At 43.7% G+C, this 121,896-nt stretch overlaps 2 protein-coding genes across 9 annotated transcripts; both read left to right on the plus strand.

Moving 5' to 3' along the window:
* The first annotated feature begins 4,847 nt into the window (after positions 1 to 4,847).
* On the plus strand, positions 4,848 to 53,033 carry ppp1r12a (protein phosphatase 1, regulatory subunit 12A). 8 transcript variants are annotated; one of them, XM_084039001.1, is made up of 28 exons: positions 4,849 to 5,183; positions 22,984 to 23,114; positions 25,909 to 26,027; positions 30,463 to 30,622; positions 31,488 to 31,632; positions 31,715 to 31,789; positions 32,001 to 32,092; positions 32,246 to 32,403; positions 32,563 to 32,684; positions 34,792 to 34,899; positions 35,494 to 35,733; positions 35,951 to 36,042; positions 36,364 to 36,477; positions 37,201 to 37,353; positions 38,194 to 38,367; positions 38,477 to 38,641; positions 40,153 to 40,243; positions 40,557 to 40,739; positions 40,842 to 41,013; positions 41,985 to 42,106; positions 42,288 to 42,353; positions 43,895 to 43,911; positions 44,017 to 44,137; positions 44,245 to 44,349; positions 44,443 to 44,490; positions 45,631 to 45,681; positions 48,257 to 48,506; positions 51,315 to 53,033. In XM_084039001.1, exons 1-27 carry the CDS (start codon positions 4,947 to 4,949, stop codon positions 48,392 to 48,394), a joined length of 3,399 nt encoding a protein of 1,132 aa, XP_083895127.1. In that variant the 5' UTR covers positions 4,849 to 4,946; the 3' UTR covers positions 48,395 to 48,506; positions 51,315 to 53,033. The 8 variants fall into 8 exon arrangements, with proteins under 8 accessions (XP_083895132.1, XP_083895127.1, XP_083895128.1 ...); XM_084039006.1 differs by lacking the exon at positions 37,201 to 37,353 and having other exon boundaries at positions 4,848 to 5,183; XM_084039002.1 differs by lacking the exon at positions 48,257 to 48,506.
* Positions 53,034 to 60,183: 7,150 nt separating this feature from the next.
* Positions 60,184 to 117,798, plus strand: pawr (PRKC, apoptosis, WT1, regulator). The gene is made up of 7 exons (XM_084039000.1): positions 60,184 to 60,337; positions 60,612 to 61,298; positions 100,582 to 100,707; positions 106,231 to 106,265; positions 110,269 to 110,395; positions 113,208 to 113,312; positions 116,432 to 117,798. Exons 2-7 carry the CDS (start codon positions 60,717 to 60,719, stop codon positions 116,516 to 116,518), a joined length of 1,062 nt encoding a protein of 353 aa, XP_083895126.1. The 5' UTR covers positions 60,184 to 60,337; positions 60,612 to 60,716; the 3' UTR covers positions 116,519 to 117,798.
* Positions 117,799 to 121,896: the final 4,098 nt, after the last annotated feature.

Raw genomic sequence — 121,896 nt, forward strand, 5'->3', positions numbered from 1 at the left:
GGCTTTGCAGCACATAAACACACAAAGGTGAACCCATCCACAGCTGGGAAGAAGGCCTGATCCGGTGGCTATTATTATTCATCTTGATGAGCTCTGAAACAATCCGCCCACCCCCCCTTCTTCACCCCACCTGCCATTCATTCATTTCTCTCCAGCTTCTCTGTGACATGATTGGCCTTGGACACTCGGTGCTCTAAATGCTTTGAGTTACAGTTACAGTCGAAGCCCCCTGACATTGGGACGGGGAGGTGAAGTTCTACACATAGTTAACATGCAGTCGCGTGGAGGCCCGTGTGGAGGCCCGTCCATCAGCGCGGCGCAGCACGAGATGCCGACTTGAACGCTTCCAGGAAGAATACTTTTATATTCCACTCTGGAATCTGGCTTTTTGCTGCCTGCTAACTCTCGCCCGATACCGCAAGCCAGGGCAATCCACCAGTGACTAATTGCAAAGGGTGTAAAGGGCTGAGCCAGCACTATCAGCATTTCACAACCTCACTTTTTAGACATCCTCTGATAACATCAAAGCATGACTATTTCTATCCGTTCGATAGCGCCGCTGTCTGGACCCGTAAACCGGGGACGGGAGATGAGTGTGTCGGCGTCGCAGGCGCCAACAACAGGCACTGGGTGACACGGGAGCATGGGAGCAGAGCGCCTGGCTTCCCTCAGATGGGACTGAGGTGTCCACACTTCAGCAGTCACCCACGCTGCTGGTGGAGCTCGTCTGGGTCACAGGCACTGACATGCTGGGGGATATGACAGGATGTAGTGACTGTATGGCGATTATTATTAATTAGACCTTTTTCATGTCTGATCTCACTGTTGTGGCTTTTGGAGGGCGTATATCAGCACATGGCTAGACTGAGACAATGGTGTTGTTCAGATATGCAAAGTCTTCTTATCAATGTTTATAAAAATAACATTGTTAAAAAAACAAGATACAGGAATTTTCCTGGGACTTTATTATCATTTAGTATCAAAGCGTCCATGTTTTCTGGGATTCTGCATCTAAACTCTGATCCAAGGTGGCTAAGTGTCTTGAAAATATCCCGGAATTCCGTATTCCCAAGCAAACCACCTTCTTCTTCCTCTACAACGACTCCACCCTCAGTGATAACACCAGTTTAGCCGTTAGGAAAGTTATATTTGCAGGTTTAACTGCAGCTAAGAGGACTATAATGGTTCCCTCCTGACCCTCCATCTATGAAAGAATTCACCAAAAAATTGCACTGACTGACCGCATGTAAGCTACAATAATCATTAGTAGGTAAATATGTATTTTATTACGCATTTTGAAATGAAATACACAAAAGGCTTTACAATTCAAATAATTAAGCACAAAATACCAAACAGTAACAGAGAAGAGCAAGAAAGATCCACAGCCAAAAAAAACCCTCAAAATCAAAAGAGGACTAAATAACACCAAACAGACTGGTACTGTACGTCAGCTAGTCATCTCCAAAACACTAACCCCCCCCCCCTCTCCAGCTGTCTTTCCACAACACTTGACTTGGACACCTCATCTGGTTTCCCAAACCACACCAGAGAACGGTCCCTACGGAAACACTCAATTAAAGCAGTAAACACCGGCTTCCTCTGGAGGATCAGTCATAGGTGCCGAGGGATCCGACAGTGATGTCAAGCCGCCGAGAGCCAGGGCTACAATGGAACCCTCGCTGTTCTCATCTGTCGCTGGGTTTTAATCAGCTCGCTCATGCACGTCTCAGTGGAGAGGACAAACAGTGAGAGTGCGGCGGCGGTGATTTTGTGGCATCGATACACTTGAGTCACTCAGAGACGCTTTCATCCTCTCAAGGAACAGGAACAACAGCAAACAGTCACCGGAGATCAAACTGGAGGGTAATGAAAGACAGGAGTCAGGAGTCTCATGACACATGTAGGGTCATCACAACTGGCTGTCAGATGCAATGTTGATAAATTATTTTTCTCAAAAAAGTCCTCATGCATCCTTTTGCATCACATCAACAACCCCAATTGTTTGCACTGTATGTCATCACTGAGGTATTTACAGCTGCTGGGGGGGTACGGCAGGATGCATAAACAGGAAGCATCGCTGTACGTCCAAGATATTCCTTATGGTGTTAAGTGCAGCATGCGGATATACGTTAAAGAGTTTCCATGCCTCTCGGTGCAACAAGGGGCCCCTCTTACGTAATTGTGTTGACATTGTAGATTTTATGCAAACTGTAGAGGAGAGTTGGGCAGTTGGAAATGCACAGCACCTATAGGGAAATATTCAAATAAAACGGGTGCCGTTTTGGCCCCGAGCAGGACACAAAATGCCAGACACCAACAAGCCGATTTTGTGCAACTGGTATCATGTTTTCATTTCTGGTTTTATGGCATCATTTGTGTGTGTGTGGATTTCTGACAGAATATATTGATTAATCCATTTTTGGGGGCGACAACATGAGTATTTAGCTTCTGTATTTGACTCTGCAGTTACAACGACTGCACCGTATGTCATTAGATACGACTAACACGCCCTTAAATCTAAGTGTACCTGTTGCATGTTTTTCTTATATGATATTGAAAATGTCGATGCTGTCACATAATCATAACCTCATATTTAAAGGTTATAAAAGCGATGTGTTTTATCAAGCAACCTTTTGAAACCCACTGAACCATTAAGATAAGCACGCCCTATTGCGCTGCGAGTATCAACGCAGTCTGCAGAGTCGGCATCCCAGAGACACACAAAGACCTGCGCACTCTCTCATTAGGTTCAGCTGGATGTGGCCCACACATGGCTCGCCTTGTGCTCTCAGCCCCCCCACCCTCGCCCAGCGGTGGCTTACACATCACTTTCCCTCCAACCCTCCTGATATACGCACACTGAAGCCTCTGCTGGCCAACAACTTCCTGACACTGATGCCGTTGGTGTTCCACCATCTCTATGACTCAGTAGAACCACAGTCATTTCCCATGACATCTCTGTAACATTAGCGATCAGCTGAGCTGGTAGTCCTCTTCGAGTCTTAACCCCTGTGTTCTGGCTCAGAGTCCCGTGTGCTGCAGACCCCCCCAAGTCTCATTTACTGCATTTGCGGACGGTAAATTATTTAAACCTGTCCACATTCAGTGTCGCTGACATGAGGAATGGTTCTGCGATGGGAAAATGGGGGTAGCGTGACTTCACACAATGGCTCATGGTCACAGTTGCATAAATGTTTTGGATCAGGATTCTGCTTGAACAGCTTGCTATTCAGGATGTCAACTCCAAGTTCAGTGGGTGGGTGGTATCTAATCAAGAACGAGCAGCGTCATTTTCACTTTCTGAAATGTCTTTAAACCGCCCCAAAAATATCATTATCGTCTGTAAAGACACTATGTTAAAAGAAAACGGGGGGCTGCATGCTTCATACCCACAACGTGCGTATGATGAGGCTACACCACACCCCCTGCTGAATACACATGGGTGTCTGCCAACAATAACACACGGTGGTGCCAAAATAAAAAACACTTTATGTCTGGCCACCTTGTTTTTACTCCAGGTTGAGCCGGACCACCCCAGTGCTGGGGTCCACTAGACATTCCTGGCACTTCAAGTGTTACCCATCAAATCATTACAGGTACTTTGTGGTAAGAAGGCATTTATTTTCCCACAGAGAGCAATGAGTTTTTATTAAATGTAAACCAACCGTGCTATGACATTGTTGGAATAGCGGATCTCATTTGATGCATTCATGTATGGAAGAAAAATGGGAATACCTCTAAAATGAAAGTTTGCTTCATCAGCACGCCATTTTTCTGAAAAGATCATAAATCAAGTCAAGAGAAATACGCCTGGGCATGATATGCTTTGATAGAAATTGCCAAAGGAAAGAATGGAAACAGCAATACAAGATGGAGATACAGGTTTGTCAATAGCCATATTTATTATATTTGGTTTTCACTATCCATCTGTGGATAATGTACTGTATATGAATAGGGTGCAATTCAGTCCATTAAAAATGACGTACAGAAGTGTGGATATTGCTGAATGCAATCAGTGTTCCATAGGTCTGTCTTTTTGTATCTTCTCTATACAAAGACAAGACACATGCACATGGTTAATAATATGGCCTATATCATATTAGAGAGGTCAAACATTCGTATATCTATTTGAGTGGAAATTTTGATTTGTGTTAATGCTTTCTTCTTTCAAACTCTGAGGGCTGAATATAATATAAAACAACAACAAACACATCCACGGCTTCCAGCTTTACTTTTACTACATCGAGTGCATTAAATGCGCAAAACCAGTTGTAGTCGTCATATATTAAGTTTAAAGGGCATCTTCCACACACATGCTCTGACATCTCCTGATAACAATTGAACCATCTCCATGACAACTGTGCAACTCCTACGCTGAGAAAGACCAGGAGATATGGTTGGACCTTGAGTTTGTGAAGCTATTCATATATTATAATACCTTATATTATTGTAACGGATAACCTGCTGATATGTTATGATTTAGATTAATTCGCCGGTATGTGATAAATCTTATGGTTTAACTATGACTTCCATTACATACCCAATAATATCACCATAAACAATAATCTATAAAAGCAGAGAGGAGAACTTGCTGCTGTATGAAACAGTCTCTCTCTCTGAAAAGGAGCTAGCTGAATGTTATGTAATATTTTCAAGTACCCTTGTCTTATTTGGTGTACACAGTCTATAAGGGATTACCCTGCTCACTCTCCCCTCATAATCTGTTGATGATGACGTTATACTGCAGTTCCTGAGCTCAGGATCTCGCGAGGTTATGGAAAACAATCCAGACGCTCGCGCTCTCGCTCTCTCGCTCTCTCTCTCTCTCTCTCGGTTCCCCCCTCCTCCCCAGCCCTCCTTCCCACGCCCCAGTGCGCTGTGGGATAGTGGCACTATAAAGTATATCCTCTCTCGGAGAAAGATAAGAAGCCCGAGACAGGAGGGGGATGAAGATGGCGGACGCCAAGCAGAAGAGGAATGAGCAGTTAAAGCGATGGCTGGGCTCGGAAACGGACCAGGAGCCGCCTGTTCTGAAAAAGAAGAAGACGAAGGTGAAGTTCGATGATGGCGCCGTGTTTCTGGCCGCCTGCTCAAGCGGCGATACCGAGGAGGTGCTCCGAATGCTTGACCGGGGCGCTGACATCAACTACGCCAATGTAGACGGTCTCACCGCCCTCCACCAGGTTTGTGATAACCCGCTATGGGTCTCAACGTCAGTCACCGGCCGTGCCAGTATCGTTAAACACAAATACAGTTTTGCTGCTAGCAACGGTTTGCCCTGGAACACCTGTCAAATGGTAGCCATTCTCATCCCGTTGTTTACCTACCTAGCACAGCCGTCCTTTTCGACGCAGGGCAACGTTAGAGATGAACACACTGGCTTCTCCGTGAGCTTGGTTATAGAATAGTTGAATTAAAAACCGTGCCAGCCTTGCATGCCGTTTTCAGAGTGCAATCCCCAATAAGCAGCAAAGTTAAAAGCTTCGCTTTAAGGACTACTTTTTGCCCCAGTAAACTAGCATGAGTCTATCCTCAGTCAACGGGTGCAGTCTAATTGCTGCACCGCTTCACTTCGAAATGTATACGTTGGGTCATTTTATGTTGCCTTCAAGCCGAACAACCTCTAGTGTTGTATGGTTCATTGATGTTGTTGGCAGATGCCACGATCAAGTATCGCTAGAAGTTTAACACAAATGTTGTCATTGATTGAGACGATTACTCGGGCCAAACGAATTACACAACGAAGGCTAGGAGTAAAAGTGGTGTTGTTGTTAAACCCTCCACCGCGACTGCGGCTACTCTCTGGAAGAAGCCGACGCTAGCTAGCGTTAGTTAGATACAACGTCATTCCATTACAGTCTAACGATATCCTTGCAAGGCCTTAACTGTATGCGACAGTTACGTGATTCGTACATCGTTGACAGTAGTGTTTGGTATATTAGTTTAACGTGATAAATGGTAACTTCTTTCAGTGCTATATCAGCCAAGCGGAATGTATGCTAACGCTACATTAGCAGGATTGGCTAGCTGTCGTTAGCTCTTATGGAGGTTTAGCTCAGGTTAATTCATTCGTTAGCTAGCTTGTGCAGAGACGTCAGCGGGTAACTTTTTTTTGGTCTCCAAATGTTTTATATTTGTTGACTCTGGCGTTAAGAGGGAACATGTGTGACAACTACTTTGCTATTTGACTGGAATGTCAGCAGTGCTAGGCTAACTATTTGCCCGCTAACCACGGTAGCTACGTTTACTAACCTCTGTGCTTTCATAGCCAAATAATGAAAATGGCAGCTCGTTTTGGCTGTCGTTAGTGGCTAACGTCAGGTGTTACCCCATGTATGTGGCTTTTTTTGATTTAAGCATGGCGAAAAGTCTGATATATACGGTTCTAAAGACACCAGTCCAGTGATAGTAGTATGTTAGCTCGTAGGTGCAGTTCCTGAAATGAGTCCTGCTGCGGCTAACTAGTTGGGTTCAGCGATGTGTAATGTTACTGTACCTACAGTAGATTTACTTAAATTAAAATTGCTGCAATTTGGCCCTGGAACTACTTCAGTGTAATGTGTGCATACGTCAATCTATTTAAGGGATTCATCTGTATTGTTTACTACTCTTTGTTTATTTTCTGCTACGTCTCAGATGTGACATCTCCTTACCATTTGTGAAATAAATCGCACCTGGAAATATCAGTAGGATTCCTTTTCAGATAGAAACTATTAGGTTATTAGATCTAGTGATATTTGTTACATATGAAATAAGATAATAATATGTTAGCAATATCAGCTGTTGTAAACCAATAACTATTAATTTTCTGTATTTAACACCAAATGGAAAATTCCTGTTTTGTACCCAGGACATTGCTATTATCTGTATGTACCTTAGACCTCTGGGACAACAGGACACCCCAGGTACTTTATTATCAACTTAACAAATCAAAGTTCTAGGTATTGCTGATGGAAACAAGTACTTCCACAGGTTAATTTACTGTGTCTGTAAGGATGTTTTCCACACCTATTTATTTGGATAGCAACTAGTCATATGATCTAGGATTTAATAAAATAATTATTACATTAAATGTTTAATGCAAGCATACATTTCCAGTGATGTCACCTCGTAAGTTGTGCCCACATGTCCAGTGTTAGTCAGCCTGAGTAATGTTAAGTGCACCACCTTGCTACATGACACATTTGAACTCAAAGATGCTGTTACACCTATTCGGTTACAAAAGTAAGGTTTCTGAGATAGATCATTAGCTTTATCTTAAGATAATGAATGGATTTTATTTGTGTGAATATTTGATTTGTGCACTTATTAACCCTGTTGTAAATCAACCATTATTTGTGCTCAGAGTCTGCTACAATGAAATCTGGAATAAGCATGGCCCCCTGTGCAAACTCATTGAGTGGAAACGTTGCCTTTCTATGGGCTGATGTCCAGAGATGAGCCAGAGTGAGGAAAAAATTTGCAGTGCAGCTCTTCAGACCTAACCATCTCTGGAGATGAGAAGCTGCCCAGTGTGTGCGCTGTAGGCCAGCATGTGATCCTGGGGGTTTGGGGTCTTTTATGAAGAGTTCGAAGTAGGTGATTTATATTTAGATTGTCAGTGAGGTCAAGATTATGAAGAGGAGAGGGGGACAGTCAGTCAATCATAGTATCTTTTTTGTTGTGATTTCCTTTTTTAGTTTAGATTAAAACTTGCATGCATTACATGACGTGATTTTTTTTTTTTTTACTGAAATTTTGTATTGTACAAAACATACATCACTGGTCATTTTGATTAGTTTAATTTGGTGCAATAAACTGCACAGCCTTATTCTGTTGAATCACTGACCTCTGGCTTTGTTGTGAAGTGTGTCATGTTGTTACATGAGGACTCACTCCACACTGGGTGCAGCGATATCACTCCCAATGCTGGTGACCAGTGCATGGTTATAAATATCACTGCCACAAGTTCTCCTAACTGGGTTTCAGGAGATGATACTAAGTTTGGGTATGACTCAGAGTCTGTAGCTCTGCTTTGTAGTGCAGCCCTGGCATATTCTCACATGTAGGCTAAAGTTTGTGTCTTTATGCGGGTCATGGGCCTTCTTGTTTCTATGGTGTGATCCATGCTCAAGACCATTACAGGCCCCCTTGCGTATATGGACATTGATGGGGAATAGGAATGAAGTTTGGTGAATTAATCTGTGACACCTTTTGTTTTTGATATATTCCAATGAAAAGTGCAACTTTTGTCTTTTGTCATTTCAAAATAAATGTTCCATTTTGCTGTGTGATTGACTCGGACAGATTGGTTCACCCAAACACAGACTGCTTGGATCCATTGGATAGTAAAGAGGATGTAAAAGCGAATGAGGGGTTCACTCGACAAGTGGAGATTCCAGATCTCGTCGGCTAAATTCGTCTCAGAGGGTAGCATTCCAAGTCCTGTCGTCCTAGTCCGTACATTCCTCACATGACAGTCGCTGGAAACCATGGCAAAGAGAGAGCAGAGCAGACATTCCTCAGCTGTCACCTAAACCCCTCCCCTCTAGTCATTCTCTCTCTGGCTTGCCTCTCTCCATACAATGCCAAGGCCCAGCTGACTGTTGCCCACTGAGCTCCATCAAGGCAATTAGTGTGGTGGTAACCAGTGCTCGTCGCTTCACACAAGAAAATCTCCACACTGACCCACACCTGAACTTTTTGTCTTTAGTGTTCATAGCTTTTGCTGATCCCCAGGACTGAGGTGACAAGACTCAGCCCAGCTTAACATGTCAGACTAGGGTATTACAATGCCTTTACTCTGTTGACATTACACACCCTCATTATGGCCCTGAAGTCTATGAACATTATCTTGCACTGTCTCCATGACAACGACTCAGCGAAGGTTGCTAGTCACTTGTGTTGGTGGATTTGCATGTTCGGAGTGGAAGTTACATAACCGACTGAACAGAGAGAGTCTTTGGCAGTGCTCAGCACTTTGAAATCAGAATCAATTTCATGGATTTTGTAATGGAACAATTATAGAGCATGTGGCGGAAGATGGTGAGGCTGTGTTTCTTTTCACCCAGACCCCAGCATCATCGTCATATTAACACATTACATAATTGCCGTGGATCTCTCACTACAGCCCCTACTGCGATTCTCAGCTGTGCCTGAGGCTCGCAGTTGACCAGTGAGAGGAGCAAAAAGAAATGCCTTTGAAATGTCCCTGTCCTCCTGATAAAGGCATCATGGCATCCTCTTACAGACCCCAAGCCTCTTGTCCTTCTGCCCGAGGGAGAAAATCCTCCATCTCAGGTGGAGAGGCCCCATGGCTGAGACATGCATCATATTGCATCTCACCTGTTTTGCTAACCTATACAACAGGTTTGTGATTTACCAAGACAGGCTTAATCCACAAATCTGTCAGGGCTGTAGCTGCATGCAGAATAACTCCCAGATCTGATGACTGTTAGATAAATACTACCTAGCATTACATATTTGAGGGTGAGATGTAATGCACAGTACTGTTATTAGCTTTTCAGCAACCTGTGGGGTTTGTAGAAGTCTACAGCATGAAGCCTAAAATGATCCCAGATGACTGTGCTCTTTTGCATGTAGGTTTAATGAGGAATTCTACTGATATTTGGTAGACTCATACAATGCATTGTAAAGCCACTGTCTTTTGAGGTGCATGGTCTTCAAAATCAACATCCCTTTGTGTCTTTTTTGAATGGTAGTGCAATACATGCAGATTTGAGATGGATGTTATTTTCACTACAGGGAAGCTTTTCGTGTTGTTGAGACTAGCATGATTGAGTGATTTATATTAACTTATATTGTTACACATCAAGTTCCATGTGCTTTAGATATCCGTCAGCTTGACTAAAGTTCAACCTTTCTGTGGATTTTTTGTTCATTCTTTAATTGTCATTGAGTAGTTGTGTAAATAGCCCCACAAGGAAAATGTGTGCTACTTGGCGACATAAATCAAATGGATTCGACGGGGACTACCTGACATATGTAGAGCTAACATGCACATTTCTTGTGCCAGATTCATGCAGAGAAGACTGTTAGGCTACAACCACGACAGCATTTTATTTCTAAAAAGTATAACTTTTGTACTATAATGGAGATGTTTGAAAACGCTGCTGGATCCGTTTTAGTTAAAAAAAACTGCATGGTTGCATTTTAGTCTGAACAGGTTGAAACGTTTGAAAACAATGATGCAGACATTCATATTGACTTCTCGATTGGGTCATATCAGTCACGTGTCCTTTTCTGATTCGCCATGCCACTATCACGTGACACATTCTGGAAGAAAATAAATGACATCAGCCATGATTAACATGCGACTACTTAATTCAACATGGATAGCGAATTACAGGTGTTGCTGACCTTGTTATGCTAGCAGCTGTGGCAGTAAGAACAGAGATTATTGCTGAAATGGCAATAACAACACTAAAGAGTTAATTATCTATAGATAGGCTTTGAAGTTGACATGATGAAGTTAAACTGCATTTAAAAATGTTGTCTCAATTAAATGAAAATGTATCGCTGGGCATGGCGATTATGAGGCATCGTAAATACTAGAATAATTTCCCATTAAAACCCAACAGTTAATGCCCATGTGGTCCTCGGGCATTTGATTTCTGCCCATTTAGAAGAAGTCTTCTTTTACATCACTTTTCTTGCAAAAGGTTGCACAAGGCTTCCAGGTTCTTTTGTCATGGTTTGTGACTTACAGTAGCAGCTAGTCACTCATGCATTTCTAATATTGCAGAATACATTAAGATTAATAATTCATGGACTGGATTCTAGACAGTCTACTCCTGGATGTTATTGTTCTTTTGTCTAGTGCAAATACATCATGGCCAGTCCTCCTTAAATGTGATTAGCTATGTTTTGCTATTTTGTTGTGGCTAATATTTAAACCTAATAACTGCTTGGCATCTGAGTTATTAATGCATGTGTATGACTAACGACACATCTTTGACTGATATCTCAATTCTAGTCTCAAAGCCAAAGTTCACACTCGCTCATGCAATTTGATTCAGTACAAAAAAAACAAGAGACTAATCATAATTACATTTTATTGTATTCATATTTAGCCTCTTGGTACCATTATTCAGTTTGATGAATGATCGGCTTCTCAAACAGCATCACAGTAGAGGGTTTATCAGCGCATCATGAATATATTAACCACATGAACCAAAATAGGTCTTGCAGAAGTAAGTTGTAACCTATCTGTTGACTTCAAACAGATGGTAGGAGGAATACAAGAAGGAAGCCATGTCTAGATCAATATGGATTAAAGCCAATCAAACCATGACACAATAGCAGAAACAATGGTTGATGACAGTGCGTTTAGATTAAGAGATTTTAGAGATATTAGATTTTTCTGCCAGGACCACTCCATTTTTTAATTGGAAATGCTTTTTGGCATTTTGAGTCAGTGTAGTTATACTGTAATGCACTGATATAAAGTAAACATGTTTTCAATTAAATTTCTTACATTAAATTAAAGGTCACAATGAATTCCAGTCTCAACTGAATCACTGTAGCGCTATTTTAACCTTAGCATGCTTGATGACCGAGAGTGTTAATTTTAGAATTGGAGCCCCAGAACATGTATACATTACCTGTGTATAATTGGCAGGTCTCTCCTTGTCAAGCTGGCTCACTGTTTCATTCAGCCTCGCTACCAACCCCATAATCAACAGCAGGAAGTCCTTGTGGTTTTTTTTGCGCGCCAATGATTTGCAACATGCCAGGTCATCTGCTGATTGTGACACGTCGGTGTTGTTTCCCTGCACAGTGTGTCATGATGACATGTATGGCTTTGAAAATAGACAGCCACTTTGTAAGCTAAATGGGTTGTTAAATGTCTTGCAATGTAGTTGATTTGTAAAGGTAGTTACTTATTGAAATCAAATATGTTCACACTGCGCAGTAAAAGGTACATGTAAATTTGTCTTCAGTGGGAGATGGTGTATGCTCCTTCCCCGTTGCTGATAAGTAACACATGAACATTTTAGCCCTTTTAAAGAAAGGACCGTTGAATTGATTTCTTCTGAAACTAAAATCATGCATACCTCAGTTGCTTCTGATCTGCTTGCATCCCGTGCATCCCATTTATGACACTGCTGCAATAATGGATAACGGGTATAAAATGCCAAAAGCATCCCCACCAGCGGATCTGGAACAGTGAGGGTTCTCTGAAGTATGTCAGATGAGCTTTGCTGCAGGTTGGAACTGGTTTACCTGGGGTCGTAAGGAGAATTCCTCAGTGCTGCCACGTATATATATGATCTCATTCTGTGCTGACTTGACAGCAAGGCTATGGACACAGACTTGACCTTGTACAAAAGCACATTTGATGTGGCGCAGGGGTGGATTTAACTCTTTAGCATGATGTAATTATGACAACCATAACATGGTACTGCTGTTGTATATGAATTTAGGAAAATGAGCAGTTGATTTTAAACCAACGGCAGCCATGTTTATCTCTTCCTTTTCTGCTGAAGGCGTTTTGATGATGTCAGCGTGTGCCACTATTTGTCACCCATACATGAGGTTGTAGCTCGTATTGCTCCATCGTTTGAGTCGTGAATGAGAAATAACATGCAAGCATAACTGCCTGTTGTGAGTCTTGTGTAAAACAGATTGGTAAAAGAACCTGCCAGGTGCCTTAACTGATTAATGGTCATCACTTGCTTTTCTGTCTGCCCCCACTTTTCCAAGCCGTGCATAATATTGAGCTGCTGTGTGAAATGTTTGTGGGATGACTTCAGCTTTTTGTGCTGTGGCACATAGTGTCTGTCTTTTACTCAAGCAGGTCTTCTTGAAGCCATCCTTCTGCTGTTTGCTTGGCGGCAGTCACATGTCTCACGCTGAGTGTTTTTTATGAGCTGTTTTTGAACTGAAAACACCTGGACCCAGAGACTGTGAATTCCTCATTGTCTTAAAGAGCAGCGAGTACAATTAAGGCAGAGAGCACATGTCCATTTGTTGTCTGTGGAAGGGTGAGGTTACATTCTTTCCATTTATTCTCAAAATGGCTGCATCTTCAGCTGACAAAATGAGGGGTAGGGATAAACAAAGTGATTGGCCCGGTATACACAATCTACACTTTGTGTTATTGTTAAGCCAGAACATGATATCCTAAGGCACTCAGGTGGAAGCAACACTGCAGTAATAACTTTTCCAACTGTAACGGAACGAACCCGGAGTTTGCTGTGATGCTACCCCATTAGTGTTCTTGAGAATAAGTGCATGCGAGTGCTCTTCCTGCAGATAAATAGCAGTGTCAGATGGACACTGCTAAGGCAAATGGACTTAATGGATGTATATGGTCTCTGTGTTAGTTAGAGGGTGATCTTAAGATAAGAAAATCATTCAATTTTAATATCAAGCAGAGCTGCAATGAGTAATCGGTTAGTTGTCTACTATTAAATCATCAACTATATTGATAATAATGAATCAGTTTGAGTAGTTGATTAGGAGGGAAATAATCAAAATTCTCTGATGCTTCTTAAACATGAATATTTTCTGGTTTCTTTATTCCTTTATTATAGTTAACTGATTATATTTATAGTTACGGACAAAACAAGACATTTGAGGACATCATCTTGGGCTTTGGGAAAAACTGACTTAGATTTTACATGATTTTCCGACATTTTGGGACACAAAAAAACAGATTAATTGCCAAAGAAAATATTCGTCAGTTGGAACACGACTAATTGCAAAATAAAACACGATGAAATCATGTTCATCATTCATTGTCCCCCACATTAAATTTTATCTCCATGTTTTATAGAGCATAAATGTCAGGTCACTGAGTTCAATCAAGCTGAGATGTTCATAGACTGTTAAACGAATAATTAATGAACCACACCCACTCATGCAATGACACGGTGAAGTTACGATCCTCAAGGTCTAGCCCCTGGGCATTTTTATTAATCATGTTGAGTAATATTCTGGTCCACTGTGCAGGAATCTCATTCAATGATTTCATTATGATGTTTTCTATTTACCATCCTCATACGTCAAATGACAATGTGCAAAGTTGGGGGGGGGGGGACATTATCTGTCGCCTCTTATACATCAGTTGAATGTTTTAAGCAGCTGACATTTTAAGCAGCTGACATTAATTATTGATCATTATGGTGGCTAACCATCATCAAGAAACATGCTTAGAATTACCATAATACCCTTGTGTCTTATTCAGGTTGTTAGAAGGACAATAAAAATGGAAGCCCTTGTCCTGTGCGTTTTCAGGCCCAGCACTCAGGGAGGAAGAGGGGTATTGCTCGTCTTTCCTTACTGAAGTGGTGATTGTAGGAGGGATCAGGGTGTTGGAGATTTCAGGCCAGAGAGGAACAGGAAGTGGCTGTTTATTTTTCTCATTTCCTCTTTGAGGCTCCACTAGTGAGCCTGCTTCTTCCACTCCCTCTGCTTTTATGTCTGACACAAGCCTAACATTGGCCCTTTTTGTAAATAGATGTAAGCACTTGCCTTGCCTAGTGATTTACCTATAACCGGGAAAACAAATATCCATTGTCATCTTTTCTCTTTGATTAAATAAAATGTTTTGCTTCTTTAAATTGTGGACTAGTTTCTCCTATGGAGATGGTCGAGGTCTGCATTTTATCAGCATATTTTTTTCATTTTAAATCCCATATATTCAAGTGCAATTTTCTATATCTAATGCGTTTGTTTTTTGTTTACATGCGTGGAGATTATTAAAGATGAATCTTACTCTGTTTTTATCTAAGGAGTCCATTCAAAAGTGTGGATTTAGTCTTGGGCCTTGCATGGCAGAGCACTGGAAGTTCAGCATGCGTACTGCGTAGTGATTTAGTGTTACTCTAGTGACATCCATATTTTTGCTATAAATTGGTAGATTTGCTGCAGGCTAGACCCTGGCACCCAGACTATCCATTTAACGTCTTGGGCTCAGAGCTTGTTGGCATGTGTGGTGACAGCGCCAGTGCGCTGGGGGAAGAGGAGAGGGAGTGCACTGTGGGCATTTCTCTATGCCTCTTTAGTAGACGGACTGTCAGTGACTGCTGAGTGAGCTATCTACTGTCCTCTGTAAAGCAGCCTCCACATAACGGTTCTATTATATGGAAATATCAACAGAGGTTGTATTCTGCCGTGGCTATCTGACCTCTCTGCCTCCCCCGGCTCCCCCTCTCGCCATTGGACCCCTCACATGGAAACTAATTTGGCTCTCAAGTGGGGCTATTGTTTTGGCTGCTAAGCGAAAGCCCAAGCGAAACATACAGTTACAATCTTGCCGGCATCCCCCCCCCCCCCCCTCTTCCTCAATCCTGGTCTTCTTTTTCCACGGGAATCCCAGGGCCATATATGGTCGTCCTCAGTAGCGGCAGCAGCAGCTAGAGCACTGAACGCAGAGGCTGTGTGTGCATGTGTGTAGTCTGGTTACAGCTCCCAACAGGGCTCATCTAGTGGAGGGACCCAGCTGGTTGCCCTGAAGCGCTCTAACCCTCCCCCTCGTACCCTCTGGCCTCATGAACCCTGCCAATAGCACAGGAGCCGTGAGCTCTTTGTCTCAGGCATAAACACACACATAGATGTACACCTTACAGAACATCCACATGAAAGTCTCTCACTAATATAGATTCACGGATCTGTTTTAATCCTTTATTTTATCCATGTCTGGTTTGTTCTATTTCCAATATAATTTAATCTTCTTTTTCCCCCCCCCCTGCCACATCGCATTTTGTCTGGGCTGATCTGCTTGACACACACACACACACACACACACACACACACACACACACACACACACACACACATGCAAATGCAGACACATAACGCACTCATACTTACATGCAGGCGGTAAGAAGGAATTCCTTTTGTGGAAGTGGCTGCGCGCCTCTGAGCCGATGACGTAGCCCTACGAGGAGTGGCCAGAGCGCTGATGCCTGAAGCCCCAAGGCTAGGAGTATTACTTATCTGGGAATTTCTCCACTGGTATGTCCAGGGCCTTGCTGCTTACTGGTTAGGTGGTTGCAGATAGAAGTTATACTATGAGAGGGAGAGGGAGAGGAGTAGAGCAAAAGAGAGGTCAGTTCTGAGCTCCAGATGAAAATGCTGTTTTTTATATAAAAAGTCCTGTTATAAAGCTTATTAATGGATGCCCAAAGCACACATTCTGAAAGCCAACAAATCTTTTTTTTCTCCATTTTGTAACTTTTGAGAAACCTTGCATCACAACACCTAGATCATGTTTTGGCTCCCCTGGCACTGATAGTAGAGGGTTTCAGCCATCATCCATCTCATCACAGAAATTACAGCAGTTTCTCTCCCCCCACATCACACAAAGAAGAAAATTGGTGAGGGCTTACTGAAAGTGCCAGATCATTGCATGGGATGGCATAAATTAGCGAAGGAAGTTTATTTTTATGACTGTGTTTAATTTGTTTTGTTCTTTTTTTTTTTTTTTTTTTTTTTTTTTTTTTTTAGAGTGGACGTGATATCCCTCGTCTTCACATGCCATGTTTTTAAAGGTCTCTGAGTGTCTTGTGGTCGTGTATATGCTTTGGGCCCAGCCAAAGTCCTGATCACAATCAAAGTGTGAGCGTCTCAAACCTTTTGTGGGTTGGGGGTTTGAACAGCTGTTCCCCCCATAACCATGTTAATCTTTTGGTTTGTTGTAGTTTTACGTTTAGTAAAAGCATATTTCACTTAATTCTCTGGACCTATTTATTTGGTAGAAATTTCACTTGTCCTTATGAAAACTGTTTACACTGAGGTCTGTGGATTAATCTGAGGAATCTGGACATTGTGTCTGAAAAGGGATGTCTCTGTCGAGTTGAGAATGACCGTATTCATTGATTGAGCACCACCAATGAAATTCCAATCACCACCATTGTCAAATAAAGGCTGGATACCATCAGAGAAAAGAGGGTAAAAGGAGCGTTGAAAGGTATGCTCGGGGCAACACTCAGGCTTATATATTTCACATGTTCAACTGATGTGAAAATCTGGTTGTTGCGAGCTTACTTTACGTCCCTGCACACCAGTTTCCTATAATACAACTACAAAAGCTACTTATGTACATATTAATCAGCTGCCCTTATGTCAGACAATAAACCATATGTATGCATTTATGACTGAATAGAGAGCAGCATAATTGATGCGGTGGTTAATCCTACCAAAAGCTTAACATTAAATACTTTGTTGTGGCCACATTGGTGCAAGAGTCTATTCAAGCATTTTTGAGATTTTGATGATGCTGACAATTTTGTAGTTGTGCTGTTTTCATTATGTTTTGTGTACATGCTGTGATGTGCTTGTGGGAGGATTTTTAATACGGCTTTTTTCACAAACTGTCTGAAATAAATTTGGGCTGTCAACAAAAAAAAAAAAAAAATTCCACAAATCAGCCATACTTCATGCATTGCGGCACAAAGTTCAGCTCAAAACGGCGTGCTATGTCGTGCTTCACAGTGCTACGTAGAGCTGCATCACTCGTGGGCAGTAAGGACACAGTGTCATGCACATAACATGCATAAATGGGTATCAACTATTTGAATATCAATTTTTTTTAACAGCGAATATATGAATGAGCAAGGCACACTGTTGTCAGTCATGGGTGTTATTGTTGCCATGCACCATTGACATTATCATAAAATGTAGAATAGCTGCTAGCACATTGGGCTTAGCTGGCTCTCTGTGTCACTCCTTGGCACACTCAGCAGTAAAAACGTGCAGGAGCCACAACAGGAGCTTTCTGCGGGGTGCTTGACTTGGCCGTCTGAGGGTGCTACTAAAGGAAGTCAAGGAGGGGAGGGGTCTTCAAGTGTCTCCTTGATGTTGAGTGCTGCTAAATTAAGCTCGGAGCTTTCTGTACGATGGCCCAGAAGATAATAAACCTACCCTTTTACACTCGTACATACACACACCCCACAGTAGCTATACCCGTTTACTATAGCATGAAGAAGACTTTGACACCCAGACAAAACATATTTAAAATGGCAAACTTGTCTATCGGAAGTCAGCCACTTTAGTTCATTGTTTACATAAAAAAAAAACATTACGTAAATGTGGCTCCAATAATGTAAAGTCTAAAAGTCATCATATCTGCAGAAACAAAATGAGTTATTGTACTCTGGATTCAGAGCACATTGCAGATTTGGGTGACTGGCTTAATATAACCACTCTGGCCCTTTTTATTTCTTTTCACTCTAGTATTTCTTTTTAATTATTTAAATGGGAGATTATAAGTAGTAGCAATGGCAGCCCCATAATCCCACAGAAAAGGTCATGAGAATCGCTCCAACAACCGTTAAAATTCATGCCTGCAAGAGGTTAAAAAAAGAAAGATGACACCTCAAGATGCTCCTTTCAACATGAGTTTTTTGATGTTGTCTCACAGTGGTTTGCTTTTTGCACTGCCTTCAGGGGCTATCCGAGCAACCCCTGTGTGTTTTAAAATGAAGTCTTTTCTCTATTTATTTATGTTTCTTACAAAAGCCTGACAAGGCCTGAACCCATGTTCTCTTTTTGGCTTTGTTGTCGTGGTAACAGACCGACCTCCTTGCGCTTCATGGGTGCATTTTTGGGCCTGCTCCAAGAATGGCTTAGCCCATCTTCTTTGCGGCGCGAGTAGGGCTCGAATTCCTCCATATTATTTCAGGATTAGACTGGTTCATATGATGGACACTGTATTGTTTCTGTCCTAATCTTCTCCATATTTATCCCCACTGGCTTGGGAAGGTTTACCAAGTAAGTCGCTTGATGGTGCCCCACACAGGTGCAGTTAATGGATGAGTGTGTGAAGTGGGAGATATGTACATGGTCCTGTCTTATTTATCTTTCTGTTTTAGGACTTTGTTATCCAAGTGCAATTCTGCTCTTCTGAAACCTGTTTTTAATATGACAAGTCAACATGAAAAACACTAGTGAGGTATTTGCATATATCCAACATTTATGACTACTGTTGATCTAGAAAGGTGAGGCGAGATGACATGTTTATGTTTGCTCCTCCCATCAGCATACACCAGCTCACAAACGCAGAAGACATAATTTGTGATTCGGAGTTTGTTTTGAGCATTTGGAAACAACGGGTAGGAGCTGCAACAGGGAGAAAACTATGAAGTCTGTTAAATGTGACATTTACCCCAAAGAAAATGTTTTAATGATGCCTACTTCATGTGGCTTATTGATTTTCTTCCCATTCAAATTGACCTTTGACATCCATTAACCACAGTTCAGAATTTTCAACTTCAATTAATTTTCTAATAAGAGATGAGTGACTTCCATTGCTTTTCTTGCTCGACTGCAAACCATGTCCTACAAAGCCTAATGGATAAACGGAGCTGTTTGCAGAAGCTGGCCCATGCAGTGTACATTAAACTCCCAATCAATCAAATGGACCATCCTATGTCCATTGATTAGGTTAGTAGTTGATTTTTTTCCTTTTTGCTGTTATGTCAACTTCCCAGAAGCCTCGTTTCCATTAGGGAGGTCCTTTTTATCAGAAAGGGCAGCAAAGACTCATCCTGTAGTCCGTCCTGGCAAACCGACAGGAAACATCAAGTGATGTCTAACGTGGTGTGGCCACATAGTGTTGAGCCAGTCAGTAATTCTCTCTCAATGTAGCAACCTCAGGTCTACTATATGTGTAACTTTGTAACTTCACATCCTGCTCTTAAAAAAGAAAATGTATACCATGAAGTGCCGTCCACCTTATTGCCTTCATGCTTTACAAGGCCTCCCCTCTACTCCCCCTCAGGCACACTGGCCAAACAGGTTTAAATGGCAACGTGTCTGCTTGAGAGTGAGTCATAACATGTCTGAATGTTTCACTATGAGCACAGCACAGTATGTCATTCCAGGGTTTATTGTGATGAAGAGGCACAGGATTAAGCCCACAATGTTTCTTAATATAACTGCAATTAATATTTAGATGTGCCTCCTCTACTGTCTGACTCACTCACTCTGCCTGCTGTCAGATATAAAATGTTTTTGTAGATTTATCTAAGCTGTGGAGGTGAATGTTGCATGGCGTTGGAAAAGCCTATACTGTCCCCCTTACATTACTGCTCTTTTGTCTGTTTGTTGAGCTGCCATCATGCTCTCAGAACAAAAGCTAGATGATTGTTTTTTAAATATCTTTTTTACTTTTCTTTAGCCTGTCCCACTGGTCACTACACTATGCATACTCTTAACTCATGCTGTGACTCTGGCACCTGTCAGCCACACACAATTACAGCCATTAAGGGATTACCTTTGTTGGGCTCCGCTAGCTGCTGGGAGGAGCCAGTGGAGGAAGGCTGGTGACACACTGAAGAGGGAGGACGCAGCCACCACTGTGTTGGCCTTAAGGGGCTTGTTTCCATTCTTGGAGAGGGAGAAGACTTTGAAGAGATAATAAGTGTGTGGGGAATGACTGAGGGGGAGGATTTAGATGAGGGTATGGAGGACAGTTTTGAAATGAGAGGCAGTAATGATCCTTTTTTCAGTCCCATGTCAGCAGTCCAAAAAATGAAAGTCAGAGCAGTGTGCACATAGACGGTACCTGAAACACCATTTCAACACTGACTGATTATATGCCATGTGTTTCCTTGCATCACCTAATGTATTCTGTTAAAAGTTGTACTTCACTGCAAAGAATACAGCTGACTGCCGTCAGCCAACATGCACCTTCGTTGTGTCTGCACAAAGATAAATGATCACTCTGTATTTGTGATCTGAGATAGAAAATGCACTGTACGGAAGAGCTTACAGTTGAAGTATTGCACACTGATAATGTCTGATTAAATAATTGACTCCAATTAATTGTTTTGCTCTGCATTTGTGTCATCGTCTGAGGTCTGTCCATTTTATATGATGTTGTGGCTAGACTCCTGTTAAAAAGTCTTGGGTGTCCCGGTATTTAATTTGAACTACAGGTCTGCCTTTGCTGATATTACCAAATTGTGGATTTGGATGGGGACCACAAGCTGACATGTGTTGGCGCAGGGTAGCCACATCATTTGCACATGATGGTGACGTCCAAGTAACCACCTCCTTGGCAGTCTGTTAACAAGTCAATCTGCACCTGGAGGAACTCTGTGCCTGAGCTCCTACAAACAACTAAACCACATCATACACGCACACTCACAGTCAGATAAGCTCCGTGAGGCCTTTGCAGGCGCTCTTCAGCTCTGGCCATGTACGGCGTTGTAAACGGCCCAAATTTGGACAAGGATTTCAGCCAGAGAGTCGTGTGCCCTGAACGTGAGGCCACTGTGTGTTCATGTGTGTCTGTTTCCCTTGTCAACACTTTTGTTGTCATAGCAACCCCAGGAGAGAGAACGAGACAGTGATGGTGCTGAGGGGACTTGGGTGGCAAAGTTCGGTGTTGATATTGCCAAATGGTGATTGTTGTGGGTTCTCAAGAGTGTATCTCCATTGATTGATTACAACCAATCGGTGAATTTGTGATTTACACCAATCATTCAAACCTGTGGAGTATTTTTAGATACTGGAGGAGAATTTTTTTTTTTCTTTATGGCCACTGCTTTGCAGGTCACCTTGTCACCATGTGACTTTGATTTTTAGGTAACTTCTTAACTTCAGTTCCTCTGTGTGTCCTGAAGGAAAATTGCCCTACAGGCTCTCCTTTGCTGCTTGTTGTTTTGGATGTTGCGTTGGCTTGGCTTAACACATTTAAAAAAATATATATATCATTTATCATGCAAAAATACGAAGGTTTTAAACAAAGAAAATATAATAATTTTAAGCAATTATATTGCTGAACACATTAAATTTCTTGGTAAAGTGTAGGACTTCTAATAAACAAATAAAATACAGATCTATACAATCATGTAAATCTCTCCTGTACATTTAAATTTGACTGAAACAATAAAGTGCCGATTTAAATTCTTAACAGAAACCCAAAGTACGCCCACCTAGGTGCAAATTCTGTTTCATAATGTTGCTACATCTCCCATTTCGGCCGTCAGAACATCTTAATTTAGATCTCTCCCACTCGCAGCTGCTATTTATTTCTGTGGCTATCACTCTCGTTTTCACTGTCAGTCATATAGGATTTGGTTTACTGCAGTGGGGGTTTCAGAAAATGGTTTAGCGACATTATTGATTGTGTGAAGAAAATAGACCGTTGCATGCTAAGCGCCCACTTTGTTGTCTGTGCTTTTCATCTGGGCTGTGATGCATCAATCATCTAACAAACATGACATATATGTGGGTGGTCCGCTTGTTTTCCAGTTAACAGTATGCCGTGAAATTGCATTAGGGGAAATCTGAGCGCTCCTCTGCCAAAACATTTAGTGAACCTTTTCCATAGGCTGTATGCCACTGGCAGTACCACTTACTCCTGCAAGTGTATTCTTAACAGTGAAGCTGATTTGGGCTAACTGAGTACTTTAATGTGGACTTTTAATGGTTTTAACTTGTATTCAGATTTTCCACAAGGCGTTCCAATATCCACTCCCACCTTATGATGTGCCTGTTAGGGACATCGTCCTGTCCTTAACCAGGAGACTGGCGTAACAAATCTAGCGTGTCCCCCTCACCAGAGAATGGAACAGTTCGTCATGATTAGGTTTGATTAAATGAAGAGGACAAACTAGGGGCAAAATGTGCTGGCGAATAGATCGGTTTTGCTTTTGCCTGACCGCAGATGTGGATTTAATTGAGTGATTCATAAGCGGCTCAGTGTTAAGAGAAGAACGTGCGGTGTGTTCGTGTGCGTTTGTGGTTCTTTCAGACCGTTTTATCACACGTGAGAAAATATTTGGTTAATGTGTAAAGCTGAGTGGTTAAGTAAAAGCAGTCTTGGAAAGTGTTTTTAAATTAAGTCGCTTCCCTTTAAAAAGTAGCAGCACATATGCACAGCCCCTCAATGCCTCTATCAGCTGTACTATGTCATGTTGCATTTCAATCCACCCTGCTATGTGCAGGCACACACAGGGCAGGCCACGCTCCTTGCTTCTTACACTGGCCTTACTCCCCTTCTCTCCATTTCTCTCTTTCTCTCAGGCATGCATAGATGACAATGTTGACATGGTGACTTTCCTGGTGGAGCACGGAGCCGGCATCAACCAGCCTGACAATGAGGGCTGGATCCCCCTCCATGCTGCAGCCTCCTGTGGATACCTAGACATAGCAGAGTAAGTATTGAGAGGCCTGTTTGGAAGCCAGTTTATTCAGTTTCTAAGAAGCAGTAGTATCAGTTTCATCAGGTTTGATTTCTGCAAACTCATCCTTACATCCTGTTTTGTATCTCGCTTATTCTCAGAACCACTTTGTTATGAGTCTAGCACTTTGTTTAACCTTTTCAGTTTGTGTGAAAATATCTGAGCTGTAGGGTCAATAAGGTTCCTGTATAAAGGTCTAGCAGGTACTATACATTTCCGTTTTGAATGTCAAGCACAAAGTGACATCAGGGTTAACATTTAACAAGTTGTTTTGACTAAATTTCTTTGAATTAACATCCTCAACGGCTGACAATTGGCTCATGTTTACTGTATAAATGCCTGTGTTCATTTCAGTCAGCATGCTAGAATCAACATGCCAAAAGTCCTAATTATCAGTAGCACACAGCTCTTGTCACATTTTGACAGGAGCGGCAGCCCATCTGAAAGCTCGGACATACGTTGTGAGAGGGATGTAATCAAATATGGAGAGATCAGACTGCTATATCTGGAGTCAAGCTCTAGAGTTGCACTGTAGTATTTTCTTGTTCCTGGTCCTTTTCAGGTAAGACTGCTCATAGGCCTCAGAACACAACAGAGATGTTATCAGAGGATCCAGGCTGTCCAAACAGGCTAAAGGGGCTGAAGGAGCTCAGTTGTACTCATTGTTCAGCATATTGGGAGTGTGCTATGACCTGCTTTACTAATGTTTTACATTACAGGAACCTGGCTACAGATTTATCCCCACTATTCATGTTTTCCCAAAAGTGCAACTGGATGTAGGGAGATAAACATGTAATTAGTTGCCATGCAACTTTCTGTCTGTGTTGTAATATAAAAGCCTTTTTGAGCAATAATGCAGAAGAATTATATATTTGTCCTTTCATTGAAGATTAAGAGATATTCTAATGTTGTTATCTTCTCAGACCCAGCAAGTCTGTGTCCAGTAGGTCTCATGAACTGTCTCATCGCTGGGCAAGTAGTACAGAAAACAAAACGTTTTTTGTTGTCACATAATGAATGAAAAGGTCAAGTGTCTGGCCTGATATGGGTGAAAAATTATGGAGACATCATGTCATAGAGAGTAACTCAGCAACCTGATGTGGGTGGTGAGTTCTCAGTAGACCAATTTTAATCCCAGCATCCTCATTCAACACTAAAGGAATTCCAAAGCTTGACTGTATCTCTAAGCTCATGGTGTCACCACAGCCATCTAATGGTAGGGTTGGTTAACAATCCCACTGTGGGATTCAAGACCACAAAGCCATCGGGCCAAGTAAAGCTGACCCAAAATAGGCAGAATAGAAAGTCCAATCAAGAAGATATAAAACTTTAAATCGTAACTGCAGTCAGTCAGTTCAGTTGCCATTTGGAGGGGGGGAGTCATAAGCACTCAGCCCGTTTCAAGTGGTGTGTTGGCCTAATGAGAAGGGCCTGAGTCTCACCGCAGCTTTAATTGGAAGCAGCTGAAGTCGAGATGTTGAATGGGTAAAAAGGTCTTGAATCTCTGCTGGAGGCAGACAAAGATGTAAAGGGTTAAATTGCTAAGTGGCTTTGGATACAGTGTTGCATGCATATTTTGGTTGTCTGCTATTATTTATAGAGGGTTTTATGGTCTAACTCCGGGTTTGTCAAGGGTCATGCAGACAAAGACTTGTTATATATAAACTAAATCATCTATGAAAATAAAGATTTCCACAGTCTGTTCATGTAATAGGGGTACATTTTTAAGTGGCCACCGCCTGATATTTCATGTCTTGTTTGGAGACCACCTACACTGCTCAGACAAATTAAGGCAACATTTAAATCACACATCAGATCTTGAACAAATTGGTCAAGTACTTTTGCTGAGAACAAAATGTCTTGGCAACGGTCAATGGAAACCAAAATCATCAACCCGTTGAGGGTTCAATTCAAAATCACACTGAAAATCAAAGCACCTCATCATGTGACTCGGTAGTGTGTTTGGCCTCCGCGTGCCTGTATGCTCTCCCAACAACATCTGGGCTGCTCCTGATGAGTCAGCAGATGTGTCCTGCAGTATCTCCTCCCAGACCACGATCAGAGCATCAGTGAACTCCTGGACAGTCTGTGGCGGTACTTGGCGAGGATTTGGATTTGAGCCACTCCTTGTTCACACTCTCCCTTTTCTTTATTATGTAGGTGTGTTTTGTTCAGTCTGTTTGCACAGCCTGAGGATGACCCTCTGCAATTTAAACACACAGCTTGTGTGTCTTTAGCATCTTACTTATTTGAACATGTCTGCTGAACACAAGCAAAAGAATTGTGCATGACTCCATTTGGGTATTTTTTTTTTCCTCTCAGTATTTGTTTTTGAAGAATATTCATATCAGCATGTCTTTATAGGGACATTTTCTAAAAAGAATAATACAACTGCAACATCCCAGATAATTATGCCATTTAAGTATTATAATTTAATTTATGTGATCCGTAATCTTGGCCTCGATGTGATGGGCAAAACAGGAGATGTGACAGTCATGTCAGACTGTACTGTAGTCTCAACCAGTTTGGGCACCGAACCAAAAGCAACATTACACAGCTCCTGTCCTTCAACTGATGAGGAAGCAGTTGAAGGAAGTGACAGTCGCCTCTACCCCCTTTCCTTTTCACCCTGTCAGAGGCGAGAGTTTGGCCTCAGACTTTGCAGTACAAAATCAACCAGACTCCCCCCTTCAGAATAACACCACTTTAGAAAATAACCTTCTTGGCTCAAACCTAAATTGTGTTTGTGTTGTTGTTGTTGTTGCAGGTATCTCATCAGCCAGGGTGCCAGTGTAGGAGTTGTGAACAGTGAGGGTGACACACCTCTAGACATCGCTGAAGAGGAGGCAATGGAGGAGCTCCTTCAGAATGAGATCAACAGACAAGGTACAGAATTGAAGACGGTGTTGAACTACTGGGTCATCTCTCTCTGACCACACGAAAAGGCCTTTATGGAAATGTATCTCAAGTGAATTCAACCACTGTTTATATACTGTAGTCAGTGTTGCCTTGGCCAAAATGTTATGTCTATTTGCACTCTGCTTTATTAAGTATGTTATTTAACAGTGACCGTGCTCATTAATAAACACTGATGAAATGCAACAGAGTTAGCCAAGATGACTAGCCAGTAATAAAATAGAGACGATAATAATTTTTATGGAGCTGTTTCAGGTGCTACCATGAAGTCAAGCCTAATAATATCAAGGAACAGTCCTGACATGTTCAGCGTGTAAATGTCAGCATAGCTGGCCGGAGCCCTATGTGTATTTCATGCATGTATGAGTATGTTGTCAAATAGAATCTGAGCTCTCATTGAATGTCAGTCACCTGCTGTTTTTCGCTTGCTTGCTTGACTAAAACTTACATAATATAGAAAAGCGACCCAGCTATGTTGTGAGCACTCATGTGATGATTCAAAACCCAAAAGTAGAGTTTTTCTATTTTCGGCCGGGGCATTCTTGAGATGATGAAAAGCCCTCCCCTATGGCGAGAGGCCATGCACAGATGTGTAACCTGGCCCCGGGCCAGAGGGGGTGATCCTTGGCTCACAAATAAAGGTTGCCAGGGTTGCCCTTCTTTGTGGCACCATTTGCCTCCTTTTTTCTTTTTTTTCATTCTCACATTTTACTACAAGCATTTGCGTGCTGACAGCAATGCTACATTTATAACCACTGCCATCATTTATAGTAAGGTGTGAAATGCGTGTTGCACAGTTAGCCACTCATGTAAGGCCCAATGGAAATGTATAGGATTGGCTTGTTCACAGGGTCAGAAGATGCTGTCTTCATGTAATACACAGCATAATGCCTCCACTATATTCACACTATTTTAAGCTTATTGTGCATTTGTGTTTACTGTCTGATATCTCCAGCAACCTCAAGGGGAAAAAGTTATGGTCCAAGTGTATGAAAGCACCTGGCATCCAGTGATAATTACACCCTGAGTAATGTTGCGCTCCTTGTCCACGTTATATAACGACGGCGAGACATGCGCCCGCCCAAACCGCCGGCATCTCGGCCAGCTGTCAGCTTTCATTTGCCGATGCCGGACAGACGTGCTGCCTGATTAGGAGCATCCACACACTCCCGTCTCTAAGATCCATCACTAACGGCCACAAAACCAAATATGCATCTTCATTTTCCGTGCTCATAGACTTCCCAGAGCAAAACTAGTGAATGCGTTAGAATTATCTGGGCTTTATTTTTTTGAGTTTTATTTATTCATTAATGCAGACTTGCTTAAAAGTGCTTTTGAGGTAAAACTCCACTGAAGAGTTTATTTGCAACGATCCTCATGGCCTCAGGGCAGCTGCAGACAATCTACAGCTCAGTTCTCTGTGCTAGAGGTAGCAGGCAGCATTATGCAACGAGCTGTTGTGTAACCCTTCTGTATGATTGTAATGTGATTTTCTCCTCTCAAAGAGATACCAGTCATGGGGTTAAACTTAACAAGTGGCCATGGTTTACCCTTGGCAGGAACAACCTCTAGATCCTCTCCTTGACCCTGATTGGGTCAAGTGACCGGACAGCCACGTCACTTTCCTCCCATCAGCTGCCTCATGAGGACAGCTGCCTGTCCTTTTTAATGGACTGAAGGTGGACAATATCACAAATGTTTCTTAACCCACTCTGCCCCTGCTGTTGAGAGGACATGGGGGGTTTTGGATTATGACTGACTCTTTTCCCCACAGCAAAAAAGAAAAAGCAAATTTGTTGCCCTCTTTTCTTTTTTCTAAAAAAGACATTCACACATACCTGAAGGTGATTTATAGATTACTGTAGATATTTAATTTTGGCTTTACCAGACATACCTACATTACCAGAATATTGTCAGTGAGGCAAGTCCTTCTTTGGTCTATTGGATTTTATCTTTATCTTCTCATGTGGAAGATGTGCTGCTCTCTTGTAAAAACTCAACTTTGAACTGCTGCCAACGCTTCCACTCAGCTCTTGTTCTCTAGTCCTACTTAGAGGCCATTAGGCTCCCTGCTTTTTATAGACCCAGTGTAGGCTACATCCCAAGAGATCACGGGACGTTGGCCTACCTGGCCAGCTCCCCTTGCCTACATTAACTGAAATCCCCTAAGGAAGTTTGGGTTAATTTCCCTCCGTAGTGTGTAAGTTTTCTTTTACTTGTAAGAAAATCCGTTCACGTCTGAATTTTAGCATCTGTGGGTGTCGCACCTTTTTTGTTAATTTTCATAATTGAATAGAGTAATTTTTTACATTATACATACTATTTCTTGTAACATTATACAGTTTTGTAAAAGTCTGACTGTGTGAAGTAAATCTTGCCTTTTAATTTACTTTACCTTTTATTTTTATCTAAATTCTCACTTTTTCCATCTTCTTAAAATGTCTGTATATAGTTTAAGTTGAGATGTTCTGATTTCCATAACCTTTTAAATAGAGTGTGACATCATTTTAGGGGGCATTATTAAATTACTGCTTTACTGACCAGCCAGCTATGTTGAGAAACTGGTCCAGTCTTACTCAGACACTGAGTCATATCTTCCCATTTAGTTTCACTTTCTTTGACCTTAGCCCACAAATGAGCATGTCCAGTTTTAAACAAGAATAGTACTGTTACCATGCTCAATTTAAGCATGTGTTAGAATGGGATTTTTACTGATATTCAAGGCTTGTAGGCCAATAACCAAAGGAAAAAAGGCACAAAAGCAGGTGTCTTCGTGACTGTTTTTGCTTGATCTCTGCTTCTTTTCAGCTATCAATGGCTAAACCTGTGGGTAAAGATTTTTTCCAATGCCTGCCATTTTCTTAAGCCAAACGTACAGACACACAATGTGCTCTTTCTTAGGTTTAAAAGCTCGAAGCCATATTAATGCTTACTAAAGTGTCACGAAATGAGTCATGATGCATCCTCGTCAAACAAAAACCTATAAGATCAGCTGAAGCCTTTGGCTCCGACCCCAGAGGACTGCTTGGATCACTGTTTATGTAGTTCAACACAGTTAACACTTTGACGAGCCGACGAATCATGCAGAAGTGCATCTCAGTCCATCTCGTGTTCCAACCAGGTGTCAACGAGACAATACAGGCCTGTTTTACTGCATGCAGCTTATAGCTTCGACACATTGACCCACTTTACTGGCCGAGGACTGTGTTTACAGACACTAGTTAATTGACAAATTGACAGAATACTGGTACAACAAGTGCTTTATACTACAGTGCTTTTACTAGGGCTGGGTATCTGTAATGGTGTCATCGCGCACTGACCTAATTATATCGGTACCCTGTATCACAAAAACGGTGCCAAATGTCAGTGCTTTACGGTAGTCGCGCCATTGCCTTACCAGCAGAAAAAACAGGACATTTAACATCGGAAACATTTTAACATGTCGTCCAAAGTATGGCCAGTGTTCCCCTATATTCATTTATATGCTCTGCTCTCATGTTTCACCGATTGCGGTGAAGATTACACACACACACACACACACACACACACACACACACACAAACAAACAGCAGAGGACAGACAAGTGAAGGTAACGTCTCGCCGTTTACAAACAGGTTTGTTAGTGATTGACAGGCTTACGTGCCGACAGATTCGGTCTCTTCAGCTGAGCTAGACCAGAGAATAGTCGGTTCAAACAGATCCTCATTGTTCTCCTTGAAGTTTGCTGAAAGCGATGTTATGTAGCCCCGGTGCATTTCATGTGGAGTGAGCTCTGTGCTGGACTCCATTTTAAAAAATTAGCCTTTTATATGCTTGATTGCTTGTCCGCAAATGATCATCAACCAGCTGTCAAAGTGACGTATTTTCGTTTTAAATATGTGCTGTGCGGCAGATCTAATTCATGCCGATGTATAGAGTGGTTCATGAGGATTCAGAAATAGGAATTGATTAAAATATTTGGAAAATAAACTGATAAATATATAAAGAAAACTATAAAGGGTTACGTTTGAGAACAGAATTTGGTGGGGAGCCAGAATAACGCTGTCTATAACATTATTAACAGGGGTTCATGGCTTCAATCTTGTGTAACATCATAACTATCATTACTGTTTCATTATCATAGCAATGTTTAAATATGCAAAGATTTATCTCATGGCTGTGCATCGAAATATTTTCTGTTCTCTGGACTGTAATCCATAGTCACAAACTATTGTGATGTATTCCAAACATTCACATACATTTATCTAGATGTTAAGACAAGTAGAAGTTACTATAAATACCTGGATGTGGTTGTGCCCCATTTCCTCCATTCTATTGGTTCAGTGTTAGAGCTGGCAGTTTGTTCCTAAGTAGTAGGTAATCCTGCGATGCCACTGACGTGTCGGCCTCGTCTGTCACTTACCAGGGGTGGACATCGAGGCAGCCCGGAAAGAGGAAGAGCGGATCATGCTGAGGGACGCCCGGCAGTGGCTCAACAGCGGCCAGATCCAAGACAGCCGGCACACCAAGTCCGGAGGAACGGCACTCCACGTTGCTGCTGCGAAAGGATACGTCGAGGTTTTAAAGTAAGCAGCGATCCTGATTTGTCGAGTGTAAACTTTCTCTTTTGGGTCAAAAATGGAAGGGCCAACTCATTTGAAAAGATGATGATGAAGATTTTATCCTGTGGGTAATGGGGGCGGGACTAGATAAGCTTTGGCTTCTCCCGCTTTCCCTTTCGGCCATGTGTATTGTATTATTTGAACAAAGATGAAGTGTGGTGATGACGATTTAATTGACATGCCCGAAATAAACAAATAAATAAATTTGTTGCTTGTTGTTACGTAAAGCTTTTCCTGTTTGTTACATTATATAAATACTATTTATAGTCGAGGTATTGGTGAGACCTAGCATCATGTGTTTTCTTTGCTAATGCCAAACCTCTTGGTGTCTGCGTTTTGTCGATGCGTTGTTCCGACATTGTCTCTGTGGGCTGTTAATACAGCGACACTGCTTGAGGAGAGGAACTGCAGCCACCTGTTCATCTGGTCTGGGAAGCCAGCCAGCACACTCCACTGCCATAGATAGCTCTGAGGTCTGCGATGTTTAGCACGACTACAGTGTACAAGACAGGGATCTAAATGTTTCCCCCATCATGACAGATTTATGGGCTAACATATTAAGACTTTTAAAATTTTGCCAAGCTCATCCTGCGCTCGTTTAGGGATGACTCAGTTTTTCAGATGATCTGTCCATGTGTTTTAGGGTGGACTCTGTATCTCATAAATCTGACCTGTGGCTACAATGCTGACGCACTTTTAAAAACCTGGACATTGTCGGCACCTTGACAGATTAGTTTACAGAATCAAATCCTGGAAGACCACGTTTGCAAATTCTAATAAACTGTCCCTCCCTCTCCCTCTCTCTCTCCCCACTCTTTATATTGTGCAGGCTTTTAATCCAAACAGGGTATGATGTAAATATTAAAGACTATGATGGCTGGACTCCTCTACATGCATCAGCACACTGGGGCAAAGAAGAGGCCTGTAGGATACTGGTAGAGAATCTATGTGACATGGACCTCATCAATAAAATGGTGAGGAACACTCACAGGTCCCGTCATTAAGTGCTGTACCATCTATATTTTAGATAACTTGTATTGTATTTCTTTCCCTCAGGGCCAGACAGCTTTTGATGTAGCAGACGAAGATGTTTTGGGATACTTAGAAGAACTACAAAAGAAACAAAATCTGGTACGTAAATGTGACTGCTAATTATATCCTTACAAAACAACTTTTGTCAGCTGTTCAAATGGTGGAAACAGTTGACTGGGTTCAGTAAAAAATATTGTGAAAGCCTGTGATGGAGTGAAAATGCGCAAATCTCTTTTTGACGGTTTCATTGTGTGTCCAAGATTGCATGGCATTTTGTGGGTTCCTCTGATTTTTGTTTTCTTAATTCCAGCTGATAGGCGACAAGAAAGACGTTAAAAAATCTCCTTTGATTGAAACGACGACCACTGGGGACAACAACCAATCACTGAAACCGCTCAAGAGGTAAATGGCTTGATAGTGGAAAGTGCCTATGAAATAAAGCCAACTGTAGCACAGGCATAACTAAAAGTTTTGTTTTATCTCTTGCGGGTCTAAATACTGCACTATGCTGTTGTTGTAGTTCTGTACTTATAATGTGAAATGTGTGTGTTGCAGCAAAGAAACACTGCTACTGGAGCCAGAAAAGATCGCCCCACGCATTGAGACCTTAGAACCTGAGAAGGTGGATGAAGGAGAGGAAGGGAAGAAGGACGAATCAAGCTGCTCCAGCGAGGAAGAGGACGATGAAGATTCAGAGTCGGAGAATGAAGCAGGTACAGAGATTTATTTTAGGCTTCAGTAAATCCGGTCTGAAGACTGAACATTTGCTGGTTGTCAGTTAGCATGCGTTTTTCTGTTCCAACGCTTGTTTTCATTCGAAGTTTGATGACTCAAATCGTTTTTTTTTTTCTTTTTCTTTTTGATCCCTCCAGACAAAAGCAAGCCTGAAGCCTCGGTTAGCAACAGCACTACGCCTGCCCCAACCAGCATCACCGTGTCACCTCCAACTAGCCCAACCAACCAGGTGACAACCCCCACTTCACCGGTAAAGAAGGTGCGACCTGGTGGACATGTTTTCATCATCCTAGCCTGCCTCCAGTACTGGCATTAAAAGAGACAGATTTCTGTCAAATTAGCAGCCAATTGGTTTTAACGGCCCTTGAAGGAAATGAAATGCTGCAGCACAGCCATGATTTACCCATGTCACTATTCTACCCTCATACCCCTTCAAGTAGTAACTGCACCGTCACATCAGCTTTGCTCTACTAAGACATTTTGGTTCCTCATTCTGTACACTAATCAGTTAAATTCACCATCTATTTAGTTTTTCCCCCCCTTGAACACAGACCTAATTTCACAGCCGGCTGAAGATACTGGAGGTTTACATAATTGAGTTTGCAGTTCACACTCCAGGCCATCACAGAAATAGTCCCCGGTTGTGATTTGCTTTTCATGTTGCCGCACTGTGAGCGCACACGGCTAACAAATGTCACCGAGGCCACGAGAATGACATTTACGACTAATTGTCGGTGGCGTTTAACAAACATGGCAACCGGCTGCACAGTGGGGATGATTGGTGGCTGAAAGATGTTAACAGTTTACTATAAGACTGTTAGGAGACCAGGAGGTTGGAGTGGAGCGACATTGGCTCGGCAGGGCTCCAGATTAACTTTTTCAACTCGGTTGGTCACGCCAGCACATGATTGGTTCACCCCCCTTGTTTTTTAATGGTAGAGCATAGTATTTATCAGTGATGGAAGTACTGTACTTAAGTACAAATTTGATGCTACGTTCTACTCCACTACATTTCCAAGGGATTCTGAATGCAGGATTTTTACATGTCAGTGTATTTTGTAAGTGGTATTAGTAATTTAACACTTTTATTTCTTGCACCATTGGTATTAATCAATGACACTATGGTTCAGTGGGTCTCTCCCTGCCTGCACTTTCATAATCATTGGCAAGTTATAACCTCTCCCTCGCCACCAGCAACCTCCCGTCTCTCATTCTCTCTTCATTTTGCTTTTTAAAATAATCTGATATAGATCGCTTTTAGAACACGGTAACGGTGAAATGGTTTCCTTCTTTTTAAATTTTCTGGTCCTACGTACACGCATCACAGGCTGTCCACTGCTACGTACACACATATGCCGTTTAATTAGTCTTACGCCACATGAACAAATGCGGTCCTGGGACCACATTTCCCAACTACTCTACCCTCGCAAGTTGATTCTGAGACTTTGGAGGAGGGGGGTTTGGAATAGAAAACGGCTGTCTTAACTCCCTTATAATGATCATGCACTCGCATGAATAACATCATGTGTAAATATAAATCGCACACTCACAAAGAAGGATGCATATGTAACCATTCTGGTCTGGAGCCCTGTTTGGTTGTCTGGAATGAAAGGGGTTTGCCTGATATTGTTCTCCCCCTCTTGAGTCTGCTGCCCTCTGCTGGCAAACCGAGGCCAAGCATTTCACAAGTGAACCTTGTCATTTTTTCTAAGGGTTTTCCTTCAGTCCACTGGTTTAAACAAATACTTCGTGGGACATCATGTTAAACGGTTGGAATGGTAGTTTGAAGCGTTTTGTGTATCCAAAGTTGATACATTTCGATCCAAAAATGAAACCTTTCAATATAAGACCTGGCACTCATTCCATTAAATCTGTGATGTATCGGACAGCACCTACAGCCTGCATGGTCATTTCACATTCCTGAATGCAACCTTAAGAGGAGGGTACCTTAAGCACTTAGTGGATGTCCTGCAGTCAGTGGCCACCCTTCCAAGACTTTCTCAATGTTTTCTTTTTTTCTGCTTCTTTTCTTGCAATGATGTCCTTGTTCCAGTCCTTCTTTGAAGCCTAGTGCTCACACATCACAATGTCTTCTGTCTAACAAGAGTGAACAAAACATTAACAGTGTCCAGTTTTGTCACTACCAACTGTTCGTTGGATCTGTTACTTATTCCAACTGGTTTGGCAGTAAGCATTGTGTGGTGTGAATAGGCCTTAAAAATAATCTGTCCGTGCCATAAAGTGTGTTACTTTTGCTGCTGCTTCTGTCTTATTCTGGCCTTTTCTCTGTCTCAACTTCCTCCCTGCCCTCCCTCCCTTCTCTCTGCGTCTTTCTTATCCTGGGCTCTTGTCTTGGTTGGCTTTAGTTTGATTATATTACTCCCCTCATGCCTGTGGCGGAGCCAGGCTGTCCTGCATTGTGGCGTCAAGGCTTGCGCAAAACTGGCATTTCTCTAGTGCCCAAAAAACCTATGGTGAGGCATTGGTGTGCACCAGAGTTGTTCTCTCATCCTACATGCACCTGTGCACTGACAAAGTTCTTAACACCCCACCCCACCCAACCCACCCTGGCCGATGCTGAATGAACCTCCCTATCGCTGACTTTCACTCATCCATATTACATGGTGTTGTTTTCACTTGTAACCCACCAATGTTCTTTCCTGGTTGTGCTCACACTTTGTGTCTGTGTGGCTTCTGTGTTTTTGTTTAGTTGCTCGTGGCTGTGTGTGCATCTTAAATAGTTTTAAATAGATGGTTTTAAAAATGTAAATGTGGCCAGACCTGAAAACTTTCAATTGGACCCCAAAATTCCAACGGGTTTAATCGCACTACATCATATTTTTGAGAATCCAGTAGTTGTATGAGTTGTTGTAGCGGATGTGATCTCCTAACTGGCATGTCCTTCCACTAAAATGTCCTCTTAATGGTCCCATCTTTGCAGCCCCTGGAGATTAATCCAAAGTGTTTTTGACCTGATTGACTTTCGTGTTACTCACCAAGATGACTAAAACTCTCATAACATTGTTATACTTTTTAAATGGTTAACTTTACACACTGAACCACTGCAGGTTCCTCCGTCTCAGGCCACTCAGTCTGTTGGCAAGGTCTCGACTAAAGTGGAGGAGGACAGGAAGGACGAGTCCCCGGCGTCGTGGCGGCTGGGTTTGAGGAAGACGGGTAGCTACGGTGCGCTAGCAGAGATCACAGCCACCAAGGAAGCTCAGCGGGAGAAGGACACGACCGGGGTGATGCGCTCAGCCTCCAGTCCTCGCCTTTCCTCCTCTCTGGACAACAAAGACAAAGAGAAGGTAAAACTATTGTAGAGAATATAGAAATCTTAAGTGATTGTCTACCTTCTTTTAGCCACATAATGAGTGCTTTTTATTACGTTACCATATACCAGCTTGCTACAGCATGCATGTATTTTAAAAATAATAAATCATCCATCGTAGATTGTTTTTATAGTAAATGAGGTTGAAAATAATTTTAGTGGCACATTGGTCCTTTTTGTTCCTCTGTCTACAGGAGAAGGATAAAGGAACTCGGCTTGCCTACGTGGCCCCCACCATTCCCAGGAGACTCGCCAGTACTTCAGACATTGACGAGAAGGAAAACAGGTGAAACCCGGGAGCCAAGTGGCTCTATGCAATCATGCATTGGCCTGAGTGGCTCCTGCTGCCCATTGCTGTGTGTTGCAGGCAGAAGGCCTCAATGCTCTGCATGGTCTGTGCAGTGTTAAGAAACTGCCTTTGGTTAGGTCATTACGTTGTGCAGTGTGGATTTGTTAGACTTTGAAATCTACCTTTTCATTTTGTTCAAAGTGTTAATGGGATAATGAATTAGCTTATAAAAGTAGAATTTTTAAAATACAGATCTAGTATGTATGGCAGTATCTGTTTGGGGAGGCCTGAGTACAATTGTAGCATGTGGTTCCCCAGGGACTCGACTTCTCTGATACGTAGTGGCTCATACACCCGGCGGCGCTGGGACGACGACCTGAAGAACAACGAAGGAAGCGCCTCCACCAACCGAACCCCCAGCTACCAGCGCAGGTTAGCCTCCGCTGTGATCTCTGCCAAACCTCCGTCCCTCGTGTCGTCATCACATCAGTGCTCCATCTGATATGATGTGTTCTTTCATAACGAGGTTGACTTGCATAGCTTTGGAACTAAAACCACTGCGTAGACGGCATTGATACTTGATCAATGTGTATCAATCATCTACTGTACATTTCGCTTGGATTACGTCATCAGAGATATGTACGTACATGCTTTCATGCACAGCAGCAGCTACTGAGAACGCTTGTCTCCGTCACTGCCGCACAGTCTGTCGCATGACTGTACCTGTCCTGTCAGGTTGCTGTGCCACTGAGTTTGTAACGACATTTTAACAAGCCTATATACCTCTCTGACTTCCAGATAAATCAGGCTCACAGGGTTGTTTGTGGCACAAAACCTAGACATGGACCTATGCTGCATGCATGTCATATGGGAAAATACTGCTATCTTCAATCACCCTGGAATTATGTGTATTGACTGGACAAGGAGATTGGAGTCATCAAAAAACATCATTCCATCCAAACACAATTTAACTCACGATCACATCTCTGTTGCTTTGTCCAGTCAAGAGCTTGCCCCATATGACATGAATGCACCAATAGTTTGTCAAAGCTTGATAGCCTTAAATATATGTTTGTTATACTATATCTGTGTCTGTGTGTGTGCGCCTCCACCGCTAACATGCCTCTCTTGCCCACCCGCCTGCCAACATACCAGCACGTCCCACACGCTAGCACTAGGGCGGAGCGGCAGCACGCGGGACGTGCCAGCCAAGTCTTCGTCCACCTCCAACTTGGACCCTAACACCTGTAATACTAAACCCTGGCAGCCACCCACCTCCCACTACCAGTCTTACAGCATTTACCGCAGGTACACCAGCCTCCCCCGGGGCGCCACCGTCTCTGCACTCACCTGTCCTCTCTGACTGTGTGTCGCCGCTCGGCTGAAGTGCCTACCATGTCTACTGTGTTGCATTTAATGTCCGAAATCAGGAAAGAGATGGTTATTTTTACATCCAGAACTAGCCTCTGGATGAAGTCTGGTTATCTCTTAATCAAGAGTTGAGATGTAAATGTTTGCCAAGCCCACCCAGTACACATTTCAGATCAAAACCCTAAACCTTTCCTGAAATAATCCAAAAATAATAATTTATCTATTCAGTCATCTCACTAAAACAAGTTGCTACTTTTCATATTTTTTATTAACACGGTAATATCGGTTTCCTTTTGAGGCCGTCACTGATTGATTTTTTTTATTAATAATACATTGTTACTGGCAACAGAAAGTGAAACCCTAAAATGCAGAATTCAGACTGACTGTCAAACTAAAAATGCAATATAAGTTCTATAACTGTGGAAAAAAACAGATTACTGTCTCCTGATCAATGTACAATGCTGAAAGGAATACTCTACCCTCAAAACCACCATTTGTATATCAGTTACTCTAGTACTGATATACACTAGACTAGTACTCTAGACACTTGAATTCTTGAAGAAAACTTTGTTTTCATGCCTCCACGAGCGAAGAATCAAAAATGGAGAAAAAGACTCTTCAGTAAATCCGGGGCCGTGTTACTATTTTAAAACACTTCTCCACTTCTTAAAAGAAAACTTAGTTTTCAACTAATTAAAATTTCCATTATTTTCCCCGAGTAACAATATTCTGCAATTATGCAAAAACGGTGCTAATAACTTTTTTTCTGTCCTCCAGCGGCTCTTTTGGCAGGAGACACGAGGACCTGAGTTCTTCGACCACCTCCTCCTCCTCCCCCGCCACCACCACCACCACCTCCTCATCTGTTACCTCGCCCACAGGCCATCGCGGCCTGCTCTCTAGCTTGGGCTCATCCTCCACCCGCACTGGCTCCACCAGTCTCACCAGCAGGTACATAAAAGCCATCAGAAACCATAAATGTCAGTTTTATATAAAAGCAATTGAAGTGGAATCTGTCAGGCTAAACGCGTTTCTTTATAAAATGCTTGCATGTAAACAGGTACTGGTCAGAGGAGAGTGCAGACAGGGAAAAGGAAAAGGAGAAGGAGTCTGCTGCAGTCATCCCCACTATGAACACTGGCTCTACTACGACCACCACACCGACCACCACCGCCATATCTACTACTACCACCACTGGCATTGTCACTGGCTCTGAAAGACGCAGGTAACAAAAACACACTAGTGTTGGCACAATACCAAAATCATGAATTTGACACAATTTCTACCTAAATATCTCGATGCTGAAACCGAAATGATACCGCATCAAAAACCTAATTCATAAAAAAGTAATTGAAAAATACATGAGCGAAAGAGTGACTTATAATTATTATTATTTGAATTAATTGAAAAAAAGAAACAAAACAAAAAATTGTCAATACAAGGCAGTGGAGTGTGAAAAGAAGCCATAAAACAAGGGGAGTGAAGAATAAATTCATCCGTTTTAATATTTGGAGAATCTCTTCATCATCATCATCGTCCGTCCACCTTCACGTGTCACATTGCTGCCTAAAGAAGAATAAATCCTTGCAGAGATAAGTGTGAGCAGCACTTTAATTTATTGTTGAGTCACCTCTTTGTGAATTTAAGCTCCCTCTGATAAGCAGTGATGCACTATTTATCACTAGAGCTTTTATTGTGAAAGATAAGAACAGAAATAGTGCCGCTCTAATGCGCCGCTGCTGCCGTTGCAGAGGTGGGACCAATAAAGAGATTTCCATCTTGGTTAAGACTATAGAAGCTCCATCATATTGTGTTTAAGTTAAAGTGCCAGTCATAACCCTTGGCTACAGTACTTAAGTGCCATATTTGGCCGAGCGCTACACACACACTGCTCCACTGTCAACACATCAACGCAACCCATAAAATCCCATCAGTCAAACAGTATCCTGGATACATTTCCTCTGTTTGAGAACTGTGTGTGTGAGATTTTAAACTCTTTTAAACACACCATGTGGAGGGCGAGAGAGCTTGTGTCTGAGATAGAGGGAGAGAGAGTGTCACAGAAAGCATGTGTTTGCACGAGTGGGGTCGAGTCTTCCTGTTGCAGTGCTGAAATAAGCCACCTGTCGTAGTAGGACCAGGGCTGATCCAAAACCTGGACTACTCCAGCGACTTTTCCTTATAAGGAAGGTGGGCAGAAGCTGCAGGTTTTCCCTCAGGGCCAAAGTTCCACGCTGCACTGAATCAGTTCATACTTCTGTGTGACCAACAAAGGCACACTGAGAGAAGGTGCTGGAATGTAGAAAGAAGTTTGTGTTGTGCTCCATAAATGTCCACCTGCAGATGTAAAGTAAATCTGCTGAATACAACAGTCACTGAGCAGCTCCACTGACGGCTCTACGATGAATCTCCTCTCTGCAGTATTTGTGTGACGGAGGAGTGTTATTTTCTAACTTTCTCCATAAATAAAAGCAGCCATGATCCTTCTGATCACAGGCCACCTCGTTAAGACTTTAAAGGGATAGTTGGGATTTTTATTGAAGTGGCTTTGTATGAGGTGCGTATCGATGGTTTGTGTATTACTACAGTAGATGGTGGTTGACACGTCCCCAGTTTGGAGGAACGGATGAGATGATGTCTTGACAGTTTGCTCATTTCAGCAGTCACCTGATGCTAGAGCGTAGCTTTTTTTTTCTCTCATTGCAAAACGATGACGCATGTTTTTGTGTTTGTCAGGTCATACCTGACGCCAGTGCGAGATGAGGAGTCAGAGTCCCAGAGGAAAGCTCGCTCCAGACAAGCTCGACAGTCGAGGAGGTCCACCCAGGTTGGTTAACCTATACTATCACCTCTGATGTGTCGACACTTAATTTATCCTTCATCCCCAAAAGAGATTATTACAGAAGAGTGCCACATCATGGTGACATGTAGGTGCCCCTAGTTTTATGGTTTTATAGCCATTTAAATGTCGTTATCCTGTTTGAGACGGCATTTTTTGTGTACAGGGCTGATCATTGATCGAGCTGATCATTTTACAAGCGTACATTTTTGACTCATTGTGGTTAAAAGTACATCATTAAAAAAATCATCCAAGTAAAGAATTCAAATACTAAACATGGTGCTTTACTCTCTTCCTGCAGGGTGTCACTCTGACTGACCTCCAAGAGGCTGAGAAAACAATCGGCAGGAGTCGTACCCCAAAGACCCGAGAGGAGGAGAAGGAGGAGAAAGAGAAACAGGACAAGGAGAAGCAGCAGGAGGAGAAGAAGGAGGTTGAGGTCAAGGAAGACGATTACCGATCGAAGTACCGCAGCTTCGAAGAGGTACGTTTCTGCTCCGAGCTTTTGTAATAACTAAGACAAGCCGCTTGTACTGCCACCTGCAATCTACAGCCTGAATATTTGACTACCCTCTCTCCCTACCAGCGCTACCGGCCTTCGTCTTCCTCCTCTACCTCCGCTATTTCCACAGTCAGCACTGCCTCCACCCCGTACGCTAGCACCACATTGTCCTCCAGTTCCAGCTCCCTCAACAGGCCTAACAGTCTGACGGGGATCACCTCCTCCTATAGCCGTTCCTCCAGAGACTCGGAAAAGGGTAAGTGCCATTCCCTTCCGAGTATTAGCATTCAAAATCTTCTCGACTGGATCTGTTGATCTGTTTTAGATTGACTACATAGGCGATATTGCTGCGTAAGTATGAAGAAATGTATTCCTCTGTATCCTGTTTTAATCATACCATGACTGCAGACTTTGGCTGGTCACAGGTCATTTCAGAGAGAGGGTATTCCTATTGGCTGTTTTACAAATATAGATGCGCATGCATGTCTCTTCAGATGGTGAAAGCCTGATTAAACATTGGAATATCCTGCAGGGGAAGCTGCTATTCAAGCACTGGCTGCCTTGTCCCCTTTGATATAAAGCCATATAGACACAGCATGTGAATGATGCTGGTATCTGTCTCCACATTCACATGGGCACACTGCCACATGCTGATTAAGGGCATTGAGACACAAAGGGATTGGGTTGCATTGAAAATGACGATACTCCTCTCTTAACAAATAAATCCACAGAGCTTTCCTGGGAAAATAGAAGGCGGTTTTATTCTGTTCAGCTAAAGGAAACACTGACCTCTTTGTTCCCCAACGACCACATGCCTGTTTATTTTCCCTCTGAACTCGAGCCAAGTCGAGTTGTTGTCCTGATTGTGCATTTTAATGTCAAATCATTGCCTTGTATAAGAAGAACAATTTGAATTCTACTTTGCATTACTTTATGGACTTTTGCGCACTTTTAATACAGCCTCATGAAAATACTGACAAGAGGTAAAAATGATGATTTCAATGGCTAATTTTGACTAGTTTTATACGCAAATGTTATAAATGCATGTGGCACAAGACAGCTGGCGTTGTCCTTTTAGTCAAGAGCTGACAAAGGTACAAAATGTAAGGTTACACAGGTTGTCATCATTTTGTAAGCTTTATTCTCTTTGGTGGGTCTATTTATTTGGTATCATGGCAGCAATGTCACCTGTGTGTTAACCTGCTGACGTTATTCTTCACTGGACAGAAATGGACAAAAAGGAAGAGGAGAAGGAGGGAGAGGACAAGTCTCAGCCTCGCTCCATACGGGATCGCAGGCGGCCCCGCGAGAAGAGACGCTCCACTGGAGTCTCCTTCTGGACCCAAGACGTAAGACATTTACACACAATGCTGGAAGATTTTAGTAACCACTGCTTTCACCAAGTATGCATGGCACCCTTGATGAGCTGCAGCACTTCATAACATTTGCACAACCCTGAGTGTTTCTCTTTGATCGTTTGGATGGTAACCCTTTTATATCCTTTTCCCCCCCCTTTTTATAATAATCAAGGGTGATGAAAATGACCCTGACCGTCAGTCCGACTCAGAGGAGGGCAGCACCAAGGGAGAGCCACAGGTAACACACACACACACACACACACACACACACACACACACACACACACACACACACACACACACACACACACACACACACACACACACACACACACACACACACACACACACAGGGCAGTAAGTAGATAAAACAGACTTTGAAGCAGGAGCCCTCCAGCTAAAACCAAGCCAGTCCGTTTTGCTTTTCTTGCTTGTGTGGCCCTGACCTCCGTTTGATTCTTGCCCTTCTGCATTTCTTTTCTTTTCTGCCACTTCCTTATGTCTCATCTCATGAGGTCAAAGCCAAGGAAGTTCACTGGTCTTTGATATTCTTCTCTGCCCTGTACAGCTATGATTTCCTCCCCTCCTACTTATCTTTCCTTCTCACCATCTGCAGCCTTTACATTTCTATTGTTAAACCTGCCTCTCGTTTCCATTTTCTGGTCATTGTCTGGTTGCTGGGGTGACCTTATAAACCAAAAGTGGTCTCAGCCCTAGATCAGTCAGTTTGAAAAACAGTAAGCCATACAAAGGACAGGAAGTTTGGGTCACTGGGGTTAAAGCACAGACCTTTTCCAATTTGAAATTAGCAATCAGCAATGAAAAGAAGCGTCTTTAGTGCATATGAAATCATTGTATAACAATGTCAAAATGCAGATGTAAGAAATGGATTAACCTGTCTTCTGGTCCCTAAAATAATAACTCTGAATAATCCAATTAAATGTGTTCATGCTATCCATGAAAGAAGCAGCAGAGGGCAGAAAGGACAGTGTTGTAAAAACATTGCTGGCTGGATGAATATCCTGTTTGAATGGGAGTGTCTTTTGCAGCAGTATCATAGAGAGCAGACGGGAGTCATTTACTGGAGCTCAATCTGCAGGGATGTACACAGCGTTCACTATGACAGTAGAACGGGCGGAGCAGCAGCAACAGAGCTTTTCAGCAAGCTCAAACTCTAAAGAAGACTGTTGGTTTATTCTTAATTAGTTATGGTTCGCTTGTGTATTACATCACTCGTTGTGCAGCGAGTGGAGCCACGCTGGCTGTTTAGCTTATCAGTGGAACTTGTCTGTTGATAATTTTCCCTTGGAGGCTTAATGACTTCTTGACTCGGATAGTAGCATTGTTGTGTCACTGCCCTCAGTCCACCTCAGGAAGCGGACTTCAATTTGAAAATAGCTGGAAGCCCGACCCTCCCTATCTGATGCCGAGCCCCGTTTTCAGTACCGCTGCTGTGGCACTGCACAAAGCTTGGAGACTCAGTATGCCTCGAGGCACTCTGCTGTTTAGGGATAAGCCTATGTGTATTTGTATGCAGTGCCATGTGTGTGTAGGAGGCAGATTGCGAAGGAGTGAGGGCCGGGTACTGATGTAGAATCTTTAAGTAGGGGTTTTGTTTGAAAATTCCTATTTCATCCTCGCAGTTTTATTTTTGTATGCAAATGCACTTCTAACTCTGCACAAGTGTCAGCAACCCTCCACTGATTAATTAAGACTTGTCCGCTTTCAGCTTATCTTCATCAACATTAACATCCACTGTTATTTTCTGCTTTCTTACAGAGTGACAGATTGTCCAGGTATGTTTTCCCTGCTTCTTACTATTCTGCTCTTTCTTATCGGTTATATGTTACGTGTTGCTGAACAATTAGATTGTAAATGAAGTGTTGTTATTCCTGTTGTAGGAACGAGAGCAGCACTTCAACCCTAGACCGCAATGACACTCTTTTCAGCCGCGGCTACGGTGAAAGTCGGAGGACATACTCAAGCCGACTGGATAGGGACGACACCACGGACTACAAGAAGGTATGTGAGACACATAAACATGTAGAAAGTGTTTGTGTTTTTTATTTAAAAAGCCTTGATAGTTTGTTTGTTACACACTGATGGATGTGTTGGTTTCGTCCCTTCAGCTCTACGAGCAGATCTTAGCTGAGAACGAGAAGTTGAAGGCCCAGTTACGTGACACAGACCTGGAGCTGGCAGACTTGAAGCTACAACTAGAGAAGGCCACGCAGGTACACCGAGCTCCCACCGCTCCAGCTGATCAGGAGTGATAAGATGATGAAGATTCCCGATGAGTGATGTCTTTTATTTTTTTGCCATTGCAGAGGCAGGAACGCTATGCTGACCGATCGCAGCTCGAGATGGAGAAAAGGGTAATGACAGTTTAATGAGTTCCATCACACCACAAACTTTAATGAAACGATGTATAAATTCTGTCTCAAGTGTATCTCAAAGTCAGAAGTCCGTCTGTTATTGTTCATAAACATGGTCTGCTTCACACATGTTGGTAACATTACCGATGGGTTTATGTCTGAAGGTAACAAGCAGGCCTCAGTTTCACCTGGGTGGTGGTATGATCTTAACCTGATTTTTTTGTATTGGTCTACTCTCTGCTGTTGGCTGTCGTCTCACATGTAGTCGGGGGTCAAAGGGACTTCCTCCCTCCTCGCCACCCAGAACACTGCCACCTTCTCTCTCACCTGTTTTAAAACCTCAGAGGCAGCGTGTGGTCACCTCTTCTCAAGACTGCTTACTTTGTTATTTGTGTGTGTGTGTGTGTGTGTGTGTGAACGTGTGTTTATCTCAATTCATGCAGGAAGTAGAACAATTATAGACTGTTAAATTGCTGTTGAAAGAACCTGTGCATGTGTTTTCATGTCGCACTCATTCAGTAATGATGCTGTTGTCTTAAATGTCGCAGCTATGTAGCCATGAAAGCATAACTCCTAGATTGATTAAATCCATAAATTATTTTTAAGCCACATTTCAAGCTACTACAAGGAACTTTCGTTTTGTGTTGATTTTGGCGCTCCCTGTGGACAAAAGTGGTAGTGATTCTGTGCAGTCCCCTTTAGAAAACCACTCAAGTTCCTCGTAGTAACTTTAAAAACCTCCATTTGTCTCCACAACCTTTTTATAAACATAGAATGTATTATTAATAACTCTAATTAATAACTCTATTAATAACTAATTATACATATAGAATGTCTTTCATTCTGACCAGCCTGTCCATGAGTCATTAAGTAACCGTCTAGAAAACCCCTAAACATCTACATCTCCCTCCTTTGGTTGTCGTTACATATTAATGTATTCACTGAATAGTTGAGTGTGTTACTGGCTGTTGCTTGCAGACGCCTCACCAGACATGCGTGTGTTTTAAGTGTGTGCCATCACTGCACCCTCGCCGTCTTCCACACTTGATTTCATGCAGCGTGTAGCGCGTGTGCTTTCTGCTGATTGCCTCTGTGAAGTGTGCGAGTCCTCCGCTAACCTGCTTTCCTTCCCAAACACAGGAAAGAAGAGCTCTAGAAAGGAAGATTTCTGAGATGGAGGAGGAACTTAAGGTACCACCACGCACGCATTTGACTTTCTGCTCATGATCAGTGGGGTGTAGATGCTTTCCATGCATGGAGTCAAGACCACAGCTAGTGTGCAGGCGGTACTTGTGAGTTCCAACATAGTGCTAACAGCTGTCACTTCAGTCTGAGTCCCTTTTTAAATATCCAAATCTGAGTCACTCGCCTTGTTTTGTTTAATAGGAGATGTGTGAAATATCAAATGCCCTGATGTTTGAGATATAATATATATATATTCTATTGTTTCTTACTTGTAATAACATTGAACTAAGCAAAGTAATTTGTAGGATCTGGGAACACGAGCAGTCGGACAATCAGACAGCTGGTGAGCAATTGATTGATTACAGCAGGACGCTCATAAATCATACATTGATGTCACTTGTCAATCACTCTCCCGTCAGGCCGCTGAATCTGTTGAGTAGCTCTGACTCATGAAGAGGCCGGTACTTCTTGGTCACAGTTTAAGTTCTTCACAGATGACTTGCAATCTGAAAGTGAGACGTGAAACAGAAAAGACCAGCAATTTGGGACCAATGCAGGCGGTAACATTATAAAATATAATTAAAAGCTATGACGGTAATGGTAGAAAAATAGCATGAAATAAAAACTAGATTAATGAAATGACAATAAAATAGAATACAGTATATTTTATAACTTGAGTATAATAAAATCATGTAGAAAATGTCTATTAACCACTCTTAAAGGGATAGTTCGGAATTTTGGACATTATTTTCCAAGTGAGCCGGTGTGCTTGAGACGTCTGGAGACGTTTTCAAGACATTTCATTCGTTCTTCTAGTTGCCGAGTTCGCTTATGCTATTGCTAGCGCAAGTCAATGGTTCTAGTTAGACAGGCATTAAAAACACTCCGACTCCACAGTGCACCCGAGGTAAATCAATTAAAACACTAGACTGTCGATGTACATATCTGTGTTGATAGAATAATATTTGAAACAAAACTAACCTAGCATCGCATGAATCATCCATTTTTGGAGGAACTAGTTTCTCAGCAGCAGCGGAACTTTACTTTGCTCCGTCGGACTCAAAACTCTAAGACGCGCCGCCCGAAATACTGCCCGTAAATAGGCAATCGAACCGGGCCAAACCGTCGGCACTAATACCCCCAAGGCTGTCTGAAAAGCCCTCGGAGCTCACTCAAACACCGGGCAGCACACGGCCACGCGAAGCCACAATTACGCACCGCGAACCCGGACCTCTGCTCTGTCCGTAGACCCGTAAACCCTCGGACGCGTTGCGGGGGATTCCCTCCTGGCACCACCAGTCTCCGTTTGTTCGGTCCCGGTTCTCAGCTCCAGCGGGGGCTATCTCGGTCTCCACAGACGCTCGTTCACGTTCTGCCCTTTGAGCATCCCTCTCGCGCAATTCTTCCTCTGTATATTCAGGCTCGTACAGGTACGGTTGGGTTTGGGTGGAAAACTTTCTTGAAAACGTCTCCAGACGTCTCAAACACACCGGCTCACTGGAAAATAGGTCTTATGTCCAAAATTCCGAACTATCCCTTTAAGCTGTGGCCTGGCTGAACAGGTAGGTTTTTAGTTAAAAACTCCAGCAGTCCTCAGATCCTCGGGCAGACTGTGTCCAGCAGGTTGAGCTGACTTCTTAAGGTTTTAGTCCTGCACTTTGGAACGGCTAATGGACGTCCGCCTGAGGAGTCATACTGAAAACCCAGGGGAGATGCTTTCAAAACTCTCTCTCTCTCTCTCTCTCTTTCAAAAGTGCAAGTAGAAAGTGCATTTCCTCCATAGCAGCTCACAAGTTACACAAACCATCAGAAAAGTCCTCTCTAAGGAACACAAACAATTGCAGGACTGACCTAAACTTGAAGTAGATCGCCAGCTGAGCAACATTAAGATTACAAACAACCTCTGATGGCTCTACACAAAGAATATCTAATGTTGTGGATATGTGAATGTTTATTCCTTGAGTATAATATAATCTCCACTGATGCAAATGTCATTTCATGAAATAAGCTGTTTTTATATTCTACCCTGCACCTCGCCTCTGTCCCATGTTGGACTGCTTGTATACCTGCTCATCTCTTATTCTGTTCAGGGCACGTCTCAGGTCAGCTGTTATCCGGACGTAACATTTAAGCTTCGTCTACCGAGACGGCCAATTAAATTGCCCCTCTCATTACAATTGATATTTAGGAGGAGCGATTAAATTCTAGTAAACGAGTTCCCGTCGCCGGGATAACAAAGTGTTTACTTTTAGGCAGCCTGCTGATCTTATCGGTGTCACTTTTCCATTCGATCTCCAAGCATGATGCCGAACCGGAAAGCTCTTAATCATTCCTTCGGTTTCCAAAATCGGCCCCCATTTTCTAACAATCTTCCTCTTCTGTTTCCCCCCTCTCCTTCTCTCGGCCCCTCCTCTCTATTAATTTCTATTGTCCTGTCTTTCATTAAACCCTTTTCTCCTCATTTGTTTCTTGAAACCCTTTACCTCCTCTGTCGTTCTTCCACTCTCCTTCTGTCCCCTGTCTTTCTCTCTTTGTTTTCCTGTGTTGTGGTTGTTGTTGTTGTTGTTTTCCCCCCCTGCAGAACCTCCCCCAGGTAAAGCAGGTTCAGGCCCTGCGGCAGGTTAAGGAGCGGCTGCAGGCTGAGAACCGGGCCCTGTCCCGAGTGTTGGCAAAGCTCTCGCAGTCCGCCTGCAGCCAGCTGCCCACCGTCGACCTCTAAGCCACGTCCGTCTGTCCACCACCACCATCTCCTCCTCCTCCTTCCTCACCTCCCCCCTCCCAATCCCATTCTTCTCATGCTCCATTCGTGCTCTGCCTTCACCCATAGACAGGCAGGTGCCCAGCCGCCCAACCATCACTGGTTTTGTAAACTCCCCTCTCCGCCCCCCTCTGCCTCCCCAGAGCTTTTGGTTTTCACATTGGGGAGAGTGTTTTTCTTTTATTTAGTTCTTACAAATGGACACTCTCCTTTCACAGAACGCAGCTGGCACAATAATTCAACTTATGAAAACATCCTAAACTAACATGGTAAAAGTAAATAAAAGTCTCAGGTAGGTACCATCTAATGCCAGCAGGTGTCTAAATTGACTCCAAAGTTGGGTTATTATCAAACACATCAGGTTCTGTAAAGGAAAGTGTCCTCTTTGTAGATACTAGTTGTGATGCTTCAATCAGAAGGAGCTCACTTGTTCAGTTTGGCTTGTTCTTGCTTCATTGCATGACGTGGCTTCCCTTTTTATGGCCCAAATCTTCACACACTGAAACGTTTTCTTTCCCCCTCTTTACTCCCCCAAATGTTAACTGACAGATGACATCAACACATTTTTATGTCGGCTGCATGTAGTGCCAGATCAGTATCAAGTAACTCACTTTACTTCGGAACATGAAGGAATATTTAAGTTGATCCTCATCTAGAGTCGAGAATTGAGTTTGTTTTTAAGGGGACTGAAATCTCTTGTTGTCAGTGTTGTGGAACATGATTTTCTATTTACAGCTGCCGCCATCACAGCATCTGTACATTTTCCTTTGAAAACACCAGTTCAGTAATATCTTTAACCATCCAGTAGAATTAAAAACCTACCGCTTGTTCAGTATCTTACAGCAAACATAAAACTTCTCCAAATCCGGACTGTAATTTAAGACTTCTGCAGTCAGATAAAGTGAATACGAGAGTTCACCTATTGCGGTTCATGATGAACGCCTAAAGAGAGGGCGCTGTTGCCGCGGTTACACTTGTCTTTGCAATGCAATGTGCATCACGCCAGGAAACATTAACTGTTGAATCTGAGCTCGGTTCTTGGTTGCTTTGGGATCTGACGACTGCATGCCAAGGCGGTCCGGCTCGCATTGAGTTCAGATCTCAGTGAGGTGTCGACGGCATGTGAGCACAATCCAGATAACTTATCAAAAGTAGGTCTCCATCATTCAAAATGAAAGCTTTTAAATAACATTATTATTATTATTATTATTATTATTATGAAGAAGAATTTGTAGGAAAATGCGTTACTGGAGCTTTCGTTGGCTGCTAGTCTTCAATAAATCAAGTCTTCTAATACTGCAGGGAGGAAGAGTAAGCAGCAGAAATAACACTTTTATTGTAAAGATTTTAGAGGAAAGGAAATATATTTATCCACAATATAGCCGATCAATAAGGTGAGAAGACGAGTGTAACCTCGGCCTGTGTCGCCTGCCTCAGACACAATGGAGCATTGGCTTGGAGACTGTGGAACCCGGCAGGTGTCATGTTGGGGGGAAATGCCTTCTCATCATATTATTAATGATGATCATAATTCATGGGCACAAATGAACAGAACACTAAACAATCGTGTTCATCTCCTGATGACCAAGCTTCACGTTTGTCTAATAATAAAGTTTATCGTGCTTCTCTACCCAAATGTTCCCTCCTACTTTATATTTTGAAATGAATTAGGTAGTACCCGAGTACATTTACTCAAGTACTGCACTTTTGTTCTACTTTATTCTTCCAATCCACGACTTTCTGGAAGCAGATATTGTACTTTTTACACCACTTTCATTTGATAACTTCAGTTGCTCTGTAGATTCAGATGAAATACATAATATATAACATAGCGAGAGCTGAAATGATGAGTCGGTGAATTGATTGGATGATGATCAATGACAGGATTTCCTGACTCTTCACTATCGATCATTGTAAATCAAATATTTTGTGTATTTGGAATTTTTGGCCAAACGAAACATTTGGAGATGTCTCTGTGAAGCCGTGGCGGCCATTTATTTGAAGTTTCATAGACTAAATGATTATCTATTAACAGAAAAAATGATCTGTAATGAAAACAGCCCTGAAAATATAAAGAATACGTTCTGATATATTAGAATAAGTTAACCTATCCAACAATAAATAAATCATAAAATCTAATACAATTAGATCATCATCGATAATTGATAGTACAATAAGATATATTATTCTGAAAGTACTTTTACTTTTGGTATGTTGATGCTAATCATTTTGTATTAAAAGTAAACTTCATCTAGTTACTAGTGAGTATTTTTGTACTGTAGTATTGCTTCTTTTACTCAAGTAAAAGTACCACTGGGTATACAGTACATGACAACTGAAGATGGTGCTACATCATCTTATTTACATGGAATGAAGTCAGTATCTGTAGTCAAACACAACTGCCATAGTAGCCATAGCAACCAGTAACTAACAGTCCTGCTGTTACTGTATTTTTGACCCATTTGTTCTTTAAAAAAAAAAGGGATTTGCCGCCTGCCGGGCTCTACAGGACGCCATACAGTGATCCAGACTTTCAGACTGACTTTGTGTCTGCTGTGTGTTTCTGTGGCTGCCGTGAGCAGCCGTTCAGATTCTGCATGGCTTTCTCAGGATCTTTGGCCTGTGGTGTGCCGCTTTTACTTCTCTCTCTTTTGACTTGGGACAAGGAAGAGAATTTTTTTTAATTGATTGATATATTTTTTTTAAAGGCGAAAACAAAACATGAGAGATGCTGTGTGACTCCAAAGATTGCTTACAGTTCAAAGGCTGCAATTAACCGTTTGTCAAACCGGCCTGACCGGTTTTAACGCCGCCACGTATCAGTCCAGACTTGTCTAAGCCTTCTCTCTCTGTCTCTTGTTTCCTTTTTATTCCCTTTCAGATGCTCCCAGACTTGAAAGCAGACAACCAGAGACTAAAGGACGAGAACGGAGCACTCATTCGAGTCATTAGCAAGCTTTCCAAGTAGAACAGACCCCTCGCCCGTCTCCTGCACCCCCTAGTCCCCCCATGGCAGTGACTAATGGAATTGCACAGTTAGATATTAATTGCAACAGACATCAGAGACATTTTTTCTTTATCCTCACCCAGCTCTCTATCTACCCCCCCTTTTTTTTTCTTTTTGCACCTCCACCACCACTGCAGCATCCATCCATCCATCCACCTGCCCCTCCTCCACTATTATCCCCTCGATTGTGCGGCTGCTGTCCCGATAGAACCGCTGAGTTCACAGAGCGGAAACGTAGAGAAGGGCGATCGGCATGTAAACGCGTTGTGGGCGAGGAAGCCTGAACTATTTAACCAATAAGCCTTAGTTGTACATAAAGAGAAAAAGACAGCCATCTCCTCCTGCTCTCTCTCTCGGCTATCGCTGAAGAACAGATATTATCCAACACCTGATTTTATTTGTGCCACCATCTCTCTGATGCTACTTTTCTTTTTTGTTCCCTCCCCGTGTCGTGTGCCGTGCAGTCCCCCCCCCCCCCCCCCTCCCTCTTTAATCCCCTCAAAGTGCCACTTCTACCCCATATCAGCTCCTTGTGGCCCCTCATTTTTCCATTCCCCCCCCCACACACACACACTCCCCCCTTCCTCCCATGTTTGTTCCCTCTGTGTGTCTTCCTCCAAGAGGGAATTTTTTGTTTTTTGTTTGAAATCTCGCTTTAGCGAAACGAGGCGGACCTGGTGGAATTTAAGCTTTCACTGTATGTGCAATATGCATTTCTTTTCTTCTTCTTTTTAATGCTTTAATGATGAGTCCATCACATGTAGGATTTTTCACTCTTCCACCGCTTCCATTGCTCACCTTCCTCCTCCCCCCCCCCCCCCCCCCCCTTTTTTTTTTTAAGTTTGTAGTGTAGTCAGTTTATATTCTGTATTTCTCACTTTGTTTTAGCAGGTACTGAGTGATGCTGTATATACCTGTATGTATTTGTTTGAGACCAGCACATGGCATGCATTTATGGTTCCCGTCTGTTACTATCAAAAGTATACAAATTCCAGAGGACAAAAAGGTGTGTTTTTAATTATTTTCTTTTGTAGTCTACAGACATTGGATACAGAACCGTAGAGCCTCTCTGTTACGCGGGACGGCCGGCAGTGTTCAGTGCTTTTTTTTTTCCCAGTTTAAAATAAGTGTTCACATAATTGTGAGATAAAGAAAAATAATCGCTTCACTACATTTCACTTTCACTTTGTATTCAGTAACTTGGAAGAGTGCTGTTAATTTTGTTTCCGTTTTTTTTTTTTTTTTTTTTTTTTTTTTAAGCTGTAGTATTATAGCCAAGGTGTTGTCACTAAAAAACGAATATCTTAGGTATCGCTAACCCAGTCCTTTTTACAAATGTCTACATGCACTGTCAATGCCATGTGAGGAGTCTTTATGTCAGGTTAAAGCAAATCGCCACCATCAAATATTCCATGTATCTGGAAACATTTTATGCATTTCAGTGGCCTTTTAAGGATATTTTAGTAATAAAGTTTCTTTATTATTTTTCCCGTCATCTTGTAAAATAGGTGTGTGGCTTAATACATGCAAGCTGTGCTGTGACTACCAACCACTGAAGAGTTCATTAAAATAAACTTGTACATTGTAAAGTTCCCACGTCTGATTATTTGATTATTTATTTGTTTTGAGAATCCCATCTAAACTGCATTCATTTGCTTTATATAAAGTTTATAAGAACAAAAAACATACATTTATTGGTCATTGGTCCATTTAGGTTTTATTTCTAGTTCTTTCTTTTACACTGTTCTATTCAAAGGAAAGATTTCCAATCCCAATTTCCGGGTTAGATTGATATTAAATAATAATTAACCCCAACACAATGGGGGTGAATGTAATGTTTGTCCTGTTGCATTTTCATTAACAGCAAAATCTCAACATGTTATTACACATCGTATCATGTTATGTTGCTTGCAGCCTAAAGTGCCATGTATAAAGGTACTTTTTAATGATGTATGTATACAATGCCAAGCCATTAAAATAATAACTGTTAATATGAATATGAACACAATTAACATTCATATAAGCTTTTTAGATGTTGTATTAATGTTAACGTATTTTTGGGGGTATTTTAAATTTTGGAAGAAACATTTTTGTGGGACGCCCTGCTGTAACTCTGTGGACCCTCTAGGGGTCCCGGACCCCCCGGTTGAAGATCTCTGCTCTGGATGAATTGACCCTTTCACGTCGTTACATGTCTGCCGATGGGGGGGGGGGGTGTGTGTGTGTGTGTGTGTGTGTGTGTGTGTGTGTGTGTGTGTGTGTGTGTGTGTGTGTGTGTGTGTGTGTGTGTGTGTGTGTGTGTGTGTGTGTGTGTGTGTGTGTGTGTGTGTGCGCGCGCGCGCGCGCGCGCGCGCACACACACTGAATATATGAAAATAATAGTAATATTAAAAAAGTGATCAATGACTAAATAGTAGTGACAATGATACATTTTAAAAAATATCATTTTTTGGAAACAATGTTAAGAAGGCATAACTGTGTGCATAAATACCGTCTATGTCAATAGAAGTAAAAAGGCAGGTAGAAAGAGAGATATAAATAAAGGGTGAACAGTCAAACAAGGGCAAAGGATTGAGCTCTGATATGATTTCTTTTGTCTATGAGGAAACAGTCTCATCCATATAAATAAGAGACTTTAACTAGACTTTGATCAGCATCGATAGCAACATGCCGACTGTCTCCCTGTTTAAACGTATTCCTGCTCATGGATCCGCTTCACTGCGTTCGGTCGGGAGCCCAGATGGCGGCGGGTTTTCATGATAAAGTGACATTACAGTAAGAGAACGTCTGCTGCAACACAATAAGATAGATTCCTCTTCATGCGATAGAAATGTTACACCATTCTTGTATTTGCTCACTGGGTGTGACTTGCTCTTTAGATGCGTGATGAACTACTCCGATCTTTAGATTAAGCTTCGGGGGGAGGGGGGCGGTATCTGCTGTAATTGCTCAGAGTCATGCGAAAGTGTCTGGTTTTTCTGGTCTTCCATTGCCTCAGCACGTGGTGGGGAAGTCTGGTTTGTGTCTCCACTGTGACATGGACATGCTTCCTCAGCCACCCCAAGCAGACCTTGACAGGAGGGGGGAAAAAAACAATCTTTTTGATAGATTCCTGGCTTGGAAAGGATGACCCTGTGTCACCACGGCAACAAATGGTTTGAATTAATGCTGCGTCTTTGTGTCCACAGAGGACGTCATCAGGATGATAGTTTCTGTCATTTTTATGAGAGCTGTACCTCCACATGTGCCTTCTGACCAGGCGGCAATCTCCTGTTCTGAATAGTGAAGCCAATGCTGAAGGGCCTCAAACTTGCATTCTCTCTGCTGGCCATCAGGGGGTGACTCCTCTGGCTGCAAAAAGAAGTCTGATTATATGGAAGTCTATGAGAAAAAAAACAACTTCTCTTGATTTATTATCTCAGTAAACATGAGTTTATGGTCTCAATCTCTAGTTTCATGGATCCATGGATACTTACATGGATCCAGATCCAGTAAGGTTGCACCTCTGGGTGCCACTCTGCCACTAGTGCTCGTTAGATCCACCCGTCTCTCATCCACAGTCCAAATATGGTCACTTGGTTGCAAAAAAATCAAAGATGGAGACAATAAAATTGCAGAATTCGATGCATCAAAACTGTCATCCGCAAGCCACGTCACCATGACGACGTCCACTTCTTATATACAGTCTGTGGTTCTGACGTTTAACCTGCACTTTTATTTCACATCAGTTGATGACAAATGTTGCTCAGGAGGCGTTCAAGTACCGTCCACATCCTCTCCGCCGGCAGAAATGTAAAGTACACGTGATTTGTTGTCATAAAACATGTAGAAAACAGTGGCGTGGCCCTTTAAGTGCCTTATAATGGACCAGTAATCTCAGTAGGAGATGATCACTGGCTGCTCCACCGTGAGATGACGCGCTGTGCTTTCCTCAGTTGGAAATCATCCATAAAGAAGGAATTAGAACTTGCGGTCACACGGGGAGACACACACACACACACACACACACACACACACACACACACACACACACACACACACACACACACACACACTCACTTTCGTCCTCTCCAGCTCATTTTACTTCCACCGCGGCTTAATCTCCCTCTCTGTTGGACCGTAAAGCAAACCTCAATCCCCCCAATTGCACTTTTTTTTTAAACCCAAGACTTAGACACACCAGATGAGCAAAACCTCTGAGTTGCCGAGGACAACCAGCAGCGGGGTTCCTCTCCACTGACAAACAATGACAAATAGAGGCGTCATGATGAAGTGACAGCTCGGGTCTGTCACCAAAAATGCAGCAGGATGCGGCGAGACAAGAGGACGTGGAGACGTCTCTTTCTGTCTGTCAGCAGCCGCATTCCTGGGAAATATCCAGCACTGTGATGCATCAACACCCAGGAGGTCACACACGTGAGACGACACACACGTGAGATACAATTCATCAAACACACAATTATGAAACTGCTTCCAACTTTCCCTGTTTTTTATTAAAGCGTCTCTTGTTTTTCAGATTGTGGTTTGAGGACGTTACCATGGCAATTATGACCATTATGAAGGGACTCCACTCAGCTGATCTGTACACAGAGGGTGGCAAAACATATTGGATTTCAATTTAGTCTTAAAGGTACAATCCGTGAAATGTAAACTACAGTTAACAAAAATAATATTAAATAAACAGCTATCACAATCAAATTAGGGCTGTTTACGTCAGTATAATAAGCCTGTCATGTCAAATTCTGGAAGCGGGTTTACAAATTTAGCTCAAATGTGTGTGGAAGCACCGAGTGTCAACGATGCTTCCACTGGGATGATTATGGGGGGGTTGGCACGGTTACCCACCCTGTCACTCGACAGATGGCACCCTGCAGATGGCACTGGGACGGTACTGGGAGGACACAGAGGGGATAACGGACAAACCTGTGAGCTGGACACGGGACCGGATCTGTGGAGCGGAGACACCAGAACACGAGGGCCGACGCTGACTTCCACCCGCTGGTTTACGGGACGCGTGTCCCCTAAAGCTCTCTGTTGTCCCTCTGCTTAACGTCCTTCCTGCTGTCCACTGGCTCGCTGTCAAAAGCCCTGACTCCCAGTCGTGTTCACAGACCGGGGTTAAACCACAGCAGGCTCACGACAGGAAGCTCCAGGATCACCAGGGGGATGTGAGCACTCTTCAGCCCTTTTATTAAAAACAAAACCACGTTATGGTGCCTCTGACCATGCTGAAATAGTGAATGGATTGTCGTTAAATTTGGTTAAATAAAAGTCAGTGGAAAAGTTTGACATTTGTGGAAATATGCTGAGTTGTTAGATGAGAGGATGAAGCTTCATCCTGCAGCTGGCTAGCTTAGCTTAGCATAAAGATGTATGAAGAGAACTGGATGCAGTGTTGGAGGAGCAGCCCCCTTTTTCCCCCAGTAAAAGTTACTCAAACATAATTGACTTCTGGGTATAAAAATTCCAATGAAATTACCCAGATCTCCCGGCGATAGCGTTTCCTTTATCACAACAGTGTAGCGGTTGCGTAAAGTGGTGAACTCGTTCCTCTGAGCGATGAAAGATAATCATATTTACCTTCATGGCTGTTAATATTGGCTGACGTGGCTAAAAACTTGACCCCCCCCCACCCCCCCTCTCTCGGGAGAAACATTTCTTGCATACTTACTCAGTCTTGGATAAACAATTTCATGGGGGAGTGAGCTCCCGGTGTCGGCTCCTTGCTGCAAAACTACCCACTTAATGGCTTTTGAGTGAAACATTACTGTCAAATAAATGAAAATGGGTGAACCCAAGAGCTACACAGTGTTATGTTAAATATGTCGCTCTCCTCTTTGCCGCAGAAAGCGTTGGGGGTTACCGAAGGTGGCGTATTAATGAGAGAGCTGTCAGAGGAGGCGTGGGACGGGTGGAACACATCTTGGATAAAACACTTAACATCTCCTGGGAGTATGGAAGGAAAACGATGGGCGACAACCCCCTCGTTCTCTTCCTCCTCCACAGAAATATGCTAGATATGCAGCAGTGTGACCCGGGTTCACAGATCAGGGTTTATTTTTAGGAACGGCGCCTCCTTATTTGCTCCGCCCACTTTCCCTCATCATCTGCCACGGGGTCCAGATAACGATGAATGTCTCCCACCCCCGCTGTGATGGTTTTAGTGTTTCTGTTCTCCTGTGGGTCACCAGCGTGGAAGGGGGCGTGGCTTCTGACACCTGCTTCCACTCAGCTCATCATGGCTATAAAAGCCTGATCTTCGCTCCGCCCCTCTGTCAGATAATGGCGTTGCGTCCAGTGTGTGCTTTCTCTGTGTTTTTGGACTGACTTCCTCGTGCAACTAGTGTTTCTTGTACTATTTTCAGTCTTAGTGTCTTCGGTGAGTTCTTCCGTGTGCTCTGTCATCTCCAGGAATCTGTTCTCTCCGTTAGGTGATTATTTTTTACAAGCCAGCCAGCTTCCTGCCTCCACCGCCTGCTCTTTTTAATTAATAAGACATTTTACATCCACCTACCTGCGTCTGTCTCAGCTTTGGGGTCCAAACAAACCCAACACACTCAACCACGTGGTGGACGGGCGTCACATCGTTGTACAGCAAATAACATGGGGCGACTGATGGTAAAAGTAACAGTTATTATCAATGATAAACATTCAAAAATCAACAGTGAACAAAGGAAAATACAAATTTGACACACTTGTATTTCCATTTCATAATTTTTGCAGTGACATATTTCTTTACATCTAAAATATATGATCAGCTAATAATAATATATAGTTGTGCAGCAATCCCGTGTTCTGTTTTTCTGAATTATGAAATCCTTTTTAAAGGAAAGAAATTAAAGCCAATCACTAATCTTATTTTTAATTTGTTTCTATTCAAGCCACGTTCTTATAATTTGTGTAAATGTGTTCATTTGTCAAACAAATGTAATGAGCTGGGTTTTTTTTCCCAAGAAAAAGGTTTTTTTTATAGACTTAAGTAATAATGACAACATATTAGTGATATTTTTAAGCATGTTTTTATTGTTTGCTTATGTGTTGTTTATTTCCTCCTATGTGAAGCAATTGGTGCCAAAATGCTGTAAAAAAACAATTTGTCTCAGATGTGTGTTATACATGAAGGACTGTTTGAAAGGACTGAAAATGTCTCATAATGGACGTGAACATGTCCATAAAAGCAACGCATCGCTGTCTCCTTGGCCTGTAAAGATACAGAGAGTTATTAAGCTCCAGGAGATATTCATATTTGATGAATATCTACTTTATATATTCACATTTCTCATCTACAGCATCGCGACTGCCATAATTAAAGGTGTCAGTCGTGTTGTCTGGACTCAGTGTGAACATCAGCATGAGATGAACAGAGCTTCTCCTGTGATCAGCTGGTTATGACTCATCCGCCGCTGAAGGAGTCTCTGAGAGATCTGCGTGGGCGACTCGATCCACGACAAACGTGCTTCTGCATAAAAGTTCCACTCTTATCGCAGGCCTGTAGACGGCAAGAAATCAGTGATTTTGTGCTGCTGTCTTTTATGAACACACACCTGCCTGTGGCTGATGGGATCACATTTACCACTAAACCTCCACGCTCCACTTACACTCAGTAAAACGCTTCATTCTGGAGGTGGAAAATAGTTCAGCACATGTTGGAGGATTCACTCTCAGTTGATAGAAAGAATCTCCAGGACTTCCATTTGTGAGAAATAACACTGACATGTGGGACACCGTATACGTATTACCCACCAGTGCTGAGCCAGCAATTATTTTCACGATCAATTCATCTCTCTTGTTGTTGGTATGAATCATTCAGTCTGTCAGATGTCAACAACATGCCTTATTTTGGTCATCTGACACTCAGTAATATTAATAATCACACATTTTATTCACAAGTGCTTCACCTATGTTTAAAAAGCAACAATAGTAGAACGAGGTGAAGAAACGACAAACAAATTCTGCTAAAATGATGTGTTAACAAAGCTTTCTCTGGCCATCCCACACTCTTTATTTGATAAATGTAGATTATAACCCAGTATTACTCTTTTTATACGATCAGTCGTTAGATTAGTCAGCTATTCTTTTCATCGCTACACTCTTGTACAGGGAGATATGTGACTTATTTGATGTAATATTTTGGTTTTCAGCTACCCAGGGTCCTGTTTCTGGCCATGGGGTCAGCAATATATACTGTTTATACTTCTTGCTGCAGTAAAGTAAGCTTAAAAATTACTCTCCAGGCTTTGACATATGTCAATCAGAATAATTTACAATCATGGGATGATGGTCACCTTGGCTGAAAATGATGCAGGAGGCATGGATTATTTAAAATGTAATTTCATGTCATTTTTTTGTATGAATGTTACCTTTTTTTTGCGTTGTTTTTGTGTTTTGTGTATCTAATTTAAGTTAATTAAAAAAAAGAAAAAGGGAGATAATAACTGAAGAGTTTACATTCAAAGAATGTATTACATTAGCAATAATATAATATAATCATAATATATAATATGTATAACAATAAGCACCAACCATGAAATGAAATATATATTATAACTATGCAATAAAAGTACGATAAAGTATGATAATATATAGATGATCAGTCTTTATGCAAATAACACAAACAAATGCCCCATAACTCGCTTTGGAGGAAGCACAAGCCCCTGTGGGAATATTAAAGGACCATTGCAGTGACTTTATTTTCGGGCCGAGCGCCACAGTCGCTTCGGCTCCGCTCGGAGGTGTTCGGGTGTTGTCGGACTCGCCCGGTGTGCCAGAGGGCAGAGCGCCGAGCAGCGCAGCGGTTCTCGGTGCTCGAGACAAGCGCCATTCATCTGCGGGGACGGTCGGACACACCTGGTCGGAGCGACGAGAGACGTTTGGCGGACGAAAGCAGCTCCACACAGGTGAGTCTCGACCTGACGCTAAACTCCCGCTCAACTCCTGTTTTTTTTTTGCACACTTTGAGGTGTTTTTACTCGGGAAATACCGCCAGAGAGAGACCGGAGAGTTGCAACTTTTGCGCGTTAAGGCAGCAGCAACTTTTAAGAACCTGTTATTATTGACGTGAGATGCGTTCAGGGTCACGACGTTGAATCAACACGTCTCTGTGTTTAAAAAAAAGGAGTCGGTTTGAAGTTGTGTTTGTCGTGACTTTATTTCCCTCCTACCTGTCAACAGCACTCCGGTTAATCGCGTGAGGAATGCGGTGCCATTAGGACGGGAGACGAAACTTCACAGCAACTTTTGAGTCACTTTTCACGAGTTTTATCAGAAAAAGGGAGCATGGCAACAGGCGGATTTAAGTCAAACGCCACAACGGACTTCTTGGAGGAGTGGAAGGCAAAACGGGAGAAAATGAGAGCCAAAATGCTGGGGGACATAGCCGCAGCGACCGGTGCTCCCATGGGTGCAGGCAACCCAAACAGCACCGGCAGCAACAGTAACCGCCACGCCGCCCCGCCGGGCACCGACTTCACCAATAACGGCGGTCCGGACCGAAGCGCCTCCGCCGGCAACTTCCTCCCCTCCTCCTACACGGTGGCTCGGTCCTCCTCCGGCACGGCTTTAAAGAGACCCGAGGAGGAAACGCACCACCCTGCCCACCCCGCTTCGCCCACAGCCGTCACCCCGCCGGGGAGCAACCTGAAGAAGGCCACGCCTCAGACGGAGACGGCTCAGTGCGCTTCCCCGGACTCCAGCCTCATGGCTTGCAATGACAGCGACAAGGGGAGCCCGTCGCCCGGCAAGGTGAAGGAGAAGAACAGCAGCGGGCCCAGCGCGAGGAAGGGGAAAGGACAGATCGAGAAGCGGAAGCTGAGAGAGAAGAGGAGATCCACAGGTGTCGTCAGCATACCGTCCAACGAGGTGAGTCAACGCCGCTGGTGTCAGTGTGTGAACGGGGGATCTCCTCAGGGGAAAACACCTTTCTAACCAGTGGAGTTCAAGGATGCAGCCTCAGGAGAACAGGACAGGGGATTTCCTTTTTTCTTTTTCTGCTGCTGGTGTTGATTTGGAGTCAGGTGTGTTGTTTTATTCACCCTGCTGTCCCAAAGTGGGATTATATGGAGGCTCTTATTGTGATGGGGTGTCAGTCAAAGCCATGACAAAGAGCAGGTGACGAGTTTGAATGAGGCAATATCAATATATATAAAAAAAATCTGATTTAGTCAATAAAAAGAGTCAAGAGTACAGAGTGGAACATTTTGCAGTTGAAAAATAAAACTATTATTTGAATAATCTATGAACCTTTAGTGAATAACTTCCCCCAAAGGGACAATTACAAATGTTCAGAGCCCTTTGTGATGTTATTCAAGCTGAGTATATCGTTTTAACAAAAACCTAAATGTTTTCCATTTTACAACAGTATAAAAGAGTGAAAATCCTCACATTTAGGAAGCAAACCTAGTCAAACTTTGGCTTTCTTTACTGGGATAACGACGCAAATGATTCACCGGATATCAAAACAGATTAAACCTTCAAGTATTAAATAAAAAGGACAGAAACGTCATGGTAAATTACAAACCTTAAACTCGGTGAAAAGATCAAGTTGGCCCACTTGCTGTATTGATCAGACAAAAAGATATTTATGGTCCATATGATTATCAATCAAACAGCTACAACAGCCAGTGTATGTTCATATGAAGTTTTGGAAAACAAGTAACAAACAGCAGACTGCAGCTTTCTGTTAAATATCAAGTTGTCCACATACAGAGGACTTACTTACAGGTTCCTCTTGTTCATTATTGTTGCATTTTAGAGTTAGGTTTCATGTCTATTTCAGGGTTAGTTTTAGTGCTGTGGTTTTTTCCCTTTCTTTCTTTTTAATGTCTTGGGACGAGGTTGGGAAAATGTTCTCAGTTTGATACGTTATCCCTTGGATTCGGTGTGTGCAGTTCCATAAATAATTCAAATGAAAAGAAAAGCTTTCCAAATTCCTCCCATACATGTGTCTGGTTTAATTGAACCCGTGTAGCAGGAGAAATGTTGAGGAGAGGGAGGGGAGGGGGAGACGAGACGGAGGGAGGGAGGAAGGGTTGCTGAGTGTATTGGAAGGCGGTGCTGGGGCGTTCATTGTTATTGAATTTAAATCATGTCGCCCTCTTGCCCGATTCCTGTAGTTCAGACACATGCAGGAACTCTGATATGGAGCTGGACCAACAAGCACTCACGACCAGAGATTATACGCACTCACTTTAAAACAAGCACTCAAGTTGTTGGAGTTAATGTTTTTTCATTTAGGTGATGGGGTGTCGCTCCATAACCACCCAGCTCCTCTTATAACCTGGAATATGACCAGTTTTTGGGCTGGCGCTCCACATCCTGTTATTAGGTGCTCAGCAGTGCCGAGCAAAGCCGTTGGAGACCTGGTCACCAGCCAGGCTGTAATGCCGGTCTGCAGCGTTCTGGCCTGTGCCAGGCATGTTAGATGGAGCCCATAGGCAGCTGATTATGTAGTAAAGTGGGCAGACTATTATTGGGGGAGGAGGTCATCTGATGAAGTGGTGAGCTGATTTGTGTGAGTGAGTTAGAGAGAAGGAACTCAAAGTCTCTGATCCCGACTGGAGCGCTGTGGTCTGTGGTCCGGAGTCGGCTCCTTATCTGTAGGATTCATTGAATTACATGTCCACTAAGACCCGGCTTTAATCAGGCTTTCAGGCCCCCATTATGTCTTTGGGCATGTGAAACCTGGGTAAGCCCTTTGACTGGTTATGATGAGGAACCCAGATACGGCTCTCTAGTCTGATGGATGTGTCCAAAGGTTTCTGATCATTAATAACTGTGTGGGGAGCAGTTTGAGTTATGTCGTAGTCAGCAAAACCAAGAACCTGATGCAAAGAAAGAAAGATTGTAGATCAAATATCATTAGTGGGGTTTGGACTTTTGGTCGGACAAAGCGATGGATTATTTCCTGATATGTTCTCATAGATCAGACGATGAATCAAGCAAATAATCAGCAGGACTTAATTTATTTAAAAAAAAATAATGTGTTGTCGATTAATCAATAATAATTTCTATATGAGATAAAAAAAAAAATAGGTTAAGCTTTCATTAAATACTTCCTTTACAGTTAATATCCCACACGTCTCTTTTAAATCAGACTGTAGCCACTCACACCAACACTCAAGTCTTCTAAGTGCAGTAATGGGAACCTTATCTCTCAGATATTCATGCGCTGAGATCCTGCAAGCTTTGGAAATTGCAAAATCTGTCTGGCTATGCAGATATGTATATTCCTTTTATCCGACGTTCCCCCTTTTTCTCCTCCTGTTGCATATAAAGAGCACCAAAGTATGCAGATGACGACTCCCTCACACAAGCCCTCTTTGTGATGTGCATATGAGTGGACAGGTGTGAAAAGAGATGCCTGGGATTATCTCCCCGCTCGCTCGCCGCAGCACAATAGTTGTTGAGCGGGATTTCAGAGCATCGGGGGAACCCAATCTCCTGCCTGTTGAGGCCATAATGGCCCGATAAAAGCTCCCTGCTTTACCGCAGAATAGACCGTTCTGCACGCCATCAATCAATACCACCTCCAGGAAGGTGTCTCCTTTCTGTCACCCTGCTCGCCGCCTCACACTGGAGGGCATTATTGTTGACGCTGACCTCTGACCCGCTCACGACATGCTTATGCAACGGAGGAATGTGGAAATGAGCGAGCGGGGAGAGGTCGAGCATCACTGTGAGGTTTTCTGTCCTCTCATCTGAAAATGTTTTGGCTTGCGATGTAAGCATGACACGCCGCGTGCGGTCTGATGGCTCATTGTGCGGCTTTTTTACGACCTTGGTGAGTTACGAGGCTGAGGTCAGACGCACAAGTCGGGGGGGTGTGAACTTGTGTTTCATGTGGACGTCTGCTCCGTAGAGGAGTGTGGAGCCCGCCGGCCCCTCGCTAGTCTACTGCGTCACTGCAGGGGTCAACAGGTTTAACATGCGATACTGTGGCGAGCGCTCGGGCAGATAACGCTCCGGCGATAGGAGGACACGGCAGACAAGAGGGGTCCTTGTCTGGCCGAGCCTTTGTTAATACGCTTAATGTCATACGAACATATCTTCACCTCTCCAGCACGATGGTAGGTCCGCCAGCACATTACACATTATTCTGAGTTCTAGTGGAGAGCCCAAAGTTTCCCCAGTTAGCCAAATTTAGTTTTTCAACATAATATGAATAGAATATTAATATTGTGTGGAAAGTTCTGACTTTAACCGCCTTAAAGCTACTTCCCAGTTCCAGTGTTTGGTAATGAATGTGTCTCACATCACATGAGCCTCCATGCATCGGTGAATTTTGGCGTCGACTCTCTCATCTGCTCTCTTGCCCGCACTGACAATAATCATCAGGCAATGCCCCCCGCTGCCTTGTTTGTGCCCGAAATGGGTTTCTGCTCCATTTTATTGTGTGGTGAAGTTCAGTGAAGGGTGAAGCTGTGCTCTGTGTTTTGAAGGGAGGGCCCTGCTGAGAGCGGAGTTCGTACAACATGTTTTACCCCAGCGCAGCTGCAGAGACGAGCTGCAAGACGCTGGTTTGATGAAATGAGCACTAATGTGTGTGTTTTTGTTTGCTTGTTGTTGTTTTTAAATTTAAACGTCATCCCCCCCACAGCAACATGAATATACAGTAGATTACCAACATATAAACTCTATAAGTAGATTAGCTTTATATATTTCTGGAGATGTTTTGTTCTGACCATGGAAATTAAAGGTGCATTCCCCAAATAATGTGACCCACTACACTCCTAATAGCCACACAGTTTGTTTGTTTATTAAATATAAATAGACCCTACATTCACAGCTGGGCAAAAGAATGCTAGGATGATCATTTGCATGTGGCGCAGCTCGTTTCACTTGCTGTTAGAACCTTCTCCAAACAAGGCCACATCATCACAGTAAATACCAAAGGGATTTTATCACGGACTTAGGTAAGCAAGGAACTATTTAGGCAGGGTGTTGTGTTTCTTTCTTTTCACTAGTCGGACAACGGGAATGCTAAACACGTTTAATTAAAACACGTTTCTCCAAGTGAACTTTCCCAAGCCAGAAGCATCCGTTCCCAAGAAGAACATTTGTGTTTGGTTGACTTACTGGCGTGAACTCCGGATTGTTTACGAGGGCCACTGTCACTGGAAATGTTTCAAAGGGGTGACTAATGGAAATAAAAGTCCCAGCTGAGCCGTTCCGTGAAATTTAAAGGAATTCCAAAGAAGGAGGAGAAGAGGGGAGAAACGGTAGGAAGTCTGCTTCTGTGAAGAGGTTGTTACCAGCGTTCCATGCAGGTACCACGGACCTCTCAACACCTCGTAAAACACGCAGCAGCCCCTTTAGGGCCGCCGCACGTGGTTTTGTTCAATTTGTAAGAATGTTACGTAAACATCATTCCCCATTAAAGTGACCCGTGACTAGGTGAGTGACCATGATGCCTTCAGATGGCATCAGAACACCTGATCAGAGGAAGGAGATGTTACAGTCGGCCCACTAGCTAGCTAGTGAATCAGCTCATACCTCACGTCGACGTTGTCCAGGGCGGGTTATCAAACCAATCGGCACCCAAGAGCTGTTAGATTTAGAGCATCGTTTACTTAAATTAAAATGTTTTGAACCTTCGTATTAGATCAAAAATATATGATGAAGTATTTTAAACATGCATGCACTGCTTCCCTCAAAGTAAGTTATTAAAAAATGACTTTTTTCTTAGCATCATTACTGAAACTCAGGTAGCATCTTGCAAAAGCATTAGGGTTCATTATGAAAGATTAGTATTAAAGATGAAGTATCTTATTATAAAAGCTTAATGTCAACTTTAGAGAGAATGACGCTCCTGTGAAAAGCTTCTTTGATAGTTGTTCATAGTATTAGATGTGTTCACAACTCCCACGTTGCAGTAAAACTCGTTCTGTCTGTTTGCTGTCGGAGTTTTGTGGATATTTGCACACAAAGTCCAAAGTTTGTATCCAGGTCACTGCTCTGCAGTTCTGACCGTTCAGGGCTTCGTGGAACTGACCGTAGATTGTTATTGAAGAACGAGGTACCCCCTGCACGGCACACACAAGAATGCCCAGTCATGCAAAACCTGCCCTGCCTCCCAGCACTGACGTCACATGCACACATCTCGTGAATAAGGGAGAGCGAGCCTGTTGTGCCTGCAGGGCGGCCTCGCTCTCTCCGCTGTCCTCCATAAACACAACTCAGTTATGAGCTCTCAGAAATCAGTGTGCTTTATTCTAAAACTCAACTGAGGGTCAAATTAAGGATGTGTGATACCGATACCAACTCATAGCTGGATCAGGTATCTGAAGATGGACTGATGTAGTGTTGGATACCATCATTTCGTAAATGCTGGTCCATTAACAGTCAAATAGACCAGAGAGCAGGGTAAGAACTAGGGCGTTGCTACCTTGTGATTGACAAGTCACTACCAATGCAACTTGGCTGTAAAGTTGACCTTGAATTATGAAGCTAACTCTGTTAGCAGCTTCATACCAGAACCCACATGGATCCAGATCCAGTAAAGTTGCCGCTCTGCCGCCTGTGTTCGCCAGATCCACCTGTCGCTCCTCAGCAGTCCAAATATGGTCACTTCCTTTCACCGGTTGCATGGCCACTTCATAAGTGTATTTTACAGACCAACGTGTGACATCACCATGACAACATCCACTTCTTATACACAGTCTATGATTGATACTCGGTATCGGTGGATGGAAGGCAGCTTCCTTTAAAAAAGTATCCATAACTCACCTCCCTGCTACTGCTGGAGCGGCCAGATTGCCGGCTTGTCTTCGTGGCTAATCTTTAACTGCCGAGTGTGTACTTATCCAGGCCATACACGTCGGCATCAATTAACTATTGTTGTATTGGTGTCAACTCCAAATGCCAAAGTCAGCCCCGAAATAGATCAGAAATGATTGATCCTGTGGAATTTGCATCGGTCAGACTTTGTAAAGACAACACTGACTAAGCTGGCTAAGCTCAGTGTGCTTCATAACCCGTGTAAATATTTAACCAAATCCACTTTGACGGTTTTCTCTGCAGGCCCAAAACAATGTCGGAGTGATTAGCCTCTGACCCTGAATTCAAGTCAAAGCATCTTCACTCAGACATGTTACCCCTTTTGTTAAAAAATACCGGTTTTCCCTCTTACCTGCAGTGCTGTTTCTAAATCTAGAGATCTTTGCCCTCTTTCATATAATAGGAGAGTGTATGGTGCCCAAAGCTTCAAAATATACATTTGAAAAGCAGCAATGTCTCTTTCCAGAAATCATGACCCTGTTGCTCAAGATGATCCCCAGAACTTGTTTCGAACAGTTTCATGTAGGAGCAGTTTAATTTACACATCCTTCAGAGCCTCAGTCATAACTTTATCTTAGTTTTGAAGCGATCTGATAACCGACATGCAGCTGATAGAAGTATACTGCTGAGATAAAGCGAAAATCAGTTCATACTTCTGCTTTTTGGAAATAAGTCCCCTCCGTTTTTCTACTTTGCTGCCGGACGTTTTTCTAGTTTGATGGCACACAGACACACACAAACACACACACACGGCGGGGGTGTTAAACAAGAGAGTTGTGGATGAGTGTATGTTGTGTGTGTGCGTGTGTTTGTTGGACATTCCTGTGTGTTTGCTGACGAGTGTGGGGAATGTGTGAGTCAGCCCCAATCAGGCCACTCTGCATGATAAGGCTTTTGGGAGCCGGTCTGTTTCTATTCATTAAAGTAGAATTCGTTAGAGACCCCAGTCTCCATTTCCCAACTCCGTTCTATTTTAAACGTTTGCTATGTTCGCTCTTCTGAACACTGACACAAAATGTTCAAAGTTCAACATGCCTTAATCCTGCTGTTTCCTCTTCTGGTGGCTATCCAGGAGAACTTACATGCTCACTTTAAGAGTTAGATAAAAGTGACAGTTGGACATGAGACAATATGAAAAGGTCATTATTGTCCTGATAATCATCAAAATACGCTTAAAACTGTTAAACATGGCACTTAAACTTATACTTTTATCACTTTACAGTTTGTCAAAAAACAGAGATGTGAAAAACAAATAATCAAACAATGTTTAATAAGGTAATCATAAATCATGAGGTCTCCCTGCATTAATACAGTTTTAAAAATGGCAACACGTGTGAGTGTTTTTCTATTACATGATACTTCCTGGATCTTTAAAATTAGTATTTTTCACTCCTCTACCATGATGGTGAAATGGGGATCATACCACTGACTTGACGTTTCCTTATAGCGTCGCACATATATTAATATATTTTCCAGATAGCACGGCGTAATAAAAACAAAGAGAATCATAATCCATCAAATGTCCATCATACCAAAAGCTACAATGTTATGCAAGTGAAATAGACTTCACGCCATTGTGAACCTTTTGCAGACCACATACAGGAAGTGATTGGAAGCTATTGATCCACGTTGTTAGAGATGCACCGATACTGATATTGGAATTGGGCCCCGTCTTTACTAAATGTTCAGGATATAAGTTGACTTCCAGTTGGAAATGTAGAACCTCCATCAGGATCGTTATTGATTGTTTTCAGTGGCCAGAAGACGAAGCTTTCAAATGTGCCTTTAAGTCAAAATCGTATGTCTCAATTATTGAACCCCTTTCAAGTTTTAGCCAATTATTCAAAGATTTGGGATCTGACGCCGCGGCCGCATTCGTCTGCCGTTTTTACTGCCTGAGGGACAATAAGCCTCAGTGATGTGGGTATGAGTGAATGCACACCAACAGACTGATTTTGTCTCCAGTCGAACAGGTTTCACGCACCGCCTCTGTGTTATGTCACCATGCGTCCCCCTCCAACAGTCTCCTCCTGATAAGCATCGCCGCTATCGGACTGGACACGTGTAACCAGAGTCGCTTTTGAGGAAGGCTGAATAAAACATACGTTTCCTCCTGTCGGTGAGGAGGGGGAGCGAACGACTCGGACGGAGGAATGTTGGCTGAACAGGATGACGTCGCCAGACTCGCCAGTGTTTTCGTCTGACAGTTTTGTCGTCCCTCAGCGCGGAGAGGGCACACTTTAATTTTCACAAACCCAACCGCTCCTGGCTCTCGCTTTGCCCTTGAATGAAAACAAATCGGATTCATTAGAGAGATACACGAAGATTTATGTGGTAATTTAGGCCGAGGTGAAAATATTTTCACGCCAGCAGATTGTACTTAATTTCCCCCTGAATATGTGATAGATGGACAGGATTTTTTACCCACAAATAACCACGGAAAGTCACACTGGAAAAGGACTCGGTGTTGAAAACGCAGCTCAGTGAAACGGCCCAGGAATGCAGTTGAACCTTCGAAATGGAATAAATATGCGGCTCTAATCTGCCAAAACGCACAAAGCCTTGATCTTTAAGCCTTTCTCCTCAACAAAGGAGCCTGAAACCTGCTTCAGCCGAGAGAAGGGCCAACCTATTATCAAGCTGCAGTGTCTTTGTGTTTACCGAGGCTGTGTGCCACTGGACACACAACGCTGAGCTGCTCATCTTATACTGGCTTTCTCATGGCAGCCCTCGCTTGCTGGCAGATTACTGTTCCACACTTTGTTTTTTTGGAGTACCTGTACATTGAAACCACGCAAAAGACACATTTAAACATTGTATTTGGTGATCTAGTGAGTAATGAAAACATACATTTTAAGTTTATTAAAAAGCTGAAATAAAGATTTAATACAGATCCGCTGCCATAAGTAACACATTTTATTTTAGTTTTTTGAATAGCATTGTTTTGAATGAGCAGTTTCTACAGGAACAAAAGCAGCTGCAGTGACATTTTTCAACCCACTGCAGTGTTTTATTGTGCAGACTTACTGTGACAATATTTTATTTTGATTGTCCATCTTACTCCAAAATGATATGAACAATAAAGTCCCATCAAATCGGAGCATCTGTAGCTAAAAACCCAACTCCTCACCATCTGCTCATGAGCGCTCAATGCCCCGTCACATCTGTTGGTGGTGACACAAACTGATGGTTTATAGCTGTCTGAAATCAGTTTGCTCACTAACTGAGTGCAGAACAGAGACACACATGGACTTGAAGGCGTGATTTCAGTCTCATATCAGTGACTTATAGTTACATTATGACGCCATGAGATTAAAGCTGCATAAAGATATGAAGACGTAGAGTAAACAACACGTATACAAACACAGCTGTAACCACGGCCACGTCGCCAGGCAACACAGCAAGAGCGTGGCTGTCCACCAATACAATCCACCTCACAGGTGAGATCTGTCAGACTGGCTGGTGTCACAAGACGATGCCATGATAGGTTCATCATCCACCATGTTTTTAAGCAAGTTCCTGACCTCCATGTTCCTTTCTCTGATGCTGCGGTTGACGTTTTAATGGCTTCCCTGATATGTGGGCGTTAACCTCACCTCGGTAATCGGGTCATCTTTCTAATTGCTCCAGATTGTCCGTCATGTTGTTGGCAACACGTTTTCAAACAAACTTAGGAATGCGGACAGGCAGACTGATTCTTTTTTTTCTTTTTTTAAAGTGAAACATTGTCCAATATTTTGGCTGAAAACATCTACTGACCTCTGTTATACGAGGTGATCTCTGCCCTCACACTGATGGCTTCTGACTCCACTACATTCATTTAAGACGCCTGTCAAGATCAGAAAAGAGGTCAAGGAGCAGAGCAGGAACTAGACACGTTAATGTTTACTCTGACCTCTGACCGTCGCACCTTGGCCTCATCAGCACCATGCTGCTGAGCTGTGATGATTTGTGAATGTTCAATAGTGGAAAAACAACAAAAAATACAGCTCTTACATGTTTAAGGTGCTGGATTTGTGGTGACATTAGCAGCTCAATGTATCAGAAGAGAACTTGTTACAAGACTTTAAGTGAAGATGGATTCATTTCCTCCATGTTTGTCTGTTATTAACAATCGAGACCGATTATAGAATACATTTGTTGTAAAAATAATAATCTAGATGATAATAAAAATGCATAAAGCTAGTCCATGTTAAATATATCTGCATTTTATTAACTACGAAGGCGCCGATAGGCCGTTGCTCAACCTGTAACCAATCAGAAAGTGCTGTGGGCGGGACATGGAGTCGGTGACTACAGATAAGATAATTGTAAACAAAGTCATAAAAATGCTGATTATTGCAGCTGATAGATTTAATTGTGCATCTACTCAGCAAAGATCACAGCAGGGTGATGTTCTCCAATTATTTTCCAGCTTTTATTCATTTGATGTTTTTTTTTCTCTGCTTTTCCCCTCAATTGATCTCAAAACACTGCTTAATTGATGCTGCAGCTAATGCTGTCAGGGCACCAAACTGTGTCCACGCCCATACATGAAAGTTGAATAGACAGCAGAGACGTTTCAGTCATGCCTTCACGTTCAGAGGAAGAGGAGCCCAGCAGGAATATTTATCATGGCGGTGTCGTTCCCTCCGTGGCGTTAACCTTTGCCTGCAGCACTGATGGCCTCCTAAAAGATTCATAGCCAATGGAACGGCTCAGTTCAGCGAGACGGATTGGATTCTCGTCACAAGCCGCCCTTGATTGTTTGCTTTTCTTACTTCACAACCACTTTCTTGTTTGTATTTTTGTCTGGTCCCTTTCTATCTATAATTCATCTTCTGGTATTTGGTCTGTGGGCGCATACGGTTTATTTTCCCCATTCTTCCCTCCTCCATTTCTACTAGAGAATCCTGCCGTCCTCAAACAGCTCATTAGGGAATCAGACCTCGACCCTGCATGCATCCATAGTCATTTGTTTGCGTTGGAAGCTTTCAGGCTTTAAGCTCATAAGTAAACATGATACATAGCTGTGTGTGTGTGTGTGTGTGTGTGTGTGTGTGTGTGTGTGGCCTCTGTGCCCTCTCCTCTCTCTTTCTCCTCAGCTCTAGTTTTCCTCCCTTGTTCACCGTTGTGAAGCTGTCCAGGATAAATAGCCCGGTGTCACCAGCTCTATGCGTCCACAGGGCCGGAGTTATGGTCCTCGCGTCGGCCTGAAAGGTCACTGGATCAAGTACAGAGTGTTGCATGTAATTCTGTTTGAGACGTTCCCGAATGTAAACAGGATGCTTCTGCAGGACGACAACTTCATGACCGTCACAGCGGATGAAAACATTAGTTATCGCTCTATGACATCGTCCTGATGTTTCCATCCAAATCCACCTGCCTGATCGCAGAAGATGGAGCATCACCGTGATAAGGCATCGGGTCTGTAGTTTCTTCGGGATTGTACTTTGCAGCAGCTTGAAATGCACTACAGATAGCCGTTGTTGTGTGAAAGCAGATGGAATGACCCATTTGTGGCCACAGTTCTCTGTAACCTCTTGTTCTCCTGGATTGGTGCTGTGGGGTAACATTAGTGCTCACTCTTGTGATGCCATGGCTTGCTGCCAACAAGTGGTTACTTTGAGGTATTAGATTAGAAATGGTTCTGTTTTTGTAAGTGTAAAAAATAGGTTAGTTTGGTCGGAGCGATATCGGCTCGGGGCCGTCGGAGGAGAAAAGTTCTCGTGAACGCCGTGACCTCCGAAGTTCCAAGGGAGTTTGTAGTCTTGAGTTCTGGGTTCCCAAATGTCCAATTTGATTATTTCCATGTGGAAACGGCAGTGATTAGTGACATTGCATTTCTATTTTTTATGCGTTAAAGGGGACAAATCATGAAAAAGCTCAGTTTCAGGGCTTAAATCTGGGGTGCCTGCCAATCCACAAACTGAGAGTAAAAACAGTCGTTTTTTTTTTTTGTGGGCTGCCTCCATCAGAAAACATGTGATTCAACAAGCGGTTCAGATTTGGCTCCCCTTCCTATGTCACATGCAGAGTGTCTTCATCCACAGCCTAAAAACCAACTCTGCAAAGCTGCAAGGTGCGATACAAAGCATTATGCTTCATCATGGGAGGACTATGTGCATTTCTGTTTGCAGTTCACTTCCAATCCAGGCTTTCATTGTTTGATTTTCCAAGTTCCTTTTATTTCGATAACTTTCTCAGACCAGTCAATTTCTGCAGGTTACAGGGGAGAAACCATGTGAATAACTGACAAGTGAAATTGAATTTCTCGTTTGCGGTGCTCGTTCTCACAGTTGCGCTTCCTTGGCACGAGACACTATTTACATGCATTCTTACTGCGAACCGGTTTTTCATTTCCACACTCATGTAGCCGTGTCTTATCTTCTGTTGTGATTGCTGCGGTGCTGTGGAATAAGAAGCCGTCTTGAACGGAGAGCCGATTGGAAGTCTGTGTGGCGGACGGCCTGTAACGTTTCCCAGCCCACGCTGTTAGCTGCCGGTGGGAGAGTTCAGACTGTGCTTAGCATGACTCATGGTCTGGTTCGGTGTCTGCCAGCGGACAAACACAATGGCCTCTCTACACAATAGTCCAGCCTCTCTCCTGCTGGAATGCAAAACATGCTTCAACGGTTTCCGATACTGTATATCAGAGTGTTATGTTCGTCTGCCAGCAGGCAAGGTGAACCCCACGATGCATCCCCAACCTTTCAGAGCTCCTCAGTATGATGAAGAATCAAATACAACTGATTTAGCTGGAAACTATTGGTTGTATCTCTAAGGTATACCTAATGCTTGGTTGGGTTGTAATATACTGTATGAAGAGAAGTGGACATCAGACATTTTGCTGCTTTAAAACTTCGAGTTTGGCAATCTGGCCGTTGCCATCTTGGTTTCTGGCCATCCCCATCTCTGTAGCTTGGAACCAGAATGGACTTGAAAGGGTGGGGCTCAATACAACCCTGATGTTTTCAGGTGACCCAAATGTTAGAATTAGTTCAACTCAGTTCTTAGACAAAACCACGTGCAACACCCAGACCGGATGAGGCTGTGGTTACTGTGATGGAAATGATGAGCCGAAGCAAGGAGACCTCTGGAGATGGTGGATGTCTGTCAGAAACATTTATTGGTGCCCGATGTACATCGTGAGAATCCGGGTTTGAGCAGGACAACAGTTATTAAGTGCAGTGTCTACCCCAAGCCTGACCACTGTCCTTCTGGAAGGCATGAGGAGCCCAAGTTATCTCGAGGACGCTGCCACCGTATCTCTATTCAGGCTTGAAAACCATAAACACATGTTTACAGTGTTGACTGAGGTAATAAATCAAGTGAGAATTATCGTCATTTTCTCATAGAGTGTTTTCTTTTTGCAACCAGACAAGTTGCCCCCTAATTCCTTTAGAAATACTGCCAATGCATTGGCCTGACTTTTAAGAACCGGAGGCCTGGTTGTGCAATGAGCGCTATCAGCTAGAGCACTCCCATTGACCTACTGGGAATGTGCTGGTAACCATCTGAATCTATTCATTTTTTCAACTTTTTAGTATGAATAAATTGTTGTAAAAACATTTAATTATTAATATTACACATGGCTTTTGCTGTTGGCTATTTACGAAGTGAGAAACCTGATACCCTTTTGTTGATGACTTAGCATTTTTTTTATTGTTGCATGCAAGAGGCAATACAGGTATCAGTATGTCTGTATCATAAACTGTGCTTTGTAGCATCTTAGGTATCGTTAATGACTTAGCATTTATTCATGCAGAGTTGATGGATCTTTCATAACTAGGGCACCTAAAAGTTGTTCTTGTTTGTAGATTATGACTCATTTGTAAAGCATCGATGAATGATAATAATAATCATTACAGAAGTCTCATAAAGAGTGACTTGATAAAGAGCAGTCAAAAATAATTGATGAAACAAAGATTGTCACTCCTTTTTTAAGATCGTTTTAAAGGCTCTGAACAGGAAGTGTACACGTGAGGCGGAGCACACAGTGCCTGGAAGTGGAGCTCCTCTGGGACCTGCGGCACATTCATGAACATTAGCCCAATTATTGCGGTGATAAAGCCTGAAGAAGCAGCCGGTCACATGCCGACTGTCAGGCTTATCCTCGTGTGCTCCGGACTCTCTGTTCTCACCACCTCTCTGGAGGAATAAGAGGTGCTTCTTTGTGTTTACGGTGACGCTGCTGAGTAACAAGCTCCTCCGAAATACCACAAGAGGTAACGACTCGTCACACAGCACTCCGCCTCCCAGCCGTCTTTATCGCTGGTCCACCCTCCTCCCACTCACTCAGAGTTAATGGGAGGCCTGTCGTTCTTTAGAAAGTGTCCACCCTCCACTTTGAGTCCTTTTTAAGTGGAGGATTCAACCTGTCTTCCTGAATAGGAGGCAGGAGATGGAAGCTGTGATGGGAGGTCACGCAGCGCTAGGCGTCCCTGTGATGCTGCCGTCTCCTCTGAAAGCCTCCCACGAACATCCGAGGAGATCACGACTCGCCTCAGCCGAGAGTGATTTATAATGGGGGGGGGATCGATTTGCCCTCGAGATCAGTTACATAATTTTACAGTGCATGTGCTGTTATGCAACTCGAATCCTCAGAGCCACGTTGAAGCACCTCTTCTTTCGGCAGAGGGACGATTTTTGGATGTCGAGATAAGTTTGGCGAGTCACTAGCCGTGTCATTTTGAAGTGTGGTTTATAATTTCCAGCAGGAATCAGAGCTGGTGTGACTCGTCTCGTTGTGACAAGTGTCGGTTCAGGACCTGCTGTGAGCTTGTTCGGCAGCGAGGTGCTTTCAATTAATCTGGCCGTGGTTCCCAGCCGGCTTCCTCGTTGGCATGCAAAGCTCTGCCCTTTTTCTCTCTGAGCGATGCGACACAGAACAGATAAAAAGGCTTTAGTCTTGAAAAATGAAGAGGTTGCAGTTTTATATATTTATGCTGCAGGTTTAGTAACCAAATATTTTAGTGTTGTGTGTCTACGGAGGTATTGCCTTTCACTTTCCAGAGGGGAGTGTGGGGTAGCAAGGCATGAACATATAGCGGTAACTTTATAGCATCGTAACTGAGGGTTGAATTTAGATGAAGGGAAATCTATTTGTTTCAATCAAGTTTAGGCTCAACACGCTTGGGTTTGGCCTGAGGACATGCCTGAATGCACATTCTTTTGCTTTGCACTCTTTGTCTTCATCCCCCCCCCCCCCCCCCCCCCCCCCCCTCCATGCTCTGATGAGCGGTTGGGCTTCTTCCAAGGATATCCATTATCGAAATACTGAACTAATTCCCCCACTCAATCTCTTGCTTTCCCTGGTTTCTCTGTCTCTCCCTCCTCCTCTCACATACTCACCAAATCCCTTTTTTTCTTTTGCGCTGTTCTTCTCTTGACTCTGCTGAGGAAGATAAGATGCAGCAGGTCGCGGGGTCGACTGTGGATCGACGGCAGCCATTTCTGTCCAGCGCCGAGGAAAGGCAGTTAATTTGTCCAGAGAGCCACAGTGTAATTTTCCCAGAGTCTCACGAGGAGAGCCGGCGTTCTCATGAATAACAAACAGAGCTTTGCTCAGGGGAGGGAGTTCACACCGACTCTCTCCCTGCCTGCTTTCTCACCTTAGATCTTCAGGCTGCTTCTCAAAGCCCCATGGAGTTTATTGCAAATTTCCGGGGTGATCCTCTCTGCGGGCTAGACTTAAGAAAGAGGGAGCAGCGGGATGAGCATGCTGTAAATCGTAGCCGCTACAACAGAACAACAAACACAACAGAGACGCAGGCTTCAGGGGCAGTGCTGATAAGCCCCGGTTTACGCTCCTCACAGGGGGAAGCTGACAAGCCGATGTGGCAAACCTTTATTTAAAAGACTCGCGTCCCCCCGCTGCTGTCATCACACACCTATTTGTTTCAAGGCAGCGATGCCAGCTGATATCTCTGTCTTTCAGATGTCGAAGTGTCCTTGAGCAAGACACCGAGACCCAATCACCTCCCGGGTGCTACACCGCTTTACAGGGTCGAATCCAGAAGTCAGATCTCATGTTTGCAACATAAAATAAACTGTTTGAGTTTCACTTGGAGCTCTTGATGAACTGAGTGGCCAGAGGGGGGGAGAGGGGGGGGGGCAGCGATAACCACATCCTCTCTTATTTGTATGTAAATACGGGGACGCAGCGATGCATTGAATCAGCCCTTTAGAGAGAGAGTTAGACGGGAATGGAGAAGGGAAATGTTATTGTTGCTCTGAGCTCGTCCACTGTGTGTGTGTGTGTGTGTGTGTGTGTGTGTGTGTGTGTGTGTGTGTGTGTGTGTGTGTGTGTGCGCGCTGCACCGGGTGGGGTGGAGTGGTGAGGAATGCACTAATCACGCTACAGTGATGCCCTGCCCTTGCCAGCCACATTGCCTTTTGTCTGCACTTGGCAGCCATTTCTCTCGTTCCACACAAGACACAGCGACGTGCAGAGAGGCCGCGGCTATAGGAGCGGGGCGCGTTTAATGTGGTGGTCTTCCAGGAAGTGCTGAAGACCCCCCTCTCACTTCCCAAACCGGCCGTCTTCTGTCGCTATGACGGGAATGCTGTGGTGCTGTGATCAGTAATCCAGGCCGGACTGTTCCACAGAGTACAATAGCTGGTATTCACCGTGTCCTCCCTCCACTCTCTCTCTCTCTCTCTCTCTCTCTCTCTCTCTCTCTCTCTCTCTCTCTCTCTCTCTCTCGGCCTCCAGAACTCCTCACCTGTCCCAATTTGTGTAAAACACATCCAGATATCAGCAGCATTCAGCCTTTAGCGTGACGTGGCGTTTTCCTCCCGCAGTGAGCAAACAGAAGCAGCGTGTGTGTTGCTTAAAAGTATTTAATGAGACAATAAACTCCACAGTTAAACACAGCCAGAATCGGCCTGCTCAGGAGCTTCACGTAGCAGAGAGCATGAGACGCATCGTTACAGAATCAAACATCTTGGGCCGCTGCACACGGTTTGATGGTTCGGCCCGAAGCTCAGTACATTTCCATCATTCTTATTTTAATTACATCCTGTGTTCTTCTGATTATTTTGCGTTTGGAAGTGAGCGATCACAGACAGCAGTGATCAGAAATCAGGGCTCTGAGGCGGTGAAGTCAAGTTGTTGCTTTTTTTGCCATTCGTTGATTAGGTTTCATTTGTTTTTCGCATATTTTGTTCACAAAGAAGTCAACAACTGTTGAAAAATGTGTGTATTAACTTCCCTTTCTGATTTTTCAACATTTTGTTACTGTCTGGGGGAGTTTTGTTGCACACAGAGTTCAGTCAAAATCAGACTTTAAAGTGCTCCCCTGCTGCCAACACTCAAAGCACTAGATTTGGGCCCCGCCGTCTCCCAGACTGATTGACTGACTACAATAACTGCACTCACTAACAATAAGTGGGAACTAAATCCAAGAATGTATTCACAATTTTCACTCCGTCGAAGATTTCACATCGGGAAAGTTAACATCAGCATTGTGTGATTACACAAGAGTGTTTCCGATAAAGAAACGGTGAGTTATTTCCTCGTTCATCAGGACCTGATTGTGACTGATTGGGCCGTTTGTCTCGACTTTTCCCAACTTGGAGCAACTCAGAAGCCCCCCCCCCCCCCCCCCCTGCACTGATTATTTAGCAGAACGAAGCGTGCGTACAATGCGTTCAATCAATCAGTCTCCCGCTGAGCTGAATGCATTTCCTCTCTCTTTCGATCGTCTCACTCATTAAGTGTGTCGTTCTCCCTGAAGCTTAACAAACTTCATAATACATTGTTTCTTTTGACAAAAGCTGCTCTAGATTTCAGGACAAGGCAGGACACTTTCTATTGGATCACACTTGTAATTTATTTATGATTGAAACTTTTTGTTTATACAGGACCTGAAATTGGTTTGGCAGAATGGAAACTCAATCTACCGGTTCTCCTTCTCTTGTTTTGCCTCTTTCGTGGTTTCTATCTGCCTCTGAAATAAGACGTCAGTGTGTCGACTTGATAAGCAGATGTCAGGGTTGGAGAAAAAAGAAAAACACCAGTCGAATTGTTTCACATGTCAAAGCAAGCTGTCGGCCTCGGAGCCGCTCACACGCCGATCAAAGCTCTGTGCATCGAGTCCACTTCACTGTCGGCCCTTCAGCAGACGCTTACAGGATGTGTTAGATTACAGCCGGAAGAGTGTCGGTTACTGAGGATTCACTTACCACCCGGCCATGATTGATGCATTGAGGTGATTAAGGCCCCGTACACACGAAGCAAAAAAACTTTTTTTCTCCGTTTTGCCTTGGCGTCGTTTCAAGAAAATCTGCGTCCAGACGAATCCACTGAAAACGACTCAGCGTGCTGTAGTACATATTCCAGGCCTATATGTGGCGCTGTTTCTGCTACAAAAATGCAGAAGAAGAGACGGAGCGTGACCGGATGTTTGCCGTTGCTATGGCAACACGTGAGAGCTACAGCTAAATATCCACCCGACCACCCGATCAATAAACACCCATAAGATGACAATTTGTCCCGTATAAATAAAACCAACAATAAGCATCAACAGCCGTCACCCTAAGGACCGTGACGAGGCATTGTCACTAGGGATGCACCGATGCATCGGCCGACCATCGGCATCGGCCGATGTTCGGCTCGTTAACTGCCATCGGCCATCGGCAAAAAAAGATGATATTCACCGATGGCAGTGACCGATGTTTATGTTGATTTAAATGTCGCATGAACGCTGTGCTCGGGAGGAACCTTTCTTTTTTCCTTTTTTTGGGGGGGGAACATATAACTATGCCAACACTAGGGCGCCCGCGCCACACTTTTCTGATGCCTGGTTCACACTGGACGCGGAAGCGCCGCGCGAATAGACACGTAGCGGAGCCCGCTTCCATTCGGCGCCCCTGTTAAGCTATGGTGTCGTTCACACTGGACGCGGAGCGCCGAGAATACGCGCGGCCCTCCCGCGCCGTGAAGCGATCGTTTCGGCGTCTGCTCTATTTTTTGCGCGTGCCGCGAGTGAACGCGTCAATTCTGGCAGGAAATCACACAGAGAAAGACCGCATTACTAGATGCTGTAAATAAACGCTTCGATCAAATTGAGTGTGATCCCATGTTCTGTATTGCTACCTTGTTGGATGCCAGATACAAAGATCGCTACTTTGATGAGGATGTTAAACAACGTGCACGAGCAATACTTCATGCGCGCCTGTTGCCTGCTGCCGGTGCCGAGGATGAGACACGCGATGGAGAGAGTGCACACCTGCAGCGCAAGAGGCAACGACCCAGCGGAGCAGGACCCTCTCTGCATGATATGTTCGAGGAGATTCTGGAGGAGAATGGGCCAGAGAGGCCAAGTACCTCTGTATCCCAACAACTTGATATATTCTTGTTTCAAAAATTTGTCTCATTTAATTTGTGCTCATTAATAGTGGGATGAAGAGCTGAAAGACGTTTAAAATAGTTCAGTAATGTTTCTGTGGCACCAAAAACGAAATAAATAACAAAAAGAAAAAACATCGGCATCGGCATCGGCCATCGGCCAAGTTGTTATTTTAAACATCGGCGTCGGCATCGGCCCAGAATTTCACAATCGGTGCATCCCTAATTGTCACACGTTGGGATGGATTAATTAGACAAATAAATGCCTACATTCATGGGAAGTTAGCTAGCGGTTGTTTGTTAGCATCGTAATAAAGTAGCTTTTTCCCCGGAATATCGCCCCCCTCTCTCGGCTCCGTTTTTTGTCATACAGCGGCCCTGATACGCCGACGTACAGACGAACATAATATCTGCTACGAGCACGGAGGCCGCCGTTATTGTTGTTGTTACGAGACGTCGCGGGGGAAGAAGTCAGGCTCGAGGGTCGAGGAGCGGGGCGATGACGTCAGCGTTTTCGTTTTCGCCGTCCACACGAAAACGATCACGAAACGGAGGGGTGCCGTTTTTTTCTTCTCCACCCTGAGAGCTGGTTTCAAAAAAGTGCGTTTTCACGCCGCGAAAACGCCGGATCCGTATGGACGGCAGGGCAAAACGCACAAGACTTCTGCGTTTACGCACTGAAAACGTTTTCGTGTGGACAGGCAAAATCCTGTGTCTTTGGTCACCCAGAGCTCAACAGTAGTGGCTCATATTAGTACAGAAACCAAACTATGTGTAGAAATGTATGTTTACAAACCAGAGACTGTCTAAGTCACTGTCGAACCACAACGACTCAGATCCATCCAAACTCCATTCAGAAAACAAGCATCTTAAAAATTGTTAGCTTGTCGTCTTGCAGACCGACCTAACAAACATGACTTCGGACTTTTTAAATTTTTTTGTAATTTTGTCGTTATTTCAGCATAGTTTTTTACTTGTTAATTGCAATTAAATCACAGGAAAATAATGTATTTATTGGTTCATCCAGCTGTAGTAATCCAGCCGATGGAACACCAATTAACCATCGGTCAAACTTCAGTGGACTCAGACAAAAATCACAATCGTGCGCTAGAACTAACCGTGTTTCCAAGGCTTATTAAATGTCACACAGCTATCAGCGTCGACGCGGTACACGTCACGGCCTCTCTGGTTCCACAACGCCGGGCTGCTTCTGTAAACGGAGACGCCGTCACGCCGCAAACGTCTTCGTAAACGGTGCAATCTCTGTGTAAAAACGCCTAATCATCATCTGAATCAGCATCTGAAGAGGGTGTCGTTGGTCTGATGCGGTACAGCATGTTCTGGCAGGATGTGTAAATGTGTTTTTAAGCCGCCTGCATCCACAATCGCTTTAAATTGGATTTAACCAGCACCCTCATTTCAAGCTCCAAATCAAAGTACTTATTTTTAATTTTGGGTTAATGAGAGTTAAGTGGTTGGAGGTGCTGGAGCCCAACAAACACAAAGACGACAATCATGGTATCAAATTAAGAGGAACTGCCACATTGACATATTGAGGGAGATGTCCAGCTAGTGTCATGGAGGGTCGCTGTGTTTGGCTCTCTAAAGTAGCTCCAACAAAGAGATTCAGAACAACTGAGACATTGTGTCTGGAAATGCATGTTAAACGTCAATATTTCATACCAACACGAGTCTGTACACATCCATCGGGAGTAGTTAAAGGTTCTTTTCCAGATAAAGCGCCTTAAAATAAATATCACAAAATATCATAAAAGGAAGAAACAGATACAAAATCGACAAGTAGGATTACCACCTGGTCCAAGTAATACTAAAACTCCTTGCATGGCTCTCATCTCTTCAGCACATATAGGACTTTACAAAGCAGTCAGGCAGTCCAAGGATGTCACGAATACTTAAACTTTATGTCCAAATTCCTCACAAGGGTCTAACAATCAGAACAAGTCCATTTGTTTTCCTGTTTCGGAGTAGACTTGGAACCAGAGTTACCCAGGGAGTAGACCGAGGCGGCCGGTTGAGGGTTAACAGGTACGCAACAGGAGCTACAACTCATGAGTTAGTACAACTGTTTGTCTTTCCACTTCCCTGCAGAGCGTGCCTTTATGGCCTGTTACAGGACCAATTTAATCTGTCGGTTTTACAGCATCTATAAATACGTGAAACCATTCACAGAGTGTAATCATGTAATGCGGAATGCGACCACATGACATGCAGGGAAGCAAAGTACAAGACGCACAATAGCATGTTGGTGAAACAAGAACGCCACACCGAGTCTCCCTTGTCTACTCAGCACCGCAGATGTGCTGGAGGAGGCTCCAAAGACAACGTGAGGAGACAAAGAATGGTCAAAACGCTGGGAATCCAAGTGGGATCTGTCTCTGCTTGGTTTGGCTGATCTGCAGTCAGTCCTGCAGTACGACGGTTAAACGGGCAGTAGACATAGTATAGACGGAGAAATGATGAGATGGCCTCATAGGGCTGGAGGATAGAGCCAAAAAACACTAAATTTCCAATTATTTTTACTGGTTTATGGTTTACGATTTAAGGTCCCCCTGCATAAATAAAAGATAAATACATTCAACAAATAGCAGCATTGTCTGCTCTTTCTTTCAGGATGTTTCCTCTATTTCTTTTTAAATCAAGCTTTTTCACTTCTCCACTATGTTTGTGTTCTACACAGCTTTTTCATGTCCCTCATGAGAATATTTACTATTATGGAATTTTATTTTTCATCTCAATCGATGATGGAAAAAGATAAAAAAAATCCTAAATTCATCATATAAATGTTCATACATTTACATTCACATAGTGACAGGAGACGAAATACAGAAATAATGAAAAACCTAAGATCATTGACGGTTCAATTATTTATTATGGCCATCTCACTGCTACTTAAATAGGGGTTAAATAATTCAATCAAGTGGCTCTTCTCGACTTTGATAGCATGCTTGTAACAAAACAAGTCATTTCATGGGAGTTATTGATCCACTTACTAACAGCAAAAGTAGCGATGGAGGAGGCTACGACGTATTAGCTATTCAGTTGTTTTAGGTCGAGGAAAACTGAATCAATGATCTCATAAAATCATCATTACATGGAAGATTTAATTGGGAAAATGTTAGATTGCTGACGAGATAGTTGTATCACCCAGCCTTGTTTAATGCAACCCCAATGTTGTTCTACCTTCACGTGTTTATTATCAGCTCAAAGTACATTCTAGTCTTTTGAAGACGTTCATTAATCAGGGCGATTACTGGGACAACATCTAATGACGGCTGAATGTTTGACGTGTCAAAGATCTGGAACAACAAAGCCTTTAAGAAGCCTGCAATTATGATTACTAAAGGCCCAACGATGTAACTCTGCATATGTTTGTGTACTTCAGAACAATAGGTGACGTCAATGTGGTTCTGGTGAAGTCCTGTCAGTGTTTACTTTGATTCTTCATGTGGACACACATTATCAGCCGGCTTCCTTCAGGGCTCGCAGGCTTCATTAGAAAGGCGTTCATTCGAAATGACTTAATGTGTGTCACTGCATTAAATGATTCCTTCCACGTTTAATCCTTCACTCGCTTGTCTTTGTGCCGAGCGTGTTGAGGATATGTTCTCGACTTAAACCATAACTCAAGGGTTGTTTTCCAAATTCAATTCCGTCCGCGGGGCATTTCACTGTTTTATGGTTGGAATTGCTGCGTTGATTGCTCCAGAAAGTTTGCCGTGAGGAGAGCAGATGGTAGCTTGAAGTTAACGCAGTGTGTTTGTTGCCCTTCAGGGGTGAGGAAGGAGGGCTAGTGCAATGTCGGCCTGTTGGAGGGGGGTGAGGAGATCCCTGTCCCAAACGGATAAGGACCCGTTTTGACCCCATTAATGTTGGGAAGGATGTAATCGGTGAGGAGAGTGAGGGAGACGGAGAAAGGGCTGCAGGCATGCAGCAGTAAGAGGCAAAACATTGTTACCTCAAGTGGAAATTACATAACATAATCACAGGCTGCAGCCACACACACACACACACACACACACACACACACACACACACACACATGGTCAGCTTCCTCTGCCTTTATCAAACCCCCCACTCATTGTGGAAGAGCTTCCAGTAACGATGAGACATGTGGGGAAGGAATCTCTGCTGCGTCTCAATCCCAGACTTTATAGGAGTTCTGAGCAGGTCTCGAGTCAAAAAGATTTATACTCAAAGATGTCCGTGTTCAAAGTGAAATCACAGCTTTTTTATTTGTACTATATGAGTAGTTTGACAGGTTAAAGCAAATTGTGGACAGTGGTGAGATCTGAGAGCAAAAACCAAACGGTTACAAAGTCCCATGATGCATTTCCCTCTGTATGTGAATTCCTTCATACTGAGCAAAGTCTTTATTTCAAATAAACAATGAAAAATAAAAACAGAAATGTAGCCAAGTGGTTAATGAGAAAAACTTTATTGGTCCTCATGATGTAATTATTTAGTATAGAGCCATATAATATTAATAATCACATAATGATTTGGTGTGAATGATAGATTATAGCAACGACTGAAAGGTTTGGCCTGAAGCCTCACGAGACACAGAATTTGATTATTGAATCCAATTCCCTTGGAAATCCCTGATTGAACGTATTAAGATTCTACAGTTTTGAATAAAGACGTTATGAATAACCTCAGGTTTAAGATTCAACAAACTGAAAGATGACATATTTGACACCGTGTTGAGTAAGAATACACGTTGGATAGGACATTTTATCAGTTTGTAATTAGGTCTAATGTAAAGTAAAGTACATTTTACTGGCGTAGCCCCAAATTACAGATTTGCAATCTGTTCAAACATACGACACCTTCTTTCTTTATACCGCTTTGTTTTGCTTGAGGAAAATCTCCAAAATGATGCCTTTAACGGAAAAAATAAAGTTCATGCAACAAAATAAAAATACTTCCCAGTACTGAGAAACAGAATGACAGTATTAGCTAAGTGCAAGCATGTAGAGAGAATCAGGTGGGGCCAAGCACTCACAGGATCTGGACCAGCAAACCGCCTCGGTACCAGAGACCTGGAATAAGGACACGTGCTGCATATCCACGAGAGGCCTACAGGGGGAGTGCAGACGAGATGTTAACGAGAGTGAAACAGTACCATGAAGATCACTCTAACGTATGTACTTTGTTATTCCATTGTTTGGAGTTGAGACAGACTTTTATGGAGCGACACATCTGCTGCTGCAGGGCCACTTCATGGGCCCTTTTATCATCCCTAACCAACAACAGGGCATCCATACACAGAAGATGAGGGAACGCGTTTGTTTCCTGCTTTAATCGTGAGTCGGTTAAATGCCCATCTTGAAAACGTCCCCCCGTTTGTCGCCAGCCCGAGGCTCCGGCGTGCGGAGCGAGCCCACCAGCGTGAGAGAGCAGCTCCCTTTCATCTCTGCAGCATCTTTTATTGTCTCGTGTTTTGATACGTGCCTGCCGGAGCGAGATAAGAGCGTACCTGGCAGGGAAGTGACACCGCTGTCCCGCTCTGTTTATTGTGAGGCCTCAGATAATATCCCTTCACTTATCGAACACCGCTTCTGCACGGGGACCCGGCAACCTGTCGCGTCATATTAGTCTCACGCCACGCGTTTTTACTCTCAGCTCAAAGTCAACACTGCACTACTTTCTGTGTTTAGATCTCTTTTTTTTTTGTTTTAATCCACTTACACAGACTTCTGCAATGGGATAGCAGGTCCAGTTTGTCCCGAAGCCGTCAGTGGCCACACAGGTTTAATCGTCCCAGCAGATGTCATTTTCATGTTGGGCAGCTGCACGGAGGAGGGAGGGAGGGGTATTTTCCTAAGTGTCTGCGACTCATCTCTGCTGGCGAGAGGAGCCTGACTCCGGAGAGAATGTGGTGTAACCTGCCAAAGCAAACCCACAGAAAGTTGATGAGTGTCCCACTGCCGTGGCTCTGGGGATCAACTCGCAGTTCATTGAAATTCCTCTGATATTGGAACCTGGCTGGCCGCGCACTGCTGACTGATTATCCTCTCCTGCAGAAGTAGAGACTCACACGCACCATCGCTACTGTGGCCCTTGTTCATTTTTCAGATTGAGAAAAACAAACTTCGGCCCTTCTCCGTGGTTGTTATTATCGCCGCCAGGCACGAGCCTGTGGGGAGATCATGCATTTAGTATATTACTATCATATTTTCATGCTCATTTATGTATGCTCAAGAACGTCTTGTGGTTGCGGTGATGCACGTTTTTAAAAAAAGACTATATTGGCTGTTGTATTGAGTCATTGATTGCTGTCTCGCCGCTCCTCTTAAGTGGCCAGTAGGGGTCACAATTGAGCAAAAACCGCTTCAGAAGCAAAAGGCTTTTCTGGCAGGCCTTAAAAGAAGCCTACCTCGTCTGCTGCAGACCTTTGACCTTTGTCGTGGCTTCCAAACGTCCATCCATAGAAATGTTTGGTCTCATTTTGAACTGGAGCATCTGCAGATTAATGCCATACCCAAAATGTTATGATCTTCTACAGTTAGGCCCGATGTGAGATGAATAGATCCCTGTTGTTCTTATCTTCTCCACCATCTTGACTGGAAGAGAGCCGGCAGCGACGGCTGACTGTGAGATCTGTGCTCTGAGTGCACTTCTCTAGTTTCTCATGACTTTTTGGAGCTTTTTTTTTTTTTACTGCAAATGATTATTCCCAACACGCAGAAATCCTGCCAAAGTCCCGTGGCTCCGAGTGCTGGTTGTTGAGCTGTCGAATCAAGTTCTACTGCTCCACTTGGTAATGAACGCAGTAATCTGGTTATTGTCGGCTTCCTGCACTTATCTTTTTCATGTAAACAATGATTTCCTTAATCGGGGAAGAGATTAAGGAATAAAGCTAGTTAAGCTAGATTGTGGAAGGGGAAAACTTTCTGAGACGTGCAGAGGATAACTGGGCTTGTGACAGGGTTTTTATAAGAGCTCATGGAAATTATTAAGACAAAGAACAAGGAAAACAGTGGTGAAAGAGTATCAAGAGTATGGCAATCAGTCAAGTCAGTACAGAAGTCCAGCAAAAGTGTCAAAAGTAAAAGTTCTCCTTGTGAAAAATGACTCCTTTTTATTATAGTATGATATCCTGATATATTAAAATGTATCAGCTGGTGGAAATGAAACATTTTTTTTATTGTTGCCTATCTCTAAAAATGCATTTAAAATGACGTCTCTTTATAAAATCTCTGCAAAGTTATTGACTTTCAGTTGAAAATGAACCAAAACGATTCCCATCTCAAAAGCGTAAAATGGAAATAATAAAACGGTAGAAAGTGTCTGGGAGCAGGATAACAGGAAATTGTAGCACCATGCTCTTGGATTAAAACCTTCATTCACTTTCTTTCATCCTCCTCGCGTGTTTTTATTTTTACGACTGATAATAGAGCTGACGGTTATAGAGATCATTAACATCCCATCGCATCTCATCTGTTTAACTGTGGAGCTATTGTCTGACTCCATCCGCATGCCACCTGCCTCAAGGTCACGTTGCCACATCGCTTTTACAACCAGAGGAAATTAGTCAAGTCTTTGTGAACACTGTAATTGTCCTGCTTTACAAAGAGAAGACGGAGTAAACAATGCATCATCCTGGTCTTAAATAGTACCAAATGGTTTGGGAATGTGTTGTCGGAGTGACGTCGCCGCCTGGCTCGCGGGCTCACAGCATGTGCCTCGCCATCAAACATGGATGCTGAAAGCAGCAACATCTCATTTCAACACCGAGAGTGCTCTTTTATTTTGAATGTAAATGGTTTCCCCGTCGTATGCATCATCCAGCTTCCTTGGCTTTCATCTGAAATGGTCCCCCCCCCTCTCAACAGGAGTCATCACGGGCAGAAATGAGAAGGAGGGGTGCTATTGCACGGGGAGCGAGGCATGCAGACGCGGGCTTTAAATAGAAGTGTTCCCTGTGTTTTCCACTCATTGTTTTTCTTCCTAAGCCGTGTCAGTCAAAGCTGCAGGAGTCCCCAGAGACTCCTCTCCTGCTGCGCCGTGCGGTAGGTAGATGGTTCTCGGTCCGCTGTTTGTTTGGAGGAGCTACTCCTATGGGCTATAACCGGGCTCGACTGTGAATTCCACATATGGGCTCAGCCGGGTGGGCTGTCATGCAATATGAGGCACAAATGGGAGCTGAAGAAGCTGATATTAGGAGGCATTGAAAGTACGGCATGCTTTTTTCATTCCACGTTTTATATCAAGCACATTTATGTTTGGCATGGGTTTGATCATGATGCACTTCTTGGATTTGGACTCTGGATATTTGGATATGGGTAAGGCAACTCTGAAGGTGCATATCGTACTAGAGATGAACCTATTCTTTACGTATGTAGCCCTTTGAAATGGGTCGTAAGACGTCTATATTTAATTTAAACTACCGATATAGAGGAAATGTTATTAATGGATGATGGAGACACATTTGCATTTTTTTACTTAAAATTGAGAAGATGGAAGTAGAACTTGAAGTTGTTATATGTGGCTGGATTCACTCTTACTCTACCATTATGTCATGTCCTCTGATTGTTTGTCTCGACCGATTCTCCACCCATAATAAAAGCTCTATGAACAAACAACGGGGTACAATAAGAATCAGAAAGAGAAGGATGGAAGGAAACGTCATGCAAAAGAGATAACAAGACAAAGAAGGCAATTTGTTTCCCATTAAGCAGCCTAATCCCATTGCAAAATTAGATTTTTAAGAGCCTAGCGAGACGCATCGCCTGAAATAATTGAATTGTGACCTGCTCCAAAGCTGGAGGGCATGCTGCTGGCCAGAGGTATTTGTTTTGTTTCTGTATCTGTAATTAGGATTAGGTGATTTAGGCTTAGACATTCTTTTAAAACGGCGAAAAGGAAACCATCTCAGGAGGAAATCTTTGCGTTCCAAGCCACTCTTCACTAATGACTCTGAACAAAATACCCAGAGCGCTCTGGCATCCTGAGCGGACCGCAGTGTTTTTGTGTGGTATTTGATTGAATGCTAAATTTGTCCGGCCTGTGTTTCAAAAGAGACGAGAGTCCCCTCTGGATCAATGTAGCTCCTATAGGAATGTTGTTTTAAAATTGGTTGCCAGACGTGTCCAAATGTCTGCTTTAACACCAAGCTTTGTCGTAACAACAACACACGCTTGGAGAGTATCAGTTTAATGGACATAAGAACAAAAGTAGAAAGTTACAGGCACTAATCCCTGGCGTTGCTGATCTTATTGTCCGTAAAACTGCCTAATGAGTTCAGTTATCGAGGTTAATTCTGGTTTGATCCTGTTTGGCAGTGCCACTAAAGGAAGTGAATAGATTTTTTTGGGGTGATGTAACAGAACTTTTGGTGGTCTTATTGGAGGAGAGGGACTGCTAAATGAAGTGCTGCTCTCCACTAGAAACGGGTTGATTTTGAACTATATCTGTCTGACGGTCTAACGGACTCCTCTTAAACTCTACAAGCAAATCTTCAAAGAGACAACAGCTAAAGGCAGTTTGTGTCACGTCAGTTCATTTGGGAGGGGACAGGAATTGTTATAAAAGAAAAGAAAATCTGAGTTCACTTAAGCACAGAAATCTAACACTGACCTGCATAAGATGAATGACCTTTCAGTCGTGTTTCCCGGGACAGTTGGTGATCTTTCATCGCCGCCGCATCTGTGCTCGCCACACAAACCCGCCTAACCTTGTATCGCCAGGTGTGTTGTTCAGGTGCCGGTCAGGAAACAAGGTGGTTAAGCACTGCCATCAGGTGCCCCCAGGCTGCTACTGCTCTGCAGCTGCACACACACACACACACACACACACACACACACACACACACACACACACACACACACACACATGCAGACTTCTGTTCTCTGAACAGCTGTCTGGGTAATCAGTCAGTCGGCAGGTACAGGCCGGCTCAGTTACAGCCGTGGGTGCTGTGAGGAAGAGATTCCACGCAGGCGTGTTCATCATGCGGCCTCGTTTTTCCTTCTGGTAGAAAAGAACAGTCTAACTGCCACACAGCACTTTACATGTCTGTTGCTCTACGCTGTTGCTAACTTGATAGCATTCGCTCATTCGGTGTATAATGTGATAATTGGGGTCAATAAACAGCTGCAGGAAATACTTGATAGGGCAAGGAGCTCTGCCCTGTATGAAATTAGTTTTAACACTACTTCAAAAAATGCCAAGTAATGCAAAGTCCAGGACTTATTTTCATTTTAATCCGTGATGTAAAGAAGGCAAGAAACCAGGTGACTAGGTGGCATCAAAATCAAACAATTTACAACAACATAATAACCTTTAAACTGACTGACTTCTGTAAACACTTCATGGTTGTTGAGTTATAATCGACAAAAGGAAGAAGCTCAGTGAGTTCAAACCTCGATGTCGGGACTTGTTGAGGGGAAATTAAATCCTTAACAATTCTGGATAATTGGAAACGGATTCCAACCGAGAACCTGACACACGATCCGATGTGACGAGACGTCCAACATAAAAATAAAAAATGGCCCCGTTTCCCTGGACGACCATCTGACGAGCTTTTCCTTCAGTGTGGTTAACTGTTGTTGGTAATCCTGGATCTCCATGAGGAATATTCCACTTTTGTAAATGAGAGGGACGCTGCCTTATAAGTTTCCTCCGTCAGAATTGGCTTTACTTTGAAATCAAGCTGAAAAATGTAGTGATAGTAGACCAAAATACCACGGAATAACCCACAACGTCAAATAAAAAGGATGCAGGAGCTTGGCTGAGCAGCGATGCTAAACAAACAGTATACCAGGACACGAAAACCTCGCCTTTAAATACAACGTGCAGCAAATCAGGAAGTTAATACTGCTGGTTGTTATCTACTCTATTAAGACTTGAATAAACCCATTATTGATAAAGAAGTGCTTTAAATATTAGAATATGCAGTGTTTTCTACATTTTGCAGCATCGGGCAGTTTTCTCATCAAGCAATGCGACAATGTGTGAAAGCCGTTTGCACTGTGGTTCCTGATTTCGCAGCTTCCAGGATGGACCTGGCTTTGCTCATGCCCAGCATGTCTGCGGTTCTTTTGATAGGTCTATGAAACCTGAATAGTCCCAGAGTTGTTGGAGCTCTGAATGAGCCTCGACGCCTCGGCCAAGAAAACCCGGCGTCAGCAGCCAAAAACAGGATGGCCTAGCAGAGAGGCGGCGAGCACTGAATGGCACTAAGCTCTCGTTCTCTTTAGATAAACCCAATCAACAGAGAGGCAGGGCAGATTCCGCCTTCTCCAGTGTCAGAGCTCCACAATGGGCCGAGACATCGCTGCTCTTTGTGCGGTGTCTGTCGTGAGGAGGGTCTGCTTACACAATACCTTTCTGTCCGAGCGCCGGGCTCGTTTCTCCTCGTTTCTCCTCCACCAAGTGGACGAGCTCAACCCATGCCAGACTCAAGAGGCTTTGTGGGTAAAATCGAAGAATGCCCCCGGGATACCAGATATTACTCCGACCCATTTGGCATCGAGCTGTGGGCCAGTGTGAGTGAAGAGATAGCAGACATTCCCAGGAGGACGTTTGTGAATCGGAGGCTGCCGACCACATCTCGGGGTCAGGGGTCACAGCGTAGCCCGCTGATAAAATGCCCGTGAGATTAAGCAGTTATTAACTCAGAGGTACAAGATCTCCTTCTCGTCTATCTCATATTCAAACACGCATCCGGCACATGTACTTCTACACGGCGACTCCTCTGAGGGAGCTCACTCACAATCTGAAAGGATAACTGAGGGCTCACCGTTTTCAGGTTTGATTTCCAGGATCAGTTCAAATTGATTTCAACACCATGTTTTGTGTGGCCGCGTTCTCAAAAAGGTGTCATGTTCCCTGCTGCAAGAAGACACCTCGCTTTCCAGCACACAGCGTCCCCCTGGTGATGAGAACAGCTCATCAAATCAACTCCTGGTTTATTCACCGGTGCCCCTTAGGTGTTTTTTTTTTCTTTTTTAATTTGAGCATGATTGGCAAAAACATCAGTCTCCATCAGCAGATGGTGTTTGCTTGGCAAACTGAGCAAAACTCCACCTGCCGATAAAGACCATGAGAAAGCTAGTAAGTGGACACTGAGTGAATACTTTGAATACGTTTTCACGATTGGATACACTTTTCTTGATCCTCGTAGAGACACACACACACACACACACACACACACACACACATGTATCCTTTGTGTCCCGCTGTGCCAAAAAAACCCATCAGGACAGGAAGAAGAAGAAGAAGTCGGCATGCCAGCACCGGGGTGAAAACGAGATTAGGGGTTAGACGAAACACGCGGTCTCCGTACGGTCCACAGCCGGCGCCCCGTTATTACTGCTGGTTTGCAGGAACAGGATTCATTACCGGGACGCAGGACTCAGGAGAGGCTGCTGGGATAAACGCTCTAGCAGCAGTCACCACCGGCCTTCCCCCCGCCGTCTCTATCTGGCTTGAGTTACAGCCGTCCTGGTCTGTGGTCGGGACACAGATGTTAAAACCATCCTACCTCTCCGGAGACGAGCCCAGAGCCTGAACTGAGGGAGAACGCAGTTATGTCAAGTATTAAGAGGATGAGTGTCAGTGTGCCCGTGTCAGGATGGCTGAACATTGGTGTTACTCTGCAGATAACAACCTTCTTCACCACAGTTCACATAGAAATGCTCTCTTCACAAACCATTGTATTTATTAAACCTTTTAAAGTCCTAAATATCACGTTATTTAGTGTTAAAGTATTAACACTAAATAAAGTTTATGTATCCGTTAACCGTACGATCCATCACAATGAACATAAAGTCTTGTTTTATTGGCAGCGTCACATTATTGCTGCATGATACTGCAGTTTAAGTGTCTGCCCTGTGAATGCAGGCTCGACGTTCACGTTGATGGATTACGCAACTTCAACGGCTAATAGATTTTCTTACTGCCCGTCCAGTGAGGAACGGAAGCTTTTGGATGTCTGGAAAAGCAAAATAAATACACCCAGATTTCTAACACAGCATATAAGATTGTAAAAGCTACTGTCCTTCAAGAGAATAGTGGGATCACAGCTGTAGCGTTACATCTTATACAACAGTTTGAAAGCAACTATTGAGTCGAGGAGAGTTTAAGAGGTGCTGCTCCGTGACATGGACGGACCAATCCGTCAACAGCCTCTAAGTGGTCAAACACGATGGCTGACTTACTAATGGGGCTGTGACTACAAGCTGCATCTCCTCCATTCAGAAGTGCAGTGTTTATGAGGAGGAGGCTTGAGCAAATAAACCAGGAAGATAAGGACCTCCAGGATGAACCCTGCTCTCACGATTATTTACACCTGGAGGAAACGAAACAACAAACACAGGAAAGGGTTTCTTCAAGTTCTACGAGCTAAAAGTAAATGTGTTTGACTCACGAACTGGCAGTTATTTATTTTTATTTTTTGGGGTTTTACACTTTAACCCCTTCGTTTGGCTCTTTGACTAATTAAGTCATGAATTTGAATGGATTTCACCCGATTTCACCGCCCTCAATACTCACTTTAGAGCTCATCCAGAGCCGGATGCTGGTTTGAATTGATAATAATTGTTTTCCACCTGAGCTTGACGGACGAAATAATACTGCTGTTTCTAAAATAGATGATTCATTGGATTAACATTCTGCCAGCTCATACAGTGGTGTTGAGAAGTTTGGTAAACTGTCTTTACTCTTCTTAAAGCTGGTCAGCCACAACTCTATTATGGAGTGTTCAGGTCAGAGGCACTGCGTGGGGCTGCAGGAAGCCCGTTTAAAGCAGGGAAGTGGGTTATTCAAGGTGATGCTGTTTGAAGGGATTAGAAGAATGACTGACAGTTTCTGACAGGAGAAACCTTGATGTTCTTGAAATGAGAACAAGTCAAATATACAATCCAATAAAGCTGCCAGTGAAACATTTGCCACTGCAGTTTTCTGCTCTGCGACTTCTTTTTGCACGCGGACACCGATAGCTGTGTGATATCGGCCTGCCGATGTGTCTACGAGCTCCGCTTCCAGACGGCCTGCCAAGCTCAACATCTCCAGCAGAGGACCGAGCAGGGAGCCCGTGTGGTTTTCTGTGGAGGTCTGCGGTGTTGGAGTGTAAAGCCCCGTTTATACAGAGTGAACCCCAGCGAAGCTGCAAGTACTCCTCTGTCCTCTCAACCCTGCACACACACACACACACACACACACACACACACACACACACACACACACACACACACACCGTTCCAGCCTGATGTGGAGGTTGTGGACCAGAGAAAAATAGCTTTTGCAGACAGTCAAAGATCTCTGCCCTCAGGGCTCGGCTGTCTGACACATCCAGAGGAATGCTGATGCTGCTATCTCTGGGTCAGCACTCCCAGCCGGACCCCTGTTGTTTATTTGTCAAAAGAGCTCTTTTTTTTTTTTTTTTTTTTACTGCACCCCCCCTGTAAAGCAAAACTCATTTTGAGGTCTGGCTGAATGCTGATTAAAATATTATAGTTTCACTTGGACTGAAAATGAGGGTCAAGCAAACTTCAAGTTCAAAGCTAAAACAGTGGAAGTTTTCACTTGATAAATACTCTGTTTTGAAGCTAGCGACGCGGGGGTCTGTAGCCAGCGCATGCTTCCATGTCTCGTCCTCTGTTCGACTCCACTCTGTCCCCAAACGACCCTCTCACAAAGGACCGTGTTGTGGAATGTTGGGACTTAAATGAAAAAGGCATCAGATTTGGGAAACGGTGAATAAAAAGCAGACGGACTATGGTGATACATCTTGAATGGAATGGCGGTAATTCTTGACAATGCAGCTTTAGTTTGTGTTTTTAATCTGCTTTAATGTTCTTCCTGTTGGGTCTCTTCTGCCTTGGCTCTGTGTTGGTCTGCGTGGAGAAACTATGCTGCCATTTTGGCTTGAACTCGAGATTTTAATCCCAAAATAGACTCTATTGGTCGGATAAAAGTGGAGCAAAAGTTGTTTGAGAAACAAGAGCGCACTCTTTTGAGAACATTCCACTTCTAAACCTTTTGTTCAGACATACCAGTGCCATCTTGATGACATTTTAACACTTCTTACTTAACATACTTCAAGAAAGAAGTTTAATATTTCGGACAAAGCTGACGCATTAGCTTTCCATCCAGGATTAATTGTCATATTTTTGCCACAGATCAGTGGAAGTCCAGTCACACCTTTTTCAGGCTGTCAGATGATGTCTCACTCCCGCTCAGAGTTGGCGTACATCCTGGACCTATCACTGACCTTGGCGGTCTGTAGTGTCACGTTAACCAGCCAGCAGCTCTGTGTCGTACCTGAGCGCCGCCCCGGCTCTCCTGCTGTCTGAGCTGGCTGTCCTGATTCCAAAGACAGTGGGCATCGGTGTGCCGGTGTCCCTCTTCTCCAATAGATCATCTTAATGAAGTCGCTGTGCTGCGGCGAGTGGCAGGCGATTAATACACACAAGTCATTAAGCCTGCTGTATAAGAGTGTACCTCCGGTGGAGGTGCCCTTTGCTTGTTTAGAGATAAATCTGAGGGCTAAGTGGACGGGCCACTGGCAGTGACGAGGCAGCGTGGATGTTCCTGTTGGACCTCCAGTCGGCTCTCTGAGAAGAAGATTTGGCTTTGGGCTTGAAAATAAACTACATTCACTGAAGTACCAACATTGTGAATCTAAATGTACTGGAATCAGAGTACATTCAATATCAGTAAATGCCTACAGTCAGCTGTGTTTAAATAAAATGTCAGCCTAAAGTCCATGTTGGACTATAATGAATCCAGTCAAACATAAAAATAATATAGCTCAAGTAGAATAGAATGCCTTTATTATTATTACACATTCTACACATTACCAATAGAATATGTGGTTATTGCCTGCATGAGTGCTCAATAGGTTTTTTCTTTCTTTCTGACTGTTTAATGTATTAAATCATCACTCTGGAGTCAATAACTTAATTTGAAAAAGACTGAAACTTCCTATTTAGTCATGAAGCCGGGATATAACTGTTAGAAACAATGGAGGTGCATTGCTGCACTAGCGGTTGCCATGGAGGCCACTGTAGCTTTAAATGCCTCTATTGTGTCGGAGCAGCTGAACAGTGTTTTTGTGTTGACAATTCTGAAACGTGACCTTGTCTTTGTAAAGTATGAATGCAATAAGGGGAAGAATTCAGAGAGAGTTTTACTATCGGTTTGCATTCATTTAGCTTAGTCATCATCACCTCTGGCTTCATAAAATGTGATATATGATGATGTAAGACCCCGGCTTGTAAAGATGATTGTGAAATGAGCCCTTTTATTGCTATTATGAACTCTATGCACTCAATTTCCCTCACTTATTTTATAGTTAAAGGGTGACACGGACTGTCACCTCCTACTTAAAGGTCCAGTGTGTAGGATGTAGGGGAACGTGTTGGGAGACATGTAATATAATACTCTATATTATCATTGGTGTATATTAGAATTAGTAGTGTCTGGATATAACTCCAAGGAGAGGAAGATTAAGAGGGTGAGAGGGCGCCTGGATGTGAGTAGATGATCATAGCTTATAAAAATCCTGAGAATTAGACGGTAACATGGGGCTTCATGATCAGAGAAAGAATTTGTATATTATTTCTCCTCGATCACTATTAGCATCGGAAAGCCAGTGTTGCCTGTCTTGAAAAGCACTTAATTTGCTCTGGACTCGGCCTTGAATTGGTCTCGACTGCCTTTGGACCCTTGACTCACACTTGACTGGATCTAGTCTTGCTCTTGACCACAACCTTGTTAAATAGTAAGCAGGTATTCTTTAAGTAGTCAGCGACACTGCACCGCCATCTACAGTAGCCCAGAATGGACAAATCAACAAGCATTTTTTTATGTTATCTAAGCGAAGGGATGTTGAACAGGTTGCAGTCTGCAACCTCATCACTAGATGCCACTTAATCCTACACTAAACTAAACTCAGTGTCAAATGTCCCCCATGGGCATAAAGTGCAGCATTCTTCAGTACAATGCACCCCTGTCCGGGTTCACATTAGGTGACATCAGCCTTTGGCAGCCCATCATTTAGTACTTTCTTGATAGACTCCGTGTTCTGCTGTAGGTCTACCGCCACATAATGTACTCAGCCCCCTCAGTTCCACCACGTTGCTTCATCACTCTGACAGTCACTTGAAAAGGCAAATGTCAGAGTAGGGGAGCTAAAGCACACAGCCTGCTGTTGTGCAGACAAGGAATCCGATTCATTGAGATATTTGCAGCCAGGGGCTTCAGGCTAGATGACTGATTATTATCCTCTGCGAAGGGAGAGTTTCCAACCACAACAGAACTACCAATCCAGCGTGAAGCTCTGCTCCAGATGTAGCTTCTTTAATTCTTCATGTGCAGAGGGATGGACGTGGGTCTCCAGGCTGGGACAGACCAGGATATGTCTTTTACTGGTTTTACTTAAGAAGACCCTCTTGTGGGGCCCCGAGTCTTGGTCCTGCTATAAACAGGAAGCAGGGAGTATTCTGGAAACCTGGCTGCTTCTTCTTCAGCTCGTCTTTTTAATCTCTTTAACTTGGCGTGTGTCATCATCATCACAGGAATCCATGTTGATCAAGTTATGCGTATCGACTTCGGGCTGCATCTTACAGCATTAACCCAAATTATGGCTCATTAGGGGGCCGTTCATCACAGCTGATTGTATATTGACTTTATTTCCAGGAGTATTAAAAATGTAATTCAGGCTCATTGAAGAGTTTTGCATATTAATCAATCAGACAGTCATGGTGTAGTGTTACACATGCTTCCATCATGTGTAATCAGGTGCATCAGCATGCACCCAGCTAACCAAAACGGTACTTAAGATTGAGAGTAGCATATTTAAAAGAAGAGGGAAGAAATCCAGATGTTTTTGGTATTAAATATACACTACATTACATAATTTGTTCTTTCAGAATATGCAACGCACCAACCGTGTCTGCACATTGTTCAGCTCCAAATAAACCGTTTTATTTATAAGTATTGTTATTGTAAGACCTGAGTATCTTGCCTGGATGTGCACACACTTTGTAATGATTATATCCGAGCAGATAGACAACAATCAATGTCAAGCGTCACTCATTCATCCCTCCACACCTTTCCTGCCTGTTCCTTGGTCCAAGGTTAGACATTGGCCAGGGAAAGACACGGACCCCTTTTTATGAATTCAAGGCAAAAACAGCCCTTATATGGTTGCAGGCAGATCCCCCTTTCCCTTTAGTTGGAATAGAAGAATTTCACAGCAATTTGAAACACTAGAGGGCAAAACGGGCTGCAATCTCTATCCAAAATAAACGTTGAGATTCCCAATTCCACATTTCAGACTGGTTAGTCACTGCACATTTCACTTAGTGTTGACAAAGAAGAACTTCTGTTTACTTTAAGGGTTTTTCTTTTTCTTTTTAAGAAACCCTTTATTCCCTCCATTTGGTTGGTCTTACTTTTGAAATGGTGCCGAGTAGTTGGCAACTGTAAATTGTTGCAAGAAGACATTTAATGTGCAAGTACATAAAAGTGCAATCCAATGCAAGAACATGACAATGTGGGAATCGAGTGTGTTCATTGCAGGGCCTGCTCCTGTTACTGTGTGGATGCATGGTGGAGCTGGTGGGCCCTAGAGAAGAAGAGAGTGCTGGCGGTCGACCCACAGTGAGAGTCAAAAAAGAAAAAGGGCTGGAGCTTTCCCCAAGGACAACTGATAAACCGTTTGGCAGGAAAGGCCTTGCAAATGACTGCATTCCTTGTTAACCTTGTAAGGCTATTTTTACCAGGAAAGGGCCTTTTGAGTTGGCACCTTTTGTTCTCCCTGCAGCATGAAACAGGAAAGACTGGTTTGCATTGTGGCCCTCTGGGAGTTTGGCTCCGACCTCTGTCTCTCGTCACCATCCAGCCATCCATCCTAACGTTGAGCTCTGTTTACTCTTCGCTGCTCCTGACGGATGAACCCGCTAACTCCGCCGCACGGTTCGCCGCAAAGTAGTGCAAATAGGAAGCCGAGGCTGTGCACATATTTCATGACAACGCTAAGATTACGAGGAGTGAAGTTGGAGGTTCTCCCAGGCTGTGCATCTAAATAATATGAGCTAACTCCCCCGCTCCTCTGTCGGAGCGTTGTTTGCTCTCTGTTTGTTTGTGCATGTCTTTTATTGTGTTTTCAAGGGACATTCCACCGGTCAGAAATCCCCTCCGACCGTCCCCGGGAGGTGAAAGGCCCTGAACAAGCCGTCTTCCTGTTGCCTGACTAGTCCGTCTGCTGGTAGTGTTTGAGCTGCAGCTCCTCAGGGATTCCTGGAAGTGAATGTGATCATGTCTTAAGAGGATTGAGAGGAGACCCCGGCTGCGTTGAGTCAGAGGTCAACATCACTGTTATGGTGGGAAAGGCCTCGCCCGTCAGTGCGTCAGCATGCACTGAAGTGACCGAGTTACTGTTGACTTTCTGCAGAGCCCTGATTTCTTTACGTCACGTAAATGAGAATAAAACCGGAGTAGGAGATTAAAGAAACTTGATTTTACAGCCAGATTTCTGTTGGAGATTTCTTGGCCATGTTTACAAGCACGTTTCTGTCTGGAGTTTTTTTTTTTTTTTTTTTTTTTTTTTAAATCATAAGTGCAATATCTCTGGTGAATCAGACCGTGAGACGGGTCAGATAGCGGTTAAAAGCGATGCGTAATTAATGGTGCTCTCAGAATCCGCATTCCATTCTGTGTGAATTTGACCCTGAGACTGAAACTGACACCAGAATAGACATGCAATACTGTAATGCAGCATGAAATGGACCAGCCATGGTTCAAACTTGGTTGGCGTGGTTGGTAGAGAAATGAGATTACTGAGGAGCTGCGTGTACGCAGGTTTTAGAGTAACCATGTATCCCACAAGTGATTTTCTTGCACAGCAAATCGGTGAAACTTCTCCAAAACAAAATGCGTCTCTGATTTCTTCTTGTCTTGATACGGTTTCTCCCCATAACCTGATTTCTGGTGTGCATGTGACTGCGCTGTGCTCCCTCGGAGGCTGATCTAATCTCATCGTTGTCTTCCTCTTCCTCACAGAGCCTGGATGAGCTGGACGATGACGACGCGGCGGAGAAGAACAGGAGGGAGGAGGAGGAGCTGGTTCAGGCCAACACGTTCCAGAACGAGGCCATGATGGCTGACCCTGCCACCGGCCACATAACTGTAAGACGTGACATGACAGGAGGGAGGGAGGACACAACTCCGATGGTATCTAACTATTGATTGTGTCTCTGATAACTCAGCTTCCACTTCAGTCAAAGGAGAGACACGATGTGTATTCTAGGCTCCACTGGAGCAGCATGTTGCACAGAATGATACATCGGTGCTGCCAAACAGAGGCACTGTTGCTCAGGGAGACACCCAGAAAGCTCAGGGGCTGAGTTTGTGTGAAAAGCTGCAGTGATGCTAAACCCGAAGGCTTTCTCTGCATTTCATCATCACTGTGAAATATGTTAAAAGCAATAAGATTCATCCTAAAATGCTGGTAACGCTACTTAGAGGGATGGTTATTCACTGGGGGGGAAATGTGTGTGACATTAACTAGATATTTTGAATGTTCATTTGACTTTCGAGAGATGTTTTTTCTTATCATTCTGTATTAATTCACTGTTAGTTTGACATCTTTGGATTTTACTGTTAGAAGCACCTTTCCATTGTTTTACAAACTAAATAAGCGAAACATCAATAGAAACAAAGCGGTATCTTTTACGTCAAACACAACTTTCAAAGTCCACGATGTTAAAAACACACATCAAACCTCATTTGAAAGCCAGAGTTCCAGGGATCTGCTCTGTGTACCAGGTGTCTGCTCTGTGTACCAGGTGTCTGGGTCTTCGTCTGCAGAATGAGTCTTTCAATCTCGCCAGGCAATCTTGCTTATTTGATAAAAGTGAAGCCACGCAGAGACGCTCTGCTCTCCTCTGAATAAGTCCAGCAGGCGTCTGTCGAGTGAAGACGCAAATCAATTAAAGAAAAAGGGAAACCGAATGAGAAATGTCACGCTCGTAATCTGGGTCTTTTTATGCTGTCGTTCCAGAAAAGCAGTTAATACGCGGCAGTGTAGCGTTTGTAATTTGAACTGCAAACACAGTGATTTTCAATAAGAAACGGAGCGCGTGCCGGATGTGAGAAGCATCCAGCTGTGAAGCGGCGGCAACCACTGTATTTCTGTAAAACCTGATTTACATAAAAATAGCTATTTGAAAGAAATAACAAAAACAATCAAATGGCTCTCCACCACCGGGCGACGACTCTGGTGGATGTAGCTACGAGTCGCATTCCAGATGCATCGGCTGTTCTGCATCAACAGGCTTATTTGGTTTTTCGGGACTGGAAGTGTCTGAGGCTGTTTAGCGAGGCGAGGGCTTGTGTATGAAATATGTACACAAACAGCACACTAACAGGAAGGCTGTGACAGCACCTGCTGAGACGTGGGCCGGATAGAAAATACAAGGCACAGGGTTTGACAATTTACAGAAGGCAGTCCACGCCTGAACAAACAACAAGCTCTTCAGTCGAATCAGGCTCTTCTTCTGCAGCATCCGATGTGCTCATTCATAGGAACAGTCCATTCACGCCTGCTGAATCTATCGCCTCCCGACACGGAGCCAGAAAACGAACCACTGTCACTCATATTAAAGTGGCGTACGTGTTCTGCTGGGGGTCCCGTGCAAGCTCGCTCATAGGGAGGCAGAGCGGGAGAAATAAAGAGCCGGAGAGGTCCAGTGTGGTCAGGGGATTTACTGCAGAGCTGTCAGGTAAGACGTCTGTGAAGATGGAGCATCCCCAAAAATGTGCCGCTCCTCTCGGCGCACCATCTATCAACGAGAGACAAGCAATTGCTATGTCAGGCTCGTTATGATATACAGCCTCCAGTCGGGCCTCTTCTCCGGTATCAAGATATCTGGACAGAAAGTCCAGATATTAACTCTCGTTGGGGGGCTGGAGGGCTGTAAACCGCCTCCCCGGGTCTCGGAGCATTCCCCAACCAAAACAAGCCGCAGCTCTCCTTCGTTAGGACATAATGGAAACTCCACGCAGGATGTGAAACATACATCAGATGTTTTAAATTCAGTAATGATATTCCTTTTCCATCTCGTCCTGAGGGACCTGTGTTCCATTTATAGTGGCGTTGTGTGTGTTTGTGCACGGACACGCATCAGGACACATGCATCTGATATGTGCCGGTGAGAGAGGCCCTCTGCAGGCATGTGGTCCTGGTTATCAGGCCTTACCTCCCTCTGGTATGCGAGTCCTACAAGAAAACCTGTTCCAGGGATCCAACAGTCAGAACCATATGGAACATTCCTCGGGATCATCTGCATTTAATGTGGCGCCAGGTCCACAACAGTCTTCCTCTTCTGTCTCTCTCCCACATGGAGAACACACGGCTGAGTCTCCATCCAGCACTTATTAACGAGCCTCGTTTGCATTTTTAATTTGTACCTTTCAGCCCCAAATGTGCTGCCGATGTCGAGCACTGTGGAAATAACCGCTACCCGTCACATGGCATTTCCAACCAGGAGCAGCATGAAGCTGGATTTTCATCCTGTGGCCTGAAACAATATTTGATCACATTCACACTTGTGTTGATATAAAGGATCGCCGTTATAGAAGCCCACTGAACCACACCAATATTTCTCTTTGACAGGACTGCTGCCTGCAAAAATACTGAAGGAAGTTGGTGAGAAACTCAAAATGTTCACAGCAAACCAGCCAACCATTGAAAGCATCAAAATAAACGCGCATTAGGCAGCATAGATTTTTTGGGTGCAAGAAAAGCTGATTTAAAGACTCTAGAGGAAGCCACCTTTTGATTAACACCTTTATCGGTCACAAACAGGCCGAGAGGTTAACCCGCCGGTCAACCTGTTTACATTTTCGGCCTTCCATTGATGTGCCAGGCTGGTATTTTGACATCTGACATCATTTCCTCAAAGACTGAGGCAGCCAGGTGATGTTGCATCTGAATTAAAATGCTGCGTGAGAGAACTGCTATATGAATAGATCAGTGCATCATTGTCTAGGTTCAATGTCGGCCCATAAGCATTGTGGGAAATGTCTGCACGTCAAGAATAAATGGCAGCAATAAGCAACGGGGGGAATGTTTTCTTTGGAAGGCAGACGGCACTCGAGGGACTTCCCAGTAGCAAAGTTGAGCTGGTTCATATGTTTGCTCCAGTGATGCCAGTCATCATGGATGCTTATTTGAAGAGCATCCCTCTCTGTTATTGAACGCCTGAAGTCAAATTGTGATCTTTATCAGAGAAATGCGCTGCGACGCCCCGGTATCACCTTCCCACGGAGTGAGATAGCATTCCTTTGGGGATTTTTGACTTTAACGAGCCGCTGTCATAAATCACAGATCACAGCCATAAAAAGTCCGGGACGAGACATTTTGGATCTTTTTCATCACACATTCAGAAGTGGCATTGAGTGTTCCTCGCACAAACACACACACAGAAATGCCCATCAAACAGCAATCTGCTGGCGTTCAGTGATAAAGCACCTGTTTTATTGTTGATATTCGTCTCTGTATTCTTAGTAGCTCTGCAGCCGGGCTCATGGGAGCTGTCAGCGCCGCTCCAGCATGATAAATAAAGTTGCACAGGCTTGTGTGCAGTGAAGAAGTCGCACATTACGCTGACCTTGCCTCGCAGATTCATATCCCAGGCAGGAGGTGGGCACATCGTAGTAATGTGGCGAACAGTCCGGGATCTTTCATTCCCAGGTTTACCGGCTGCACAGAGCGATGTTTATCCTTTTGTAATCCCTCACTAATAGAAGGAATGTCGCCCTGCAAGTCACTGCGTTTAATTAAAATCTGCACTTTGAAAACCGGATTTATTTCATACCAGTTATGTTTATAAATTCTCCGGCTCTAAAGTCTACTACCAAGTCTTTGATTGCATATATCAGAGTCCTTCTTGGCGCTTTTGGTTGTTACTGTGTGCAAATGAGGATTGGCATCGCTTCACAAACGTCTGCTGACCGCATATTCCTCATATTGTTGTTTTGACTCATATTTCAACCCTTTTTCACCTCAGAAGAAGAATCAATCCAGTCACTGACCCGTGTCGGGAGGCCAACGGGAACTTGCTCATGCTGCACGCAACAAAACAGATGAATTAACATTTCTTGGGAAATAAGGAGACCAAACAATTGTTTCCTGCACAGTCAGGTTCCTGGTTTCAGGTCAATTGTATATACAAATAATCTTGTTTGTTGATTCAAGTTACATTAGCCTGTAGAGTAAACACATTTACATATAGACAGCTTTTTTTATTTCTATATGGTGATCTGTATTGACTGGAGGCTCTGCCATATGCAGCACATCTCAACTATGTTTTATAAGAGCTCTTACTCTTTCTAACCTTTTTTTTTGTCTTGTATTTCATGACTGATTGGGTACCCACTTATCTAATTATTTACCCTGGGACGAATGTAGCCGTACTGGAGAGTCAATCAAACGGAAATGGATAATTATGATCGCAACTTCAAAGCAAACGCACACAAAACAAGCAATTTGAAAAACCCTGGGCATTTGTGATGGATTTTTTTTCTCACTACTTTAACTGAATAAACAATTTAGTTTTGAAATCCATAATTTAATAATTGAATCCTTAAATGATGCTTTTTCTGCAGCCTGGTTCTGCTTTTCTAACACATCAACTCGGGGTTTAGGCCAAGTCTAGAATTAGAGTACGGTCCACATGTAGAGTAGCAGCATCCCTCCCACTAAATTCTTCATGAGACAGTTTGTGCGAAAGGTTGAGCAGCTCTAGAACTGGCTTTTCAACTCCAGCTGTGGGATTACACCAAATCCTCGAAAATGTCAGTTTGGAAAACACATTTCATCAAAGCGCTCTTGACTCCAGGTGCTGCTTGACCCAGGTCTTATGGGCAGATGATGTATTATTCAGCGTGCGACCAGCAGACTGCCCTCTCACTGTCCTCCATCTTAGCGGATGTATCCAGGCTAGATCCGGGGAAGGGATGGCGTTCGGGATTTCATCCGAGGGTAATGGATGACATGTCACCGAGGCAGAGAGGCCGCTGCATGCTAAGAGTCGGGCACCGTGTTTCCCTTCGCCCGCTAAAGCCCAGTTGACTGATAGATCGCAGCCGAGCCGCGGCTCCTCAATCAAACCTGGGAGCCTTCACTGCACAAGACCTTAGGAAGGAGGAGATGTGTGTTCGCCTCACACACCTCATTCTTCCAGGGAAGCGCTGTTTGGCCGAAGGGGCTTTTTATTGGCGCATCACTGCTGTATAGATCTAAACAACCTTTAGATCATGCCATAATGGGAAAATAAGATAAACATGCACCTCCGTGTTGCAAAACAAGATTGCCTTCCACGTCTCGGGGCTAAATGGCTCTTTGTGAACTATTAAATGCAACGAAGCTCATCTATATATCAGCTCGGCAGCTGCGATGCACAAACGTTCATACACAACCTAAAGGCTTTTTAAATGCGGCTCCTGATACATTTCTCTTATGCTGTAGATGGACTTTTTGTTGAACCACCAAAGGCGGATGAGCACGACAGATGATCCCCTAAGTAGTCATTTCTGATGTCTGATGGTTTTCTGAAAATGAGACGGAGCAGCACTACTGTAAAAAAAAATGAAACCTGCTTTCTAGAGTTTGTGGACTAAAGGTGATCCTCTCCTTTTTGGTTTCAGGAAACCCCAAGATCTGGGAGCGGCCGCCACAAGAGGTGAGACTGATTTTATAACCCCGACACTGAGAGTGGAGTTTATCTGCTTCGGCATCACTAGTCATGTATCAAGACAAAGGAGGAGGCCAGGGTGAGAAACAGCAGCTTGCCGCTTCCCTCAGCGGCGGTCCGAGGGCCTCTTCCTGGTGCGTCACTGCTGATGGGGTTTTTGTTTTCCTGCCTCGGTGCTGCACTTTTCATGCTTCCACGGCTCAAGAAAGATGACTGTTGATTACACTGCTGTAGCTGGCATGACGGGTTGAAACCTTTTGTAAAAAATGTGTGATTTATTTCGCTCCAGATTGCTTTGCGAGATTGCGTTTGATAAGAGGCTTTCAAACGTTTTCTTGCTTTCTTTTCAAACGACCTGCAAACAGATTGATTTTGAGATGTTTATTTTCTTTTCATTCCATGAAAATTCACTGTCAAAGTCTTGGAAGAGAGCACAAAATTGTGGTTTGAATAAATGCTAGTTCATCTGCTTCCATTAACATTGTATATCTCTGACTTGAGGGACCAAAACTTGAATCCCCACCAACGCAGCCTTTAGAAATCAATCACTCCGAGTGGTGAAGTCCTTTCAGAACATCTGTGTGTGAATCCAGTTGTTTTTTTTTTTTTGCTTAATTTGCAACCGACTTGTGAAGTTGTGGCCCACGGCAACACAGCCAAGTTCACCGACTGACATTCAATCTGGCCATGTAATTATGGCTGCTGCTCTCATCAGCCGGCCTGGCTCCACTTGGCCGCTCCGCGGTTCTGCAACAGATAACCCGCCAGGTGGACCGGCCAGCACAAGATGGCTGATAGGGCAACTTTACAGAAACGTGCCTCTTTTCGATTCAAGCCATTCATCTGCACAGTTTGATCCTGCTTCCCACAAATAGTCATGTTGTAATGTAAAAGATTGCGTGTTTGTGATTTTTGATGCATCACGTGAAGATGTTTTCTTTAGTCTATAGAATATGATTCATTTTAAATGACATCTTGACACATATTTAACTAATATTGCGCTTCCTGCGATTTGAAAATTGCTGTCAACCACATAAATGAAACTACATACCCTTGAGCTCATCTAGGATAGTTCAGGGCGCCTGGAATATTGGAGCATTCAGAACCAAAGCACACCTGGGCTAGCTGTGCCTATTTGGAAGGCTTGAACCCTGGAGGAGGGCTGGCACTGAGAGGCTCCACTTACAAGCCCCCACACATACATATTGGTGATTTGGTGCAACGGGACAGGGAGACATTGCTGACTACTTTAAACCAGCAGCAGGAGGAATGTGAACGTGTTGATGTTTTCTTGCTGTTTGGAAGAATGGCATCTAGCGGGGCGAGGCAGGGTGTTAACCGGACACTCGACTGCTGTGTGTTGTGGTTTCCAGACTCGTCTTTGACACATTGACACTTGAGTTTGTGAGCGATGATGTTATACCTGTGGCTGCAGCGTTTATAGGCTCTCTTGTCTGCTTTCTCCTTCCCACCCGCTGAGGCTGCAGTGGGCGTGTGATTGGCTCATCCTCTCTCTCCCCCAGACCTGGAGCTGCGTGGTGCTAATGGGCCACGGCGTGATATTTAGTATCGAGGCCCTGGATGTTTAGAAAACCTCAACGCCCGCCGAGCAGCCGTGCATGTGTGCTGTTTGTGTGGTCGCGACCAGGGAGATTCTCTGGAAACGAGACACGCATGGACGTAGCTCCAGGCGCGTCACCGTTTTTGTGTTTCGCCCTTTTTCGGCGTCTTCGTCGCCACACTTCATAGCGTGTACGAGTGCGTGTGCACACAAGCCTTTGGCGTGCGTGTGCACACAAGCCTTTGGCGTGTGTGCTCATGCCGATAAAGGAAGAGTAGCCTTCACGAGCCAAGAGACAAATGAAATGCACTTTATTCAGGTGTAGGCGAGCACCAAGGACTCCTGCTTGATGAAAAGCGATGGCCGCTGCTATGAATGGCGTTTACATGAATAGAGAAGCTGTACAGCATTTTTAATAATCCATAAGTCTTCTTATTGGTCAATATTTCCGCACATACATGGTTTTGTTGTTTTTTCTTGAAAGGTTTTCTCTACCACATGGAGGGAAAAGTCCTCAAAACTACAAAACCTTCAACAACTGACATCAACAACTCCAACCGTCATGTTATTAAATGCTCTACATATCATATCCTAAAGTCATAAGGTGCAGCATCGTGTAGCAACAAGTACATGAAGTATAAATTGTGTAAATGTACACAAATGTATTATATTGTGATTCATTCCCATGCATTCTGATCAGAGTGATCTCAGCCACGTCTCTGCCTCTCCTCTTACACCGTGCACACGCATGCAGGGGTGACAGGGAGTTGCTATGGTTACATGCACGCCCACCGTCGCCAATAAACCATTCTTGATACATACTTGGTTTTCGTAGCACCATCAGTCTCACTGATCAACACTAGTGCAGGTGGCTGTTTAATCCCAAAGTTGGAGCGTGTGTCAGAAAAACCCATAAAACACAAATGAACAACGAATCAAAGTTGAAAAACGTATTTCATTTGTTTTCAGCTGAACTGAATCAAGACTGTGTCATTTTATTTTTGCTAAAATGATTTGTGTGGAGTTCTCACTTTTCAGGAAGTAGTGTGTTCATCAAGGATCCCATTCGTCACAGTAAGAAGTCCCAAAGCCTTTAAGGAAATTACAAAAAAGTAATCAATGACATAAAAAACCTTGGCTTCTCAGTTATTACACTTGCTTAATTAGCAAAACCTGTCTTGTAGACAGTAGAGCGTTGGACTGGCAACCGGAAGATTGCCGGTTCGATCCCCGGCTCCTCCTGCCTGGTGTCCCTGAGCAAGACACCTCACCCCAATTGCTCCTGACGAGCTGGCTGTCGCCCTGCGTGGTTGACTCTGCCGTCGGTGTGTGAATGTGTGAGTGAATGGGTGAATGTCAGTCATTCCTGTAAAGCACTTTGGAGAAAAGCGCTATATAATAATACCATCTATTATTAGTTTCACATTTGAATACTCAGAATCAGAGCATCCTTAAACTTGTGGTTAAGACTTTCCTCCCATATTTCCCATCAGTCTCTACACTGTCACATCCGCTAAAAGCTAAGGGGGGGAAACTATTTTCCATATTGTGACAGTTGGTAAACATATTGCCAACTCCTGCCTCTCCCATCTCAGAGTTAGAAGTACTTTGTAAATGATGGGAGCATCACATTTGGCAGATCCTGAAAAGGCTGCAGATGTTACAAAGGAGTTATATTTGTCCTTGCCAGCAGCTATCCTGTCTGTTTCAGCTGGAGAAGTATGCAGACAGCCCCCTTCAGACGATTCAGTGAAGCCTACAGACGTACACAACATAATTAGATTCCCTGGGAGATGCTCTAAACCTGGCTCAATGTGTTCCTACTGGAACTGGAGTTGATGGAGTCGGGGTGCAGAGCCGGCAACTCCTTCCAACTTTCCACGTCGATAATTATTGAAATAAGCTCAGTAAGAAAAAAAACTGCACATGAATATTCTTCCCCCGCTGCCCTTGAATGTGTCTCTAAGTAGGGAGGAGGTGAAGAGGAGATAAGGTTAATGGTCTGCTCGAGCCGCATACAAAAAAGCACACGTCACCGCTGCCATTCTTGAGCCCATTTGAAGTTGTAATATGTAAATTGTTTCTTAATCAGAATCCTTTTTGCACCAAAGTTGCGAAACCTTGAAGGCTTTCTCTCCATGAATGGAATAAAAGGTAGAGGGTTGTTCATAATGCACGGCTAATTGAAAGGACGGCCACGCGGAGCACATTCCCACCTGTTCCATTGATGATGGATGTGTCATCCCATTGAAGTTTAATAACGTGGCTATGATTCATACTTTCAAACAGCCTCGCTGGGAGTACTGCACTGTTGTCCGTCGTTCTCTTTCATGTGAAAAATTGAAGTTTAAAAAAAAATACCTGAAAAACTCGAGCATTCAAGTTGTTTTTCAATAATTGCAGTCACGTTTTCGTGTTTGTTTGCTGCAGCTCGGCAGCGATGGGATCCGAGGACGAGGTGGGGGGGAACAGCCGGCAACGCCACAACCGCCACGGCAGAGACGGAGCAGCTGCAGCACAAGGGGGTCTGGAGAAAAGGATGGAGGAGCTGGAGAAGGTACGACCTCTGACCCTGTCCATTACATCGCTGCATCCCCGTGAAGACGGCAGCGTTCCTCTGTCAGATATTTAACCAGTTTGTAGCTGAGCTGCTTAAATGTCCCACGGGGGATGCTGCGGTGAAATTACTGCATCCATGGAAACGTTGATGATTTCATTAAAGGCCGACATCAACGCAGCACTTAATTGAAAGAGCAGCGTGGCCTACAGGGACCGGCAGAGCGAAATGTCCGTGTCTTTATCGGAGAAAATGATTCACTTGGGTGATTTATGTGCACACGTGGAATCAGACATCAAGCCGATCGGCACATGTGTGCCGTAACTATGTTAGAAGAAAACGCCGGACCAACACAATATGTTCCAAGACCTGTGAGATGATCATCCAGTTCTTTGTGTCAAAGTAAAAAGCTTTACCAGCAAATAAAGCTGCACCTATCATTGTATAGCAGACCGTAGACAACGCACATATGATTGTTGAAGGTGACCCTCATCTAGGTTTGTGTTTTTGCTGATGAAAAGGTGAGTTAATGTATCTGAGACTGCTTCCTATCTTGGTCCAGATGAGTCAGAATACACATTTTGGCAGATTTTATCGCCTCCCCGCTGCGAGCAGGTCAGCGCCTGTCTTGATATTTCATAGAACATCTTGTGTCACCGGCCTAATGAGTATCCGTTATTTATATCACCACTTACTACACGTTTCAACTTTTAGTGTGTTTATTTCATTCGTTTTTTTCTTCTACTCTCACTTCCTTCTTTCATTTTTAATATATTTTTTCAAATTAAATTCCTATCCATACCAGCTGAGCAAATAATTATTTGTTTTGAATGTGGAGACCGACATGGAGACATATAGCCTGCAACAAGGATATTACAATTCTGACTTTGTGAGTTCCTGCACTGCAGAAGTTTATTTAAACTTTTTTTTTTATATATTACGTTTTAAATTGTATTTTCAGTGCGCTTTCTCCCTCTACTCTTTGGTCTAAAAGCTGTTTCAAATCTCAGTAACTGCATGGATAGATTTTCTTTATTGTTTTTATGAACTTTAAAGATATCAGCAGCCTTTAAAATAAAGAGTGTAATTTGAGTGTTAGATCATTAACTCCCCACATACTCCGAGCAATGTTGAGGACCTGACAACAGTGTTCTTAATGGTAGGAGCTGCCCCGACAGGAACCAAAGCACACTAATGTTCCTTCCTGATTGTTCTTCTTTGTTTGAACTTCAAAGAGTCAGCCGCACCCTCCAAATACAACATGCCTTCTGGAGAAGTATCAAATGTAAAATCACAGAGCAGGCGTCGGCTTCGTGATCGACGTGTGCCTCCAAATCCCATCAACTTTTCAATTGTTTTGGAAGAGTCCATCCACAACTGTTTCAGCACCGAAAGCATCTATCAGCTACACTTTGTTCAGATGAATTCTCACTTTGAGTCCGGCGAGCCGTCGCTTGTGTTCTGATTTTCTAGCTGGAAAGAAATCCTCAGCGCTGTTGAAGCGATGACCTTTTACCTTGTAGATACGGCTTTGCTGCCCACGCCGCTCCGATCAGACACTCAACCTCTCCCCGCCGCCACTGTAGAAACCCCACTCAGAATCAAATGTCAGTTGGGTGGCTTTCTGGAAAAAAGGTTTTTAAAGTAAGTACTGCTTTGACCTCAGTGACTTCAATGCGAGGCATTTCTCTCAGTTAAATGACGAGAAGCACTTTGAAAATCCCATCTCACACACTTATTTTTGTTTCTGCGGGCGGAGGTGTGTATGTCGGAGGTCTGTTCATATGAGCTTGGCAGCTGAATCTCTGAGTCCAACAAACAATAGTTAAAAGCCTCGCTGGTAGGAGATGTACGGCATGTTTGATCTTCACAAGTCCCTGATCTCCAAAGCCCTGTAGTATCAACGATAATGGAGATTTGGTCTGTATTACTAGTCTGGAGTGAAAACAGTATCAATAGTGTCTTTTAAAACACAGGATGAATAGAGTTTCCTTGGTGAGCTGATTTATATCCGCTACATTAATGCCTGCACCTTCTACTGTACCTCTGCTTGGTTTCTATGGGAAATTACCCTTTAACAGGCTCTGCTTTTAGTACATACAAAATAAAACATGTTCTGACTGTGATGAACTTTTCTTTTTCATAAAATAAAGGAGGATGACAGAAAGGCACTGGCTTTTAACAGCGTTAAGTATCATTTGAAAAGAATTTGCATTCAGAAATGTTAGATTATATCTCTGATTATAGCTGTCAGGCCACAAAGCCCCTAACTCCGTTTCAAACCAGATGCTTTGGTCAGTAAAATGTGCTTTCAACAAAGAAAAATGTAATACACAGGCCTGAATCTCCTCCAAGCTTGAATACAGCTGCTTGCAGTTGTAGGCTTGGCACATCCGAGGCGTTCTAGTGCCAGACAGTAAGGTTGAGATTACTTTTATTGTCTCCCATAGGATCAAATACAATTATAATGGATTAAAAGAATGGCTGCATCCGAACCAAACATCCAAATAAATCACATCAATTAAGAACGCATAAGCGTGAGATGAAAGAACCAAACAGTGGCCTTAGTATCTACTTCCTGTATCTCCTCACGGGGAATCCCGAGGCTTTCAAGTCTAATCAAACAGCCAAACCACCTTAACACGATGGAGCAGCAACTCCACTCCCAGCGCCTCCATGCTCCTCTTCCTCTTCACTTTTGTCTGTTCAATCCACATTGTGCAGCTGACGATTACCATAAACATTCGTGCCCTGTTTCCATCAGGCGAAGAGGTTTATAACGCCCATGTTGGCGACTTGTTTGTGTGTTCAGGAGCTGGCCAGAGAGCGCCAGGAGACCGAGCGGTTGCTGAAGGCCCACCAGGACAAAGACGACCTCATCGGGAAGCTGAAGGAGGAAATTGACTTGCTGAACAGAGTGAGTCCAGCCTACATGGTTTTCTACTCTGATGTCTGATATTTTGAGTGTTCCTTTGTGTTTTCATGTGTGGGTGGCTCGTGTGGGTTGTAAATCATCATCTGGCATTTCAGCATTTTCTGTAATAGCTGTGTGATTTTCTAGCAGTCCATTAGGATTTGGATAAACCTTTATTTTTGGAATGTTTACACTTTTACAAGGTGCATATTTTACTCAGAGGCTTTGTATGCGTTTGCATTTTTAAAAACTCTCCTTTGGTTTGGCGACATTTGAGCCTTAAAAGAGAAAGGTCAATAAGTAAGAGTGACCACTGAAAATAACTTTTCATTTCTTTCCACTTTCTTCTGAGTAACTCTCGGCCAGTGTGTTTTATGGACGGCTCGGTACGACGTAACAGCAGTCTGAGCTCAAACACCTCCCAATTAACACTTTCAAAGTGAGTTTTCAGCCAATCAGTGGCGTATTGTCAGTCTGCTCTGGTGAAGGAAAAAGATTACAATCAGGAGAAAGGCTTTACTTCACGGCTTCCTGCCAGCCGCCATTTGTATCTAAATTGAGTTCATGTGTCGGGTTCGCCAGAAATCATAGTCGTAGTCCTGCTCACTGTGAACAAGCTTAAACACGCACTGTTGCAGGGTTGGGGCTTAAGGACCTGTTGCCATGACGACAGGTCCAGTCGACTTTTAAAACAGCTTTGACGGGCTGAAAAATCCAGGTCACAATTACTGTTTATTATTTTATAATCACTATATATCTATTATCCAAAAAGTCCTCCGAATGAAACGGGCAATGTACAGCGGTCTCCTGTGTTAAAGTCCGATGTCATCCAGCCCCCCGACCCCCTCATATCTTTTAATTCTGTACTACAGTCACTAGTGCCCCACCTCTCCAGTTCCACTGCTCTCAGAACCGTTCCTGCTGTTAGCCGCTGTTCTCTCATGTTTCCGACTGTGCTGAGAGCAAAAAGCATGACACAGGTTCTCGTCTCTCTCGCCCCCTCATGGAAATCAGTTAAGAAAATGCCTTGTTACCTTCTGATTATTATCACCATCACACCAGGAGCGTTCCCCACTGACATGAAGCCACCAGCAGGATTAAAGTGTGTGTTTAAGTTTGGTTCGGCCTCACGGGTCGGGGTCCTGTTACCTCGTCACACATCAGGGGTGAAAGGTCGGGGGAGACTCGCCTAAGCTGATGTCTCTTTATATTCAGCTGTCGGAGTGAAACCTCCCCGACCCCTCGTCTCTGTCAACAGTGCGTCCTCAACTCGCAGCCTTTGCCTGTGCTTCCCGGTCAAAGAGGCGGGCGTTAAAATCCATCCCTGTGTTTGGCGTCTCTGAAGGGAAGTGTGGCGATACATTTCAAACGCTTTCATGTCTCAGATGTCCAGAGAAAAGAGATCACAGCGCTCCCCTGCAGAGCCGATCACATCCAAACAAGAGAAGGGGCTCGACGTCAGTCCGTGCCGTGTGCATATTCAGTTGTCTGGACTTTAATCATGGCGATTAAGCAAATTCACCAAAGGACTGCGTGGCTTTTTGCAGCTGCTCAGCCTCAGGAACAAGACCGAAAAGAAAACACCTGCAAGGGGATGTCACGCACCCTCAACTGTGATGCCAAGCAATTAGTGTGCTGCTGCTCCTCTGCTATTTGCACGTATGCAAATAGTGGTGAAATGCATATATTTGGCACAGACGTGGCCCTATTGTATGCAAATTAGCCTCATTGCAAAAGCAGTTCAGTTCACGTAGATCAGCGCTCTGAGCCACACGCAGTGACAGTGACATTATTAGCTTCTCCAGAGATGGTGGGAACCAAACTGTAGTGCATGGAATGGCAACATTGAATGAGATTTTTTCTTTTGTCCTCTGCATCACATCGTGCCGCAACTCCTTGCCTGAAGGTCTGAGGATCGCTCTGCACATCGTGGGTTAATAAACAGGGGTGATGGCTATCAGATGCAAAAAAAAGAGCAAATTCCACTCGGCCTCAAAACTTTACGGGCGTCGTACCATTAGTGCAAATATCTTTTGTGAACTGGACCTTGAGACGGGGGATCATTCTTTGTGTACTCCCCCCTCAGAGTGCAATATTGCAGAAGGCATCACACTGATAGCATCGCATGGACAGGAAGCTGGTCATAAGAGAAGGCCTTTCTGTAAGGACGGTCAATGTGGCGATAGCCATCAGAAATGTCCCTGAGAGAGCCTCTCGCAAGGCCTGATGGGAAAGTAGGAGATAACAGCTGAACCAGTCTGCCGTCTCAGCGCGGAGGTAGATTAAACTCTCAGTGGAAGTTTGAAGAAAGAGACGGGAACGCTCAAACTTGAATCCTCCTTTTGATTTAGGCTTTGAAGAGAGGAGTCGTGTCTGAGAGCTCACGTACATCCGCCTGATTCAAGCTAATGAGAGCTTCAGTAACTTGATGAAACGAGCTGCAGCCTCATCTCGATCTGAATATCTACTTTAGCTGCTAAATCATCTGTACAGCTTGTTGAATACAACACTGTAACGATGACCACGAAACTATGAGTTGAAAATTGCTATAAAGCTCCACAACGCCGAGGATGTCTGCAAATTCAGACGATCGTTCTGTGTAGGTTCATCTCCACGAGCCACCTCTTTCAATTTGTTCCAAGAATATTCATTACAGCTGCTTTAAAATAGCTAAACCCAACATTCAGATCATAAATATAGAAGCACAAGTATTTCCTATGTAAGGATGTGGCGGAGTAATGGTGTAATGAGCAGAGAATGAAGTCGCTGTCCCTCTGTGTGTGTTGTAGTCCCAGCTTCTCTGTGCTTTGTCTATGTAGCCGGGCACCATGCTGCGTAGAAACTTGTAGTTTGACTTTACTGGCGTGCAGCTGAGCTCATTGTCACAATGACTGGTGGTGGAAGAACTGAGGAGTGTCACTTTGACGAGACGACGCTGGGGCAACATTTACATCTAATTGGAGCTGTTAATGTCTAATTTGTTGCGACCCAGGCAGTCTGGCTAGAGGGCGGAGCCTGATGCTAACTTTAACTCTCAGACTCACACTCAGGCCTCGTGAACATTCATGTGTCGTAATGTGTCGAGAAGCTTCTGACCCCAGAGCTGTCTGCTTTTGTCCCAGGACCTGGATGACATCGAGGACGAGAACGAGCAACTGAAACAGGAGAACAAGACTCTGCTGAAAGTTGTGGGCCAGCTGACGAGGTAGAACCCGACGCAGCCTCCTCCCCGACGAACGGAGCGTCTCCATCCCCCTCCTTCCTCCCGGCCTCCTCCCCTGGGTCAAGTCCAGCAGCATGGCCTGTAATCTCTCTTCCTTTCTGTCTCTTTCTGCGTTAGAGGTGAAACTGTAAACTAGTCACAGCCTTAAACACATCCCTGAGGAGGATTTACCCCCCTAGTTGTGAGGCTAAACGTCCTCACGGGGATCGTCTGTCATCGTATCCATATTTAATGTAAATGTATTGTATATAGGCCATTTAGAGTGTTCATTTTTTTGGGGGGGGGGGGGGGGGGATTTTTAATAAGGTCGTAAAAGGCAAAAGTAAAATGAATGTACGTGCTGCACAAAGAAGGGCACACCAACTCCTGTGCACACAGCAGTCTCCCGGGTCGGTTTCAAACAGATCTCCAGTGTTGCGACGCTTGAATGGCGTCTGAGTGCAGTTTCAGAGAACTTGGAGCTTCTGTCGAGGAACTCTTGGACCAAATTCAACATAATTACTGCGACAGTACCATCAGCCAAAGTGGGCAAAGTGAGGTTTTTGTCAATTCTTCACAAAAATAGTGACAGCCTGGGGCTTTGATTGATGAACTTTAGTGCCTTCCAATCATTTCTTCTTATATTTGAATCCCAACAGGGCATCTACAACCCCAATGAAGAATTTAGTATTTTAAATATTTCCAATTTAAATGATAACACAACTTTATAGGAATGATATGCATTTCAATGTTAACATGGGAGTATTATACTCAGCCTTTGGGTGAAACCCTTGCCTAGTAAATGTATGAGGATTCTTTAAAAAAAAAAAAAAAAGCTCTCTATAATTCGTTTACACGTTACTGTCTATGCGATATTTGATGGATTTAGCCGCTCTGCGTGTGGCATCTGAGATGTGTGGAGTGAGCTAAACGGCATTTTGTTTTTTGTATGATAACCAAATGAACTGAAGGAACATACTATTTGAAAAATGCATCTCTTTGTTTACCCGAGGGAACGGGCTTGGCTGGTGGCGGCGTTTTACTTTCTGCATTAAGTTAATTTTATCCGCTGACGAGCTGCTCAGCGAGCTCCTGCACTGTGGCAAATAATCTCTAGGTGTTAGTCGGTCGGTAGACAGCTCTGCTTACATGTACGTTCACATGGGGGGTGGGGGGGGGTGAAGATCATCCCATCGCAGACAGACGTCACAGGCCCATCTCTCTTCCCATGACATTATGCATGTACAGAAGATTAAGTCATTTAATAAAAGTTTGATTATCTCTCTCCTCAGTCGACTCGCTTGTGTTCATTAAGGCTAATTTGATGTGATGATACCGCGCCACTGAGTCGGTAATGCAATGTGACGGCGGCGGGGGGTTCAGTTCCTTCGCCTCGCTCTCACACACACACACACACACACACACACACACACACACACACACACACACACACACATTCAGAATGATTCAACATGCCAATCAGCAGCCTCACCGCAGAAAGGCCACCATCCTGGGACAGAAACACCTCCATCCACTGTAAGGCATCCATTCCCTCCCCTTGTGACGGAGTGGAGAGAGGCATTGCAGGACTAATGTCACCTAAATCACCAGATAATGGCCTCTTTCAGCTGATGGAAGGGGCTGCAGGCCTCCTCTATAATCCCTATTAGCATTTTTATGAAAAGTTGTCGGGGCTGTCGTAGGTGGAATAGTCACAGAGAGTAAAGACTATTCATGTCTGCCTCCAGCTCGTCACAACAGGCTGCTCCCTCGCTCTCACCGGCAACACCAGGCCTCTCCTCCAGTCTTCAGACTGAATTATGGGTTTCACCGAGCGCCAGCGTTGTGTATCAGCAAAACGTCCTCGCAAGACATAAGACAAGTGAGCCTCTGCTTTTGTTTTGAAGGTTTGCAAGAAAATGTCACGTCTTCGACCTTTGAGATAAGTGGCGGTTATGTTGTCATCTCACATAGTGGGGAAGAAAGCCTTCGATGATCCACTGAGGTCATATTCTACATTATACATGTTTCAAGATGACATTTATCCACATAAATGAATTTGAACGAGCATTTATACATAGCTTTATTTAACGATGCATCATTTCCTGGTAATGACTCAGATGTTTCGTATTTAGCACCGTTTAATCTGGTGCCACGTTAATTAAATGGGAAATATAGACAACGTTGTAATATTTATATTCATTTCAAATCAGTTTGAAAGCATCTGTTGATGTCCAAAAGAATGAATTTGCTCCATTGCAATGTAGATAAGATATGAAAAAAGACAAGTAACTAAATGCTCTGTTTTGGGTGGTTTGTTTATCCGCTCGTGAAGAAGAAAACTGAGATTTTCTTGCATACCGCTACGTTGAAGATGAAATAAAAAAACAATTGAATTGAAGGATGTGTTTTAAATAGCAGGCTTTTATTTTATGCATGTGTCCGGGAGGAAGTGAGCACACCACTGCTTTTAAGAGATTATAATTCAAGAGTGATGTGACGCTCCATAAAGGGATGTTTTGATGCGGTTTTAGTGCTGTTAAATGCCGCCCGACATTTACTTCAATCCACCAATGTTTTCTCCTCAGTGATCAGAAAACATCCTGGTTGCGTGTTGGAGCCCCATCTGGACTGGTGAGTGTCTTGATCTCCCCCCTATGATGCGGTACAAACCCTCCTGTCCACCACTGTGTGGCAGAACAAACCTTGGGCGGCTGCAGCCAAATGAAAAGTCATCTGTTTGACATACCAGACAGTCAGCGGCCTGTGGACATTGAGCTGTGGCCAGAAATAAACCCGGCAAATACACTCAGCAGGCATAGAACATAGTTGAGTGGTTATCAAGATGGTGTGGACGTTTTTACTGCCAAATGTAACATACCTGACGTGGAATGGCAACATCGGGATCCCATTTCTTCAGCCAAATTGCATTGATGGATGTGTTTATTTTGTCTTTAGGCCAGTGCAAACGTTCGCCTGTGTTCTTCCTCGATCTGCTCTTTCCTATATGTTCGTTACAGCACGTTCCTTCCACAGTGCATTAGATCCTGAGAGGTTGATAGCCCCGGACAGAGATGAGAGGCAGCCGTTATCTTGTTCTCGGAGAAAACTCGGCCCATATTTCATTATCGGCTGCTTTTCGTGCTCGTGGTTTCTGCCCGGCCAATCTCCTCAATCTGCAGGGTCCATGATGCACTCATCCACACGGAGGATGGGCCGAGGTCAAGATGCCAGAAAGAGGGAGGACAGATGGCTGGAAAGATACTGGACATATTTGTGCAATTTCCCCCGCCTGTTCCTCCTGGTCTACTTTATCGCGGCAGCCCATTTTCTCACCCGTCAGCCTGAGAACGACTCCTGCCTACTCATGCAACTTTTATACCTCATTATCTACAAACTACGTGATGTCTGAGGTGACACTACACCTCGCTCGGAATAAAAGTGCTCGCTCCTCTGAAGACAAACGGCAATAACAAGACTTCAGCCGCCTCGCGAGCCTTTCCCCTCAACCCCCGGACCACACGTGGAGCTGCCCTTTGTTGAAATGCCGTGTAAACGTCGATGGGATGCTAACTGAGAGGCGTCAACCAATGGTGGTCCAAATGCATGACATTTACCAAATGGCACAATTAAAGGAGGAGGACTATCACCACAGAAGACACGGGGGGTCTCACCGAGAATCAGATGGATAATTAAGCTTGTCAAAATGAGGTAGAACACCTTTAAGTGACTAAAAACTCAATTCATAACATAAATAATAATGCCAACGAATGGAGAATGCATGTGTTGTGCTGACGATGCTTTATTATTAACCAGGAATGGTAGATTAAAAGGCTATACTCTATTTTCAACCCATTTAGGAGACATTTTATTACATTTTGACAAGTGATTATTACTTTATCCGGCAGCTATTACATTATCGGCTGCTATAAAGCATATCCGGACACTTCCCATCTGGCCCATTTATCATCCCAGCTGTCAACTAAATCACTCTCTCGCCAAAATAATTTCTGTCTGCCCCTCCGCCCCTCATCACAACCCATTATCCTAAAAAACGAGATCTATTTGAGATGGCACTACAAACCCATATTCTGCCTTGTCCTTTGGCCCGTTGGCTGGTGTTTCCATCGGTCTGGCTCCTATGACTGGAGTCGGGGAATCAGTTTATTTTCTCACATCCAGAAATCTAATCTGAATGTAATCTGGCTCAAACACACTTTGGACTTGACTATTCTGCAGGGAGCGGCGGGTTGGAGAATAAACACAAAGCACCTCCAGTGGGCAGTTTATACAGGGGGTCTGGTGTTTTCATGGGTTTGAGGTATTATTTGCTTCGTATTGAATACGTTTGTATCCGTGGCTAGTACTTTGGATGGGCAGATCAATATCGCCCCCGGTGGCAGCATTGAGTTGTTGTGGGCAACAATTAGGTTTAACTCGGTTTTATTCAGGAGAATGGACCTTGGTTTTTGACACAGCAGTAAGGATGAAGGCTTTTCTGGTCAAATTCACTCGTTTCTTTATTTAATCATAAACCAAATGATACAATGAATATGGGGCTTGCAGGACCCCAGAGGTCAAGGGCCAACTTCCTGGCTGGCAATCTGGCCCATGCGAGAGGCAAACTTTGCACACAACTTTATACATGAGGTTTATCGTCTCCAGTCCTCTAAAGGCATTTCTGCTCCTGCTGCACGAACTCGGTACCGCGGAGGCAAACAAACAACGCATGGTCCAATTAACATGAGCGTCACATGGACGTTCTGTTTTGGCGTGGTAAACCACACACACACACACACACACACACACACACATTGAGTGGCTTGTTTCTCCTTCGGGAATTAAGTCGTCTGTTCCAAAGATCTCTTTTTCCTCGGGGCCCGGGGGGGTTGCCATGGCAACGTGATACGATGTGTGTGTGTGCGTGTATGTACGCCAATCAATCTTTAAAAAAAAAAGTGTGTCTGGTTGTCCAATCACATGCCCCCCCCACACACACACACACACACACACACACACACACAGAATTGATATAAAACCATCACACTTTGCACAAAATGCCAATGTATTGACTGTCAGATAGATGACTCAGACTCACTACGAATGCAACGACAAAGTGCTGCTCTACATTTGCCACCCACAGACTCTTAATGGCTGCCGGAAACATTATCGACGCCTTATCTTTCGAATCGTTTACTTGAACTGCAGCGCCACAGAGAAGCGTTTGTGCACCAGAAACTTAACTCAACGAGTGGTCTCCCTCCCCCCCACCGTGCGTGACTTCCTGCTCTCCTCCAGTGGGTGGCAGTGTTCCCAGCATGGAGCTCATCAGTGTGATACCAAGAAGTTGCCTATTGTGGCTCCTGGTGGGAGTCATGTAGGCAG

This window comes from Eutrigla gurnardus (genome assembly GCF_963514095.1).
Source record: "Eutrigla gurnardus genome assembly, chromosome: 21".
Lineage (NCBI taxonomy): Eukaryota > Metazoa > Chordata > Actinopteri > Perciformes > Triglidae > Eutrigla > Eutrigla gurnardus.

What these genes read in the sequence shown, in the direction of transcription:
- ppp1r12a (XM_084039001.1), top strand. Translation starts at nt 4,947, where the DNA reads ATGAAGATGGCGGACGCCAAGCAGAAGAGGAATGAGCAGTTAAAGCGA. An exon ending in GGATACCTAGACATAGCAGA is followed by an intron (nt 23,115 to 25,908) that starts GTAAGTATTGAG and finishes TTGTTGTTGCAG; the next exon opens with GTATCTCATCAGCCAGGGTG. An exon ending in GGATACGTCGAGGTTTTAAA is followed by an intron (nt 30,623 to 31,487) that starts GTAAGCAGCGAT and finishes TATATTGTGCAG; the next exon opens with GCTTTTAATCCAAACAGGGT.
- pawr (XM_084039000.1), top strand. Translation starts at nt 60,717, where the DNA reads ATGGCAACAGGCGGATTTAAGTCAAACGCCACAACGGACTTCTTGGAG. An exon ending in GGGAGCGGCCGCCACAAGAG is followed by an intron (nt 106,266 to 110,268) that starts GTGAGACTGATT and finishes TGTTTGCTGCAG; the next exon opens with CTCGGCAGCGATGGGATCCG. An exon ending in GGATGGAGGAGCTGGAGAAG is followed by an intron (nt 110,396 to 113,207) that starts GTACGACCTCTG and finishes TTGTGTGTTCAG; the next exon opens with GAGCTGGCCAGAGAGCGCCA.